Source organism: Eumetopias jubatus, unplaced genomic scaffold (genome assembly GCF_037043125.1).
Source record: "Eumetopias jubatus isolate StellerSeaLion01/CBP00866 unplaced genomic scaffold, mEumJub1_p1.0 scaffold_4, whole genome shotgun sequence".
NCBI lineage: Eukaryota > Metazoa > Chordata > Mammalia > Carnivora > Otariidae > Eumetopias > Eumetopias jubatus.
The window spans coordinates 166,169,274-166,291,169 of NW_028274810.1; the positions used below are offsets into that span (position 1 = coordinate 166,169,274).

Sequence of the window (121,896 nt, forward strand, 5' to 3'; positions counted from 1 at the left end):
AAAGACAAATACCATAGGATTTCACTCATATGTGGAATTTAAGAAACAAAACAAACAAAGGGGGGAAAATAAGAGAGAGAGAGAAACAGCAAGAAGCAGACTCTTAATTAGAGAGAACAACCTGATGGCTACCAGAGGGAGGAGGAGGGGGATGGGTTAAATAGGTGATGGGGATTATGGAGTACACTTGTTGAGATGAGCACAAGGTAATGTATGGAACTGTTGAATTACTATACTCTCTACCTGCAACTAATATAACACTGTATGTTAACTAATTGGAATTAAAATAAAAACTTAAATTTAAAAAAAAGACAAAGTAAAAACAAACAAAATAGCAGGATATAGGCAGTATAAATGTGGCAGTTTAAAATATGTCACAAACTCTGTCCATACTCCCTTCAAAAGGTAGAGTTAATTCCCCTCTCCTTGAGAGTGAGCTGGGTTGGGTAACTCATGTCCAAAAAACAGAATAAGGTGGAAATGATAGTATGTAGGTGACTTTTAAGACTAAGTCATAAAAGGCATCATGACTTCATCTTTGCTCAATCTTGGATTACTTGCTCTGGAAGACACTAACTGCCATATCATAAGGACACTCAAGCAGCCCTATGGAATGGTCCAAGTGGCAAGGAACTGAGGTCTCATGGCAAGGAATTGAGGACTCCAGTGAATAACCATATGAGTGGCCTATACTGGGAGTAGGTTCTCCAGCCCCAGTCAAGTCTTCAGATGACCACAGTCCCAGCTGACATCTTGAGATGCTTTGAAAGATCCTGACACAGAATAATACAGTTAAGCCACTCCCAGATTTTCTAACATTCAGAAATTATGAGATAATAAATTTTTGCTCTTTCAAGCTGCTAGTATAGGATTTATGTGTTATAATAGATAACTGATAAGAGATAATAAATACAGGCAGTTGTACCTTAACACCATAGTGACTGGAGCATAAGTGCTGAGCCAAACTGTCCAGATTCAAATTCTGGCTTCACTGCTGACTATCATGTGACTATGGGAAGTGACTAACCATGTGACTACCTCTGTTTACTCATCCATGAAGTGGAGATAACACACCATATAGGACCACTATGAGGAGTAAGTGCTAGCTGATACAAGTAAAGCACCAAGGAGAATATCTGGTCCACAAGAAACATTCAAGAATTGTTAGCCACTGTTATTAATTCACAAAAGACAAATGTGAATGGAAAATTAGATGCTTAGATACTCAACCTCATTAGAAATTAGGGAAACAGAGCACCCGTGTGGCTCAGTCAGTTAAGCATCTGCCTTTGGCTCAGGTCATGATCCCAGGGTCCCGGGATTGAGTCCCGCATCGGGCTCCCTGCTCAGCAGGAAACCCGCTTCTCCCTCTGTCCCTCCTCCTTACCCATGCACGCACGCTCTCTCTCTCTCACACCAAAATAAATAAAATCTTTAAAAAAAAAAAAAGAAATTAGGGAAACAAAACCACAATGAGATACTATATGTTCTCCATAAAATTGGCAAAGTGTAGCTCGTTTGAGTGATGGTAATGTGGGCATACTCACTGTGTGATTATTTACCACAGTGTATATGTGTGATATGAGTACTTTTTTGTGTGTAGGTTATACTTCAATTTGAAAGTAATTTCAAAAAAATAAATAACACAATACACACAAAAATCCAACCCTCTCCTTCACTCTACTGTTTCCCCAGAAGATGCTCTGTCAATATCAAATATTGGCAAAGATGTGGAACAGAAAACTCATATCTTGCCAGTGGGAGTATAAATTGATACAGCTATTTTGGGGAACAGATGGAAATATTAGCAAAGTTGAAAATGCACAAGTAATATTTTACCTGAACAATAATACATAAACTTGCACTACCCATTTTTCTGTATCTTCTTTAAACTTTCATTTCTGTTAAGATGTTGTGGTGGGAGAGGGAAAGTATTCAATGACTGTCATGAAATTCTTTGACCCTTGACGACCCTTGACACTTTCATACTCTTAGAAAGTCTACATAACAGAGAGAAATGATCATTCTGCTTACAGACTCAGAGACAGCATGTAAAACATGCTTGGCATGCCGAGCACTCTGTGTGTGCCTCTGAAGAGAAGAATTCCTAGATCAAACAGTAATCGGGACTTTTAAAAAAAAGCAGGACTCAAAACCTAAAAAGGAATTAAGAATGAGTTATATTAGGGGTTAGCAAAGAGAGTGGGAGAGGGGATTGCCTTACAATTAATCTAGTACTTTCTTTTGTACTTTTTTTATTATGGTACTATGTATATAACATAAGATTTGCCATTTTAGCCATTTTTAAGTGTACCGCTCAGTGGCATTAACTACATTCACAATGTTGTACAACCATCACCACTATTTATTCCCAAACATTTTCATCACCCCAAACAGCAACTCTTAACTCTTAGACAATAGCCATTAAACAATAACTCTCCCTGCCCACCTGCCGTAGCCTCTGGAAGGTAACCTGTGTTCTACCTTCTGTCTCTATGAATTTGACCACTCTAGGTACCTCAAATAAATGCAATCATATAATATTTGTCCTTTTGTGTCTGGCTTATTTCACTTAGCATAATATTGTCAAGGTTTATCCATGTTGTAGCATGTATTAGAATTTCATTCCTGGGGCTCCTGGGTGGCTCAGTTGGTTAAGCAACTGCCTTTGTCTCAGGTCATGAACCCAGGGTCCTGGGATCGAGCCCTGCATCAGGCTCCCTGCTCGGCAGGAAGCCTGCTTCTCCCTTTCCCACTCCCCCTGTTTGTGTTCCCTCTCTTGCTGTCTCTCTGTTTCTGATAATAAAATAAATAAAGTCTTTAAAAAAAAGAATTGTATTCCTGTTTATAGTTGAAAAATATTTCATTGTATGTATATACCACATTTTGTTTCTTCACTCATCTGTTGAACACTTGAGTTGCTTCCATCTTTGGGCTATCATGAATAATGCCTCAATACTTAGTATTTAAGTATCAGTTTGAGTCCTTGTTTTCAATTCTCCGGGGTATATACCTCAGAGTAAAATTGCTGGGTCATATAGTAATTTATATTTAGCTTTGTGAGGAATGGCCAAACTGTTTTGCCACACCATTTTTTCCCATCAACAATGTACCAGGTTTCTAATGTTTATACATCCTTGTTGACACTTGTTATTTTCCTTTTCTTAAAATAGCCATTCTAGTAGGTGTTAAGTGGCATCTTATTGTGGTTTTTGATTTGCATTTCTCTAATAATTAGTGATGCTGAACATCTTCTCAAGTACTTATTGGCAATTTGTATATCTTCTTTGGAGAAATGTCTGCCTATTCAAGTCTCTTGCCCACTTTTTAATTGGATTGTCTTTTTGTTGTTTACTTTTAGAAGGTCTTTATATACTTTTGATATTAAACTTTTATCATATATGTATGATTTGTGAATATTTTCTCACACTCTGTAAGTTGTCATTTCTCTTTCTTGACAGTGTCTTTCGATGCATAAAAGTTTTTTTTTTTTAATTTCGATGAAGGTCCAATTAATCTATTTTTTTGTTTTGTTGTTTATGCTTTGGTGTTTAAGATTCCATTGTCAAGTCCAGGGTCATAAAGACTTACCCCTATATTTTTTCCTAAGAGTTTTATCATTTTAACTCTTATATTTAGGTCACTGATCCATCCAGTACTTTTGATGGATAAAAATAAGATCTCCCTTGTAAAGCACAGGGAAATCATATAAACTATCTAAAATCATTTGAAAGAAAATTTTAAATAGAGTGGAATAGTTGGGAATCTTCTAGTCTTCAGTCTCCTCTCCTGACTGAATAGTTGCCTTATGTCAGCAGCAGTGACCACATGCAGTTTAATGAGAGCCATACCCTAAGGGAAGAATCAATGGGAAAAGTCATTTATAAAAACTATAGAAAGATCTTGGGCACTGCTGGCTGATAACTGGTCCATATGTCAACCAAAATCTTGTGGCTTTGGTACCATTTGAAAGAGCACTTAATTTAAATAGGATCCGTTTGGAATAGGTAATTAATTTTATTTCAAGAATCTGATGACCCAACCAGAGTCTTATTATAATTTCAAAAAAAGTAGTGAAGAAATGTGTTTAGATAAAACTTGCCAACCACAAGAGTTAAGACAAACGTTGTAAGGGTGGCGCTGGAAATCAGAAGATGCAAATTTTGGGGGGGAGGGGGTTCTAAAACTCCATAAGCCTCAGTTTCCTCATTTGTTAGAAAATGTTGAGAAGATAACATAAAAATATTGCTCTGTCGTTACTTACACACACACATCTCATTGTCAGGAACTTAGATATTGGTAATGTTTAGATAATATCATCTTTTAGACACTCTTAGTCCGTTCATGCTGCTATAACAGAATACCATTGACTTGGAAGCTTATAAACAACTGAAATTTATTTCTCACAGTTCCAGAGGCTGTGAAGTGTAAGATCAAGGGTCAAGGAGGGATTTGGACATATTCATTTAGTTGGTCAGTCTTGCAACAACAATTTATTGAGCACCTCATTGCAAGAAACACCCTAGATGTGTTCCCTCTTTCTCAAAGAGCTTATTATCTAGTTGTTCAACAAGCAAAGATTGTTTAAGAGTGAATTGTTGTGATGTAACAACCCAAACTGAGCTTCAAGTTTCCCATAGGTAGTGAAGTTAAAGCCAAGACGTGAAAACAGAAAGGACAAAGAGAGGCAAAGGGGAGTAAAGAGTGTTTTGGACAATAGGAATATTATATGAACTAGGGATTAAAGAGAGCATAGTTCTTCAAAAGAACATTCAAAATCTTACCACGGGAGAGATCTCAGAGGAAGATGGCAGAGTAGGAGGGTCCTGAGCTCACTTCCACCCATGGACACATTGAGGAAACAACTACATGTATTGTAACCTACTCTGAAAATGATCTGAGACTGTAGAAGATCTTCCACAGCTAGTCTTTGAGAGAAGCCCACATCAAAAAGGGTAGGAAGGGCAGAGATGAGATCGGGAACCAAACCCCCAGCATGACTAACCACAAATGGGAAGGACATCACAAGCACAGAGGAGAGAGATCAGACCCCCACACCAGGCCCCCCTGGCCCTAAGAACCCAACCTGGGAAGGAAGTCCACATAATGCCTAGCTTTGAAAAGTCCACTAGAGGGGGGCAACTGGGTGGCTCAGTTGGTTAAGTGTCTGTCTTTGGCTCAGGTGATGATCCCAGGGTCCTGGAATAGAGCCCCTCATTGGGCTCCCTGCTCAGCAGAGAGCCTACTTCTCCCCCGCCCTCTGCTGTTCCCCCTGCTTGTTCTCTCTCTGTCTGTCATATAAATAAATAAAATCTTTAAAAAGAAAGAGAGAAAGAGAGAAAGAGAGAAAGAGAGAAAGAGAGAAAGAGAGAAAGAGAGAAAGAGAGAAAGAGAGAAAGAGAGAAAGAGAGAAAGAAAGAAAGAAAGAAAGAAAGAAAGAAAGAAAGAAAGAAAGAAAGAAAGAAAGAAAGAAAGAAAGAAAGAAAGAAAGAAAAAGAAAAGTCTGCTAGGGCTCAGGAAACTAAGTCTCTGTCCTTAAGAACCAGCACCCTGAATAAATTGGCCAGAGACACAGCACAAAACAGTTTGAAAAGGTGCTTATTTATTAATTTTGCATATGTGCCAGAGAAGCAGGAATCTGCACATTTCTCTGGGAACAAAAGAGCTAGCCAGCACTTTTTTTTTTTTTTTTTTTTTTTTTTTTTGCCTCTCCCAGCTTAGATGGCTGGAGGCTTTGGGGAGCCAGTTCTAACATTCTTCATCTACCTTACTAGGACTCCAGCCCCACCCTGACATTCCCCTACAGATGCATCCCACCCAATCCACCCACCACACACCCATGCCCCTCCAAAGCAGATCCCACACCACCACATCCAGTGGGCAGCAGCAGCCAGGACCAGATCCCGTCCAAAGTGACTCCTGAGGGGAACCTGGGTGGCTCAGTTGGTTAAGCGTCTGCCTTCAGCTTGGGTCATGATCCCAGGGTCATGGGATCGAGCCCCACATCCAGCTCCCTGCTTGAGGAGCCTGCTTCTCCCTCTCCCTCTGCCTGCTTCTCCCCCTGCTTGCACTCTCTCTCTCTCTCTCTCTCTCTCTCTGTCAAATAAATGAATAAAATCTTAAAAACAAACAAACAAAAAACAAAGTGACTCCTGCCCTGGGGAAGGAAGGGAGCAAACCCTGCCCACCAGTACAACTATAGCAATCACAGAAGCTAATTGCAGACTAGCTGAGAGCTGGCCCCACCCACTAATGATCCCAAGGCAGATATAGGCAGGCCCCTGTCAGCAGCATGAAAAGCAAACCCTGCCCACCAGCATGCCCACAGTAGCTGCAACTGGGCCTCACAGCCAGCCACACAGGAAGCAAGTCTTGCACACCAGTGTATCCACAGTAATCACAGCTCACCCACAATGAGAACATATATGCAACACACACACAGGGGACACTCTTGGAGCACCTAGTTCTGATGACCAAAGGGTTTGCATTACCAGGGGCACTACAGGACTTCTACACAATGCCAATACTTTCAAGACCATGAGATATAGCTGACCCACCTAATACACAGAAACAAACACAAAATGTAAGATGAAATGAGGAGACAAATGAGTATGTCCTAAATGAAAGTACAAGACAAAATCACAGAAAAAGAGCTAAACAAAACAGAGATAAGCAATATTCTTAATAAAGAAATCAAGGTAATGATAAAAATATTCACCAAACTTGAGAGTGGGTGAACTCAGTGAGAACTTCAACAAAGAAATAGAAAATAGAAAAAATAACCAATCAGACTGATGAATACCATAACTGATATGAAAAATATAGTAGAGGAAATCAACAGCATATTAGAGGATACAGAAGAACAGATCAGCAATCTGAAGACAGGGTAATGGAAAACTACCAAGCAAAAGAGCAAAAAGAAAAAAAGAATAATAAAAAATGAGGATGGGGTCACCTGGGTGGCTCAGTAGTTAAGCATCTGCCTTCAGCTCAGGTCACGATCCCAGTATCCTGGGATCAAGCCCCACATCAGGTTCCCTGCTCAGCGGGGTTAAAATATGACATCATATGCAAAAAAACTGGACGAGGAAGTAAAGCTTTAAAGCTTTTATAACGTGTTCAAACAACAATCAACTCAATATAAACTACTATACTCATAGGATGTTATATATGAACCCCATAGTAACCACAAACCAAAAACTATGTCAATACACCAAAAATAAAGAGAAAGAAATCCAAGCATAACACTAAAGAAAGCCATTAAAACCACAAGGGAAGAGGGCGCCTGGGTGGCTCAGTTGGTTAAGCGACTGCCTTCGGCTCGGGTCATGATCCTAGAGTCCCGGGATCGAGTCCCACATCGGGCTCCCTGCTCAGCGGGGGGGTCTGCTTCTCCCTCTGACCCTCTTCCCTCTCGTGCTCTCTATCTCTCATTCTCTCTCTCTCAAATAAATAAATAAAATCTTAAAAAAAAACATTAAAAAAACCCACAAGGGAAAAGAACAAGAGAAGAAAAGAAAAAGAAAGGAAGAAAAGAACTTCAAAGACAACCAGAAAATAAATAACAATATGGCAATAAGTATATAATTATTAATAATTACTTTAAATGCAAATGGACTAAATTCTCTAATCAAAAGACAGAGTGAAAGACTGGATAAAAAAACAAGACCCATCGGGGCACCTGGGTCACTCAGATAGTTAAGCATCTGCCTTCGGCTCAGGTCATGATCCTGGGGTCCTGGGATCAATCCCCGTGTCAGGCTCCTGGCTCAGCGGAGAGCCTGCTTCTCCCTCTCTCTCTGCCTCTCCCCCTGCTCATGCTCGCTCTCTCTCTCTTTGTATCTCAAATGAATTAATAATAAAAAAATCTTTAAAAAAAACAGAAAACAAGACCCATTTATTTCTTATTGTACATGATCTTATTGTACAACAGAGCACCTATAGTTAACAATGTGATGTTGTGGACTTCAAAATATGTCAGAGGATAAATATCATGTTAAGTGTTCTTACAAAGAAAATACAAACAAAAACAAAAGAACACAAGGAAATTCTTTTAGGTGATTTATATGTTTATTGCTTTGGCCATAGTTATGGTATCATGGATATGTGTTATGTGCAAACTCTTCCAGATGTACATAATAAATATACACAATTTTAAAATATCAATTATACTGCTCAATAAATCGTTAAAAAAAAGGAAAAAGAAAATTTGTCCACCATCAAAAGTTGATATTAGAGAAGTTCGTCTATTCATGCAGGATAGTTGGCCATATGAAAATAAAATACAATAAATGAAAAAAAAAACAAACAAGACCCATTTATATGCTGCCTGCAAGAGAATCACTCCAGACCTAAAGACATTTACAGACTGAATGTGAAGGGATGGGAAAAGATATTCCATGCAAATAAAAGTGTAAAAAAAAAAAAGAAATGCTGGGTTAGCAATACTCAGATTAGATTAAACAGAATTTAAAACAAATACCGTAACAAGAAATAAGAAAGATCATCACATAATGATAAAGGGATCAATCCAACAAGAGAATATAATAAATATCCATGTACCCAACATAGATGCACCTAAATATATAAAGCAAGTATTAACAGACATAAAGGGAGAAATTGACAGTAACACAGTAATAGTAACAGACTTTAAGACCCCACTTACATCAATGGATAGACCATCCAGACAGAAAATCCTAAAGGAACTAGAAAAATAAGAACAAAAAAAAGCCCAAAGTGAGAAGTGTGGAAATAATAAAGATTAGAGGAAATAAATGAAATGGAGACTAAAAAACAATAGAAAAGATCAATGAGACTAAGATCCAGTCCTTTGAAAAGATAAATGAAATTGATAAACCTTTAGCCAGACTCATCAAGAAAGAGAGAGTGCTCGGGATGCCTAAGTGGCTCAGTCGGTTAAGCATCTGTCTTTCGCTCTGGTCATGATCCCAGGGTCCTGGGATTGAGCCCTGCATTGGGTTCCTTGCTCAATGGGAAGCCTGCTTCTCCCTCTGCCTGCCGCTCCCCCCTGCCTTTGTGCTCTCTCTCTGACAAATAAATAAATAAAATCTTAAAAAAAAAAAAGAAAGAAAAAGAGTACTCAAATAAATAAAATCAAAAATGAAAAAGTTACAACTGAAAACATAGAAATATAAAAAATTATAAAAGACTACCATGAAAAAATGCCAAAAATTGGAAAACCTAGAAGAAATGGATTAATTCATAGAAATATACAATCCTCCAAGACTGAATCAGAAAAAAAATAGAAAATCTGAACATATCAAATAATTAATAATTAAATTATATCAGTAAACTCCAAACAAACAAAAGTCCAGGACCAGAGGGATTCACAGGTGAATCCTACCAAATATTTAAAGAATAGTTAATACTTGTCCTCAAACTATTCCAAAAAAGTAGAAGAGGAAGGAATGCTTCTGAACCCAGCATGACCCTGAAACCCAAGCCAGACAAACACTGCAGAAAAAGGAAAATTATAGACCAGTATCCCTGATGAACAAAGAGGCAAAAAATCACAACAAAATATTAGCAAATCCAATAAAAAATACATTAAAAGGATAATTCACCACCATAATCAAGTGAAATTTATTCCAGGGATGCAAGGATGATTTAAAATACACAAATCAATCAATGTGATACACCACATTAACAAAATGAAAGATAAAAGTTATATGATTGTCTCAAACATGCAGAAAAAGCATTTGACAAAATTCAACATCGATTCATGATAAAAACTCTCAACAGGGGCACCTGGGTGGCTCAGTCGTTAAGCGTCTGCCTTCGGCTCATGATCCCGGGGTCCTGGGATTGAGCCCCACATCGGGTTCTCTGCTCCGCAGGAAGCCTCCTTCTCCCTCTCCCACTCCCCCTGCTTGTGTTCCCTCTCTCACTGTGTCTCTATCTGTCAAATAAATAAAATCTTAAAAAAAAAAATCTCAACAAAGTGGATATAGAGGGAACATACTTCAACATAATAAAGGCCATATATAACAAACCCACAGCTAACATCATATTCAATGGTGAAAAACTAAAAGTATTTCCCTAAGATCAGGAACAAGACAAGTACTTGTCTCGCCACTTTTATTCAATATAGTACTGACAGTCCTAGCCATAACAAATAGACGAGAAAATGAAATAAAAGGCATCCAAATGGTAAGAAGTAAAACTGTCACTATTTGCAGATGACATGCTAGTATATATAGAAAACCCTAAAGATTCTATAAAAAAAAAAGCATTAGAACCAATAAATTAATTTAGTAAAATTGCAGGATACAAAAATCAACCTACAGAAATCTGTTATATTTCTATACAGTACTAATGAAATAGCAGAAAGGGAAATTAAGAAAACAATCCCATTTACAATTACATCAAAAAGAATAAAATACCTAAGAATAAATTTAACCAAAGGTTTAGATATGTGGTGAAAGAGGTAAAAGACCTGTACTCTGAAAAGCATAAGAGATTAATGAAAGAAATTGAAGACAACACAAATGAAAAGATATACCATGCTGTGGATTGGAAGAATTAATATTATTAAAATATCCATACTATCCGGGTGCCTGGGTGGCTCAGTCATTAAGCGTCTGCCTTTGGCTCAGGTCATGGGGTCGAGCCCCACATCGGGCTCCCTGCTTGGCGGGAAGCCTGCTTCTCCATCTCCCACTCCCCCTGCTTGTGTTCCCTCTCTCGCTGTGTCTCTCTCTGAAATAAATAAAATCTCTAAAAAAAAAGAAATCCATACTATCCAAAGCGATCTACAAATGTAATGCAATCCCTATCAAAATAACCATAATACTTTTCAAAGAACTAGCACAGACAATTCTGAAATTTGTATGGAAATACCAAAGACCCTGAATAGCCAAAGCAATCTTGATAAAAAGAAGAAAGCAGGAGGTATCACAATCTCAGATTTCCAACGATCCTACAAAGCTATAGTAATCAAAATATTATAGCTGGCACAAAAATAGACACAGAAATCAACGGAATAGAATTACAAGCCCAGAAATAAACCCACACTCATATGGTCAGTTAATCTATGACAAAGGAGACAAAATATGCAATGGGGAAAAGACAGTCTCTTCAATAAATGGTTCTGGGAAAAATGGACAGCTCCATGCAAAAGAATGAAACTGAATGACTGTCTTACACCATACATAAAAATAAACTCAAAACAACTAAATGGGAGAAGATACTCACAATGGCATATCAAATAAAGGGTTAATATCCAAAATATATAAAGAACTCATGCAACCATAAGTTCAACACCAAAAAACACAAACTGATTTTGAAATGGGCAGAAGACCTGAATGTATATTTTTTCCCAAGAAGACATGCAGATGACCAGACCCATGAAAAGATGCTCAATATCACTAATCATCAGAAAAAGGCAAATCAAAACCACAATGTGATATCACCTCACACCAGTTAGAATATCTAGGATTGAAAAAACAAGAAATAAGACATGTTGACAAGGCTGTAGTGTTGTATGGAAGTGTTGAGTCACTAAATTGTACACCTGAAACTAATATTACACTGTATGTTAACTAACAAATTTAAATAAAAACTTTTTTAAATTTCCAGTTACAAAATAAATAAGTCACAAGGATGAAAAGTACAGCATAGGGAATATAGTCAATAATATTATAATAACTTTGGTGATGACAGATGGCACACTTACTGTGATGAGCATTTTGTAATGTATGTAATTGCTGAATCACTATGTTGTACACCTGAAACTAATATGTCAACTATACTTCAATTAAAAATAAAAAGAGAAAAATAAAGAAAATACACCAATACCAAAAAATAAAAGTTACATCAGAATTTAAAAGAAGAAGAAAAAGCTCACCATGACTAGAATATTGAGCGTGAAGAATAGTGACAGAAAAGATTTCAGTAACACAGATGTCAGACCAAAACTTTTGGCTTGGCAAATAGGAAAGCACTAAAGGGCTTTAAGGTGGGAGAATGAGAATCTGACTTAAAATGTAGAGAGGACCCTGGTTTCTAAGCACAAGATGAAGACATAGCCACACATTTGGTTTGGCAAGCAGTCATGGTGATCTCATTCCCTTTTGCCAGGACTGTTCTGGCAGTTGATGGTGACTAAGCTCTGGCCAAGGAGACATAAGGCAGTATCATGGGGAGCTTCTGAGGAAAATTTCCTTTCACTGGGGGGGAGATATATTCCTACCAAAATTCATTACCTGAATCCAATCATGAAGAACATCAGAAAAGCCCAAATTGCGGGACAGGAAACAACTGACCTATACCCAGGAACCATCTGGAACAAGCATGAAGATGAAAGCTGACATACTGAGCAAGGCAGAGTGTAAAGATGGAGATCATCCGGGTTCCTGACAACTGTGTTTTGCTACTGAATTAATCAATCTTAGATCTAACTTCAACTGGAATTTACATGATTTATTGTTTAAGCCAAATGAATTTGTCATTTTATAGCACATATACAAAAGTGATATTTATATGACACACTGGGGTAAGCAGTTGGGGATGTTCATGGGTAGCTCCCAGGGGTCCAGGCCACCCCAGGCTCTTACCTGGTTGCCCCAGTGTCTAAGGAGATCAATATTTCAGAGCACCTGCAACCAACCTGCTGTGCACTATTGTCCCTAGGCATACTGGCTGGGAAATGCTGGCTTAAGCCACTGTTAGTTGAGCTTTTTGTTCCCATAGTTCAAAGCATCCAACAATCTGATAACTAAGTTAACACACCGCCCACTCAGCCACCCAACCTACAAAACCAGGAGTCATCCTGCACTCACTCCCTTAGGTCTACCCTTGTACCTCTTTGAAATCTCCATATTCTGCCCCTCACTTCACCCCCTCCCCCGTCATCACCGTCACCTGGATGACAAAAGTAGCTTCAGATTGCCCTACCTCCAACTCACTGATCTTTTTTTTTTTAAGATTTTATTTATTTATGAGAGAGAGAGAGAAGAGGGAGAGGGACAAGCAGACGCAGGGCTCAATCCCATAACCCTGCGATCATGACCTGAGCCAAAACCAAGAGTTGTACGCTTAAAGGACTGAGCCACTCAGGTGCCCCTCCAACTTACCGATCTTTGATCTATCCTAACATGGCCAGCAACTGCTCGAAAATGCAGGTCTCCTGACACTATCACTGTCCTCTAAATCACTGTTGGAGGCCAGCAATCTCAGTCTTGTGTCACTTTCACTTGTGATGAGCACCACATATAATTTGTTAAGATAAGAGTGAGAATACTAAAGTGTACTGATGATTTGCTATTTAGATAAATTAGAATATATCCAAATTTGTCCCAATAATGATATCTGTTTTACACTCTGGCATGGTTTTTTTTTTTTTTTCAGTGTTAGGATTTACTGGAAGAACACTGAAAATTTCTGCAGCAACTATTTACCTTCTCATCTCTCATACTATGTTAGAGGGAGTAAAGGTGAGATAAAGGGAATTATTTTAGCGTTGAAAAAAAAAGACACTTCCTGCAAGATAAGAACGAAAGAGAAAAGGATAGACAATATCCAAAGGGTTGAAGAAAGAATCTGAAACATCCAAACTTAGGAAGTCTTAATCTTTTCAGAATAGTATCTTTGTATCAAGAGAAGGTATACTGGACATCTTGTTTGACCTCCGGCGTTTATCCTTCTCTGAGCTTGGGAGGCTGAGGTGATGAACTAAGTTAATAAGACCCTTGCTTCCAAATCAGGTTGGGATTCACCAGTAGGAGACCTTGACAGATCATCAGGGCATGAGGAAGATTGAGGTTGGGTGTTTTTTTCACAGCTCCTTCCCTATCAGATACCACAGGTTGGCTCCGTACTTGTACCAGAGACCCACAGATGCTGCCAGGTCAGGTCTCCATGTAACTACCCTCCCCCCAACCTCGATGTTCTGCTAACCATCCCTCCCTGTTGTGTCTTCAGGATGAAGGTGGTAATAGCCCCTCTGTTGTCACTACCTCTGGGATACACTCTCCTCCACTGGCTTCCTTAAATCTTGCACATATCTTTGTAAATAATCCTCTTATTAAACTCTCCTCAAATTAGTCAGTTTCAGAATGCCATTTGTTTCCTGCTGGCACCTCCAGTGATTTTGAGTCACAGTAAGGAATTTGGGTCAGGCTGGAGGAGAATAGGAAGTTTTGACATGGTCAAATGAAGAATGGTATAGGGGTTTACTAGGCAAGCCCATGAATGCATGACATACATGCCTTCATCCTCCCTCACATCTTTTGGGACAGAAAATATTTAAGAAACTGATGATTTATTGGACTGAAACCCCCAATCAACAATAAAGTTAATTTTGTATAATTATTAATCAATAAATACATTATCAATAATATATAATTATATTATCACTTTTTTTTTAAGTGGGCTCCATGCCCAACATAGAGTCCAATGCAGGGCTTGAACTCACAACCCTGAGATCAAGACCTGAGCTGAGATCAAGATTCGGATGCTTAACTGACTCAGCCACCCATGTGTCCCTATGTTATCACATTAATGACCACCAAATGATTGATATTTTTCACTATGTGCCTACTGAAGTTAGCTATAATTATACACTTGACTTGTTTCCTTATCTGTAACTAGATAATCTCTAAGTTCTTTTATGAATTCATAATTCTGTGATGATATGAGTATTAAACCCAGAAATAAAAACAGGGAAGAGAGAGTAGTAGAAATGGCAAGGAGGAGCCAAGAGCTCATTCCTCATGTATATACCTCTGTACTTTTCTCCATGAATCTTTGCAACACCACCAGCCCTGAATAGTTTCTCTTCTCTAAATACTGATAGCACAAGTGATTGGTATCACAAAATCCAGCACTCCTTTATAGGTTTTATGTCACTCATCTCTAAACATAGCCCAGATGTCAATTTACCCTTGCCTTTATGCCTCCCCACCGGCCACAAGCTCATCAAGAGTAGGGACTACATGGGCATCCGGGTGGCTCAGTCAGTTAAGTGTCCATCTCTTGATTTTGGCTCAGGTCATGATCTCAGGCTCCATGCTCAGCCAGGAGTCTACTTCAGATTCTCTCGTTCCCTCTCTTTCTGCCCCTTCCCCTCCATGCACTCTCTCTCCCTCAAATAAATAAATAGATCTTTAAAAAAAAAAAAAAAAGAGGGCACCTGGGTGGCTCAGTCGTTAAGCGTCTGCCTTCGGCTCAGGTCATGATCCCAGGGTCCTGGGATCGAGCCCCGCATCAGGCTCCCTGCTCGGCGGGGAGCCTGCTTCTCCCTCTCCCACTCCCCCTGCTTGTGTTCCTCCTCTCGCTATGTCTCTCTCTGTCAAATAAATAAAATCTCTAAAAAAAAAAAGATGTTTAAAAAAATTTTAAAAAAAAGAGCAGGGACTATACAATGTATTTCTCTATCCAGTGCTGCCCAACACATTTTTTTCAGATGTTCAATATATATTTAAAGAATTGAAATGATGGACACATACTGATTTCCATGTATTCCTGCCAAGAACCCTTCCCACACACTTTAATTTTCATTTGTTTTTGTTTTCCTGGGTATGTTTTCATAAGAAGAAAAAAGTAGATGGCATTTTGGGGCATGTATTATTTTTCTCCCAATTTGTAACTATTTATATTTACAGAACTGCTATATTAGTTGTGGTAAACTAGGATGTGGTTACAAACAATCCCCAAATTTCAGTTGCTTAATATAAAGAAGTCCATTGCTCATGTAGCACAAATTTATCCCCTCTCAATTATGGAAGTCAAAAGTCTGGTGAGCTCAACTGTTCCCTCCCTCTGGTCTCACAAGGTTAAAATCAAGTTGTCAACCAGCCTGTGCTCTCATCTGTAAATTCCGGGGGCAAATCTGCTTCCAAGCTTATTCAGGTCCCTGTTTCCTTTCTGGCTGTCAGCCAGTGTTGCCTTTTGGCTTCTAGGGGCCTCTCTCCAGTTCTTGTACATGGTCACATGTTGATCCGAAGAGGCCCTTACCTCTCAGGATCAACAATGCAGTAGCACTAGTCCTTCTCATGCTTGAGAATGCTCTGACCTCTCATTCTTCTGCATCTCTTCTGCCTCCGGCCAGAGAAAGTCCTTTGCTTTTTTTTTTTTTTTTTGGCTCAGGTTTTCTTTTTTAATTTTATTTTATTATGTTATGTTATTCACCATACATTACATCATTAGTTTTTGATATAGTGTTCCATGATTCATTGTTTGCATATAACACCCAGTGCTCCATGCAGAACGTGCCCTCTTTAATACCCATCACCAGGCTAACCCATTCCCCCAGCCCCTCTCCTCTAGAACCCTCAGTTTGTTTGCTTTTAACGGCTCGTGTAATTAGTTTGAACACACATGGATAATCCAGGGTAATTTCCACTATTTTATGGTCTGACGCCTTGATTATACCTTCAAAGCCCCTTTTGCCACATAATATAGCTTATTCATGGGCTCCCATGATTAGGGTGTGAACATCTTTGGGGGTCATCTGCCTACAATATATGGTATGTTTTATACTCATGCAACATACTGTCTTGGGTGCTTTACATACATCAACTGATTTAATTTTCACAAAAATCTGGATGATTTGGTACCTTGAATATCATACCTTTTTTACAGGTGGGGACCAGAGCAAAGAAGGTGAAATAAGCTTCCCAAAGTTACACAATTTGTAAGTGGCACTGGTGAGCTTCAGACCCAGGGGCTCTGGCTCCCACATCTGTGCTCTTTACCGGCACACCACACTCCCTCTATAGGACTGTTTCTGCAGCCGAGAGTTGTGTTGCCGCAAGATGTCAGAAGGTTCAGATTGCCAAAATTATCCTAAGCTCAGCCAATATAAATGCTTGACTGTTTTTATTTCTTATATTCAACAAAACTACATTTTCCCTAAAATTCTTCCTAAAAGTTGTCTAACTAAACCTACATCGACCTTACATTTGCAAATAACTCGCTCATTTATTAAAATTAAAGTCAATCATTTACTTAAATAAAAAAGCAATTTCCTAAGAAATATATTTCAATGTGTTGATTGTAAAGAGATTATAAAAAAATTTGGCTTTTAAAAAATTATATATATATTATATATAATATGACTCCCCAAAAGTTAAGGAATCTGTTTCTAATGTCCAAGGCTTATTTATGGTCCAAAGAGATTACTAGATGTCTTTTCAGTGGAATATTAGTCTAGCTGTTTTAATTATCTATTACTGAGTAACAAATGACCCCAAAACTTAGCAGCTTTAAAATACATTATATATGTTTATTTTTTCTATGGGGCATGAATCCAGGAGAGGCTTAGCTGGGTGGTTCTGGCTCAGTTTCTCATGAGGTTGGTGTCAAGAGGACAGCCTGGGCTCCGGTTATCTGAAGGCTTGACCAGAGTGGAAGGAGCATTTTCCAAGATGTCTCATTCACGGGGCTATGGTAGGATGCCTCTGTTCCTCACCATATAGCCCTCTCCACAGAGCTGCTTGGGAGTCCTTACAACATAGTAACTGGCTTCTGTGTGTGTGACTGAAATTGGTTGAAAACTTGCTATCCTTGCAAACTGACAGAAAAGTTGAAATGAGACATAGAACCATTACTACCATTAATTTTTAGAAGCTCCCTGCTATTTATCAAAAAGAACCTAACTGACCTAAGTGAGTTCACATCTAACAAGTAGCAAAAACAAATCAAAATCTTATCCATCTGACATCAAAGACTATGTTCATTCCTCTACCTTATACTGCCTCACAGAATTAATGTTTTTAGCTGTTTTCATTATTGCTAATAACTTTTACTAGTTTTATTAGTGAATATTTCTGGATCATGTGATTTGCATTTTATATAAGCTCAATATATGAAAATCTGAGTTTTTTCAAAAAAATAAATGGTATAATAAGATTTTGAGATTCTTCATTTTGCAAAAGGTCTAACAAGATTTGATTCAAAAGAAAGCTCTTTTGTCTCATTTAAAATGTGATTTAACTTATGAAAAATCAATATACGGAGAACATGAGCAAAGACAAAGTGGAAAGGATAGGGTGTTCAAGGAAGAATGAGTAATCCAATTTGGCTGGAATGTAGTATACGTTGGGAAGTGCTAGAGATAAATCTGGAAAGGTAACTTTATTATAATTATGTATAAAACACACATGTGACTTTGCCTTATTAGGCTACATCTGCTTAGTCTCAGAAGTATCAAATCAAAAGCACAGACACAAATTTAATTAAGAAGGTATTGATGTGTAATGTAGAATTTCTAAAAATGACTTTATTGTTATAACTTAGATATTGTAAAGGGCACATACTTAACTGTATGGCTCAAAAGATTTTATATATTTTTCTCCCTTATAAACACTATCCATATCAAAATACAGAACAATTTCAACACCTCAAAAGGCATCTTCATACACCCCTAGTTAATTCTTTCCTCCCTCAAAAAAGAAACCCTATTCTGACTTATGTATCACGACAGATTAAATTTGTTTATTCTTGAAGTTCATGTAACTTGTGTGTCTTCTTTCACTCATGTTTATGTCTGTGAGATTCACCTACATTGTTCCAAGTCGTTTTTTATTGCTCTGAGGTACTCAGATATGTATTTATAATATTATTATGTTATAATTAATTTTTCCATTCAGCTGTTGATGAGTATTTGGATTATTTCCAGTTTGGGACGATTATAAGTTTGCAATGAACATTCTTTCACATGTCTTTTGGTGTACACTAAATGTTTTTTCTTATTGGGTGTATAACCAGGAGTAGAATTGCTGGGTTATAATGATACATGGTAAGCTTTAAATGTGTTCTACCAATTTACACTCCCACCAGCAATACAGGAGAATTCCAACTGCTCCACATCTTCCCCTCAACACTTGTTATTGTCAGTCTTTTCATTTTAACCATTCTGGTGGAGGTATTGTAGTGCCTCCGTCAGGTTTTAATTTCCATTTTCCTAATGATGTAGAGCACTTTTTTGTGTTTCATGTTGCCATTAAGTTGTGCTCTTTTGTGAAGTGCCTGTTCATGGAATGTAGACTTTACCCAAGGTTTTTTAAAGAAATAAAGGTAGGGCACCTGAGTGTCTCAGTTGGTGAAGTGTCTGACTCTTGGCTTCGGCTCAGGTCATGATCTCAGGGTTGTGAGATCAAACGCCATGCTCATGCTGGCACAGAGTCTGCCTGTGATTCTCTCTCTCCATCTGCCCCTCCCCCTGTTCACACTCTCTCTCTCTCTAAAATAAATAAAATCTCTAAAAATAAAGAAATAAAGGTGTAGGCTCTACTATGTAACATAAAGTAAACCCTCCCCCCAAAAGAATCCTTCCTAAATATCTTTTTTTCTTCTCATGACAGTTACTTCATTTTTTTCTTCTCTTCTGTCTTCACATAAAGATAAAACTAGGTACAAAATCTTCTCAACTTCACCCCCACACTTTCACTATAAAATCCCTTCATTCCTGCTCTACAAGGTAATAGCTAATCAAACCTCACTCAGCAAAATGAACACTCTGCTCACACCTACTGAGTCATAAACCAGCTGCCTAGGGAACCTCAATACATCTCACTCATAACAGGTCCTAAATCTACTAGTCTATAAACTCCTTCCTTCAAACTCAAGTTATCTTGCTTATATATTAATTTACTTGTTTAATTTCTACTTGTTCTCAGTGAAAGCAAGTTCTTTGTTGTGTTCAATCTTGAATCTCAAGTGCCTAGAAATGGTGCCTGACACATAGTAGGTGCTCAACAAACACTAGTAAAATAAAGGAAGATTTTAAAAAATACCGATTACATGAACAGATACTCAGCATCACTCATCATCAGGAAAATGCAATGCAAACCATAACAAGATACCACCTCACACCTCTTAGAATGGTTGCCATCAAAAAGACTAGGAATAACAGTGTTCACGAAGATGCGGAGAAAAGAGAAATTTGTGCATTGCCAGTGGGAATATCAATTGGCACAGCTGCTGTGGAGAAGAGTATGGAGTTTCCTCCAAAAATTAAAAATAGAACTAGCACATGATCCAGCTATTCCACTTCTGGGTATTTATCTGAAGAAAAGGAAAACACAGAGGCATCTGGGTGGCTCAGTTGATTAAGCATCTGCCTTCGGCTCAGGTCATGATCCCACGGTCCTGGGATCAAGCCCCCCATCGGGCTCCCTGCTCAGCGGGGAGCCTGCTTCTTCCTCTGCCCTTCCCCCCAGCCCACTCATGCTCGCACATGCTCATGCATACTCTCTCTCTCATGCTTACTCTCTCTCAAATAAATAAAATCTTTAAAAAAATGAAAACACGAATTTGAAAAGATATGCACACCCCATATTCAATGCAGCATCAATAGGTAAAGAAGATGTGGTATGTATATATGGTTTATATATTTTTTTCAGCCATAAAAAGAAGAAAATCCTGCCATTTGTAATAAAGTAGGTGGAACTTCAGGGTATTATGCTAAGTGAAATAAGCCAGACAGAGAAAGACAAGTAGCATATTATCTCACTTAAATGTGGAATTTAGAAAAGTAAACCCTCCCCCCAAAAGAATCCTTCCTAAATATCTTTTTTTGTATCTCATAGATACAGAGAACAAATTGATAGTTGTCAGAGGTGGGGGGTAGGGGTGGGCAAAATAGGTGAAAGGAGTCAAAAGGTATAAACTTACACTTATAAAATAAGTCCTAGGATGTAATGTACGGAGTCATGACTATAGTCAGTAATACTACATTATACCATCAACTGATGAATGGATAAAGAAGATGTGGTATATACACACACACACACACACACACACACACACACACACAATGGAATATTAGTCAGCCATCAAAAAGAATGAAATCTTGTCATTTACAATGATGTGGATGGAACCAGAGTGTATTGTGCTAAGTGAGATAAGTCAGAGAAAGACAAATATATGATTTCACTCATATATGGAATTTAAGAAACAAAACAGATGAACATAGGGAAAGGGAAGGAAAAATAAAAGAAGTCAAAAACAGAGAGGGAAGCAAACCATAAGAGACTCTTAACTATAGAGAATAAACTGAAGGTTGCTGGAGGGGAGGTGGGTGGGGGCGTGGGCTAAATGACATTAAGGAGGGCATTTGTTGGGATGAGCACTGGCTATTATATGTAAGTGATGATTCACTAAATTATACTCCTGCAACCAATACTACACTATATGTTAACTAACTTGAATTTAAATTTAATAAAATAAATATAAAATAAAATAAAGTACCTGGTATAATGCCTGGAATATAGCACATGTTCAATAAAGGTCAGCTTTTATTATTTGGGGGAAAAATAATACTACTACATTACATATTTGGAAGTTGCTAAGAGGAAGTCTTTAAAGTTCTCATCACAAGAAAAAAATTATAACTATGGTGATAGATGCTAACCAGACTTAAACTGTGATCATTTGGCAATATATGCAAATATGAACCATTATATCATACACCTAAAGTAATGTAATTCAATTATACCTCAATAAAAAAATAACTCTAAAAATTCAAGCCTTAAAAAAAAGTTACTGAGAATTATAATTTCCTTCCTCACATCTAATTCCCTGTTTTGGAAACCATCTCAATTTCAGACTGAGTATCCACATGTACCCAATGAAGCCCATGTACTACTGAAGAACCCAGTTCCACCCTTCTCAAGATGACACACCCCTCTCAAGGTGAGGTCAGGCTACCTAATCTGAACCATATAATCCATCTTCTGGCCATAGCTACTTTAACCCAGTATCAGCTAATGAGACTGAGGGCAACACTAACTGAAGGATTCTAGAAAAGAGGTTTCCTTGCTCTTTTGAGAGACTTTCTGGAAACCATGTATTCCTCTCCCCACCATACAACCACCTCCACCTCAGATGTGGACAAGGAAGCAGGTAACCCAGGGATTGTCAGCAGCTATCTTGTAATGTCAGCCTTGGAATGAAGATGACACAACAGAACATGGAAAAGGAGAAATATGGGTTCTTTGTGACATCACTGAGCCACTGAATCAGACAAACTCTGAAGTCTGCCCTACTACTTACATAAGTCAATAAATCTTCCTTATTATTTCAGCCAGTTTGAGTTGGGCTTCGTGTTTCTTAGAACTGAATACACCCTGGTGCAAAAAGGCAAGGGCATTCACTGTAGGTAAGAGGGGCAGGAAGAGCAAATGTAGAGAGGAACAGAACAGCATGACCCTTAGGGGAATTGCAGGCATTTCAGTATCGGAGCACAGAATAGGAGGAAGCCATAGACAGAATGAGGCTGAAGATGTAGACAGGAGTCAGAAGAGGAGACCAAATGTGTGTCATGCCAAAACACATCGAGTTTATCCTACAGGTAGTGGGTCAAAATGAAATTTGAGGGGACAAGGCAATTGCTTCAGTTTTTATTTCGGACAGGTCACTAGTGGATTCAAAATGGGTTAGCTAGGAAAGAAATTGTGAAGACCTGAACAAAGACAGAAGAAGGACATAGATTGGGGTTAACTAGTACAAGATTTCAGAAGGTTGAACCCACATAGTTAGGTAACCTAATGCATGTGAAGAGTAAAGGAAAGGAAGGAATCAGGGCTTATGCCCACCTTTCTAGCTTGAGTTTCCTGGGAGTCAGTGGCATCGTTCACTGAAACGGGGAACACAAACTAATGAGTTCCATTTTTTGATAGAGTTTCAGAGGCTGTGAGATATGCAAGTGTTGTTTGACGGGTACAATAACGTGCTGCATGGGGTTTTTAGTCTCTAAAATCAATTGCCAACATTTTGTGATTACATTTTTTACATAAAAATCCTAATTTATGCCTTCTCTTGGAAAATCAGAAGATCTGACCACATTGGGCTGGTATTCCCACACAGTAAATTTAAATTATGTGTGTGCCCTTCCATTCACCATAATAGCACACTCCCCCCGCCACTGTCTCACACTCAGCCTGCTCTATCTGACCCCCATAGGCATCTGAATTTGCAACCCCTCATACTGATGAAATTGATGTCATGGGAGTATCACCCCCTGAATCAAGTTCCCATCACTCCCATGTACCCCACATTCTAGGTGCATTTCTAGTAGCACCTGAAGCCCATCTAGCAACAAACTCTCTGGTTACCACATTCCATCACCTTCATCTATAGCTGGGTTTCCTGCTATAGCTCTGTCCCAAAAAGAGTGTCTGGTTCCCAAGTGCCATGGCCCATAAGCTCTAAAGCTCCCATCTAGCATTTTCCCCTTCTTTGTCTTTTTAGCTCTTCTTCCTTCCAATACCAGAGGAGTAGACCTCTGTCAGAACAGAAAAGGAAGGGTCAGAAATGGATCAGCCTGGTCAGGACACACTGGGCTAAATTGGAGGAAGCTAAAGGTTATAGCCTTCCAGGTTCACATGATTACCCAGGGCTGCCACTCTGAAATTGCAATGGAGGCAGTTATGTTATGATTCTACTTTTTCTGAGCCCCTGTTATCTGCACCCCCATATGCACTCACATGAACATGCTCACATGCTCCTGTGGCCAAAATTACCCATCCACCAAAATCTCCTCCCTTTCTCCAAAATAACCTCTTCTCTCCTCAACCATATTACCAAGTAGTTTTTCTTGTTCCTTTTCTGCACACTCAGCATCTCTAAACACCTATATGAGTAAGCTTAGGCAATAGTTGAACTTGAAAGCTCAGGAATTTGAATTGAGAAGTGAGTAAAATTGAACCCTGCTGAGGATTCTGACATTAGGAAAGAGAAGCTCCTAACCTAGATGATTCAAAGGAAGTTATGTACATTGGAGGATCTATAGTCAAGAGGATACGTAGGCTACTTGCAGCCATGCCCAACTTATACCAAGAGGAAAACAGCTGCGTTCCCCTTTGATAGTGTTCTGCTGATCCTGGGTTATCTGCCCATGGAAACCTGACATGTGCTCTTTGTCTGAAAGCATGTTGTTCTCATTAGCAGTAATGTCCATATCAGGCCTGCTCATGAACACTAAGGAAATAGAAGCTCTTCACTTCCTTTGCCTTGAATTATTGCTTCCTCTCTTGGCGTTCAGAATTGTAAATTGAATCTTATACAGGAAAATGTGTCTTCAGCACACTGGCCACATGCTTGCTTATGTTTAGAACAGCCCCCACTACTTTTCTCTATTACAAATTATATCTTATGGGTCTTAAGTATTTTTAAAAGGGCATCTCTAACAGAATTATTGGTGGTGGTTATGTTTTGGTGATGGTACAGGTGCTGTGAATTAGCTTCCTTAGCAACAGTATTAAAGAAAAATGTTAAAATAGTAATAAAATCTAAATGCCACCACCCTCACATATTTCCATTTTTTCATAAAGCTTCATTCAGTGTGTCCATATGAAATATATTATTTTATGCTTTTTATATTCGTATCATTCGGTATAGAGTAAGCAAGGTGGTGGTAGTATGTTGGGTGATTGTGGGTAAGCTGGCCATCATTCTCACCAAGTCTCAACTATACTCACTCATTTATCAATACAACATTAATCTTTACTGGCTACTAAAACTCATGGATATTTCCTTAAATAGCAATTTAACAAAACATCTCAGATGACTCGATTCAGCACTATCTACATGGAGATAGTATCAGTTCCCACAGGTTAAAACTCAGTTCCACAAGACTGCACCCCCCCCCTTCCAATGCCAATCAAAAGCCCAAGCTATCTCCTATGCTTCTGACCCACTGGCTATAAATCAGAAGTTCTACAACCCCCTCTTCAAGTTCAATCAATTTGCTAAAATAGCTCACAGAACTTTACTTTACTTACTAGATTACTGGTTTATTACAAAGGATACAAACGAACAGCCAGATGAAGAGATATATAACAAGAGGTCTCAAATGCAGGAGCTTCTGTCCCTGTGGAGTGTGAGACCTGATATGTAGATGTGTTCTGGTTTACCATCCTAGAAGCTCCTGGAACCCTGTCCTTTTAGGGTTTTATGGAGGCTTCATTACACAGGTGTGATTGGTTAAATTATTAGCCATTGGCCGTTGATTTGACCTCAAGACCCTTTCCCCTCCCATTCTTAAGTGCTTCTCCAAGTCATCTTATTATCATAATCTCGGTGTGGTTGAAAGGTGCTTAATTAGGAAATCAAGAAACTTTGCTGTTCTCATCACTTAGGAAATTCCAAGGGTTTTAGGAGTTCTGCACCAGAAATAGGGACAGAGACCAAATATATATTTCTTATTATAAATCAGAATATCACACCATCCCTGTAGATTCTAAAGAGAGCATATAACCTTTAACTCTTTGCTTCCCAAGCCTTATGGAAAGTTCAAGTCTGAGAAATAGCATTGACATAAAATTGCGTGAATGCCCTAATTCCAGCACTATTTTATATTCTTCTCCTCCATCAAGCAAGTCCCTGAGTGTGCTGCTTAATTTGGACTTTAATTTGCTCTTGGAAAGATTACAGTCTAGTGGGGTGGATAAATATCAATCAAATAATCATACTAATTAATGTCTCATTGAAATCTGGGTTGGATTTACTGCTACAGAGAACACTAGGTGTCCCCATATCCATTCACTCCATCTATAGTAACAGATCAGGTTCAAAGCTAGACACATGGCAGCCAAAATAAAAACTACTTTTCCCAGCCTCCTTTGCAGTAAGATGTGGCCATGTGACCAAGTTCTGATCGATGAAGGGTGAGTAAAAGTAGTAAGTGCAATTCCTGAGTCATGCCATTAGAAGGAGTGGTTATGCCCTCCCTTTCCTTCTTCTCCCTTCCACTGACTGGAATGGGAATATGGCGGTGAATTGTCTTAGGGCATGCTGGCGAGGGCAACAACTTAGAGACGTCCATATAACAAGGTAGAAGGATTTGGGGCTCCCAACATCAAGAGAGACTCCAGACAAATCCTGGGCTGCTTAGGCCAACATTGTATTATAAGCAAAAGATAAACTTCTATCTTATTAAAGCATGAAGACCATTCAAGAGGTATGTAAGCCTGACCCAGGTAGCAGCATGAGTATAGAAGAAAGGGAGCAAATGGGAAAGACGGTTGGAATTTAAAAATAACATGGTCTTGGATCTGACTAGATATATCGGTTGATGGGATTATGGCTACATTGACATAATCCTGATTATCATTACCACCTTCACACCATCAGTTGGGGAGAGATTTCTCCATTTCAGCATTGGCATTTTGCACATGCTGTGTTGTTAATCTTCACAACCATCTGAAGTATTAACATTATTGCCCAGAGTATTTGACAGATGAAAACTGAGGCTTAAGTCACACTGTTAGTGGCTGAGCCAGGATACAAAGCAAGGTCTGACCAGCACTCCCACCATTTACTTACCAGGCCCCTATCATTGGACTCAAATAGCAGAGTAGCTTGTGTCATGTGCACAAATGTTGTGTTACTGGGCACCATGCTTTACCCAACTTTCAAAGTGAAGCATACAACTTGATCCTCTGAGATCGTCTATTCTTCATCACTCTACCCTTTTCTCTACCTATTTCTAGTGGAGAAATTCTCCTGAACAGTCAGCCTCTGTGCCTGCCCATAAGTCATGGGGCCAAAAGCACAGTGTGAGGGGCAAGTCCACCATATCTCCTGGTTTACATAAAGAAGCCAAATGGTGTTGAACTCTCTGACTCTGTGCTATTGTTCCAGGAGGCTCATTCGGCAGGGAATGGAGCAAGGAACTGGTTCTTCTATGAAATGAGAACCAAATCTTTCCTATAGAAAATCCATATAGGATGAGTGGATCAGGAAACATGCTCATCTCCCCCAAAAAGGCCTTAAGAGATAAATTCTAATAAATGACAAACAGAAGCAGGCATGTAAGAAGGAGAAAGGGGATTGCTGGAAGAAAAGGTGAAGGGTTATGAAGACAAATTCATAATTTACCCTTCATAGTTTGGCAGAGCCTACTTTAAGAATAACCTGACTTTCTTGGTAAAGCTTTCTTTGTCTTTATTACTGACCATATACTACCAAAAACTACATGTCAGGCCAGCTTTCTGTTTATTTTTAGTAAGGAAGTGTTTTTCCCATATGCAGAAGCTCCTTTTTCTCCAAATTACACTGTCTTACCAACTTGGAAAATGTGTCCCTCATAAATTGCAATCATTTTTGTGGATATGCTTTCATGGTTTGTCATCCATAGTGTAACTACTAAGTGACCAGTTGTAGGATGTTTGTCAAACATTGGCTGGGAAGATGATACCAACATCATTGTGAACACTGACACTCAGGTTCTTGGTTATGTAGTTTTTCTGGACATCTTCCATTCATCCCTGTCTTCCCTACCCTGCTCTGTGCCCTGGGAGGTTGAACAGTAAAGACGAGGACAGCTACCTCCCTCACCTTCTAGTTCATTGGATTCGGCCAGCAAGGAGCCCAGCAGGAGGTCTGAGGGAGGTGCAGAGTGCGATTCTCCCCCTACCCCCATGCAGTTACTTCCAGCTGGTCTAGTTGCCCAAAAGAGGTAGTGGGTCTCAGTGTCTCTCAGACAGATCCTCTCCATCTCCAGTTCCTGTATGTGGTCCCTTACCCTTGATCTAGAGCAATAATGGAGCCCATTGTTAGTAGCCCTGGGTTCTGCACTATTCTGCATGGTCTCCCTACACTTGGTCCTCTGTAAACAGTTCTTTATTAAACTCTCCTTAAATTATCCTACTTTAAATGTGTCATCTGTTTTCTGCTGAGACCCTGACTGACACAGTAATAATACCTTACAGCTAAAGGCTTTTACAGTTTTTCATTGATTTATTTGTACTTGGATAGCACTTTTACAAGTTTTTTTTCAAGTTTTTTTAAACAACAGACCTAGAAATGCAAGTGTCCATGTTTGATTCTTAGTCACTCTGCTGTAAGTAGAACAACCATCTCTTTGTTCTTGTCACAGGCATTTATAGCCTTTGTGTTTTTATTTCCATCTGTTGTTCCCTGAGAAGTCTTTATACTTATATAATGTGAAGACATGAAACTTCTCCCTCCCATTTGATCTTTGCTGGATTCGCTTTTTATCCTCTAACCTCTGGACTCAGAAGCCTGTGAAGGCCTCAAAAACAGGGAAGTATTTTTCTATTTGTATCCTCTGCATCAGTCACAGAGCCTGGCATGGAATGGAACTTAGGAAAGACATTTTGAATGAATGGAGAAGGATGTCTATTCTGGATCTCAGTTATTAGGGAACAGAAATCATCAGACAGTTGTCTCCTGAGAGAGCAAACATGAGAAAAGTAAACAACACTTGGTAATCAAGTCAGAGGGTTGTGTCTGCAGTGAGGGCAAAGCATATGGAGAACTTAGAGGCAGACAATCAGAAGCTGAGGTAGCTCACAGACTTACATTGTCTTATAATTCTCTTCTTCAAAAATTCAGAGATGACCAACTCTTTTTCTCTGAGCCAATTATCCCACTTAAACATTCATGAATTAACCACAATAACTTACTTCTAACAAAAAGAAGAAGTAATGGTTTCTGTCTCATACATTTCAGCTATCTTGTACTCAGGGGGTTGTCAAGTTGTAAGATTTCCTTTTACATTCCTAATAATCCACTATTCTCTATGAACAAAAATTTACTTCAAAATGGAAAGTGAGGGTTTGGGTTCATCCCTAATTTTTGACTCACATTATATAACCTAGCTCTAACTAAGCTGTAAGGGCATATAACACTCAAGGCAAAATTAGAAAATAATAGAATTCTTTGACAGAGTAAATTATGTGTAGGTTTTCTTGTTTCATCAAGCCATGGCCATTAGTGATGATGCAGTCCAAACCTTTCTCTTGGCAGATGAGGACTGTGAAGTTTGAGGTCAGATCGGTGGTAGATCCAGGTCTAGGACCAATGTTCCCTGGCTTCCCACTGGAAAAACAGTTACAAAGGGAGGGCTCTGTGCATCTGGACTAGTCCAGTGATATAGAATTTGGCCCCCTTGGGCACTATCTAGTCATCTTCTAAAGCCCACCCACTGGCTGACAGGGACTGGACAGACTCTGGAGAATGACAGGTAAAGCTGCCACAAAAGAAGCAACTGTGCTTGGTGACAGCCAAGGCCACCAAGATAAAGAAGAGGCCTGGAGGGCCAGGCCCCGATATTTATTCAAAAACACTGGAAATTTCCATCTTTGAACAGTTTATTATGAAAGGAAAACATGAAAAACAAGGTCAGAGGAGATAAATATCATTTATGTCAAACCACCACATTCCAAGTTCCTTCATCTTACCCTTGCACCACTTTTGTGAGGTAAATAGTTCTACCCCATATTTACTTTGTATGCTGTGGATTTTTTTTTTTTTTACTTTGTGCAAGTATTACATTAAATTATTTAAAGTAAATAAGGTGCCTGAATGGCTCAGTCAGTTGAGCATCCAACTCTCGATTTCAGCTCCGGTCATGATCTCAGGATTGTGATGTCAATCCCCACATCAGGCTCCATGCTTGACAGGGAGTCTTCTTGAGATTCTCTCTCTCCCTCTGCCCTTCCCCCTGCTTGCACTCGCTCTCTCTCTCTTTAACAAATAAATAAATAAATAATTTTAAATAAACTATCCACCTTTTTTATATTCAGGAATATGTCTGAGGTCATAAGGTTAGTTAATGGCAGAACAAGAATCTGACTAAGATCTGTTTAATGCCAAACTCAATGTCTCCAGACAAGTACCTATAATGAGTTTCATCTCCTAAAATCCTGATGAGTTGAATCTTCAGAACATCTTTATTCATATATATTATATTCTTATTATTTGGTTTCTACTAAACTATGCCTGGCACTTGGTCATTGTTTTAACCTTTAGAATGCCAAAACTTTCGTATTTAATCTTGCCCTCCTAATCATCCTCTTCTAATTAGAATCATAATTAGGAATTCATCCATTTTTATCATCTCAATTAAATTTTGCTCATGACAGTTTAGGATGTGAAATGCGTAAAAGTGTTTACAAGTATCCCAGAGTTGGCTGGGCTGCAAGAAAGCAGGTACATTTATATGTTACAAGAAATAATGTGAATTAGTTCGTCTTTCTTGAAAGAAATCTGGTAGTATTTAAAAAAAAAAAACTATTAAACTATGGATGTCCTTTGTCCGTTTTTGGAAGAATACACACCAAGAAAGTAAACCACACTAAAGACAAAACAAAATAAAAAAATAACATCTCAAAATCTTCATAGTGTTGTTTAAAATTGCAAGCATTATAAGAAACCCATCTGCCCAACAATAAGAAGCAGAGAAGCAAGATGAAGCACATTGGGCCAATTAGAAATGACAAAATATGTGTGTGTCACCTGGTGACAAACAACATGAGCAAATTCCAATTGACTTCAACTGGAAAAAGGTCACTGACAATGGCAGTGCCCGACTACTGCCACACACCCTCTTCCTAGCCACCCTCACTGAGTATTTCATTTCATTGTTTTGGGGTATAAGTTTGCATCTCACTTCTCCAAAGCCCTGCATAAAACCCTCCTGAAGTCTGACAGCCAGAATCCAACACTGACACTTCATATATGTATATGTATGTATGTGTGTGTGTGTGTGTGTGTGTGTGTGTGTGTGTGTGTATATAATATGGACTTTTCTTTTCTTCTAAACCAAGAGTAGATTGCATACACCATGCCCCTTTAACCCTTATAAATAAGGATATGCTCTTACATAACTACAGTACAGTTATTAAATTTAGAAAATTTAATAAGGAATTTGAATTTAATCTGTAGTCCACCTTTCAGTCTCATTAATGGCCCTAATAATTTTTATAAGCAATTTTTGTTTGGGCCAACATCACTTATTTCATTTAACTGCCATGTCTCAGCCTTTCTTTGTTTTTCATGACACAGATATTTTTGAAGAACACAGGCCAGTTGTTTTGTATAACAATCTTCATTTCTGTTTCTTTAATGCATCCTCCTGGTAAGTTAGGTGCATTTTGGCTGGAGTGCTACCTATATAGTATTGCATCCTTTTCAAGGAATCCATCTGGAGGCACATGATGATGTCCCTTTACACTTCATTAGTGACATTAATTGTGATCACTTGGTTAAGGTGTTGTCCAGTTTCTCTACTGGATAGTTACTGTTTTTCCTGTTATAATTACTCATTTCTTTTCAAACTTTCCTTTCTTAGATTTAGTACCTAGTTATGATTCTTGTTTAAATAAATTTGACTATGATGGTTAAAAAAAGGTGATTTTGTAAATCCATTATTATTCTAACCCATTTAGTTGGCATATAAGAAAGAACCCTCTGAAAAACTCCACCCAAAATTTGCCAGAACTGATTCAGCAAAGTCGTGGGAGAGAAAATCAATGTATAGAAATCTGTTGCATTTCTATACACCAATAATGAAGCGGCAGAAAGAGAAATCAAGGAGTCAATCCTATTAAAAAAAAAAAGAATAACTCTCCCTTCTCTATTAACTTATTCATTTACTTACTTACTTTTCTGTGTATTATCAGCAAATACTCTTGGATCCTCTTTCTTTTAAATGGGTAATAATATATTACTGTTCATATATATCTTGATGCACTAATTGACCAGATTTTGGCCAGTGAGCAAGATTTCAAGCTGGCTTCTGAGTGTTTCTAGCATGCTGCCATCAATGGGGGTTGGGGGAAGATGCTTCCTCACTTTTGGGAACATACAGTGTTTTAGGCTCATCAGACTTTCCCTGCCTCAATCCTGAAATCAGCCATTATATAGAGTACCAATTCCATTTTTTAATTGAATGGTTTGTTTCTTTTTGGGGGGTAGGGATGTGGTGCAGCCCTTTGCAGTCTGCACAGGGGTGGGGTGGGGACAGGAGAGGCTTGCTGCCCCTGGAGTGCAGCCCCTTACTGTTCCACAGGCTGGAGATCAGAGCTCGGTGTCTGCAGGTGTGGACAGATCTCCCACAGAAGCCGTTGGGTCAGGTCACAGGTCAATCATTGTGTTTGGTGGACAGATGGCTTTTTTTTTTATTAACATATAATGTATTATTTGTTTCAGGAGTACAGGTCTGTGATTCATCAGTGATACACAATTCACAGCGCTCACCATAGCACTTACCCTCCCCAATGTCCATCACCCAGCCACCCCATCCCTCCCACCCTCCTCCACTCTCTTAATCTCAGGAAACAAACTAAGGGTTGCTGGAGTGGAGGGGAATGGTTTGTTTTCTTTGCTGTTGAGTTGTATGAACTCTTTATATATTTTGGATTTTAGTCCCTGATCAGACATATGATTTGCAAATATTTGCTTCCATTCACTAGGTTGCCTTTTCATTTTGTTGATGATTCCTTTGTGGTACAAAAGCTTTTTAGATGGATGTAGTCCTACTCTTTATTTTTACCTTTGTTGCCTTTGCCTTTAGTGTAATATTCAAAGGCTTATCGCCAAGACTTATGTCAAGGAGTTTACTACCTAAGTTTTCTTCTAGGAGTTCTATGGTTTCAGGTTTTACATTCCAGTCTTTAATCCATTTTAAATTAATTTTTGTTTATGGTGTAAGATAATAGTCCAGTTTCATTCTTTTGCATTTAGCTGTCCAGTTTTACCAACACCATTTACTGAATAGTCTGACTTTTCCCATTGGGCTCCTTGGTTATAAATTAATTGGCCATATATATGTATGGGTTTATTTTGGGGCTCTCTCTTCTGTTTCCTTGATCTATGTGTCTGTTTTTATGCCAATCCAATACTATTTTAATTACTATAGCTTTGTAATATAGTTTGAAATCAGGGAGTGTGATGTCTTCAGCTTTGTTCTTTTTTCTCAAGATTGCTTTGGCTATTCAAGATTTCTTGTGGTCCATGCAAATTTTAGATCTGTTTATTCTATTTTTGTGAAATATAAATTTTTTAATGGACAGAGGATCTGAATAGACATTTTTCCAAAGAAGATGTACAGACGACCAACAGGCACATGAAAAGATGCTCAACATCATTAATAATCAAGGAAATGCAAATCAGAACCACAATGAGGGCACCTGGGTGGCTCAGTCGGTTGGGCAGCTGCCTTCGGCTCAGGTCATGATCCTGGGGTCCTGGGATCGAGCCCCGCATCCAGCTCCCTGCTCGGTGGGGAGCCTGCTTCTCCCTCTCCCTCTGCCTACTTGTGCGCTCTCTCTATCTCTCTGTCAAATGGACAAATAAAATCTTAAAAAAAAAAAAACACCACAATGAGATATCAACTCACACCTGTTGGAGTGGCTGTTATCAAAAAGACAAGAAATAATAAGTGTTGGTGAGGATGTTGAGAAAAGGGAACCCTCGTGCACTGTTAGGAATGTAAATTGGTGTAACCACTATGGAAAACAGTATGAAGTGTCCTCAAAAATTTAAAAAAGAACCCATATGATCCTCAATTCCACTTCTGGGTATTTATCCCAAGAAAACGAAAACACTAACTCAAGAAGATATTTGCACCTCCATGTTCATTGAAACATTATACACAATGGCCAAGACATGGAAACAACCCAAGTGTCCACTAATGGATGAATGGTAAAGAAATTGTGCCATACACATTCAATGGAATATTATTCAGCCATAAAAAAAGACTAAAACCTTGCCATCTGTGACAAGATGGTTTGACCAAGAGGGTATTATGCAAAGTAAAATAAGTCAGACAGAGAAAGACAAATACCATATGATCTCTCTTATTTGCAGAATCTAAACAACAACAACAAAAAACAATACTAGTTCATTGATACAGAGAACAGATTGGTGGTTGCCAGAGGCAGGGGATTGCGGGGGATGGGAGGAATGGGTGAAGGGAGTAAAAAAGAAAAAAAAGAGTACCAATTCCTATCAGTGGGGAATTGCATTGCATGCACTAAATTTCTGCTGGGGTGTCATTGTTCCTAGGCCCTTAAATAAAAAGAGTTAGTAAAAATATTAGAAATCATAAGTTTAACTAAGACCAATTCCGGTAAATTTCATAGAGTTCTTCTCCCTCCCACTGTCCATATTTGTATCTCCTCTCTTATATAATGGGCACCCTAACTCCCAACAAATCAATATATTTTTTTCCTTTGGTCAATCCTATAATATACATAAAGTAGCTTTAGAATTGCTATTCCCCCACTACTATGAGAAAAAAAAACTACTAAGAAGAATTCAAGATGTGTTTGCCCTTCTTTTTTCCTTTAGGCGGTATATATAGTCAAATTATTGTATAGTCGAAAGTTACTTGGATTAGCTTTTCTCCCGCCTTCAAAGTGGACATGACATTCATTTAAAAATATAGTTGGGTTTATGTGTTTCTATTCACGTTCCATTTTAGGAATTTTTTGGTCCATGTTGATTCATTTTATTTCAAAATATCTAGAACATTAACATAAATTGACATCGACCTCATATAAAAAGGTATGGTCAGAGAAGTGTTACTCTGGCCTCTACAGTTTCCATGCCTCCTCTACACACACTCTGTATAGGTCACTAAATTCATTAAATTTTGCAACCCCCGTTTATCACTCACGATATTCTGTAAATCACTCCCTACGAGTTCATAGACATCATCCTACCTAGAAACTGATTGTATGTATGTGACAAAAGTTGGTCTTCTTTGCTTGGCCATTAAGGTACTTTCCAATATTTTGCATTTATAAGTAATGCTGCAATTAATCACCTTGGGTGTTTATTTTTCTTTTGTTAGAGGCGTATGTTCCTGGTGAATTTCTAGAAGTAGAGTGCTGGGCTTGTTAGATATTGCCAAATTCCCCTTTGTAGGCGTGGTATCATTTCCCTTCCCAGCAGCAATGTTTCCTCATAGCCTCCGCAACAGAATATATCATCAAGCCTTCAAATCTCTGCCAGTATGAAAAAAGAGAAATGGAATTTCATTGTAGTTTTAACTTGAATTTTCTTATGAGTGAGACTGAACATCTTTTTATATGTTTAGAGGCTATTTTATATAAATAATTTATGAATTGATTCTCTTCATAAAAACTTGAAGCACTATGGATAAGTCCCTTTTAACCATCACTCTCCATCTGGTCCCCTTTGCCCATAGCCAAGGATAACTACTGTGATCAATTTGGTGTATATCCTTCCAGTTCTTCTCGAATGTCTTTAGATATGAATATATGTCCCTGTAGAAAGTACACTGTATACTTTGGTGTGTTTTGACTTTTTACTTTTTTTTTTCAATGTATCATACTATACATGTCTATCTATGGCTTAACATTTGTTTTTTGTCTTTTTTTACAAAGAAGTAAAACACTTTAATGCCTCGATGTTTTAAATTACAGTGTACTAAATAAATATTAGTTTTAATATTTTTCCATTTCCCTACTCACTTATAATCAACAGAGTTTTTAATGTTTTGATTAAAGTTTTTTTATTGTGGCAAAACTCACATAAAATTTATCATTTTAACCTAAGAGTATAGTTAAGTATATTCACATTGTTGTGAAACAGATCTCCAGAACTTTCATTTTACAAATCTGCAACTCTGTGCATTAAGCAATTACCCTTTTTCCCTGACCAAGCTCCTGGTAACCACAATCTTATTTTCTGTTTCTTGACTTTAGATACCCCATAGAGTTGAATCATACAGTATTTGTCTTTTGGGGGCCAGCTTATTTCACATAGCATGTCCTCAAGTTTCGTCAATGTAGTATTTGGCAGCATTTCTTTCATTTTTAAGGCTGAAAAATATGTCACTGTATGTATATATCACATTTGTTTATCCATTCGTCTGTTGATGGACATTTGGGTTGCTTGCACCTCTTGACTGTTCTGAATAATGCTGCCATAAATATGGATGTAAACGTCCCTTTGAAACCTTGCTTCCAGTTCTTTTGGAGAGATACCCAGAAGTAGGATTACTGGATTATATGGTAGTTTTATTTAAAAATTTTTTAAGGAAACTCCTGTTTTCCATAGCAGTTGCACCATTTTACAACCCCACCAATAGTGCACAAGGGTTCCAATTTCTCCTCATCCACAAACAACACTTACTATATTTTTGATAGTAGCCATCATAATGGGTATGAGATGATATCTCATGATGGTTTTGATTTGCATTTCCCTAATGTTTAGTGATGTTGAGAATTTTTTCATATGCTTATTGACCATTTATATATCCTCACTGGAGAAATGTCTATTCAAATACTTTGCCCATTTTTTTTAAGATTTTATGTATTTATTTGACAGAGAGGGAGTGTGAGAGAGCACAAGCAGGGGGAGCAGCAGAGGGAGAGGGAGAAGCAGGCTCCCCGCTGAGCAGGGAGCCCGATGCGGGGCTCCATCCTAGGACCCTGGGATCAGGACCAGAGCCGAAGGCAGACACTCAACTGACTGAGTCACCCAGGCGCCCCTCCTTTGCCCATTTTTTAATTGGATTATTGGTTGTTTTTGTTATTGAGATGTAGGAGTTCTTTAAACAGTCTGGATATTAACCTTTTATCTGATTAAGTGATTTACAAATAGTTTCTGCCATTCCTTAGGTTGCTTTTTCACTCTGTGCATGTATCCTTTGATGGAAAAAAGTTTTTAAGTTTGATATAGTTTCATTTGTCTGTTTTTGCTTTTGTCACCTGCATTTTTTGGCATCATTCCAAATAAATCATTGCCAAGTCCAATATCATGAAGTTTTACTATATGTTTTCTTCTAGGAGCTTTATAGTCTTAGATCTTACATTTAAGTCTTTAATATATTTTGAGTGGTGTAAGTATCTCATTTAATTCTTTTGCATGTGAACATCCAACTTTCCCTGCACCATTTGTTGAAAATACTGTCTTTTCCCCTTCAAGTGGTCTCAGCATCCTTGTTGCAGATCATTTGACCATATACACAAAGACTTATTCCTAGGTTTTCTATTTTATTCCATTGGTTTATTTGTTTGTCTTTATGCCAGTACCATACTGCTTTGATTACTGTAGCTTAGTAATATGTTTTGAAATCAGGAACTGTGAGTCTTCCAACTTTGTTCTTTCTCAAAATTGTTTTGGCAATTCAAGGTCCCTTGAGATGTCATATTAATTTTAGGATGGATTGTGCAGCTTAACTTTTTACCTCAGCAATATTGCTTAATTTATCCATATTAATATAAATACATCTACATTTACCTCATTTTTTTTAAACTGCTGTGTAATATGTGTTAACAGTACTACAATTTCCCTTGAACATTATCCAAAATGATTATCACTTACGTTGTTCCCCATTTTCACTGATCTTGATTGAAATTGCTTAAATGTTCCATTAATTTTAAGTAAGTCAATGGCCTTAAGTGATTAATAATGAAAGCAGTCTTTTTAATTTCATTTTAGCCGAATACAAAAATCAATACATACAAGTCAATGCAGAAAAATACGAGGACTAAATCTAAAACACTTCTACCCAAAATCATAGGCAACACATATAGATTGGGGGGATTTATAGTATAGAAATTAAATCCTAGATCCTCCACTAACTGTGTGACCCTAGGCTAGTTACTTAATTTCACTAACCTTAGTTTTCTCACATATAAAATGAAGACAATAATATCTACCTCCTGGAGGTTGTATGAGAATTAAATGAGATAATACCTAGGATAGTGTGGGGGCATCTGGGTGGCTCAGTTGGTTAAGCATCTGCCTTCAGCTCAGGTCATGATCCCAGAGTCCTGGGATCAAGCCCCTCATCAAGCTCCCTGCTCTCTCTCACTCTCTCTCAAATAAATAAATAAAATCTTTAAAACAAATACTTAGGATAGTGTGTAACACTATATTCTATATCTATGCTACAGATTCTATAGGGAAATGGGTAACTAAAGTAAAGTATAGCCAAACAATAAAAATTTATATAGCCATTAAAAATAATGAGGTAGATATAAGGGCACCTGGGTGGCTCAGCCATTAAGCGTCTGTGTTCGGTTCAGGTCATGATCCCAGGGTCCTGGGATCGAGCCCTGCATCGGGCTCCCTATTCCACAGGAAGCCTGCTTCTCCTTCTCCCTCTCCCCCTGCTTGTGTTCCCTCTCTCGTTGTGTCTCTCTGTCAAATAAATAAATAAAATCTTTAAAAAAAAATGAGGTAGATCTATATGTACTCACTTGGAAGTATTTCTCAGATTTAAATTAAAAAGTAATACAAGTAATTTCATATTTTAAAATGCACATGTGATCTGCATATACACGTGCATAAAAATAGCATGTATAGTATAACATACATATGAAACAAAAGTCTGAACAGTCACATACCAAACTGTTAAAATGGTTTTGAGGAGGCATGATAGAAAAAGAAATGAAGAGAATTTCATTCGCGGGGGCACCTGGGTGGCTCAGTCTTTAAGCGTCTGCCTTCAGCTCAGGTCATGATCCTGGGGTCCTGGGATCAAGCCCCACATCGGGCTCCCTGCTCAGCAGGAAGCGGGCTTCTTCCTCTCCCGCTCTGCGTGCTTGTGTTCCCCCTCTCATTGTGTCTCTCTCTGTCAAATAAATAAAATCTTAAAAAAGAAAAAGAATTTCATTTGCTTTTTGCACAAATCGTTGTGTGAAATCATTAAAATGAAATGCATTATTTTGTTAATTAAGAGGCTAACAAGGATTTTTTTAATCTAAAGAGAAATTCTAATTTTAAAAGGAAAAATAACTTTAAATTACAGAACTACTTTATAGAACCTTCCACCTGTTGTTTTTTTCAAACTTAACACCTTGTGAAGAACAATTTCAAATTAAAAATAGCAAAAGCAAATAGGTCACCTAAAACCTTCCAACTCTGTTCATCTTGAAAGCATATCAGGAAATGTTTACATCAGTGCAGTTCTGCAGGAGGACTTGCGAGATCAATCTGAACCTTTTGGCCTCAAAGGATCACTCTGGGATAAAATAAACCTCTTCTAGGTCTCCCCTGACTTTTATTAATCTAGGCCTCCTAGCTCATTTGAAAATTGGCCACATCAGCTTTCTTTACACAGAATAGCAATCCATATAAATCTTTTAGCCTCGGCTACCCAGGGCCATACAAGTAAACCGTTACAACCATGGTCTTTTCTTAATTCCTAAAGGAAATCAACAATGAGGGAAAAGGCTATTTCCACAAAATGTGGGGCTTTCCATTATACGCTTATGATGGTGCCATAAATTAATCAAAATATAAGATTTGCTCTTTTCAGTATATCCTTGAATTATGTTTGTAGATCAAGAACTTTCTAAAAACATATTTACTATAATAATTTCTACAAATATATTTAGAAAAGAGATGAGAACCAAGAAGAACAAAGGATGTAATTTTAAAATAGCTTCAGAAAGCTAGCATAATGTGATAGCCACAAGTTACTTTATACCTCCACAAATGAAATTTACTCTTCATGGGCAATGTGGAAATCCGTAGGAAAAATTCTCACAAAGCTCAGTTGAGGAAATTCGTTGAACGGTGAAACCCATTATTTGAGGGTTGGGGGGCAGGGAAAGAGATTGATGGAAGAGATACGACATCATAAAAGAGCTCAGGCACAAGGAAAAAATCCAGCTTCATAAACTTTTTTTTTCCTTAATAATGGGACATTATAGGATGAATTTATATCTAGGATAAACAAAGCCAGTTAGGATATTATAAAATACAGTGAAGAAATTCAATGTGCAATGATGCTGAAAAATCCTAAAATGACTCCAAAAGAAAGAATACGAGATCAACATCTAAGCAATATTTTTATGTCATTAACTCTTTATGAACAATGAAAGACCGATAATAAACAAGAAAGAAAAGAGTGGTGTCTGATAATTTTATAAAATTGTCTATTAAGTGGTGTTATTAATGGAAAGGTGCCATCTGGGTCACAGATACAGTGAAGATCCATTTTGGACCATTCAGACAAAGGCCAGATAAAACATTCCTGGGTCCTCAAGGTACCACATTAGTCCCAGATGAGAGAGATATTAGCTTCTATTTTATTTAAGTCACTGCTATACAGAGTCTTTGTCCCAGGAACCAAATTTGTATCCTGACAAATATTGATGAAGTCTGATTGAAATGAAAAAAAATTGAGGTTTTTTTGATTTATTTGTTTTGGTTTGTTTTGTGTGTGTGTGTGTGTGTGTGTGTTTATATACTAAATGAAAGACCAGGGGCGCCTGGGTGGCTCAGTAGTTAAGCTGCTGCCTTCGGCTCAGGTCATGATCCCAGGGTCCTGGGATAGAGCCCTGCATCGGGCTCCCTGCTCAGCAAGGAGCCTGCTTCTCCTTCTCCCTCTGCCTCTGCCCCTGACTCATGCTCACTCTCTCTCTCTGTCTCTCAAATAAATAAAATCTAATAATAATAATGTACTAAACATATTGATGGAAGAGAAAGGAGATCATCATGCGTTTGGAACCAAATGAAAGATGCCAAGACAAATAGATCATGAAACTGAAAGGTTGTCTTTTGGGACTAGATGGTGTCAGGTTTTATGGGCCAGACTGAGGGATTTCATTCTAAGGATGATTACCTAGGCCAATGGAGGGTTTGGGGAATAAGAAATAAAAGTAGAAGAGTAGACGTCACTAAGAGAGCAACTGCAGTGGTCCAGGAAGCGAGGGTAGGGTGGATGTGGTGAGATGAATATGGAGGTCAAGAAGCAGGGCTCACACTCAAAGGCTGGATTTCGGGAGTAGGACTACCCAGGAATGCAGTGCAGTTCCCTGCCTCGCCTTCAACAACCCTCTCACCTCTGCCTTCCAACTGTACCTAGATGAGAAATCTAACATTGGAGCCTGTCAAGATCCAACCCTAGCCCTGCCACTTGCTGCATATATGGACTAAGTTAATTTAATTTTCTGTGTTTCATCTTCTCTATCTTTTTTCATCTACAAAATGGGATTAATAATAGTCTCTCACTTAGATTCATGACATGCAAAGTGCCTAGAAAAGTGTCCACCACCTGCCATGATAAGCGTCAATAACTGATACCTGATAATATCATTACTAGACATTTTCAACATCTTAAATATGCTGTATCTCTCTCACCTCTAAATTGGGCACCTGCTCTTCCCTACACCTGGAATAGACTTTAATTAATTCCAAACTCATCCTCAACTCCCAGCCTTACCGTCACTGCCTCTAGGGGGCCTTTTCTGATCCCATAGATGAGATTCAATTCTCTTGCCTCACCACTCCATACTTACCCTCCAATAGTTATTCCCATCATATTTTCCAATAATCACTTGTTTTGTTTGATTTTCCTACTAGATCAAAAACTCTGTGAAGGAAAGAACTATTGTTCTTCGTTTTGTTCACCCCTGTATCCTCAAGGCCTAGCACAGTGCTTGGAAAACAGTAGGCATTAAATAGATATTAAAGAAATCAATTCACCTAGGAAACTTGTAATATTAGCAAAAATCAGAGAATGTAGTAACTAAGCACTCAGGGCCACATTTTGACTTTCGTGGGCCCCATCCCACATAAATATAATTTATAAATATAAGCATTGTGCCCACTGTGCCTAATAGATAAGTCGGCCCCACAAGCATCAGCAACAGAAGAGTTAAAAGCAATGGGAAAAGTCAGAAGGGAATAGAGGGAGGGCCAGAATTGGAAATTAGCCTGACATCTGAGATGCGGTAGACAATGTGACTGTGAATCAACTACAGTGCTTTTATTTGCAAGTAATAGAGTCCTGATTCTTGGATTACTTCAAATGCGTCCCAACTTTCTCCTTTTTTTTCTACCTCAATTACCATAAGAAATTCCCTTGTTTTTCCCATGCATGAACAGTTGGCTACCAGAATAAGCCTTTGTTAACTGTGAGCTGGTGTCATTCTCCTACATAGAACCCTCCATCTCATTCAGAGCAAAAGCCAAAGTCCTAATAATGGCCTATCATATTCTTCAGCCCATGCCTACTTAACCCCCAATGCAAACACATACCTCCCTGACCACATCTCCCCTCACTTACTTCATTTGAACGGCAACCTGTTCCTCAAACACGCCTGACGCACTCTGACCCCAGGGCCTTGACACCAGCTGTTCTCTCAACCTCCAAGGCCTTTAATTCCAGCAAGCCACATGGCTTGTTCCCCCAACCCTTTCAAATATCATCTTCTCAGTGAAGCTGTTCCTGATCACCCCATTTGAAACTGTAACGCTCACCACCTTCCCCAGGCCCTGCCCCCTTCCCTGTTTTATTGTTCTTCATAGCACACATATAGCCTGTTTGCTTCTACAGTACTCTATCATTTACTTATTTGTCAGTCTCATCCCACAAAAATATAAGCTCCATGAGGGCAGGGATTTTTTTTTTTTTTAATCTGGTTGGTTAAATGCTGTAGCCCCAGCATCTAGAACAGGGCCTGACATATGACAGGTGCTCAATAATTATCAAATGATTGTATGAATATTTTGCTTTCTATAGTTACGTATTGTGAATATTTTACAAGAATAAAATGTTCATTTATTCATTCAACAAATACGGATTTAGAGCAAACCCAAGCCCAGGCACTATGTTAGGTGCTGACTCAAGAGTGGTGAGCCTAACTGGGCTGACTACACTACCTGGGCTCACGGAGCTTAGTCTAGTGATAGATGATCAAAATAATGACAAAATGAGTGTTAAGTATTGGAAGGAAGGGACACAAGTCTACAAAAGTATATCACAAAGAAAGCTAGCCCTACCTGGACTAGATAAAGGGGAGTGGAGCAAAAGGACTTGGGGAGGGAGAAAACCACAGGGGACTGGTAATTAGGCTCCATGTTATATGATTTCTCTATGATTTTGCTCAGGACTGCCTCTGTTTAGCATCAAAAGTGTTAAGAGTTGCACTCCATACTACCCACTGATGATTCCCTGAGGAAGTAGCCCCTGAGCCAGGAAAGATCCACACCCATTACAGAGGTGAAGGGGTAAAGGCAGGGCAGAGTGGAAGAGGAGAATAGAGCCAGAGGAAACTGTGGCTGAAGATTCTAGAGGTGAAGGACTGTGGTACATTCTGGAACACAGAAAGCAAGGGGAGACGTGGCGGGAGAAGAGGCTGGAGAGGGAAAGGGTGGCCAGGCTCTGGCAGGCTCTCCAGAAGATTGCAACTTTACCCTAAAAAGAATCAGAAGCCACAGGAAGGACCTGGTTTGGTTTCACTTCATTTTGTTCCATTTGCATTGTGGTGACATAACTGGACACGTATTTTGACAGTATTATGGAAACTGCCTTTGTGGAGAATACTTTACCAGAGGCACCTGACCAGGTGCAGGGAGATCAGTCAGGAGGCAGCTGAGTAGTCCAGGAGGCCAATGCTGGTAACTTGCCCCAGAGTAGAGAGGCAGGAAATGGGGAGAAGTCAACCAGTTCAAGAGATTTCACTACCTGTGTGTTACGGACTGAATTTTGTTCCTCCAAAATTCATATGCTTAAGTCCTACCCCCCCGCCAGCGCCTCAGAAGGTGACTGGATTTGTAGGTAGGGCCTTTAAAGAGGTAATTAAGGTAAAAGGAGGTCATTAGGGTAGGCTCTAAACCAGTGTGCCTGGTGTCCTTATAACAAGAGATTAGGACACACACACACACACACACACACACACACACACACACACAGAGGGAAAACCATGTGAAGATACTTGGAAGGTGGTCATCTCCAAGTCAAAGGGAGAGGCCCTAAGAGGAACCAAACCTACCCACAATTTTATCTCGCATTTCTAGCATCCAGAACTGTGAGAAAACAAATTTCTAATTGTTCAGGCCACCCAAGCTGTGCTACTTGTTATGGCAGACATTAATACACTATGAAAGATAAAATTTAAGTGAACAATACGACCTCTGAAAAATAAAAATATACTTTATTTATTCTAATTGAAATCAGGGTGGTGTATGATGGTAAAATTCAAACAAAAGAGCGTTTCTTCAGGATCTCCAGAGATGGCTTCTGCAACACATTTGTATTGTCCCTAAAAGGAGGAATAAGAAATACAAGCAAATAAAATGTTAGATGCTTCTATTTTGTAAGACTTTTATAAGAACTTTGTCTTAGTAGAAGGAAGCCATTTAAATTAAATTGGTTATCATTATCTTGGTTTTCTAATGAGATGAAATTTTGTATGCCTTTGAATTCAGCGAGCATAAACCTATTTATTTCCCAATTACAAGAGGATGTTTTTTAATAATTGTTTGAAACAAGCCTGTGAGATTTTCAAACATTCAATATCCTTTAGAACAAAATAGGTAAGGAATATGCATTCTTGAAGACTATTTTAAAAATGGTCACGCAAAGTGAAACATGTACAAAATTTCATTGCCAGGTATCTAATGCAAATACCTAAAATTACATTATTACTATTCATGGAGGCAGTTACAAAGTCATACACAGCGGCCGGTCGTACAGTACTTTCACCCAAAGATCATTCACCAGATTAATAATGAGTATTTGAATTACTTTTAGCCATGTATATTAGAGGAAAAACATGAAGTGCAAAAGAGCTTTCTTTTGTGTTACTTTTCCATATTTCCATATTCCACGGAAAGAAGAAATACAAAATACCCAAAACTAAGTAAAAGTGAAAAACACAGTCTTAAAACACCTTAATACTGAATAGCAATTTTTGAAGTTGTGAATGGCTTGTTTCAAATTCTTAACATATTTGCTACTTTGCAAAAGATTCTCAAGAAAGTACAAATGACTTGAGCAATACCTTAGAAAATCGTAATCCCGTGAAGGAGAAGGATACTGTGGTATTCACAGTCTCTACAAACAAAATACAAAATACAAAAAGTTATATTGGTCATCATCGGGTGATTTTTTTTTTTTTTAATGTCGTATGGAGCGCACCTTCTACACCGCTGCTAGCAGAGGTGATCCCAAGAAAATTGTAGAAGTAGTGAGTTTTGTATCCTGGCTATGATTCTCCGATGGCACTCTCTGCCAACCCCAAGCGTCTCTCAGTATCAGCTCCTATTTCATCCCTCGGGGGATGCAAAATTTGAAGGCCTACTAGTCTCAACAGTGAATGAATGAGCAAGCCAGTGCTCATAGGCATCATCCCAAATTAGATATGTGCATATTTAATACTGCTGCTCCTTCAGCAGAGTATAACAGATCTTCCTAAAAGTGGAGGAGAGAGTTGGGGGGCAGCCAGGATACCAAATCTCCTTCCAGTCCCGCCACTGAGAAGCCTAAGTAGTCACATTTGAAATGCATGGCCATGGGCCCGAGCCTGCAGAAGCTGTGGAAGACAGAAGTGCAGGAAAAACCACACTCCACCGACCTAATCAGAAACACCAAAGGAGTGAACTTACGGGATCAGGATAGAAAAGTAGAAATGTTTTGAATCTCTAACAAAAGCAATAGTGGCCAAAAGTCTCTTTTAAAGTAATGGTTATTGTTCTCTTAACTAGCTAAAGACAATCCTTAATAGCAAATGAATGGATTATGTCTCTGTGTGTATGTATATATATATATGTATGTATATACTTCTATTTTCATAAAAAAGCACCTATTTGCTTCTGGGTATCTCCTTAATAGGGGTGTTAATACACTGAGATCTTAGTTCTTGAGCTCAGTAAAGTGATCTTGTCTTCATGATGTTATGATTTCTTTCATTCAAGGCCAATCCAATTCAAATGTAATAGTTCAACAAGTATTTATTGAAAGCTACTCTTACCAGGGACTGAGGAGACAAGGGCTAGTACACACTGTTCCTTCCCTCAGAGAGTTAACATCTATGGGGATATAGGCATGCAAAGAAACCATTCCAAATACAATGCCCTAAAAAGATGTAGCAAGGATAAAAGCAGCATACAGCATTTTTGGTAAGAGTGATGGTTCTGAGTCTGAATCTCAGCTCCTCTACTTACTTGGAGTGTGGCCTTGGGCAAGTCACTTAGCTTCTCTGTGCTTTGGTAAAATGGCAATGGATTATAACACCGCTCTCATAGGATTAACATGAAGGCTATAAGAGCTAAGATATGTATGTGCTTAGAACAATGCCTAGAACTTAGCACTCATTAAATGTTATTAATATTTGGGGGCACCTGGGTGGCTCAGTCAGTTAGGCGGCTGCCTTCAGCTCAGATCATGATCTCTGGGTCCTGGGATCGCCCCTGTTCAGCAGGGACCCTGCTTCTCCCTCTGCCCTTCCCCCAGGGCTTAGGCTCTCTCTCTCAAATAAATAAATAAAATATTTTTTAAAAATGTTATTAACATTAAAATGTTGTTTATTAGAGCATTAAATATTATTCCTTCTCCTTTCTAGACCTTCTTCCCATGGCGTCTTGTGAATAACAATGATGTCTTAATAATTATCATTGATATTGTAGTTACTTCATTCACAAGATGCCATGGGAAGGGAATCTAGAAAAGAGAAGGAAGGGAGTTGAATCGTCACAGAGGTTGGGAAGGAAGGAAACGAAGGACATTCCAGGTGGCAGGAAAAAGAGAAGCAAAGGCGAGAAAGTGAAAATCAGTATGACTAATGCATACACCTGCAAGGGGCGCAGCATTATTAAAGCAAAGGAGAAGCGGGAGTGCTAAGAAGGAAATCTGAAGAAGTAAACATAAATGTGCTCAGATTCCACATCTGAGAGAATGGAGGCAATGAAAGAACATCCAAGGGTATGAAATGGTCAGACTGTGTTTAGAAAGATGGGTCACATGACCATATTGTGGACGGATTTAAGGGGGCACTAAGAGTCAGGGAGACCAGTTAGAGGCCAGGAGGCAGTGACGGCGGTGAAGAGAAGAGCAGGTAAATGCCCTCCGTGCCCACCAACTCAGGTGCCCCCCGCACAGACACTTACGGTCTATCTCATTAGCCTGCTGCTTTCCTTGAGAGTACTTCTCATAAACGGAATCTTATTTCATTTGAATGTTATTTTATGATCTTGTTTACTAGTCTATAAGCTCCATTGAGGACAGGGGCTTTGCTTTGGTCACTTTTGAATCTCTAGCTCCTACTGCCTGGTCCCTGAGTCCCTGGCTCAGCTACATAATTTACAAGGCCCAGTGCAAAACGGAAATGGGGGCTCCTTGATCAAAAAGCAGGAGAGACATCCTATTAAAGGTACAGAAATATAAAGCTTTCTTCCACAGTCTCTCTCTCTAGACTTGCCATGATATTTTTTATTTGCTATGTAGTATCATTTGAAGTCAAACAAAATTCTAAATTGCCATTCATCTTTATATTGTGCAATGACAGCTTTAAACACAAATATCAGAGCTTTTAACTCTAAGGCAGAATCACTGAAACGACACAACTTGTATTTGGTGGCTCATCCCCAGAAGGTATCTCAAGCTGAGAAAACTAACACAAGCTTGACTCAGGAAATTTGAAAGAAGGAAGAGAAGTTACCCCCAGACATGGAATGATCCAAGGGATGTTCTCTTGGCACAGAGTGAAAGGTGAGTATAGAAGCTCAAGGGCACCCAGGAGGCTGCTCCATGACTGGGGCACCTGCACAAAGCACGGACCTGACAGCTGCCTAAGGTCTCCCTCCCCCGTGCTGCCAGATGCCTCATGCCTCATGTCGGGTCAGAGAAGACAAATCAGGCTTCTTTCCTTCCCATAGGCCTGCTGTCCCATGAGTGACCCTCAAGGGTTTTGCAACCTCTGTGTAATACCTCCATGAGCTACCTGTTGGTGGGGAGGCAGTCCTGCCCCCACCTAGTCACCCACTAAACAATGCCGGTGCTGCCAGCCCAGGCGGTTGATCATAGCCACACCCCACTTCAGACACTGCAGGGCAACTTTGACTAATCCTGACCCTCCCTGCATCTAGGCTCCCACCAGGTAGCAGGGGTCACTGGCTGTAACTGGGGAGAGGGGTACCAAGCAGGATGGGACAGTGGGGCATGCACGCAACTCCCCTAGATGGGTCTTGGCTCCCTGCTGCCCACTGCTCTGCTGGCACCCTGGGCCCTGTTGTTCCGCCTGCTTGTGCTCTCCCTCTCTCTGTCTCTGACGAATAAATAAAATCTTTAAAAAAAAATATGCCTTTGAAATATCCATTTATTTATTTTCAAATGTGGGTTTTTTTGAAGATTTTATTTATTTGAGAGAGAGAGCAGGGGGAAGGGGCAGAGAGAGAGGGTCAGGGAGACTCCCTGATGAGCATGGAGCCTGACACAGGGCTTAATCCCAGGATTCTGAGATCATGACCTGAGCCGAAGGCAGACACTTAACCGACTGAGCTACCCAGGTGCCCCTCAAATGTGTTGTTATTTTTTTTAAGATTGATTGATTTATTTATTTATTTATTTATTTATTTATTTATTTGAGAGAGTGAGAATGAGAGCGAGAGAGAGTACATGAGAGGGGGGAGGGTCAGAGGGAGAAGCAGGCTCCCTGCTGAGCAGGGAGCTCAATACCGGGACTCCAGGATCATGACCTGAGCCGAAGGCAGTCACCTAACCAACTGAGCCACTCAACCAACTGAGCCACCCAGGCGCCCCCTCAAATGTGTTTTTAAAAGAAACAAAGGGGTGTGTGTGTGTGTGTGTGTGTGTGTGTGTGTGTGTGTAAGAAGTGGTAATATTATGGGTAATCTTTATTTTATTTTTGCTTCCGTACATTTTCTAAATATGATATCCTAGAAATATATGACTTTTGTAACAAATACAAAAAAGAAAATTATTTTAAAAGTGGATATGTATGGTACTTACTAATTTGATTCCCAAATTTTCAAGGGTCTCTTGATAGCATCAGTGCTTTGTAAATCAGAATGCCCTGAGCTCTGAGCCCATATATCAGCTACCAGATGGACATGTTTATTTGAATGTTCCAAAATTACCTTGAGCTCGATATGCCCAAACCTGAACCCATTGCTTTCTTTTTAAAAATCTGCCCCTTCTTCTGCATCCATCATTTCAGATAATGGCATTTCTGCTAATCCCAGTCACTGGCCCTCTACCAGCCCTTGATTTTCCCTAATCTTTGCCTGCCACATCAAATAAATCAGCATATCCTGCCAATTCTGTCTCCAAATATGCCTTCTCTCTTCTCCTCCCCTCTGCTCCCAGGCTGCCATCTTTGTTCAGACTTCATGGTCTCTCACATAGCCTCCTGGCTGGTCTTCCTTCCATCCCAGTTTCCTGCCTCAGCCAACCCCCGCCTCCTTCCATATGGACACCAGTTATCTGCAAAACTGAAAATCTCTGTGGGTCATCCCTACCCACTGATGACAAGATGCAGGCCAATATTTTGTGCATGACTTACGTGCTCACCCCTGCCCCCTTTCCTAGGCTCATCTCCAGCAATTCCCCACAGCACATTCTGCTCCAGCTACAAAAAAACTACTCTCCAAATAAACCATATTCTTTCATGGCTACATGTGTTTGCCTCTGCTGTTTCCTCTCCAAGGAATGCCCTTCCTCCTCCTCTCTGATTTTCTCAGATTCAAGATTTTAATAACATAATCTCTGAAACCTTATCTGAGTTCTGTCACAGCAAATTGAGAACTATATAGTTAAAACTAGGAGCATGTAATTCTATTGGCATTTATGACATTTCATTATAATTTTTGTTCCCGTGACTTTCCCAGAACAGAGGGACCTTCTGAGGAGGGAGACCCTCTCATTCAACTTTGGATCACCAAAGCCTAAATCATGACTCGCTCAAATTAGGTTCAACAGATGTTTGTGGAAGGAAATGAGGAAGGGAGGGAAAAGCCAGCAGACTGGGTTGAGTCTGACACATCTTAGATCTCAAGAAAGTGAAATTTTAAAAATTCAGATAAAATGTCAACATAATCTCACAGAGATTAGGTGGGATTGTGAAACAATTGTTTAAAAAAAAAAACAACAGTAATCTTCCAAGAGGGTTTTATGTTTTTGTTTTTGTTTTTCCAAAGAGAAATCATGGTACAGGGGAAGAGTGGGCCTTAAGAGTCATGAGACTACTCTGTTACTAGTTCTCCAAATGGCCAAGGATACATTACTGGGTCACTCCAGGCATCAGTCTCCTCACTTGTAAAAATGACAGGACTGTAAAATCAGGGAAAAAAAGGACCCTTTTACCCACATGAGTATTTATTATTCGAGAACCATACTTCTTGAATTCTTATTCTGAGCACTGTACTAACCTTTTTTTTAATATGCATTTTCTAATTATATCCTTAAAATCCTGTTCAATAGGTTTCACTGTCCCCATTTTACAGATTAGGAAAATGAGGCCAATAGAGGTTAAATAACCCACCCAAGGCCACATTGTTGGTAGGTGGAAAAGCTGGGACAGAGACTCAGGTCTTTCCAACTCTGAGCCCAGACTTAGAAGCAATGCCAGCTCCATAATTTGCATATGGTTTGGGGGTGGCAGGCAAGTCAGAGCCATGGAGAGATGGTTGGCTAGGAGATATATCTCAAAGCTTCACTTGCATAGCAAAAAAACTGATGTACTTAGAAACAATTTTCTTAATGACTGCTAGGAAATGTATAATCAAATTGATATAAATGTCAAAGCCAGTATAAGCCTCATATGAATTTTTATACCACTCTCATTCCATTAATTCCCAGCCCTTATTTTCCACTTTTTGTCCCATCTACATCTAATTTATGCTATGTTGTTAAATTTAATGTATGCATGTAAACTACTAAAATCTTTTTTTTTTTTTTTTAAGAGAGAGAGAGCTGGGGGAGAGTGTGGTGCAGAGTGGGAGAGAGAGAGAGAGAAAGAATCCCAAGCCGACTCCCCACTGAGCAGGGAGCCTAACACAGGGCTCAATCTCACCTGAGAAACCCTGAGATCATGACTTGAGCCGAAATCAAGAATCAGATGCTTGGCCAACTGAGCCAGCCAGGCACCCCTACCTAAAACCTTTTTTTTAAATAAGAGGGACCACAGGTTAATGATAACTAATTGTATAGGAAAATATTCAACTGCAATAGTAATTTTTAAATGTTAATAAAACAACTGGTGGGTTTTTTTTAACCTAATAGTTTTGTTGTTGTTGTTGTTGTTTTTCAGATTTTGTTTATTTATTTGACAGAGAGAGATTGAGAGAGATCACAAGTAGGCAGACAGGCAGGCAAAGGGAGAGGGAGAAGCAGGCTCCCTGCAGGGCTCAATCCCAGGACACTGGGATCATGACCTGAGCCGAAGGCAGACACTTAACCGACTGAGCCACCCAGGAAGCCCCCAATAGTTTTTTTTTTAACTTCTTTATTTTTTAGATGATAACGTCCACTGTTAACAAGACAGAGATTAAACTACTGTACATAACATTGCTGGTGATATAATGTATAAATTGATACATTCCTTTAGAAAAGCAATTTGGCCTATGTAAACAAAACCACAAATACAGTCAACCCTCTTAAGCTCAGCTATTTCCCAGGGAGTTATATGTAACTCCTTGCAAACATATTCAAATATAAAATATGAGAAAAATTATATACAGAAATATATTTATTACAATATTATTTATAATAGTAAAAATATCATAAGGAAACTAATGTCCAACAGGAGAATGGTTAAGTAAACCAGAGCATACCCATTAAGGGAGATGTTTCATTATGTAATGTTTATACTTTGGTTTTTGAACCACATGGATCAACTACTCAAAAAATTGAATACAATAATTTTTAAAAAGAAAATTACTGGGGCACCTGGCTGGCTCAGCTGGTAGAGCATGTGACTCTTGATCTTGGGGCTGTAAGTTCAAGCCCCATGTTGGTATAGAGATTACTTAAAAATAAAATCTTAAAAAAAAAACTATTATAGTGTAGCATACTTATGAGTACATAAGCAATGCACATACATTGAAAAACCAGAAGGAAATACTCCAAAATGTTTTTAGAAATATGATTCTGTGATATTTTTATTGTTTATACTTCCCAATTTTTGGTAATGTGACTGTATAATATTTATAAACATTGAAACTATGTAAAATGCTAGTTTAAAAATTATTAAGGAAAAATTCATGAGTTTGCAATAAGTAGCCTTTAAGATCCTAAGCTCTGAAATTTTGTGATTCTGTGAATAACATCAGGGTGGAAAAAAATGGGGGAAGACATTGAAGAAAACACTAGAAAAATCTAGTGAGGTTTTTTTTTTTAATAAAATTTTTTTAATTCCCTTTTTTTTCTTTCCCCTCTGATTCCACCAATCCTATTCCCTTGGCTGTGGTTCAGTGAGTTTCTATAAAAAATAATAAGTGTAATGTTTAGAAAAAGGGATCTATAACCAATGGTAAATGTACAATATTAATCTGAACAAGGTAAAAATTTTAATATATCTTCAAACACACTTAAGTAAGTACCATCTTCACAATTCAATGACATAATTGTAAAATGTTGTTTAAGCTGCTAAAAGTAAAAACTTTGGATGAAAAAAATTATTAGAAAAGGAACTGCACATTTTCAGTGCATTTAATATTCAGAACATTCTCATAAACTATTCTGTTCTATTCTGAAAATAATATGAATTGAATGCTTACCTCCCTTCAGAGCTCTGCAGAAAGAATAAAGATCATCAGATCCTCGGCAAATAACTTCTTTGCGCATTGGAAAATGCATGGAGTGAAAAGATATATAGAGATTGAAATATAATTTTTTAATATCTCTTCCTTAAAAAGAAAAAAAATCCCATTAGTCCTTCAAAGAATAGATTCCTTTATAAATAATAATTAACATGTACTGTACCATATACTTAAAGCATGCCAGCACCTTTCCTATATTATTTCATTTAATCATCACAACAACTTACCATGTGGGCATTGCTATCCCTCTGTAACAGATGAGAAAACTGAAGTTCTGAGAGGATAATTAGTGGAATGTAACCAAACAGGATATTCCACAGTAAGAATTATGTATGCTGTGCCTGAAAAGAGAGGAGCCTATGTTTTTGAGAAAACTATCAAACGGAAATGTAAAATTTACAGTTCTGCTAGGAAGTTCAAGAAAAAAGACATGGAAAGGAAAGGAAATGAGGATAATCAACTCATGCCCACTTTTTTAGGAGATTTGATGAAAGAGTTCGTGGAGAATAGAACAACCTCTTGATTAAAAATTACATGAGTTAGGGGCACCTGGGTGGCTCAGTCGTTAAGCATCTGCCTTCGGCTCAGGTCATGATCCCAGGGTCCTGGGATCAAGCCCCACATTGGGCTCCCTGTTCAGCGGGAAGCCTGCTTCTCCCTCTCCCTCTCCCATTCCCCTTGCTTGTGTTCCCTCTCTCGCTGTGTCTCTCTCTGTCAAATAAATAAAATCTTAAAAAAAAGAAAATAATATACATGAGTTATCTTATTATTTCTTCATGGTCTCCATAGTACCATTTAACATGGAAAATTCCAGTAAACACTGCATTTTGCTCAACCCTTCTAATTCATTTGGTTGGTCCAACTGGAAAATATGTACAATCTTTTTTATGATAAAAACAATTATTGTTTTTTTTAAAGTTATTACCTATTCTTCTCAAACTATTAAAGAAAATAGCAGCCATCAAAAAAAAAAAAAGAAATCTTGCCATTTGCAATGACGTGGACAGAACTAGAGGGTATTATGCTAAGCGAAATAAGTCAATCAGAGAAAGACAATTACCATATGATCTCACTGATATGTGGAATTTAAGAAACAAAACAGAGGATCATAGGGGAAGAGAAGAAAAAATAAAACAAGACAAAACCAGAGAGGGAGACAAACCATAAGAGACTCTTAATCATGGGAAACAAACTGAGGGTTGCTAGAAGGGAGGGGATTGGACGGAAGGGGTAACTGGATGATGGACATTAAGGAGGGCATGTGAGGTAATGAGCACTGGGTATTGTTTAAGACTGATGAATCACAGACCTGTATCCCTGAAACAAATAATACATTATATCTTTATAAAAAAAAAACAAACCTATTCTAAAAAACAGAAGAGGAAGAAAAGCTTCCAGATTCATTCTATGAGGCCAAGCACTACTCTGACACCAAAACCAGATAAAGACACTACAGAAAAAGAGATCTATGGATCAGTATCTCTGATGAATGAAGATGCAAAAAACATCCTTAACAAAATATTAACAAACCAAATCCAGCAACACGTTAAAAAATCATTCACCATGATCAAGTAGGACTTATTCCAGGGATACAAGGATGGTTCATATTCACAAATCAATCAACATGATACCTCATGTTAACAAGAGAAAGAATAAAAACTATATGATCATTTCAGTAGATGCAGGAAAAGCATTTGACAAAGTAAAACATCCACTCATGGTAAAAACTCTCAACAAAGTAAGTTTAGCGGGAACATACCTCAACATAATAAAGGCCCTATATGAAAAACCCACAGCTAACATCATACTCCAGGGGGAAAAACTGAGAGCTTTTCCTCTAAGATCAGGAACAAGACAAGGATGTTTACTCTGACCACTTTTATTCAACATAGTACTAGAAGTCCTAGCCACAGCAATCAGACAGCAAAAAGAAATAAAAAGCATCCAAATTGGTAAGGAAGAAGTAAAACTTTCACTATTTGTAGATGACATGATACTATATAAAGAAAACCCTAAAGACTCCACCAGAAAACTACTGGAATTGATAAATGAGTTCAGTAGAGTCACAGGATAAAAAATTAATATACAGAAATCTATTGCATTTCTATACACTAATAATAAAGTAGCAAAAAGAAAAATTAAGAAAATCCCATTTACAACTGTACCAAAAGGAATAAAATACCTAGGAATAAACTTTACTAAGGAGGTGAAAGACCTATACTCTGAAAACTATAAAACACTGATGAAAGAAATTGAAGATGACACAAACAAATGGAAAAATATTCCATGCTCATGGATTGGGAGAACAAATATTGCAAAAATACCTATACTATCCAAAGCAATCTACAGATTTAATGCAATCCCTATCAAAATACTAAAACCATTTTCACAGAAATAGAACAAATAATCCTAAAACTTGTATGGAACAACAAAAGACCCCAAATAGCCAAAGTAATCCTGAAAAAGAACAAAGCTGGACATATCATAATTGCAGATTTCAAGATACACCACAAAGTGGTAGTAATTAAAAGAATATGGCACTGGCACAAAAATAGACACAGAGATCAATGGAACAAAATAGCCCAGAAATAAAGCCACAGTTGTATGGTCCTTTAATCTATGACAAAGGAGGCAAGAATATACAATGGGAAAAAGACAGTCTCTTCAACAAATAATACTGAGAAAACTGGATAGTCACATGCAAAAGAATGAAACTGTAACACTTTCTTATACCACACACAAAAATAAACTCAAAGTGGATTAAAATACCTAAATGTAAGACCTGAAACCATAAGATTCCTAGAAGAAAACAGGCAGTAATTTCTTTGACATCAGCCACAGAAACATTTTTCTAGATTTGTTTACTTTGACAAGGGAAACAAAAGCAAAATTAAACTATTGGGACTATACCAAAATAAAAAGCTTTTGCACAGCAAAGAAACCCATCAATAAAACAAAAAGACAGCCTGTTGAATAGGAGAAGATATTTACAAATGATAGATTCAATAAGGGATTAATATCCAAAATATATAAAGAACTTATACAACAACACCATAAAAACACAAAATAATCCAATTTTTAAAATATGACTAAATAATTATTTTGTTAGTGAATTAATAAAATGTTATATAAATGTCATATTTAGTGAATGATTAAGGTTATTTGTGGTGGCCACAGTGGTGAGGTACTCAAACCTCCCTTTTAAAGAACTGCTGGGAGAAGGAAGTGTAGTTGGCAGACAGCCTTTAGCTGCTGCACCTTCAGATCTATCTCCAGAAGCATCCAGAAGCCAAACTCCTATAATGTTCCTATTATGACCAAGGCTGCTCCTATAATAACCAAACTCCACAAGGACACTACAGTCAAACTACCCCTGCCTGTCATCAGACAGGAAATCTTTGCTCTAAGGCTCCCCATTGACCTGGCTCAGAGTATCTCAGGGATTCGTTTTGGTCTGATGACCATCTTACCAAATACTCTTTCCTTTCCTCTCTCATTTTTTTTAAAGATTTTATTTATTTATTTGAGAGAGAGAGAATGAGAACCAGAGAGCACGAGAGGGAAGAGCGTCAGAGGGAGAAGCAGACTCCCTGCTGAGCAGGGAGCCCGATGTGGGACTCGATCCCGGGACTCCAGGATCATGACCTGAGCCGAAGGCAGTTGCTTAACCAACTGAGCCACCCAGGCGCCCTCCTCTCTCATTTCAAAGGTATCAGACCTGCACATTAATCTGAATTCCCTCCTTGCCTACTCCGGCATTCTCTTCACTTTATTTTTCCCTGCACTTCCCCCAATAAATCTCTTGTATGTCTAATTCCTTTTTTAGTCCCTGCTTTTCAGAGAACCACAAGTACACTATAGTGTATTATTACTTAATAAAGTAATAATACAATACTACTTAGCCTAGAAGGATACATTCTGCTTCCTGTGTGTAAGGGCAAGAGGTTCACTTGAAAATGAGGTCATTTGTTATGTAAATAATCACTCCTGCCAAACATGGGGGGTGGGGGGGGCAGATAAAGCACACCACCTAAAGCAGAAAACAAAACCTGAGAAAAGAGGAAAAAAACATAGAACTTTAGCCAGGCAAAAACTTAGATTATTTCTTTCACCTTTGGCCAAGAAAGTGGAGTAAACAGAGTTGATTATTCTTTCCTCTGGGCTACCACTAAGCCTAAATGCTATCATGTCACTTATCATACAATATTATCTATAGATCTCTCTCTCTCCTACTGCACTGATTTTTGAAGGTCAAGAGAACATCTTATTTGTCAATGAATTCACAAGCCCTGTCACTATACTTGAAATACACTATGCATTTCTAAGTATTTTTTAATGAATACAGAAAGTTTCAAAATAAGTTTAAACAATTAGATTCAAGAAAATTAAAACACAAGTTTATTGTCTATATTTCTGGGTTCTCAGCTGTCTTTTGTCTTGTAAACTGGAGAACTAAAATCAGGGGGAAATGTTTAAGTTTATTTATGTGAAAGCACTTTGTAAAGTATAAGCTCCAAATATAAGTTAGGATGTAAGTGATATTGGTGATGACGAAAACAATAATGATAATGATGATGATTAGACTTGAAGTTTCCTAGGACTTACAGGCAACAGAGCTGACTAGGAGAGGAAGAACACTTTGTATGTTTTCACAGACCCTCATCCATTCTGATTCCAAGGGGAACACCCAAAGGAATGACAAATTAGAAAGTCTGAACCGACCTATAACTAATAAAGAGATTGAATAAGTAATAAAAAAATTTCCCAACAAAGAAAAGCCTAGGACCAGATGGCCTCACATGTAACCACCACAATTAATGGTGATTAATGGGTAATCACCATTACCCAACTTCATTTTTACTAAACTAATGATTACAAGTAAAATGATAGAGAGGAAAAACAAGACACAGCACAAAACAAAACCAAAAATTGCCTTCTTTCATCCCATTATCATCATAGTTTTCTCTAGAGGGTCATCTTTATTAAAAAAAAAAGTTGTGGCTTGCTCATATGCAGATCTTTGATTAGTGGAAACCCAGCTTTACTTACGAGCTGAATAGTTAATGGCTGACAAAGGATATACCTATTAGATTATTGGAAGTCTCGAGTTATTTCCATTTTTACCCCTATGTCATATGGAATCCCCTCCCCCATGAGTGTGAGCTAGCCTAGTGGCTTGCTTCTAACAAATAGCATACAGCAAAGGTGATAGAGTGACACTTCCATGATTAGCCTACATAAGATTGTGACTTCTATCTTGTTAGCTTGTCCCTCCTGCTGGCTTTGATGAAGAAAGAAGCTATGTTGAAAAGGCCCATATGGCAAGGAACTAACTGACTGCTGTCCAACAGCCAGACAGGAACGGAATACTGTCAACAACCACATGAGCTTAGAAGTGGATTCTTCCCTACTTGAACATTAGAAGAGACTCCAGTCCTGGCTGACACCTTAACTGAAACCTTGTGGGAGATCCTGAAGCAGACAAACTAAGCCATGCCTAGACTACTGACACACAAATACTGCAAGATAATAGATGTGTGCTGTTTTAAGCCACTAAAATTGTGGTACTTTGTTACACAGAAATGGAAAACCAATACATGTACATTTGGAACACAATCATTTATCATTAATACTTCTTGAATTACAAAACAAAAACATTTTGTTGAATTGAATTACAAAACAAAACATTGAACTTACTTGGAATGTAGTAAATATGCAAATATCCCCTGCTTCCCTTCAATGCTATACAGGGTTTAACATCTATTGAAATAGGAACTTTCATGTTATCTAAATGGAAGAATAAAGAGAATGTCAATAAATTATTATTAATCATTTCTAGTAAGTAGAGTGTTCTAAGTATCATTCCCCAAAAGATGCCATTAAAATCATGTAATGAGAAAAATTGGGGGTGGTTAAAAACATCTCCCTCCCTGGAGGAGTGATGTCAATAAAATGGCAGAGTAAGAAGTCCAAGACCCACTCCTTCCCCTCACAAACATACCAATTCTGCAACAACTCATGGACAAATTCCCTTTGCGAGAAATCAGAAACTAACTGAAAGTTTCCTGTATCCCAGGAGAATGTGAAATCAGACTCACCAAAGTCAGTAGAGGACGTCCTTTTACTAGACACCCTGCATCGGGCACAGCACAATCAGGAAAACAGCCCCTAGCCCCCAGCTTCACTCAAGAAGCAAGAGGTTAGTTCATGTATCCAGAGCCCCAAGTTTTCCAAGGGGAATACCCAAAGGAATGACAAATTAGAAAGTCTGAACCGACCTATAACTAATAAAGAGATTGAATAAGTAATAAAAAAATTTCCCAACAAAGAAAAGCCTAGGACCAGATGGCCTCACATGTAAAATTTACCACCAAGCATTTAAATAAGAATTAATACCAATCCTCAAACTCCTTCAAAAATTTGAAAGGGACCGTTTCCAAACTTATTTTTATGAGCCCAGCATTACCCTGATACTAAAACCAGACAAAGACGCCACAAGAAAAGAAAATTACAGGCCAATATCTCCAATAAATGTAGATGCAAAATTCTATAGACTGAAGGATAAAAATCACATGGTTATCTCAATAGATACAGAAAATGCATTTGACAAAATTTAATACCTTTTTTGTGATAAAAACTCTCAACAAACTAGGATTAGAGGAAATGGCCTCAACATAATAAAAACCATATATGAAAAGTCCATAGCTAACATTACACTCAATGGTAAAAAACTGAAAGTTTTTCCTCTAAGATTAGAAAGAAAGCAAGGATACCCACTCCTTACATAGCACCAGAAGACCTAGTCAGATCAATTAGGCAAGAAAAATAAATAAAAAGCATCCAAATTGGAAAGGAAGAAGTAAAATTTTCCTTGCATGCAGACGTGATTTCTTTTTTTTTTAAAGATTTTGTTTTGGCGGCACCTGGGTGGCTCAGTGGGTTAAGCCACCAGAGTCCTGGGATGGAGCCCAGAGCTGCGGTCCCTGGCTCCGCGGGGAGGCTGCTTATCCCTCTCCCTCTGCCTGCCGCTCCCCCTGCTTGTGCATATGCGTTCTGTCAAATAAATAAAATCTTTAAACAAACAAATAAATAAATAAATAAATAAATAAAGTGGCCTACATACGGTGAAATACTATTCAGGCTTTAGAAAAAGAAGGAAATCTTGCAATACGCTACAGTATCAATGGATCCTATGAACATTATGCTAAAGGAAATAAGCTGGTTATATAAGGACAAATACTGCAGGACTCCACTCATATGAGGTATCTAAAATAGTCAAATTCATAGAGTGGTTGCTAGGGGCTGAAGGGGAGGAGGAGATGGGGAAATCCTAACCAACAGGCATAAAGTTTCTTTTTTTTTTTTTAGAGATTTAATTTATTTGTCAGAGAGAGAGAGAAAGAGGCAGGCAGAGGGAGAAGCAGGCTCCTTGCTGAGCAAGGAGCCAGATGTGGGACTTGACCCCAGGACCCTGGGATCACGACCTGAACCAAAGGCAGACCCTTAATCAACTGAGCCACCCAGGCATCCCAGGCATAAAGTTTCAACCAAGCAAGATGAATAAGTTCTAGAGCTCTGCTGTATGACACTGTGCCTATAGTCAACAATATTGTGTTGTACACTTAAATATTGAAGAGGGTAGATCTCATGTAAAATGTTCCTACCACAGTAAAATGAACTTTAAAATATTGTACAAATACAGAAAAGAAACCTCCCCATAACATAAATAGTGTTTAAATGGCCTAATATTGTTAAGGTGGAATTTGAAGATACTGAATTACTTTAAACTGTGTGGAGGAAAAAAACTCCCCAAAAAATATTTTCATAAAATTACTTGTTCTAACTTGGAACTTTTTAACCTTTTCCCATCAACATTGCTCTCTTTTTATCCACTGTCTTCACATTGCGTATGTTCCATTGGTTCAAAATAGAAAATATAGAGATCTGGTAAATGTTAAGTGAGTGAATAAATAAATGAATGAATAAGTTAATGAACAGTCTTCCTGAAGAGGGAGTTTCAAGAAAGGTATAGAAGAGTTCATAAAAGCACTGAGGAGCGGCAGTGGGGGGGCGATAACAGGTTTGTGTGGATTTGCCCCTGAATGCAACCCTTAAAATTAATGTTAGGGGTGCCTGGGTGGCTCAGTCGGTTAAGTGTCAGACTCTAATGGTTTTGGTTCAGGTCACCATCTCAGGGCCATAGGATCCAGCCCACAAGGGGCTCTGTGCTCAGCGCAGAATCTGCTTGAGAGTCTCTCTCTCCCTCTACCCCTGCTCACACTCAAATAAATAAATAAATAAATAAATAAATAAATAAATAAATAATAAATAACCTTTTAAAAAATCAATCTTAACATCTCTCACTCAATTGAGTTTACCTGCAACAAAATTCTCATAGAATGAATTATATTAACAGTCATTTCACCTAATCATGGATGTTCACAAATATTTGACCAAAAGATGTTCATCCCTAAATGGTTTATGACCAAAGAAAAAATGCCCAATTTGCAACATGGATGGCCTCTGAGGGCATTATACTAAATCAGACAGAGAAAGACAAATATCATATGATCTCTCTGATATGCGGAATCTACAAAGCAAAACAAAACACTAAATTTATAGATACAGAGAAGAGATTGGTAGTTGCCAGAGGTGGGCGATGGGTATGGACAAAAATGGGTGAAGGTGGTCCAAAGGTATAAACTTCCAGTTATAAAATAAGTCCTGGGATGTATACAGAATGGTGACTATAGTTAATAAAACTGTATTGTACATTTGAAAGTTGCTAATAGAGTGCTCGTTTCGGCAGCACATATACTAAAATTGGAACGACACAGAGAAGATTAGCATGGCCCCTGCACAAGGATGACAAGCAAATTCGTGAAGCGTTCCATATTAAAAAAAAAAAAAAGAAAGAAAGTTGCTAATAGAATATATCTTCAAAGTTCTCATCATAAAAGAAAATGTATAATTATGTGTGGTGATGGATATTAACCACACTTACTGTGATCATTTTGCGATACATACATATACCTAATATAATCTTATATGTCAATTATATCTCAATTAAAAATGTACAGAAGTGGTTGAATAACTAAATTTGTATACCTATATATTAAATTAATATGCAGTCATTAAAATGGATTTTTAGAATATTTAATGACATAGATGTTTATCGTATAGTATCAAGTTTTAAAAATATGTTTACCCAATAGTATACACAGTATGATTCTGGTGTTTTGTGGTTTTTAATATATACCTTTATATATTTAAAAGAATATTCACCAAAATTAGAATATTGACAGCGGCCAACTCAATTGTGAAAGGCTTAGGTTACCTTATGTCTTCGTTTTCACCTGTATTTTCAAAGATTTGCATAATTAATACCCATTATTACCTTTCTTAAGAAGAAAAAGGTTGTTAGGGTATTGAAATGTGGGCACTTTCATATGCATTACCAAGCATAGTGTAATGTGTGTCTTCTTTGCCAGCCATATCCTTATAGAAAATCCTCAGAGCAAGCAGACCAAAGACTCTGGAGCAGAAGCTGAGAACAAGTTAAAAGCAGTGAATCACCAGAGTCGTGTTACTAAGGGCAATTCTCTATTTCCAATTAAGGTTCCCACAGGTCTGAAATTGTCTGATTAGGAGGACAAGGTCAACAACTCAATTCAATCAGACAAATGTTTAGAGAGCCCCTGTGGGTACTCAGTGTTGGGCCAGGTATCACAGCAGGGTTGGCAGGGGCCAGGGGTGTTAGAGAGTGGAGAACAGAGATATGAGGCTTAGTCTTCACATCAGGAAATCTATGATTTTTCTGGGAGGACAAGACGAATATACAAAAAAATAATTAGATGTAAGAATCAGAAGATCATATAGCACTGTATGGAATGTGATTTTATTATTTACAAGGAATTGCTGGAGGATAGCTTCATTACTTTAAAGTCACAATGTATATGATAAAATCCTCTATTTGGTTTGTTACAGAAAGTGGTGACCAGTTTTAACAAATGCCCAGCACAAGAGGCTCCAACTTCCACTGCGACCATAAAGGTCAGCATTGCTAATCCATCATAGCACTTTTTCCCACTGAGCTCAGCCTCAGAATCTTTCTTAACAGGCAACTGCAGTTGGCACTGGAAATGAAAACAGTGCCCCTCTGAGTGTTGGCATTAAGTATTCTCGGAGGTCTAGGGAGGAAATGTTAGCTGGAGTTGAATCTTCATGGCACATCATTTTACCTCTTTAATGGAATTTCTGATACCTAAATATGCGGTCCCTTTGGACAGGGATGCCCTTGTCATCATCAGGCTAGAAATTCCTTCTTCTCCCTCAAAATGTATTCAAATATCATCAACATTGTTAAGCCTTCCTTGACTCCTCCACACCTCCCCACTCCCACAGTCACAGACACACTATCATTCATAGCACTGGACCATCCCTCAGTGCTCATTTGTAAATCTTTATTACAATTATTCATTTACATATCTGTCTTTTTTTAAGATTTTGTTTATTTATTTGACAGAGAGAGATATAGCAAGAGAGGGAACACAAGCAGGGGGTAGCGGGAGAGGGAGAAGCAGGCTTCCCGCTGAGCAGGGAGCCCGATGTGGGGCTCGATCCCAGGACCCTGGGATCATGACCTGAACCGAAGGTGGGCACGTAATGACTGAGCCACCCAGGTGCCCCTACATATCCGTCTTCTTCATAAAGATAGCACAACCCTTCAGGGCAGAAAGAATGTCTCTGTTTTTCATGTCTCTGGCACATAGCACAGTGCTAGACACATGGCAGATAACAAATGTGTGCTTATTCACTTTTGCTTGGCATCTATTATGTGACGAACATCTCTCTAGGCACTAAAAAAGAACAATGAAGAAGAAGCCATGGGCTCTGCTCTTGAGAAATGTACATGCCACTAAGAAACTCAAACAGGGTCATGGGACACAGAGTGAGTGTGTGGTAGAGATGGAGGAGTGGGGGGCCAGGGTGGTGGAGATACTTCAACTACATTACTCAGGGAGTGACAGGAAGGAACCAGGCCTGTGGAAACTGGACATAGAGTGTTTTAATCAGAAGGACTCCTAGTAAGTGCAGACTCAGAGGTGAGATGACTTTGATATGTTCAAGCAACAATAACAAAAACATGCACATACAGACACACACAAACATGCACACACAAAGACCATTATATGAGGTAACTAGAATAAGCAAATTCACAGAGACAGAAAGTAGAGTGGAAATTACCAGGAACTAGAGGGAGGGAGAAATGGGGAATTAGTGTTTAATGGGTACAGAGTTTCCGTTCAGGATTATGAAAATTCTGGAAAGGGATAGTGGTAATGATCACACAACACTGTGAATGTCCTCAGTGCCATTGAACTATCCACTTAAAGATGGTTAAAAGGGAAACTTTGATGTGTGTTATGTTGGTAATATAAACAATGATAATAATAAAGGCCAGTGTGGATGGCAAATAATGAGAGAGGGTGGGTGGGAATCACAGGGATCAGACAAGTAGGCAGGGGCCATCTGGAGGGGTCTTGGACGTCTTGGTATAAAATTGGGACTTCACTCTAATTATAGTGAAAAGCCACTGGAAAGCTTTAAGCAAGGAGAGTGACATTGCCTGACTTATTTGCATTTTCAAAAGACCTCCCTGGTCTCTGGGCCAAGAACAGGTTGTATGGGGACAAGAATCGAAGTAGAGAGAGGACAATCTGAAAGGCTCCTGCAGAGGCCAGAGGAGAGATGGGGGTATGAGTGGTGAGTAGAGGACAGTGAGAAGTAGCTGGCTTAAGAACATATTCTGGAGATAGTTAAAATGGGAATCATCAACACAATGAATGTGGGGGATAAGGAAAAGAAATAATTAAAGGATACCCCAGGTTGGGCAGGGGGCAGGGGTATTAGAGAGTGGAGAACAGAGATATGAGGCTTAGTCTTCACATCAGGAAGTCTATGATTTTTCTGGGAAGACAAGACCAACATACAAAAAATAATTAGATGTAAGAATCAAAAGATCATATGATGCAATGGGAAAGATAGGAAGAAGCGGGCTCAGCTTGGCATAGGTCAAGAGTTCTAGCTCCAAATGGCTATTGGGCTTCCCAGTGGCCATGCTGAGCTCATAGAATAAATGAATGAATCCTCACATTACAGTTACTCCCCCTACTACACATGAGACAAAAGCCAGAAGTTCCTTGAGGTTCCGGCTGTATCTCACATATCCTTTGCATTCTAAGTGTTCCTTAACATAATAACTAAACTCAATGCCTATTGAATAAAGCTTGTTAAACTAAATAAAATTCAGCTGACTTGACTTGACATGCTCTGTAGGACTTTGATGGACCACAAAAGGTTGGCATGAAACAGACAGGATATTTTAAGTTAGTGAACAGAAGAGGTACAACTAAAGGCCAGTGAAGAGGCTGGCCCATTCAGAGGGGGGAACACCAAGACACGGGGATATACCTGCTTAGCGTGGAGAGCCATGCTGCAAGCACACACCCAATCTGTCAGCTAGTCCTGTCAGCTCCATCTTCAGATTCCTTCCAGAATTTGACCCCTTCTCATCACCTCCACCATAGCTCCTTTGGTCCAAGTCACCATTACCTCTCTCACCTGGAGTACTGTGCAACAGCCTCAGCCTCACAACACATCTCCTCCTCCACCTGCACCCCGTTATGGATTATCGTCAACACAAGAGCCAGACCAAGCCTTGCTCGCAGTGGAAGATAAGCCATCCCCTGACCTACAAGGCCCCCCTCCCCCCATTTCTTTCTATGACCTCATCTTCTACTGCCTTCCCCCCCCTCACTCCATTGCAGCCACACTGGACGCCTTACTATCCTTCCAGCACACCAGACATGTCCCACATCAGGGCCTTTGTGTTCGCTCTTTGCTCTACCTCTTCCCTTAGATATCTTGCATGGCCTACTCCCTCAACTATTCCAGGTGTTTACTAAATGTCACTTTCCCAGGGATGCTTTCCTTGGTCATCCGACTTTATAATGCATCCCCATTATAAAGGGGATGCATTCCCCATCTCTGCTCTCTGTCCCCTCCCCTGCTCTACTTTTTTCTCACAGAAATTACCACCGTCTGACATGCTGAATATTTTACTGATAAAAACTCCTCGAGGAGGAGCCTGGGTGGCTCAGTCAGTTAAATGTCAGACTCTTGATTAGGCCCCGGTGGTGATCTCGGGTGGTCAGGGCAGAATCTGCTTGTTCCTCTCCCTCTACTCTTCCCCCACCCATTCTCTTTCTCTCTCTCTCAAAAAATAAATAAGTCTTAAAAAAAAAACTTCACAAGGGCAGGGACTTTTTTCTTTGTTGTTCACTACTATATAATATCCTCAGTGCTTAGAACAGACAGGCTAGATGCTCAGTAAATATTGGTTTAATTAAATGATCCATTAATTCTTGGGTTTCTGGACTACCTATAGCAAAAAAAAAAAAAAGGCTAGAACCGAATCTGAGTCTGATGATTCTAGTTTACAAGAGGGCATGTGTCCAGGGTCTTATGGACTGACACGGACACCCACATTTTCTGCCTTTTCCAAAGCTGAGGAACACACAGCTACTTCTTGCCATTTCTGTAGATTATAAACTGAATTGTGTGTCCCCTCCCACCCCCACCAAATTCATATGTTGAAATTCTAACCTCCCAGTACCTTACAATGTGACTATATTTGGAGATTTGGTCTTTAAACAAGAGATCAAGTTAAAAAGAAACTGTTAGGGTGAGGTCTTACTCCAATATGATCGCTGTCCCTACAAGAAAAGGAGATTTAGACACACAGGGAGTGCCAGGCATGAGTGCACACAGAGAAAAGACCATATAAAGACATGGCAAGAAGGTGGCCATCTGCAAGGAAGAAGGAAACAAATCTGCTGACCCTTGATCTTGGACTTCCAGCTCCCAGAACTGTGAGAAATAAATTTCTATCAAGTCACCCAGTCTCTGGTGTTTTGTTATGGCAGTCCTAGCAAACCGATACACTGTAAATACCCCATAGGTTCACCAAACGCAATTCACCCTCTCGGAAAGACTAAATCAGGTGGTGGTGTACCACCAGCTCCACAGGAATATCTACAGGAATCAGTGCTTCCGACACACCCGTTTTTGAGCTCAGCCAGGATAGATTCTCTAAGGTAGGGAAGCTAAGGACATGGCGGTGGCCATGGCCCCAAGCAGGGTTGTGCTGTAGCTTGCTCCCCTCAGTCCCTACAGCAGGGGGCAGCAGGAAAGGACCACAGGATTTCTCAGCATTAGACAGAAAGGCGTAAGATCCTCCCTCAAAGATCAAAAGATAAATCAGATTATTGTTACTAAAAGATTAAAAGCTTGAATAATAATAGGAAGTGTAATATAAATAAAGGCCATGTGCAACATGGCGCAGAGAAGGTGACATAATTGCGGCACCTGGCTGGCTCAGTAGGTAGAGCGTGTGACTCTCTCTCTTTTGTAAAAGCTTTATTTATTTGAGAAAGAGAGAGAGAGTGAATGTGTGGGAAGGGCAGGGGGAGAGAATCTTCAAGCAGACTCCCTGCTGAGCACAGAACCCAGATGTGGGACTCGATCCCACCACCCATGAGATCATGACCTGAGCCGAAATCAAGAGTCAGACGCTCAACTGACTGAGCCACCCAGGTGCCCCAGCATGTGACTCTTGATCTTGAGATTGTAAATTCAAGCCCCATGTTGGGTGTAAAGATTACTTAAAAATAAAATCTTTTTTTTTTTTTTTTTTTTTAAATAGAAGGTACATAAAAGCCAAAAGAAAGGAGACACTTGGCGGCAGAGTGGGCTAGGGAGGCTTCCTGGAGGGGGAGAGGTATACTGACCTTACAGGATGGAAAAATTTCAGAGATAAGTTGCAAGGGAATTCAGTTACAATCCACATATAGGAAAAAAGCCACAAGTGTAAGATTGGTCACACGGCTAAGTCTTGTTCTTATACCTGGCAATTACGCTAATTCCCTGGAAGTAACTTTATATTAGCATTTGCCAGAGTGTGTTTTTCAAGAAGTCAACACACACTCAAAAAATAAAATAAAATAAAATTGAAAATCTGGGGATTAAATAGGTTTCTTTCTTACAGAACTTCTCAGAACTCAAAGTACATTTGTAAATCTTCCCCAAGGATTAGACCATCAGTCCTTTTTCCCAATAGAATCTTAAGGAGCTAGCATTTTCGGAAGCATCAAACCTTCCTGATACCACTAATGGGTAGAAAAGACCAGTCAACCCATGATGAGCAAACCAGTGGAAAATACCAAACCACAACTGCAGTCTAGCCCTGATGCTGTGCTTTCAGACTGCAGACATCTGTAGAGAAATAGGGAGGAAAAACAAAAAAACAGTGATACAGCTAGTTAATAGCATAAGGGTATGGCTGATCTCAGGGTCATGAGATCAAGGCCTGCCTCAGCTGCACGCTGGGCGTGGAGCCTACTTGAGATTCTCTCTCACTCTCTCCCCCTGCCCCTCCCCCCATTAAAAAATCACTTTCATTTTACAGACAAAACAGCTGGGACACAGAGAAGCTAAGTACTTTTTGCTTGAGGTCACACAGCTAGTAACTGACAGAACCAGGCTAACATCCAATTAGGGAGATCATTCCCAGACTCCCCAAAAGTCACTGCCTCAAACACTTATAAAGAAGCTGTTATAGGCCCACTGCTGTGCTGAAGGAAAAAAAAAGATCACATACCAGAGCAATAATCAATTCCAAAAGGCAGCTAGGACTACTCTACCTTCTCAAGAAGAACCAGTAAGTCTTGGGGCTGAGGCAAAAGCTCAGAAGCAAAGAGTTCTGCCAAAACTGGAAAGAATCTGAAACTGGGCTCAAGGAGGAGAGAGTTAACCACAGGGAACAACAGAAACACTCGGAGGTCAAGTACAACACAGTTTAGAGACTTGCGAGGTCTGTGAAGGATGCAGAAAATCCACAAAGGACAGCAACCAGCCATCACCTTTCCACCAGCAGCGGCAGTGGGAACACACTGTCGTTTCCTGTGTCCCCTCCACAGCAGCGTAAAGTTCTTATGAAAACTTACCCTGAACCACTTGTTGCTGTTTTACTTACCACAATAGGTATACCAAACACTGGAATCAGAGGAGTTGCAGATCCAGTGTTGCTGCCCAGGTTCAGTGAATATGGAAGAAAACAGAGTGGAAAAAAGCATAAATGGGAACATGATTCAGTATCTCCAAAACTTTAAAAATACAAGGAGAATCGGCAACTAATCATCAGACTCTTCCCTTTCAGTAAACAGAAAGATTTAACTTAGTCATTGGTCACATGATTTCTGAGTTCCTGAATTTCCTCTTTTGAGTGTATGTGTTTAGTATTCGAGCACTTCCGGCAAGGGGAAAGAGGAAAATGATTTAGAATATATTCTTCTAGAACATGTAATGCAAATAAGGACACAGAACTTTAAAAACAAAACAAGGTACTTCCTGGTCAATAGTAACAAAACCAGTCTGTAGGTCTCCTTTAGAATCCCAACAGACTGCCACTCCTTTTCCATCTGCATTGCTATTCTTTTTTTTCTTTTTACAATTTTTTATACAATTTTTTTAAAGAATTTTTTTAAACATTTTTTTATTTGTTTGACAGAGAGAGCGAGCGAGAGAGGGAACACAAGCAGGGGGAGTGGGAGAGGGAGAAGCAGGCTTCCCGCTGAGCAGGGAGCCCAACACGGGGCTCAATCCCAGGACCCTGGGACCATGACCTGAGCCGAAGGCCGACGCCCAACGACTGAGCCACCCAGGTGCCCCTATACAACAATTTTTTATACAACAATTTCTCATGGCTCAGGGAGCTGGACCTCTAGGTCTGAACTGAATAGTATGATGCAAATTATTTCTGCTCTGCAACAGGTGCAGCCACAGGGCAGAGCCAGACTAGAGGAGACTGCAGACATGGGCTATTAGCTATACTTTTGCATTGTGGGCGGGGACCACACCAAGCTTGAGAATGCACCTACTTAAGCAAAGTATAGCTCCAGGGAATATTTTGAGCCCTGATAATGAGACGGTCATTATTTTGCATGTGGCATGTATTTCAAACTTCTCACTCTGTTCTAGAAAAATAGCTCATCTACTTAAAATCCTTTGTAGGACATAGTTTGGGATTAGTAGCCAGAAATAAAAATAGCATGGAGTCAGGGCCTAAAAATCTACAAGTTTAGAGGAAAATAATCATATGTTGGTAAAAGATTCCACTAAAGAACTATGCTACTTTCCCATTTTTAGAAAGGCAAAAATCTGTGGGAGGATGGGGAAATGGAAGTTGTTAATGGGTACTGAGTTTCAGGATTGGAAGATGAGAAGTTCTAGAGATCTGTTGCACAGCAATGTAAATATAGTTAACACTACTGAACTTGTGCTTAAAATTGGTTAAGATGGTAAATTTTATATTATATATTTTTTACCACATTTAAGAAATGAAAAAAAAAGAAGAAGAAGAAAAACCTATGAATGCCCCTAGTGGTCTCAAAAATACCATTTTCCCACTAAAAGGAACAAAGACTCTAGAGAAATTGCTGATTCCAGGTCTGGGGCAGAAAATGTGTAAGTGGAGCCTGGAACATCTTAGCATATTAGATAACCAATATGAAGACAGTTCCCAGTGACCAAAGATGGGTGTCTTATTGCTGCTGTAATGACTAACCACTAACTTAGGGGCTTAAAACAATACAAATGTATTCTCTTACAGTTCTGGGGGTCAGAAGTCTGAAATCAGTTTCACTGGGCCAAAGTCAAGGTGTCAGCAGAGCTGGTTCCTTCTGGAGACTCTGGGGGAAGAACTTGTTTCCTTACTTTTTCATCTTAGAGAACTGCAACCCATGTATTCCTACATCTTCAAAGTTCAGCACTCCCCTCTCTGCTTCCATCATCACATTACCTCTTCTGACCTCCTGCCTCCTTCTTATAAGAACCCTGTGATTACACTAGAACCATTTGGATAATCCAGGATAATCTCCCCAAGATCTATCTATAAAATCTCTTTTGTCATACAATTTAACATTCACAGTTTCCAGACATGAATTTCTTGGGGGACCATTATCCAACCTACTTGTAGACTATACAAACATTAAGATAGTAACTACAATGAACTGAAATACACCAAATATATTTAAAACTATGAGCTCATGAAAAAAAAATTTTTAAAGATTTTATTTATTTGAGAGAGAGGGAGAGAGTGAGCACAAGTGGGGGGGGGTGGAAGAGGAGAGAGGAAGAGGAGAGAGAGAATCTCCAGCAGATTCTGCACTGAGTGCAGAGCCTAATGCGGGGCTTGATCTCACAACGCTAAGATCAGAACCTGAGCTGAAAACCAAGTCAGATATTCAACCAGCTGAGCCACCCAGGCGCCCTGAGCTCATAATATTTTAAAAGTCTAATTAATCATTAGATGATGCTAAGAAGTCAACTCTTTTGAAAACTAATAAAGGGAAAGAATCAAGCATTTATCCTGACTTTTCTATAGAAAATGAACTACTGGTAACCAGATAGTAGATGGGACAATTTTCCCTTGCCTCCTTATACTCTTTTATCTATTTTTAGAAGTATTCAGCTAATATATGAAAAAAGGAAAAATAGAACATAACCATTTTGCAACACCTAATGAATTACTGAGCTTAAGCACCGAGCATCAGTGGTTGCTAACTTCACAAAGAGAGAGAGAGAAAGACTTTGTGAACTTCTTGGTGGATGAACCCTGTGCTAGCCAGCCTCCAAGATGGCTCCCAATGATCCTTACTTCCTAGTATTCAAATCCTTGTGTAATCTCCTCCACCAATGAATAAGGCTGATTCTGTAACTAATAAAATATTGCATAATGACAGTGTGCAACTTCCAAGGTGGATAAAATACATCCTTGTGGCTTCCATTCTGCTCTTCTGATCTGTTCCCCTAGGGGAAGTAAGCAGCCCTAAAGAGAGAACCATGTGGTGAGAAACTAGGCCTCTCACCAAAAAGCCAGCACCAGTTTGTCAGTCATGTGAGCGAGCCACCTTGGAAACAGTCCCTCCTGGCCCAGTTCAACCTTCAGATGACAGCAGCACCAGGTGATAGCTTGACCGCAATCTCATGAGAGAACCTGAGCCAGAAGCATTCACCTAAGCCCCTCCTGGATACTGGACCAACAGGCACCATGCAGTATTATGTTTTAAACCTCTAATTTTTGAGACACCTGGGTGGCTCAGACAGTTAAGCAACTGACTCTAGATTTCAACTCAGGTGATGATCTCAGGGCCTAGGATCCAGCCCAGGGTCAGGTTCCCCGCTCAGTGGGAAGTCTGCTTCTCTGCCTCTCCCTCTACCCCTCCCCCCTGCTCGCTCACACACACTCTCTCTCTCTCAAATAATAAGTCTAAAAAATAAAAAAAAACAACTCTAACTTTTGGGGGCAATTTGTTAATGCAACAATAGTTAATATAAGCAACATCATCTATGAATTAGTCTTATCCAAAATAATCAAATATCAATCTGATGAAGCCTCAAGTCCTACTACCAATTTATAGGAGATACAGAAGACAGAGAGACACGTTAATCTATACCTCAGGGATACAATCAGAAAATCTAGACCACAAAAAGATGTAAAGGACAAAGAACTCCATTTCTTCAACAGATGATTTACAAGGGAGAAAAAAACGAAGGGAAAGAAATGGAGGGGCCCATAGAAGAGTCTTAAAAGAAATTTCATAAATTGGTGTGAATAAGGCATGTACTTTACTTAGATCTTAATCCAAACAACATGTGGGGAGGAATTGGAATTTGAACAGACTGGATCCTTGATAACTTTGGGGAGAGGGGAGTGGTTTGAGTATTATGTTATTATAGTTATATTTTTTAAGTCATTATCTGGTAGAGTTACAAAACATTTAAGAAAGAGATGTTATGATGTCTGGGATTTGCTTCCAAATAAAAGTAGAGGGCAAGTGGTTGGGGTCTAAATCAAACAATATTGACAACAAACTGGTATTTGTTGAATCTGAATGACAGTCATGTTGATTCATCGTACTCTTCTACTTTTGAATGATTGAAATTCTCTACAAAAAGGAAGCCAACAACAAAAGTACCTGAAAAAATCAGAATACAATTTTTTAAAATTGTGTCCAAGCTAAGGCTATCATTTAGAACTAATGGCCACTTTGGTACTTTTGCTTCTAAAAGCTGAAGTCTTTCAGGATAATGAAATCGAGGTTTAGAAAAGGGATTACAAAACATTTTATTATCAACGGGTGTATTACCTGATATAATCCAGATGTTAGGGCAGGATCACCCTGCCTTTGAGACTCAAAACTGACTCAACGCCCTTCCTATAGATAGTGGGAGACTCCTCACCTCCCTAACCTTTCCAAGATTTTACTCCACCTGTGGTGAACGTAGTAAAGTGGCATAGAGGGATGTGTGTAAATTTCTCCCCCTCACCTTGGCCTGAATTGTTTCTGCTGACTTATTTCAGTGATGAATCATATTCTACACATACTGTTCCTTTTCTACTTCTTGGTGTTGCTCCAGACCATGCACTTGAGAAGTTGTCTTTCTCACTTAGTATTTTAAGCTTTTTTTCTTTTCCCTAAACAACCAAGTTGTCTTCTGAACTATTCTGATACTAATAAAAACAGGTTTTTCATTCCACTACACAGGTGACATAATGGTTATATGGATACAGGACATTTAAAGAAAGATATGATACAGTCAGAACAAGTTATGAAGAAACTGACCCTTGGAAGAAAACGTTAAAATATTAACAAAGCTGTTTTTTCTTCTAGGAATGGAACTAAGAGTGATTTTTTTTCTTGCTTCTACTAATATCTGATCAACATTTGACCATGGAAAATTTTTTTATAGAAAGATAGCAACAGGTATATATATAGGTGACGCAGAACTGAGGAACAGGCAGGCAGAGGCCCAAACTGAAGATGAGGATGACACCCGCTTGTTCATCTTTCTGAGACCTAGAGCCCACCTTCTGCTAGGATCACAAGTTGGCTGATCCTAGCAGAGGGCAGGCTCTAGGTCTCAGAAAGGGGGGCACTTTTCTACCTCATGGTCTCTCCTATAAGCCTCTAGCAGCTTCAGACCTGATCTTTGTCTATGAACTCATGATGTTTCTGGTGCTTTCCCATCAACCTTCCTCACACACAGGTAAGCCATAAAGATAAGATTTACCATCATGGCAGATAATAGGAGACATTAGACAGCTCCACAGAGACTGGGTGCTTTGTTCTTTTTTTTTTTTAAGATTTTATTTATTTGAGATAGAGCAAGAATGAGAGAGAGAGAGCACGAGCAGGGGGTAGGACAGAGGAAGGGGGAGAAGCAGGCTCCCCTCTGAGCAGGGAGCCTGACATGGGGCTCGATCCCAGGACCCTGGGATCATGACCTGAGCGGAAGGCAGATGCTTAACCGACTGAGCCACCCAGGCGCCCCTGGGTGTTTTGTTCTTAACTATGACTCTAACTACTAGCACAGTATCAGGCACACACTGGGCACTTAATAAGTTAGCTAATGATCTAAATAGCATGACTTGAGGCCTTCTGCTCCTTGCCGAATATCCTTCACAAGAACCAATTTTCATTTTACAATTAGAGGTTAAAAAATCTTAAAATTCCAGGACTTCATAAAATTAGTACAGAGATTGTGATTTTATAAAAACTACTGTCCATCTATTTAGTAACTATGATTTTCCAACTCTGATAGGATACGCAAGGGAGAAGACTGCCACCAAAGACATCACTATTTAGGTCACCATTTCACCATCACTATTTAACACAGGTAGCTACCACACTCAACTGGACATGGAGATCCTTATTATGCGCAACTATGCCCGAAAAGATAAGCAAAAACCTGTGAACCAAAGGAAGATTAACACTGCTTCCCATAATTTTAGAATTTTTAAAAACAGTTTTTAATGTGGGCAAAGTTAGTATCTATACACCTAGAAAAATCCAAACATAAAGGAAAAACAACTCTCCCATCTGCTTCTGACACCTGATCCCCAGCCTAGAGACAACCACAATTATTATATAAAATTATCCACGCTTATGCCAGCATGAACATGTATTTTCACACTTTTTTAAAAACACAAATGGTAGAATATTACATGATTTGTTTTTCAAACACAGCATATTTATTATATAGGAACATAATTCTCTGAAAATTAAAAGTTGATACAGTTTCAAATTATTTTTAATCAGTCACTAACAGAAAACAAAAGTAAAGGCAATTTCATTATTATACATTGGAACATAAATCACATTTAAGCACAAACCTAAAAAACAATAGACTCATTTCTCATCTTTAACCTGTTTTTTCTCACTGTCTTCTTCCATATCAAAAGTGAATGGTTTGTCATAACCCATTAGATGGTTATAATCGTCAGGGTTTGGAAAGAGCCCTGGATTAACTAACAGTGATTTCGTTTTAGCATAAAATGTGGTAAACACATGTGCGCTGTCTGGAATCTTCACGTCATTCTGGTGAAACACTGTACTCGTTTCTAGAAGCACAACATTGTAAGTAATGGCTTTATAAGTGTCTGTTGTAGCTTCATGGTACAGCCGAACGACATAGCCTTTTGTAACAAAGTGAAGCAGTGCTGGAGTGATCACGGTAAAGCTCCCTATGATGCCATAAAATAATATTTGCAAAGGCAGACTTCCAAATATAATACTGTTTTGTGCAAAAATGTATGGTAGTAATGCAAGGCTGATGACACTTGTCGAATAAGAGAAACATTTCACACCTAAACAGGAAATAAAAAAAAAAAAGGACAGTATTAATATTTATAGATTTTATAAAAGCATCAATCTATTCAATTAATTCTTCCACCTTTCTTCTATCATCATCAAAACACATATATAGTGATTATTTTCCAAGCTGTTTTAAGTACTTTACATCCTTATAGATTTTATTCATAACATCTTTAAAAAAGCACTATGCAACAGATGCATGATTATCATCCTCACTCCCATGTTAAGACATGAGAAAAACAAAGCACTCGCTCAATGTCACAAAGCTACCTAGAGGCAGGCAGTACTGGGATTCAAATACAGGCAATTTGACTCCAGTGTCCAGGCCACTGGCCAATACACTGCTCTGCCTCTCCATGTAGGAAATCTGCTTTAGGGTTAACTGGCCTCCACCTCAGTTCCCCAATAAAAGACTTAACATTACTCAGAGATCCTTATGCATATTATAAATGTTAATTCAGTTAGCAGATTATTAAATAAAACCTTCTATTAACAAGCACTTCCACATGCTTAACATTAAATGTTTAAATATGAGACTAACATTATTAGACTAAGTGCCTAGGATTAAAACAGCAAATTACCAAAAAACACACCAGTGGTTAAGAAATATGTGGGAAATATATTCAACTTCTTTACCAAGAAAAGACACTCAAGTTAAAACAGTGAGATATTTTTTTTACCTGTCATATTAAAAAGATTAAAAATCAATGACTTCTCAAATGCATATTTAAAAACGGTTAAGATGGTAAATTTTATGTTATGCATATTTTACCACAATAAATAAATGACTTAAAATGTAAATCTCTCTTAGTTTGATTGTATAATTTTAACATGATCCCAACAAAAACACCATCTGTTCAGAAAACAGACAAGTTGAGATCCCAGCCAAGTTGATTACAAAGTTAATCTGGAAAAAGAAAAGAAGAAAAAAAGGTGGGGAGAGGAATTAGGTACTAAAACATAAGACTGTAATTAAAATGGTGTGGTGCTGGTGCACAAATAAACAGATCAATGGAACAAAATGGGAAATCTAGAAATAAACCTGACCGCATATGAAAATTTAGTATCAAGATATAATCTCGGGGCACCGGGGTGGCTCAGTAGGTCCGGTGTCCGACTCTTGATTTTGGCTCAGGTCACGATCTCAGGGTCATGAAACTGAGCCCCGCGCAGGGCTCCATGCTCAGTGCGGAGTCTGCCTGTCCCTCTCCTTCTGCTCCTCCGCACACACTCTCACTAATAAATAAATAAAATCTTAAAAAAAAACATCTCAAATACGTGGGCAAAAGTGGTGTTGGGACAGCTGAATAGCCACATAGAAAAATAAAATTCAATCCATCCCTCATATCATCTACCAGGAAAATTCCAAATTACCCAGAGATTTAAATGTAAAAAATAAAATCATGAAGCTATAAGAAAACATGCATGAAGTCTTTATAATCTGAGAATGGGAAAACTTTTCTAATTATGACTGAAAACACAGAAGCAATCAAGGAGAAAGACTGGTAAATCTGATTACATTATAAATGTACATGGACATAAACAAAGTAGAGACAAATGAGAAAACTATCTGCAACCTCTATCACAGAGGGTTAATACCCCCAACATATAAAAGGTTTCCAGTATGTGAGAAGAAAAAGATCAACAACCCTATCCACACACATGCAAGAAATATAAGCAGACAGTTCACTAAACCAAAAATACACATGGTCCTTAAACAGATGAAATGTTAATAAACTTCAATCATAAGAACATGAAATTAAAAGCACAGTGAGATGCCAAAAAACTAAAAGTTTGACAACATACTCTGTTGGTAAGACTGTAACACACTCTCGTACATTGCAATTGGTTGAAGGCTTAATTATCCTGCATCAGTAATTTAAAAATAATTCCCTCCTTCCTCCCACAGGTAGTTGCTATGACACCAGTACACATACAATACAACATAGATACAATGGGGACCAAGATGCCTCCTATATAAAGCCTCCCGAGTCCTTCCAACTATCTCCTTTTTCCCCATGACTTTGGTACACTATGGTGGGTTGAAAAGTGTGCCCCAAAATTCATGTCCACCCAGAACCTCCAAATATGACGTCATTTGGAAGTAGGGTCTTTGCAGATAATAAAAAATTGAGTTGAGATCATCTTGGAATAGGGTGGGCCATAAATCCAATGACAATATCCTTATAAGGACAGAACAGAACAGACACAGAGAGGGCCATCTGAATTAGGAAGCAAAAATTGGAGTTATGCAGTTATGGATCCATAAGCCAAGGAACACAAAGGATTGCTGAAAGCCTCCAGAAGCTCAAAGAGGCAAGGAATTCTTCCCTAGAGCCTTCAGAGAGAACATGGCCTTTATCAACACCCTGATTTCAGAATTCTAGCTTTCAGAACTGTGAGAACAAATTTCTGTTGCTTTAAGTCACCAACTTTGTGGAAATGTATTACAAAAGCCTAAGGAAACTAATACATACATGTACTTTATTTTGCCTGGATTCAAATAACTACTATTTTTTAAACATATTCTGGGCTCTCCCATCTTCATGTCTTTGCTCGTACTACTGCCATGCCTGAGATGCCCTTCTTTCACACCTCTTCACGTTCAAATTCTACTCATCCTACAATAATACTATGATATCAGTAATCACTTATGGATGAATTAACAAGAACTATCAACTAAAAGACCCTTGAAATGTCTTTAAACAAGGCCCCATTCAGTAGTTTAAAGAATCTCCAAGCATGGTACCTCTATCCTAATGTCTCTCACTCAGTTTTACATAAAAAAAAAAGTTTCTCCCTCAGTTTCTACATAGAAAAAATAGTAATCCCTGAATAAGGTACAGAGTATTGAAAGAACTCAAACATTAAACTCCTATACAAGTTATATTTCTAGAACTTTGAATAGCTTGAATAGCTATGCTCTTCTACAACCATAACATCCTACCCACACCAAAATTAATTCCTATTTATAGTCTCTTCTTTACAGAATGGAGTCAAATGCAAATAAGAAATAAATTAATAAGCCTTCCCTGCATCTGAAGGAACCCTGTCTGTTCAGAAGGAAAGGTATCATGGGTGTCACTGTTAACACCTCCCAATAGTATAAATCCAGGTAGCCCAGGCCAGAGATGTGACATAAGCTCAATGGCCTACTCATGTACTGACTTCTGAAGAAATTTCTAATCACCAAAATGGATTTTTCCAGTAACTTCAGAACTCCTCTCAATAGTGATTATAGTAAGTCCTTATTGCCAAAGTTTTAAATACCTAAAATTATATTCTAAACAGTCTATTTTGATGCCACATATTTGAGAACATATGGATTTCCAGAGTAAATTTTAGATGATCAGTGACACCAGCATAACCAAAAACAGGAATGCAAATGCAGGTGCTGAAATCTTGTGGCCAATTTGACTATAAAGTAATCCTTCAGATATTTCAGGTTATACTTTAAGATTACTGAAATGAACTACAATCTCAGGAACTTGAACAAAACACATATCTAAGTTCTTCTGACCTTCATAATAAATCATTCCATACTAAATACCAAATTAAGAACTAAGGAAAGAGCTTCAAATTTGTAGCTGTTTAATACACTGTCTTGGGCGCCTGGGTGTCTCAATCAGTTAAGCCTTCTGCTCAGGTCATGATTCCAGGATCCTGGGATCAAGCCCAGCATCGGCATCATCATCGGGTTTGCTGCTCAGCGGGGGTCTATTTCTCTCCCTCCCTCTGTACTCTCTTCTTTAATAATAATAATAAACTGTCTTTGTCTTCTCTAGTACTCTACACCACCTTGAAAAGCCACTAAATGAAGATGTTTCTTGAAAATGCCAAGGTGACCTAAAAAATGTAAAAAATATATTTTTTAATTATAAAAGTATTATATGCTTATTTTAACTGCCAAATTTAAAAATATGCAAAGTAAATGTGTACCCTCCCAAAAAAACTACTCTTAAGAGGTATACTTCCATATTTTTTCTCTCCATATTCAAACATTACACAAATATACACTTCTTGTTCTATTTTGTTGTTAAACATCTTGGGAAGTGACCAAAGGATGTAAGCTTTAGCACCCAGCAATAAGATCACAAAGTCCTAACAGTCTTAAAAAATCTTTTGAAAATCTCCTAAAAATGCAAAGGTCCCAACCTCTAAATCTTTTTTTTTTTTTTTGAAGATTTTATTTATTTATTTGACAGAAAGAGAGATAGTGAGAGCAGGAACACAAGCAGGGGGAGTGGGAAAGGGAGAAGCAGGCTTCCTGCTGAGCAGGGAGCCCGATGCGGGGCTCAATCCCAGGACCCTGGGATCATGACCTGAGCTGAAGGCAGACCCTTAACGACTGAGCCACCCAGGCGCCCCTCAACCTCTCAATCTTGATTCAACAGGCCACAAGAAAAAAATACATAACCTAATTTTTCCTCATATCTTGCAATTAAGAGATGTTAAAATAAGAGATAACATATCCTAAGTACATTTTTTACAACTAAAAGGGGAGTTAAAAAGGAAATTACCCTCACTTCTGATTACCCACCAAATACTGTTCTCGCCAGATTCCCAGTATAAATCAGCCTTCCATCTTCTGATTTTTCAAGCTGTGTATGTAAGCACTGAACCCATCTTTCCCAACAAAGAGGTATCTATTGAAACAGAGACCATTATAATGTGAGTACATAATAAAGTGCATTTTAGACCTTTTAATTTTTTTAACTTTTTTAAATTATAATGAAGAGTAAAAGAGAACTTGTCACATGAGGTGATTTAAGGAATTCTCCCAAATAATCCACAGAGCTGAAGAAATCAAACTAACAAAATAGCTGTCCTTAACTCCAGTCACAAAGTGTTTTTTTGAAAACCTAGGTTTGCATCCCAGCTCAAAGCTTTTAGATAAAGTGTGGCCTTGAACAAGTAAAAAAAAAATTTAGTGGAATAATTCATTCTGTGGTTAAAATGAAAACATTACTCTTGTTCCATTGTCAAAATTTTAAATGCATTACTTTTCAAAAAATTGATGTTAATATAATGTAAGTAAAACACTGCAAATGTAAACTGTCTCAAGTCCAGACCGTTTTTAAGATTTCTAAAATGTTTATACTATAGCTAGTATTAAAAAAAAAGAAAGAAAGAAACTCTCCCTATTCATCTCGTTGCATCCCTTAGTTCCTCTTAAGAAAATATTTCACTGGAAATCTTCATCAAATTTCACAGGAACAAGGGGTCCCCGAACGTCTAAACCCTTCAAAATTCAAAAGATATGCCTAATCCCTTTATGCTGAAATTTAATTAGATTCCAATTCCCATGTTAGGCATTTCTTCCAACTTTCCAACCATGTTTGCTAATTCTGATGTTTTACAGAGCAGGATTAGGAGACAATTTATTCAGATTAAAATGAGAGGATTAACGTCTCCATCCCCTTTTCCAGGGAGCAAAAGAATTCCTTAAAATAGCCTCATCTAATAGAAAACAGAACAAACTTAAAGTCAGGTTGAGTTCTTTCAGTTCGGTCACCAGGTGGTGTATCTAATTTCGTTGCAAATTAACCCTTCCGAGCTTCCACTCAGAGGTAGAAGAGAAAATAGTTGAGAGTCATCACAAACCCGCTGGGTTTGCAGCCAGCTGTGAATTACTTGGAACCGCCAAGAAAATGACCACTTTCGAACGGATACTCCTAGACTCGTGGGTGTAAAGCCCGGGACCCCTGGCCTGCTCCCGCGGCCGAAGCAGGCTGCCTCTGCGCGCCCGCAGAGGGCTCCTTCGGCACCAGAGTCCCCAGGCCCGACGCTCCCTCCACCGTCCACCCTCACTCGGTCCGCAGGCCTTCAGAATGCCGACCTGCGTTCGCACCCGACGCCCGAGAAGCGGCGAGGCTCCCCGCAGCCCCACGCTTCCGCAGCCAACCAGCCCCGAGGAGCCACTACAGGAGGCCAGCCGCGCGGCGACCGCCCACGGCACCGTCCTCTTCCCTCCGAGCCGAAGTCCGGCCGCCCACGAGCTGCCCAGCGCCAGCAGCAGCATCCCGCGCGTGAGAAGTGGCGGCAGACGGCGCTACGGCGACAGCGGGGAAGCCTGAAGCCCAGCTCCCCACCCGGCCGCAGCTGGAACCTGCCGTTCATACTCCGCCCCTAGCCGCACGCGCGTGCGCAGAATACGTAACCTTGCACCTTTCCCTGCCACGCGCGTTTCCTGCGGACAGAACTCTGAACACCGCACGCCGGCGTCTAGTTGCAGGGACACTCGAACGCCCAGCCTGCGCGCGGCTCCCTTTTCCCAGACTTGAGCGCTCTTTATGAGACTGTGGAAGGACAGAGAAGAGAGCCATGCGCGAAAGATAAAGCCTGGAAGCTAGGGTTAAATCTTTTATTCTCCCGGGCGTCATTTTCTAGGCCCCCAAATATATTTTCTTTCTAGAAAATGATTCTAGCCTATTAGCACAGAATAATAATATTTTATGCGACTTGGACAAAAATGAGTGGTAATTTAATTCAACCATTGGGTTGGTTGAATTAAATTCAACCAATAAATGGAGCTTGCTCGTGTGATGCTGATACTTGACAGATTTGTCTTCTGGAATCCTTCTCAACCATATTATGTTTGTTCATTCTTGTTAAAGAGGTATTGAGTGCCTATTGCCAAGACTAAGGAGCAGAGGATATAAAGATACTGCATAAAATTGGGAATCCACTGTACTTACACAGTGGAGGAAACACCTAAAAATAAGCTAAAATATAATGCTGCATATCATTAGAATATACCAATTTACAAAATTTTTCGGACGCTCAGAAAACAGCATGATTATTTTGGCCTCAACACGTCTAAAAGCTTCAGGTTACCTGAGTCTTAAAGGATGAGCATCCAGTTAGTTCACACTCCTCTGTTTACTATTTCAGAAGAATGTTTTTGACTCCAGACACTTTTGGCACAGGAGAGGATCAAACTAAGTCTAAAATAATATCACCTTGACAACTCCAAATCCTGTCTACTTTTTTTCTGGGTATCCAAAGGGATAAAATTATACTGCTTCTTTATGAATGATTTCATTTTCTTAACGTTATCTTCCGCTTACATTTATTTTTAAGATTTTATTTATTTGACAGAGAGAGACACAGCGAGAGGGAACACAAGCAGAGGGAGAAGGAAGCTCTCTGCTGAGCAGAGAGCCCGATATGGGGCTCCATCCCAGGACCCTGGGATCATGACCTGAGCTGAAGGCAGACCCTCAATGAGCAAATGCCAGGGACCATCCAGGCACCCCTCCACTTACATTTTAAAAACACTTCTGTTTAGTGTGATACTACAAACATCAATTATCCATCTTACTGATAATGTTTAAAATAGTCTGTTAATATAGTATTTTCATATTGTTACAAAGATAAATTGAGACATTAAAATTTTTTGGTTTATTTGAGCAAAAATTTATTCGAATTGGACAGCACCAAACTGAAAGTGATTAAAAGTCCTCCACTGAGAGGAGCCAAGGGCAAGGTTTCTACAGAGAAGATGAAGAAGCAAAGCAAGGAAATTATTTGGCTATAGTTTAAGCTGTTGCATTATTTGGGAAAATCCACTTGGCCGTTTGTGATTGGTTGTTCTTAGACATTTACAGGAATTGCTTCTGGCTTAGGTTTTGGTTTGCTTCCATACATAGACTACCAAGGTATTAGAGCCATCTCAGTCTAATGGCTTCCTTGATTGATTTCTTCAATAATACACTGAGAGAATGTGAATTTTAACTTCTGTTAAGCTTAGTTTTTTTCCAACAGATTCTGTAAACAAATGAAAATAATATTTGGTTTACTTCTCAGTGTTTCTAAATAGCTAAAATTAGATCATATTCTGAAAATTCTATGCTATAGAATTACACCGAATTGTTATTTATGCTTAAATAGATTTCCCAATTCTAGTAATATAGACATTTGTTGAAAATAAACTACTTGAATGGGATTTTAGAATGATACTGACTGGGGCACCTGGATGGCTCATTCTAAGTATCCGATTCTTGATTTTGGCTCCGGTCATGATCTCAGGGTCATAAGATTGAGCCCCACATCCAGTTCTGTGTGTTGGGTGTGGAGCCTGCTTAAGAGTCTTTCTCTTTCTCTGCCCATCCCCCACCCTCTCTCTTAAAAAAATTTTTTAAAAATGAAAACAAGGTAAATGGGTAAATGTCTAACCTTAAGGAAATACTTAAGTGAATCACAGTACATTTATATGATGTAATTCTATACAGACATTAAAAATGATGCTTGTTGAGATTTTGGTTACAGGTAAGTTAAATTGGAAAGCTAACAGTATACAAAATCATATGCACACAATATGATGATGTAAAAGTGCATGGAGAAATCAAACATCTGCAATCTGTATTTTTTGTAATAGGCATATATTGACTACATAAATAAAATTTTAAAATACAGTAAAATTTTGCACAAAAGAGAAAAGACAGTCCTAGACTAGATCCTACCCCTAAATCTGCCACTAGCTAGACTCAGTATTCTCACGTGGAAAATTCTATCATTCTCTAGGCAACTAATATAGTGATCCTTTTAGAGGCTGATGATGGAACGAGAAAAAGAGGAAGAGAAGGGAAGAAAACAACACTTTCGAAGTATAGGAGGAAAAATATGATTGAAAATGGGCCCACGCCTCCTCTCCTCACCCCATTGTCTCTCCCTGCCAAACTCTATTCTGAGGTACCGTTAAAACCAAAAACTTAAAAAAATTTTTTTTGCAAAGGCTTTGAAGTTAACCCAGAAAAATCTGTCCGTTAAAAGCAATGACTTTTATCTGCCAAATCAACAAAACATGTCTTTCAAGCAAAAGTCATTAATTAGGTCAACAAATTTTGTTTTGCTTGTATCTATTTTCCCTTTGTTGGACATTGTTAACACAACAGCGCCTAGTTGAGCAACTTGAAATGGTGTCTTCGCCCTACATTCCCTTCTTGCCACGGTCCGGTAAACAGAGTGCAAACTTTATTTAGCTGTTTCAGCTTTTCTGGAAGGGTGCCTGAGTTTAACCACAGCAAAGCAAGCAAAAAGGATAGGCCGATCGACGAGCGAGAGAGAGTGCTGGGGCAGAGGGCGTGGAACGTCAAAGATGGTCTCAGAATTCAGTATCCGCGGCAGACGACTGGAAGTTCAGTGAATGATCTCAGAATCAAGGAGAGCTGAGCAACCCGGAGCTGGGAGGGTTTGGTAGGGCGGGAGAAAGGCCCCTACCCTGTGGGTGGGGGCGTGGTTAGTTTTCAGTAATCGCTGTCGAGAAGGGAGGAAATGAGGCCAGCCGATTGCGCTAGCGGTTATGATGCTCTTGCAAATTTTCATGAAAAGACAGATGGTGTTTCTTAAAGAGCACGATCTTGTTAGCATAGAAACCGCACTCCCACTTTTCAGTCTTTTCTATGCAGATAATCTCCGACCCCCAGGAGTACCCCTGGACAATCTCCAAAATTACCAAACATCTTAACATTCAACGTGAGAAACTACAAGTCCCAGGGTGTAGTGCTGCCGTGGAGAAACAGCCGCCAGAGAAACTACAAATCCCAGGATGCAGTGCTGCCTCGGAACCCCGAGCACCTCTTTGAGAATGATGTCCCTGCGGAAATCGGATCAGGGTCGTCGCTGCATGCTGGGAATCAGAAGACCCAGAATTGGATTGGTTGGGATTTGCAAATGACCGCGGCCCCCCGAGGTTGGCCAGTGGTACTGTAGGAGAAGGGAGGGGGGCGCTGCGCACTTCCTGTAGACGGAAGCGGGCGATTGACTGCGTCCTCGCCTCAGCAGGCACTAATCTCCCGCGCATCGTAGAAAGCGTCCGTGACCCGGCGGAAGTGATTCCTCTAACTGCCCCGGAACCCACGGCGGCAGGCAGCTGGGGGTGGGGGGGCGGCCCTGGAGTAGGGGCTGTGGCGGTGCGCGGGGACCCGGTGCGGTGACTGCGGTGGCTGCAGGGCTGACGAGTGAGTCTCGGGCTGGGGTGGGAACGGAACTGCGGATCCGCGTGGAGGACAAGGAAGGCTCGTACTGGGAGCGCACGCAATCCCACTTCCCACCCCTTCCCATTTGGGCGGGGAAGGAACGGAAGCTCTCAACCTCGCCGGGCCTCCTGAGCTCCTGGTTTGGGGGAGGGGAGAAGAGGGCGGCAGGACCTTTCTAGGCGCCTCTTGGTGGCCTCGGAAGAGGGTGAAAGGAGGGGCGGCGGCCAGCAAGTCTGGGCCTTCCCCGGGCTGAGCGCGGGGAGGGTGGAGTTAGGAGCATGGCAGCCCTGTCGCGTTTCCTTTCTGCTTTCCCCGTGTGCACTCAGATACGTCCTTTTCTTGGAGTCGGTCCCCAGTCAGAGGAGTGACTCTCACAGTCACAGTCCTCCTCTTTTTCCAGCTGCAGAACCCCGAAAAGTTTACCTTCTGGGCAACTTGTCGGACGATCTGTGCCCGACTTCATAGTTTGGGACTGTCGTGCATGTGCCTTCCAGTTTTGTCTGAAAGGTATCTAGTACAGTGGCCGTTGAGTTTATCTTACGAAACTAAAATCTCTTTCGTAACGTGTAGTTGCAAAGTTCATGTCATTAGTACGGGCATTTCTACTTTGCATTTTACTTTTTCCATGTTTGTGTAGAAAACAATCGAAATCCTTTAGTTTGAATTTTTAAAATCCTTTTTTTCAAACTGCTAAACTTGCTTTTTGATCCCGAAATAGTTGTTTCCTTTTCTGTTTAGTAGACTAAGATAAAATCTCTGATCTCGCTTACATTATATTTGTAATTCATGATGTTGAAACATCACAGTTCACACACATGGATTCATTCATTCTAGAGATACTATGGTAAGGAAACAGCTATGGTCCCTGTCATCTTGGATATTTATTTATTGCCAGTGGTGATTTGGAGTTTATGTTTAATTTTTAAATGACTTATTTTTTCCCTAAGTATGAGATTTAACTAGTAACTACCATTTCAAAAATATATATATATATATCTTACACATATGTGTTTATTTCAACTTGTAGATGCCAGTTTCATTACTTTTATAGTAATTCTGTAATGTAGTTAGGCAATAGTAGTCAAAAGTTATTGTCAGCCCTATATATCAAGTTCTAAAGTAACATTTGAGTGTACCTTATAAAGTGCTTTTTTGGTGTGTTTTTTTTTTTTAATATAGATTTTTCAGTATTATAAAATAATGTGGAAACTCTTTGCATTTATACTGGTAAGTGTACATGCATTTTAGCTAACTTGTTATAAATGTTTATTGTTCCATTATTAAATAAGATCAGGAAAAGCCCATTGAGTGATGCCTGAAATTTCAAGCCTTGATGACTAAGAAAACAATGGTACCATTCACTCAAGAAATATTTATTGAGCATCTGCTATATGCCAGCTACTATACCAGGGCTGCCCTCATGGACCTTGGGGAAAGAGAGAAGATGCAATAAGTATATATATCTATATATATGTATATATATGTGTGTGTGTGTATATATATATATATGAGCAAATATAGTTTCAAGGGGTGATAAATGAAGAAATTATGTCAAGATTAGAGTTATGTCCAGAGTCAAATTAGGTGATTAGGGTAGGGGTGTCTAATTTTGTTAGGGGAGTGAGCAAGGAAGACCTATGTCTCTGAGGAGTTGATGTTTTGCCTGGAGACCTAAATAATAGGGAAAAGCTTTTAAGATATCGTTAACTGCAAATGTAAAGACCTTAAGAGAGGAATGAACTGAACCTGTTAGGATACTAAAATAGCCGATATACAGTATAGCTGGAGCATAGTGAAGGAAGAATGATGGGAAATAAAATCAGAGTAGTTAGCAAAGTCTAAGATACAACTTTATAGTTCTTTTTCTGTTTATAATGAGAGGCCATTAAAGGATTTTGTGCGGGGAAATGATATCTGATTTCTGTTTTTGATGACTAGTTGCTGGGTGGCAAATAGACAAGTTGGAGGAAAGTGAGGAAACTAGTTCCTAAGGAGGCTGTAGTAGTCTAATTGAGAAATGGTAGCTTGAACTAGAGATGTAGGGTGGAAGTTTGTGAGGAATGGTACGATTTGGAATATAATTTGAAGGTGGAGTCAGGTCTTGCCTTCACCCCTAGGACAGAAAAAAATTTGAGGAATCAACTGTTTTGCCTGTTTTGAGCATCTGGGTGAACAGTAGTACCACTTACTGAAATAAGGAAGACAGGAGGGTATACTGGTTTCTGAGGAATAAATCAGGAGTTTGATAATTATACAGCTCAGAATGTGTGCACGTAGGCAAGTTGGATATCCACAACTATTGCCAGGGGCAGAGTCAAGCTAGGAAGATTATCTGGGGGTCATATTTTATTATTTTTATTTTTATTTTTTAAGATTTTACTTATTCATTTGAGAGAGCACAAGCAGGGGGAGAGGCAGAGGGAGAAGGAGAAGCAGACTCCCCACTGAGCAGGGAGCCCGACATGGGACTCAATCCCAAGACATGGAGATCATGACCTGAGCTCAAGGCAGATGCTTAACCATCTGAGCCACCCAGGTGCCCCAAGGGACATTTTTAATAGGTATTATTTAAACCTGTGGACTGGAGGACATCAAGTGGAGAGTATTAATGGAGAAGAGGACAGATGACTAGGAACACTCTGGTCTAAAGAGGAGCGGCAAACAGTGATGGAAGCAGAAAAGCCAGGAGGGTGTGGCATCTGTAATACTAAGGGAAGAAACTGTTTTGGGAAGGCGGGAGTAGTCAACTGTAAGACCCTGCTAAGAGTTAGATGAGGATTAAAAATTCGCCATGTAAGCAAGTAAAGTAATGGAAATATGGTGAGCCCCTTGAATGGACTAGTGGGCCAGAAGTCTGATCAGAGTGGGTTAAGAAGTGAATGGTAGTGATGATGTTACAGCATTTTGATGTGCTGATGGGAATAATAGCAGGACAAAGTCCTTGGAGAGGTGTGCTTAATTTAAGTGGAAAGGTTGGCCTTGGATAGGAAGGATGGTTTTTATTCAACTTTTGAAACAGGAGGGTGGACAGAGTATATGGTATATAGATACAGGTAGGATGAAGATGGAAAACAAGGCAATTGTGATGTCTTTCTGTTTTCTTGATAAAATAAGTAAAGTTGTCAGGGCAAGGAGGAGGAGAAGGTGTTGGTGGTTTAGGAGAAGCTAGGATTTTTTCAGAGTAGTAAAGCTAGTTTACTAGGAGGATTTCTACAATGCCAAGTGCCTATTTAAAGTGTGTGGTCACAAATTTAAAGTTGAGATCAGTCAAAATGGTGTGTCTTTTCTCCAGCCACATTCATCTCTTTGGTTGAGGCTTGAGCTCACCAGAGAATTGGGTTTGCCCAGGATTGGGATGTGGGTAGGTAGATCAATCAGAGGAGACAGCAGGGAGTTAGGGTATAAGGACTGTGAGATGTGCATGGTGCTAATCCTGATGAATGCTTAACAGTGGAATGAAGCAAGGTCAGAACTTGTTTTATATTTGTTTTTTATGTTTATTTGTAGCCTATCATTCTAAGCATTCTTTTAAATTATTTTGTAATATGTAGAACCTATAATTAGATACTACATAGTGGGAGTATTTGTTCAAACTTTTTTAAACCAAAACAAAGGCATTTGGAGATCATCGTCTAAGATAGAGGTTAGGTAGTTTACAGGGGTGAGGCAGACAGACTCCGTGGAAAGCACGTAGCACTCTGGAGCCCTGTGTTGTATGAGAGCAACAACTCTGTTTAATAAAGATGGGAAATTGGGAATTACAGGCATTTGTAGAGGAAGGGAGAATTTCAGATGGGTACAATCATGAAATGGTGGCCCTGGAAGGGACTTTTTTTTTTTTTGAAAGATTTTTATTTATTTATTTTGAGAGAGAGAGAATGAGAGAGAGCATGAGAGGGAAGAGGGTCAGAGGTAGAAGCAGACTCCCTGTCGAGCAGGGAGCCCGATGTGGGACTCGATCCCAGGACTCCAGGATCACAACCCGAGCCGAAGGCAGTCGTCGAACCAACTGAGCCACCCAGGCGCCCTGGAAGGGACTTTTAGACACAATTTAGTCCATTGTATTTGAGAGATAAAGAAACAGGAGTCTTACCACTTTAACCTATCAGGGTCTCAAGATAGAAATTTGGAGAGTAGAAATTCAGATGTCCACTTGAAGTGACACTGTTACTTTCCCCACCCCTCGCCTGATTTGGCTCACACTGTTTATTTTGCCTGGATCTCCTCCTTCCAGTTCTGCTTGGTAAAAACACCTCTGTCCGTTGAGACCCAGATCTAAAGCTACTTTCCTTTTGTGGCTGTTCACTTAACAGATTCATAGTTCCAGATTTACTTCTTTAGGACTCCCAAAATCCTACTCCCCATCTATTGGCATCTGCAAACCTAGAGAATTTGGATTAGTTTTATTATCAGCGTAAGTATCTTTTGAAAGGTTAATGAGACAGAAAACCATTTGGGATTGGTAATATCTATACAATGAAAGATACTTAAATTTAAGAAAAATAATAAATTTTTGAAAAAATCTTTCCCTAACCTTATTTTTTAATTGAGATATAATTAACATATCGTGGAATGCTCAGTGTACCATTTAATTTTCCAGAAAGTTGCCTCATGCTTCTTCCTAATCATTCCTCCAGAAGATGCCACTGATCTATCACCATAAGTTCATTTTGCCTGTTGCTAGAATTTCATATAAATTGAATAATACAGTATGTACTTTTTTGTTTTCCCATTCAGTATAATATTTTTGGTATTCACCTATTATTAGTAGATCATTCCTTTTTGTTGTAAATGGTATTCCTCTGTACACGTATATCACAGCTGTGTGTCATCAGGGTAGCTTCTCATTTATTTTGAGTGAACTTCTGTGAACATTTTTTTTATCTTTTTTTTTTAAGATTTTATTTATTTATTTGACAGGGGGCAGGGTCAGAGGGAGAAGCAGACTCCCCGCTGAGCAGGGAAGCCTGCCACAGGACTTAATCCTGTAACTCCAGGATCATGACCTGAGCTGAAGGCAGTCGCTTAACCAAGTGAGCCACCCAGACACCCTGTGAGCTTTTTTGTAAAAGATTTTTTTGTGGGCAAATTATTTCTTGGATAAATACATAAGAATCCAGTGTAAGGATTTAGGAAAGTCTTGTTTATTGTTTTGCCACTTGTTTTGTTTTTTTTTTAAGATTTTATTTATTTAATTGACAGAGAGAGAGAGAGAGAGAGACAGCGTGAGAGGGAACACAAGCAGGGGTAGTGGGAGAAGGAGAAGCAGGCTTCCTGCTGAGCAGGGAGCCCTATGCAAGGCTCAATCCCAGGACCCTGGGATCATGACGTGAGCCGAAGGCAGTCGCTTAACCAACTGAGCCACCCAGGCGCCCCTGTTTTGCCACTCGTAAATTGGTATGAAACCAGCTATAACTTACCAAAATGTAAATAACCAAGAACATCATTCACAGTGATCTGGAGACCACTTAACATCACTGTAATGATTGTTGTGGTCTGTACCACCCTGTGTAATATTTCTGATTGATCATTTATGGCCAATCTAAAATAGAGTTCTTAAATACCAGAGAGATCTCTTCTAATCAAGATTCCTAAAGCCCCACAATTGATGACAGGCAGAGGGCTTGTTTCTAGAAACCAAGCCCTGCTCATGAAATATAATATAGCTGATTACTGAGTATTATTAGTTGAGTCATTATTCTAGTAGTAAAAACTATATCATTTAGGACAATTAGGCCATGACTAATTGTTAACCATCAGAAATAGATGAGAAATTGAGTTCAGTGCTTTTACTTTAAGTGACCTAATAGACTCCCTTAGTAAAAGCAAAGAACTGTCCTCTTTGACCTACTGTAGACTGCCACTGAGAACAAAACTTGTTCTTCAATTCAGGGATGTTTGGGAACAAGTTTTAACCCTAGGAGATTTGAGGACATTATCAAACAAACATTTTCAGATAACTGAGTTAGTTCTAGGAAACATAAAATTCCAGAAATCATGTATAGGAATACGTGCTTCATACACTTGCATTTATAATTAGCAGTTTATGGTAGTTGGTGCAAAGTTGTGAGACTGATTTTTAGTTACCATAATTTCATAAAATGTGGCTATGTCCTCGAAGTCTTTAAAATAAAAATTGTTTTAAGGATTAGAATTCATATTGACTAAATGTTATTGTGAAAGATGGAATACTGTCTCCTTCTTTAGTCACTCCCTCCCTTCAGTATAGCCCAGAATATTTCCATAAGCTTAAATGTTCTTTCCTAGAAAGAACAGTTTTCATTGTGGTTGTCCGAAAGCTCTAAGTTTATTCAATGCCAACATCATGGGAAAACATGGAAAATAATCAGTCTTGGTCAAAAGCATGGTATTACTGAATAACTTTATTCTCTTAGAAAGCTCAGAATAGTACTATCTATGTCTGTGGCAGATAACACTATTGTATGAAGCTTCACATTGTTAACATTACCACATAATTACCATTGTATTGAATACCTGGGTCACAGAGAACCTCCTTGTCTTGTGGAAACTTAAAGCTAGTAAGCAAGACAATATATCTAAGAAGACAGACTTGTAAGCATTTGCATCTAATAGTGAAGAAAACTAAATTCCACAGTGGAGGAAAAATGGGGGAGGGGTACCATTTGCTAAAAGTATTAAGACTGCCTACACCAGAATTAAATATAGGATCATTGTTATGTTGAATAGGCCAGAATGAGAATTTTAACACCTCTTGGGAGCCATAAATCCAGTGACACTATAAGCACAATTCTGGGCAGGATAGTTTGAGGTCTTATTATAAATTGGAATTACCTCCTAACTTCTGTCAATTTGTATTACTTTGTTTTCCAAATTAATCATATTTTTTTACATATAGTTAAGAACTAATCACGCTGACCATCGTTCCCTTATGAGCTGCTTGGTTCCACTTGTTTTGTTTTGTTTCGTTTCATTTTGTTTTAAGATTTTATTTATTTGACAGAGAGATAGTGAGAGCAGCAACAGAAGCAGGGGCAGAGGGAGAAGGAGAAGCAGGCTCCCCGCCAAGCAGGGAGTCCGACGTAGGACTCCATCCCAGGACCCCGGGACCGTGACCCGAGCTGAAGACAGATGTCCAACCGACTGAGCCACCCAGGCGCCCCGTTTTGTTTTGTTTTAAAGATTTTATTTATGGAGCGCCTGGGTGGCTCAGTTGGTTAAGGATCTGCCTTCTACTTAGGCCATGATCCCAGGGTCCTGGGATAAAGCCCGGCATCATCAGGCTCTCTGCTAAGCCGGGAGCCTGCTTCTCCCTCTCCCTCTCCCTCTCCCTCTCCCTCTCTCTCTCCTTCTCCCTCTCCCTCATCCCTGCCGCTAGGCCTGCTGGTGCTGTGTCTCCCTCTCTCTTTGTCAAATAAATCTTTAAAGAGAAAAAAGGAATTCATAATGGTCTTTTAAAAGAAAAGATTTTATTTAGAGAGAGGGTCCGCTTACAAGTGCGAGTGGGGGTAGGGGGCATGGGGGAAAGAGAATCCCAAGCACAGAGCCCAATGCAGGGCTCGATACCAAGATCATACCCAACTAACTGAACCACCCAGGTGCCCCCCCCTTTTTAATATTTATTTATATAAGTTATCTCTACACCAAACGTGGGGCTCAAACTCAAAACCCAAAGATCGAGAGTCACATGACTTTCCAGCTGAGCCAGCCAGGCGCCTCAAACTTAGGGGGGTGCCTGGGTGGCTCAGGTCCTAGGAGTGATTCCCGCATCAGGCTCCCTGCTCAGCGGGGAGCCTGCCTCTCCCTTTGCCTGCTGCTCCCCTGCTTGTGCGCTCACTCGCTCGCTCTGACAAATTAATAAAATCTTTTTAAAAAATCAAATTTAGGGATACCTGGGCAGCTCAGACAGTTAAGCGTCTGCCTTTGGCTCAGGTCATGAACTTGGGGTCCTGGGATTGAGCCCAGCTGTGGGGCTCCCTGCTCAGCAGGGAGTCTGTTTCTCCCTCTTTCTCTGCCACTCCCCCTCACTTGTGCTCGCTCACTTGCTTTCTCTCTCAAATAAAATCTTTAAAAATAAATAAAAATCTAATTTAAATCATAGTTTTCTTTAAAAAAGTAGTTTTCTAGTTATTTACACTTTTGAACCTGTATTTTGGTGCATTTTATTTATTCTGCCGAAAACATGATTAATAGGCAAGAAACCACTTATTGTACATAAATGGCACCAAACTATACCTATCATTCTAATCTGCTTTTTAAAAAAATAGCAGTTTATCTTGGTGGTATTCCCAAGTTGTTACACACATAGATTTAACTTTTTCCTTTTCACTGTCCATAATAAATATTAATAATTATAGATACACTATTTCTATTTAGCTCATTCCCTACTTGATGAACTTTTTTAGGGTATTTTCAGTTTTTCATTTGTATACTCTTATAGTCCATATCCTACTTGCCTTTGCACACAAAGCTAGTGTGTCTCTAAAGTAGATATCCAGAATTGCTAGCCTTCTGATGATTCTGCTGCTGCCTTCCAAAAACTCTTGTGCTATTTATTTAGTATTACCCTTTTCCCCTCTCCTGCAACACTGGATTCTTAGCACCTTTTAATGTTTTTAGTTTGCATGTTCTGTGATTACTGTTGGGGTCAAGCATTTTTGTACAGGTCTATGAGTTATTTGCATTTTTTTTCTACTTTTTACAGAGCTCAGTGGATGTTTTATATTTGGTTCTTTAATCCATAGCATACTTTTGTGAGTGATGTCAGGTAGACATCTAACCTTATTACTTTTTTGAAGTAAATAGCCAACGTAAAAAGACAGAAAGATAAAAAGAATAGATTTGCAGCTGTTGCCATCATCTACTTAATAACCCAAGCAAATCAATTGAAAACTATTAGTACTATTAAGAGTTCTGCAGAGATGATGGGAATCAAAGTCAACTTTTAATGGATTTCAAAGCTTTTCTTTAAAACACCAGCAATAATCTTGCAGAGAGTATAATAGGAAAACAGACGGCATTCATAATAAAAACTATAAAGTACCTAAAAGTCCACCTAACAGGAAATGTGTAATGATAAAATGGGACTTGCCTATTTAGCAAACATGCTTATCACACTATTATAATGAAAGTAGTGGATATATTGCTCAGGTATAAACAGATTAGTGAGACAGAATATAGTCTACAAATTCCTGTAATAATATAGTAAATGATAATGGTAGCATTTCAAATCCAAAGAATGAGCTGTTCAAAATCTTTTTAGTGTTCAGTGATACTAGATTCAAAACTGATTTCAGTGTAGGTGCTAGGCTCACCTAGAATTTCTGTTTGTTACTAAAAAATAAAAAACTATAAAAGAGTAATGTTCATATATAACACCATAAAAGTATAATAACATCTGAGGACTTTTTGTTCATGCTGTATCTTCTGCCTGGAACTATTTTCAGCCTACTGCTCAACCACTGCTTTTACCTACCTAATTCATAATTTCAGACCTCAGCTCAGTTATGGAATAGATATTCAAATGTTTACACTCAGATTTTTCTAACCCCAAACTTAGACTTCTATAGGTAAGTTGTGGGTTACATCCACATTTAATCATATTTTAAATACTTTGAACTTCTACATAAGAATTAGGATTTATTTTTAACTGTTAATGTTAATTTACTGTTTTCTTGTTGGTGATGCGGAGTCCCTCCCCCACCTTTGTTGTATAAATGGTGAGATTGATTTACTTTATTAGGAAATCTATAGAGAAGCTGTTGCTACCCAAAGGGCTTCTAAGATGTGACTTTGCATGGTTGCTTAGCTACTGCTAGTTAAATAAACATCCTAGGGGCGCCTGGGTGTCTCAGTCATTAAGCATCTGCCTTCGGCTCAGGTCATGGTCCCAGGGTCCTGGGATCAAGCCCCGCATCAGGCTCCCTGCTCCACGGGAAGCCTGCTACTCCCTCTCCCCCTCCCCCTGCTTGTGTTCCCTCTCTCACTGTGTCTCTCTCTATCAAATAAATCTTTTTAAAAAATTTAAAAAAATAAACATCCTAGATGTTTTGCTCTGAAGATTTTCTGGATAGAAAGTTGGCACTCAAAGTTCTTTTTCTAGCTTTTCTAGCATTTTTTTCCTTTTTAATTTTTTTTAGAAGAATGATTACAAAGCAGTGAACAGAACAAAATAATGACCAATGAATTTTTGTCTACTGTTATTATCATAAAGTGACACCGTACTGTTTAAATTTTAGATAAGTATCTAAGGATTTATATCAGCAGCTCTTAGCCATAGTAGAAAAGTTTTAATGGGAGCCAGAATTGTTTACCATGGTAGTATGGAATAATGGAAAGGGGTGTTTGCTCTAAAGCAAACCTACCTAGCTTTAAATCCTCATGCTGCCACTTAAGCTGTAGAAGCTTTAAGCAAGTAGCAACCTCTTAGCGTTTCTTCACCTCTAAAATGGGAATAGTAATTCCCTTGTGAAAGTGTTGTTTTAAAATAATGTATGTAAGTCATGTAGTTCAATGTTTACCACTTATTAGCCCCTCAAATTGTTGGTAATGATGTGACATTGCCCCTGTTGCCCTTACCTCGTATTAGATATGGTACTTTAAATATTTCCCTCCATGCTTTCTATTCTAGGCAAATAGATAGATTTGATTCCTGCTCTCACTCTGGCATTACCTGGAACAAATTCAACCTCTCTCTCTATCAGTGATGCTATACCGTTTTTTAAGATGAGGGATTATGTAGGTTATCTCCAAGTTTCTTTCCTGCTCTAAAATGTTATGGTCCATTTTCTTCGCCCTTCCCTTAAAGCTAGAATAAAATACTGGCTAGGAATTTCTTAGAGAACAGGATGTTTTCCTGGGGTTTTTTTTTTTTTTTTAAGATTTTATTCATTTGACAGAGACAGCAAGAGAGAGACAGCGAGAGAGGGAACACAAGCAAGGGGAGTGTGAGAGGGGAAGCAGGCTTCCCGCTGAGCAGGGAGCCCGATGCAGGGCGGGGCTCAATCCCAGGACTGGGATCATGACGTGAGCCGAAGGCAGCCGCTTTAATGACTGAGCCACCCAGGCGCCCCGGATGTTTTCCTGTTAATAACATAACTATATCAGTATAAATCCTCCTTGAAGAAATGGTACGATAATTAAAATTACTCAACATGAGCCCTTTCCTTTAGCATTCATCTTATTTTGTAAAATTTAAGATTTCTCGGGGTACCTGGGTGGTTCATTAGGTTAAGCATCTGCCTTCGGCTCAGGTCATGATCTCAGGGTCCTGGTATCAAGCCCCGCATCAGGCTCCCTGCTTGGTGGAGATTCTCTTACTACTTCTCCCTCTGATCCTCCTCCCTGCTCATGCTCTCTCTCTGTGTCAAATAAGTAAAATCTTTAAAAAAAATTTAAGATTTCTCACAATATTGAAGTTTTTCTACCACTTCACTGTTAAATTTCAGAACTTTGGTAGCCTTTTACAGCAAGGATGGCACAGTAAAATATATTATAAATAGGACACTTACAGAAGACGAGGGCAAGCCCTTTTATGAAGGCTACCTCATGTCCTTGGATTTATCATATTGTCATTCATTCAGCAAATATGTGCTTTAGTATCCACTAGTATCTAGTAGATACAAGTATACAAAGAGATGATTAAGGCCAACAATCTCCTTCAAGTTTAATTCAACTCCTAAGGAACAACATCTGTATTTTTAAACTATTCTCAGAATAGTTACCTTAAAGGGGGGGAAGAAACCAAATCTGTATTTAGACTACTATTCTGAAGGTGATCATCTTTTCTCGGATGTTCAGAAACTTGATACTGTTCCATATTATGGTGGCAGGGAAACTCTTGCATAGCAGAGAGAAGGTCCTTAAATTTGTAATACCAAGGACATTAAATAGTAATGGGTGAAAACATATTATTCCAGCATTAATCTTAAATAGCATTGTTATATTTTCAGGAAACTACTAAAGTTCCTGTGGAAGTAAAGTAGAATTTCATAAGAACATAATGGGTAAGTTATTTAAAAGTAATTTTATATTGCAACTAGTAGAAGCTGGTTTTTCTTCTCAAAGATAGGCCTTTGACATTGGTGAATGCAAATAAAAAAGTGATCAGAGTAGACTAAAATCAGTTGTTTAAATCCACAGCATCAGTTTATTACTAAGGCACACCTCAGAGATATTGTGGGTTTGGTTCCAGACCACAGCAATAAAGCAAGTCAAATGAATTTTTTGGTTTCCTCATGCTTATAAAAGTTGTGTTTATACTGTACTGTAGTCTGTTAAGTATATATGATATGATACCTTAACTTAAAAATACTTTATTGCTAAAAAATCCTAATCATCTGAGCTTTTGGTGAGTCATCAGTGATCACAGATCACCATAACAAAAACAATAATAATGAAAAAGTTTGAAATATTACGAGAATTACAAAAATGTGACACAGACACACACAAAGTGAGCAAATGCTGTTGAAAAATGGCACCAACAGACTTGCTCAATGCAGGGTTGCCACATACCTTCAATTTGTAAAAACTGTAAAGCACAGTAAAACAAGGTATGCCTGTATGTATTTTTGAAAGGTAGGTAAGTAATGTTTTTGTGCCAAATATAATTTGTGATTGCTAGTAGGTAAGAGCAACTGAAGAAATTAGAAACTTTCCCAAAAAACATATAAATTGCTTTAATTTGCAAAAAAAATGCAAGAATTATAAATTTAATTGATAATTGTTTTTATTTTCTAAGAGATTGGCAAAACCTGCTAAATATTTATATGCTTGAGTAGTCTGTAATTTACAAGTTACTTGCATCCTTATGAGTCCCCCAGCTTTTTATTATGAAAAATTGCAAGAATGATAAACTATGTAGCCTTCAGTGATTGTTAATGTTTTGCCACATTTGCTTTCCTTGTGTTTATTGGTGTATGGGTATTGTTTATATACCCATACACACACACATGGGTATTTTTCTGTACCATTTATTTAGTTGTACAGTATCACCTCACATCTAAATACTGGAGAAGACATCTCCTAACTTGGTCCATATTCAGAATTTCCCGGTTGTTTCAGTAGTGTTCTTTATAGCAGGTATGTTATAGACATACCTTGTTTTGTTGTGCTTCATATTGCACTTCACAGATACTGCGGTTTTTTTTTTTTTTTACAAATTGAAGGTTTGTGGCCACCCTGTGTGGACCAAGTCTATTGGTGCCATTTTTCCAACTGCAGTTGCTCATTTCATGTCTCTCACATCTTGGTAATTCTCACAATATTTCACTTTTCCATTATTATTATTGTATTTTTTATGGTATCAGTGATCTTTGATGTTACTATTGTAATTGTTGTGAGATGCCATGAACCATGCCCACATAAGACAGAGAACTTAATCAATACATGTTGTGTGTGTTCTGACTGCCGCACCGACCAGCTCTTCCCTCATCTCTCTCTCTCTCCTCAGACCTCCCTATTCCCTGAGACACAAAAATTGAAATTAGGCTAATTAATAACCCTACAATGACCTCCAAGTATTCAAGTGAAAGGAAGAATTGTACCTCTCTCACTTTCAATCAACAGCAAGAGATGATTAAGCTTAGTGAGGAAAGCATGTCAAAAGCTGAGACAGGCCAAAAGCTATGCCTCTTGTGCCAAACAGTTGGCCAAGATGTGAATGCAAAAGAAAAGTTCTTCGAGGAAATTAAAAGTGCTACTCCGGTGAACACATGAATAATAAAAAAGTGAAACAGACTTATCGCTGATGGAGAAAGTCTGAGTGGTCTGGATAGAAGATCAAACCATCATCCGTAACAGTCCCTTAAACCAAAGGCTAATCCAGAGCGAGGCCCTGACTCTTCAATTCTGTGAAGGCTGAGAGAGGTGAGGAAGCTGTAAAAGAAAAGTCTGAAGCTGGCAGAAGCTGGCTCATGAGGTTAAAGGTAAAGCAGCAAGTCCTGATGTAGAATCTACATCAAGTTACCCAGACCCAGCTAAGGTAATTAATGAGGGTGGCTATACTAAACAGATCTTCAGTGGAGATGGAACACCTCGTATTGGAAAAAGATGCCATCTAGGACTTTGATAGCTAGAGAGGAGAGATCAGCGCCTAGCTTCAAAGGACAGGCTAACTCTTGTCAGGAACTAATGCAGCTGGTGATTTTCAATAGAAGCCAGTACTCACTGAACATTGCAAAAATCCTAGAGCCTTTCAGAATTACGCTAAATCTACTCTGCCTGTGCTTTATAAATGGAACAAAGCCTGGATGACAGCACATCTATTTGCAACATGGTTTACTGACTATTTTAAGCCTACTCTTGTTACTTTAGAAGTACATCTCGTAAGGTACATCTGCCGTAGATAGTGATTCTTCTGATGCGTCTGGAGTAAACTGAAAACCTGGAATTCACCATTCTAGATGCCATTAAGAATACATGTGATTCGTGGGAAGAGGTCAAAATACCAACATTAACAGCAGTGTGGAAGAAGTTGATTCCAGCCCTCATGGCTGACTTTGAGAGGTTCAGGACTTCAGTGGAGGAAGTAAAGGTGGATGTGGTAGAAATAGCAACAATTAGAATTAGGAGTGGAGCCTGAAGATGTGACTGAATTGCTACGATTTCATGATAAAACTTGAATAGATGAGGAGTTGAATCTTATGGATGAGCAACAAAAGTGGTTTCTTGAGATGGAATCCACTCCTGATAAAGATGCTGTGATGATTGTTGAAATGACAACAAAGGAATTAGAATATTATGTAAATTTAGTTGATAAAGCAGTAGCAGAGATTGAGAGGAGTGACTCCAGTTTTGAAAGAAGTTCTGCTGTGGATCAGATGCTGATCAGCTCTGAGCAGCATCACATGCTACAGAGAAATCATTCCTAAAAGGAAGAGTCAGTCGATACAGCAAACTTCACTGTTGTCTTATTTTAAGAAAATGCCACAGCCACCTCAGTCTTCAGCAACCACAACCCTGATCAGTCAGTGACCATCAGCATCAAGGCAAGACCCTCCACTGGCAAAAAGATTACTACTCACTGAAAACTCAGACAGTGGTTAGCATTTTTTAGCAATAAAGTATTTTTAATTAAGGTATAAACATTTTTATTTTAGACATAATGATACTGCACACTTAAACTATAATATGCTGCAAACATAACTTTTATATTCACTGGGAAACCAGAAAATGGATTTGACTCACTTTTGCATTATTTGCTTTATTGTGGTGGTCTAGAACTGAACCCACAGTATCTCCAAGGTATCCCTGTGTTTTATATCCAGGATCCAGTCAAGGATCACTTACTGCATTAATTTGTCTCTTCAGTCTCCTTTAAATAGTGCCCTACTTTTGGGGGCATGAGGAGTGAAGAAGTCTTTCATGACACTTTAAAATTTAGGTTTATCTGAGTGTTTACTCCTGATTAGATTCAGATTAGACATTTTGGGCAGCAATAGTACATAAATGATTTTTATATTTATTAATCTTATTTGAGGGATTTTTAAATTATTAACAAATGAATAAATCAGTGGATATTTGCAGCTTGAATAGTTCAGCTTTATCCTCTGTACTCCTTTTTGTAGGGCTTCCTATGTTTTTAGAATAAGCCTTAAGACACTTTCTTTCAGATATTGATAACCATAAAAATTAAAGTTTTGTCAGTACAGCACTGTGAAAGTTATAGGTGCTAGAAAGCTCTTAAAGGGATATACAAAAAATATATACTCCCGAGTAGGTTACACTGAGCTAGCTAGTGTCGCTGAAGCCAGCACCGTGGCAATGAGGGGGCTGGAAGTAGAGTCACAGCTACACTGGCTCCTTACCTCTGCTTTGAATTTCAAAGACTGTTTGTATTCATCCCTTCAGTCATGTAATAATTTAAACTCAGCAATAAAACGTTTTGATCATTATTTTTATGGATCAAGAGTAAAGATACTGAGTAAAAAGGAGCCCTAACTTTTAGAATTAGGAGCTCGTCAGAGAAGTTGAAATCATACGACATACATTCTTTCATAAATGGACACAATGCATTTTATGTTAAAATTGAGTATTTCCAATGATTTAATTTAAAGTTTTACTATTTGATAATTTTGTATGAGCTTTCAAATTTGAATGCGTTGCTGTGTTCACAAAAAAAAAATTGTTAATACTTCCTTGAAAAATACTGGTAAATTGTCATCTAAAGTATCATCCTTGAGTGTATTCTGACATTGGAAAATGTTTAGAGAATAATAAAACAAGGAGTTAAAAAACCTTAAGATCTTGGTAGATGTTACCATACAGAAATGTTTCTGTTCTGAGTTACTCAAATATTAACCTTGGTAAACCTGCTTATTTTTAATTTTGTGATTCAAAAATCATTTTACTACTTACTGTACTTTAGATGGAGAAGAGAAAACCTATGGTGGCTGTGAAGGCCCTGATGCCATGTATGTCAAATTGATATCTTCGGATGGTCATGAATTTATTGTAAAAAGAGAACATGCACTAACATCTGGAACAATAAAAGCCATGTTGAGTGGCCCAGGTAGGTACATGTCTTTATTTTCTGTTAATAAATCTTCACTTTTAGTGTGTTTTTACTTGAATTAAGTGACTCATAACATTAAATGAGACAGTAACTGTTCTAACATTATTGCATGGTTATGTTGCATTGGAAAAATTGATTTCTGCTAGTTCCTGTTTTCAGTTATTTACCCTAATAGGAAGGGTCTTTTCCCTACATTAGTTACCACCATGGTTAATTTCTTCACTAAAGGACTCTGATGGTGATTTGTGCTCCTAATTACATATAAAGTTGATTTTTAGAAGTTACCACTTCCCAAACATCTATATTTTTTCTTTTAAGATTTTATTTATTTATTTGACAGGGAGAGACACAGTGAGAGAGGGAACACAAGCAGGGGGAGTGGGAGAGGGAGAAGCAGGTTTCCCATGGAGCAGGGAGCCCAATTTGGGGCTCGATCCCAGGACCCTGGGATCATGACCTGAGCTGAAGGCAGATGCTTAACGACTGAGCCACCCAGGCACCCCTCCCAGACATCTATTCTTAACTCTTTCTTTCTTTTTTTTTCCTTTGAGATAATTTTTTTAACCTCAGGGAAATTTTTTTTTTGAGGATTGGAATTTTCTACAGCATACAATAATACCAATTTTAACCTTTGGAGGAAACACCAAATTACATAGTAACTGCACCATCTTACATTCCTACCACCATTGTATGAGTATTCTAGTTTCTCCACATTTTCACTGACATTTCTGTTCCCATTTTTTTGATTCTAGCCACCCTAATGGGTGTGAAGTGGTTTCTCATTGTATTTTGTTTCAAGATTTATTTATTTTAAGAGAGAGGGAGAGAGTACAAGCAGGGAAAGGTACAAAGGTACAGAGGGAGACGAGAATCTCAAGCAGAGTCCCCGCTGAGCATGGAGCCCAGTGCGGGACTCAATCTCAAGACCCTGAGATCAGGATCTGAGCAGAAACCAAGAGTCAGACGCCTAACTGACTGAACTACTCAGGCACTTTCCATTGTATTTTGGATTAGCATTTCCCTAAGGACTGATGCTAAACATCACTTCTCATGTTTGCTATACATTTATATATCATCTTTGGAGAAATGTCTATTCAAATCTGTTGCATATTTTTCAATTCAGTTGTGTGTCTTTTTGTTACTGAGTTGTAAGAGTTCTTCTAAATTCTGGACACTAACCCCTTATCAGACATACCATTTGCAAATATTTTCTTATAACAGTTCTATGATTTTATTTATTAATTTTTAAAGATTTTACCTATTTATTTGACAGAGTGAGCACAAGCAGGGGGAACAGCAGAGGGAGAGGGAGAAGCAGGCTCCCTGCTGAGCAGGGAACCCAATGCAGGGCTCGATCCCAGGACCCTGGGACCATGACCTGAGCCGAAGGCAGCCGCTTAACTGACTGAGCCACCCACGCATCCCCAATTTTATGGTTTTAGCTTTTACATTTAGGTCTTTGATTTTAAGTTAATTTTTGTATATGGTGTGAGGTAATGATTCAGCCTCATTCTTTCTAATGTGGGCTTTCCAGTGCCATTTGTTAAAGAGACCATTCTTTCCCCCATTTAATGGTCTTGGCACCTTGTTGAAAATAAGTTAACCATAGCTATGTGGGTTTATTTATGGGTTCTCAACTCTCTTCCATTGAGAGTCCTTTTTTTTTTTTTTTAATTTCTTTTTCTTTTAAGTAATCTCTACACCCAGTGTGAGGCTTGAACTCAAAACCCTGACATCAAGAGTTGTATGCTCTACCCACTGAGCCAACCAGGTGCCCCATTCCATTGATCTATTCTTATGCTAATACCACAATATTTTAATTACTCTAGCTTTGTAGTAAGCTGTGAAATGGGGAATTGTGAGGCCTCCACTTTTTCAAGATTGTGGCTATTTGAGGTCCCTTGTTTGTTTTGGGGTTTTTTTAGTTTTGATTTAAATTCCAGTTACTTAATATACAGCATATTAGTTTCAGGTGTACAATATAGTGATTCAGCACTTCAGTGCAACACCCAGTGTTCATTACAAGTGTATTCCTTAGTTCCCATCACCTATTTAATCCATCCCCCCACCTACCTCCCTTCTAGTAACCATCAGTTTGTTCTGTGTAGTTAAGAATCTGTTTCTTGCTTTGCCTCTCTACTTTTCTCCCCCCTTTGCTCATTTGTCTTCTTTCTTAAATTCCACACATGAGTGAAACTGTATGGTATTTGTCTTTCTCTGACTGACTTATTTTGCTTAGCATAGTATTCTAGCTTCATCCATGTTGTTGCAAATGGCAGGATTTAATTCTTTTTTATGGCTGAGTAATAGTCCAGTGTGTGTGTATGCATGTGTGTGTGTATACACACCACATACCACATCTTTATCCATTCATCAATTGATGGATACTTGGGCTATTTCCATAGTTTGGCTATGGTAGATAATGCTGCTGTAAATATCGGGTGCATGTATCCCTTTGAATTAGTATTTTTGTATTCTTTGAGTAAAAACATCGTAGTGCAATTGCTGGATCATAAGGTAGTTCTATTTTTAACTTTTTGAGGAAACTTCATACTGTTCTTCAGAGTGGCTGCACCAGTTTGCATTCCCACCAACAGTGCAGGAGGATTCCCCTTTCTCCACATCCTTGCGAACACCTGTTGTTTCTTGTGTTGTTCACTTTAGCCATTCTTTTGGCTAAGATTTCATTTATTTATTAGAAAGAGAGCACAAGTAGGCAGAGGGAGAGAGAGAAGCACGATCCCCGCTGAGCAGGGAGCCCGATGTGGGACTCAATCCCAGGACCTGGGATCATGACCTGAGCCGAAGGCAGATGCTTAACTAAGCCACCCAGGCGCCCCCAACTTCAGCCATTCTGACAGATGTGAGATGATACCTCATTGTAGTTTTGATTTGCATTTCCCTTATGATGAGGGATGTTGAGTATCTTTTCATGTGTTTGTTGGCCATCTGTATGTCTTCTTTGGGAAAATGTCTATTCATGTCTTCTGCCCATTTTTTAATCAGATTATTCAGTTTTTCGGGTGTTGAGTTTTATAAGTTCTTTATATATTTTGGATACTCGCCGTTTATCAGGTATGTCATTTACAAATATCTTCTCCTATTCCATAGGTTGCCTTTTAGTTTTGTTGATTGTTTCTATTTGAGGTCACTTGTAATTCCTTTTCTATATTTTTTACTATGGAGATTTTAAAACAGATGTAAAAATAGAATAGTATGATACACTTCCATGTACCCATCAACCAGCTTCAGTTTTATCAATGTTTTGCCAATCTTATTTCATCTGTTACCATTTTTTTTATGAGTATTTCAAGGAAATAAGTCCCTGCTAATGTCATTTGACTTGCAAAATCTATGATAGTTCCCCTGCATGGTCCCTTTTTTTCAGATCATGAATTTTTTGGAGAAACACGGTTATTTGTAAAATGTGCACATCTAGATTAGACTTCATGTTTCATCTTGTAAGCTTATAATTAGAACTCTAGAGTCTTGATTAGAATCCAGTTCATTTTTCTAGGTAAGAATACTTTATAGGTAGTACTACTGTGTCCCTGTTGTCTCAATCTTTTAGCAATGTCGAGATTGATTAGTGGGTTCCAGGATCAGCAAGCTGATTCATTCATCTATGAACAGTTCTGCAGTCAGATTTTCATATAATGCTTGTAGCATTCATTGTAATTATTGCTGAAATTTACTTCATTTGGAATTACAAAACAGTGATTTTCTAATTCTTATATCTTCTGCATTTATTAGTTAGAATTCACCTATAAAGAACTATTTGGTTATCCTGAAATATACTCTTTATAGCAAAGAAAAGATAAATGCTTGATTTTTTTTTTTCCCTTTACATATATTTCAGTGTAATGAAATGATTCTTCAGGGCGCCTGGGTGGCTCAGTTGGTTAAGCGACTGCCTTCGGCTCAGGTCATGATCCTGGAGTCCCGGGATCGAGTCCCACATCAGGCTCCCTGCTCGGCGGGGAGTCTGCTTCTCCCTCTGACCCCCTTCCCCCTCGTGCTTTCTGTCTCTCATTCTCTCTCTCTCTGAAATAAATAAATAAAATCTTTAAAAAAAAAAAAAAGAAATGATTCTTCAGCAGCCTCCAGTAGCAAAGAGTATTTTGTTTTTTGTTTTGGTTTTCTTGGGTATCATTTTCAACTTGTGACTTTTTACTATTTTAATTTTTTTTTAAATCTAGTGCAGTCCTCCTCATGGTGCTCAGATTGCCCCCATTTGCTCCATTTTTATGCCATAAGAAACCACATCGGGTTGGCTCCTATGTCCTTTTGACATGGCTCTGGTAGTCTTGGATAGCTATACTACTTTCTATAATAAGATTTCTCAGGCTTATTTGATACATTATTCTCTAATCTTGGAAACACATTTTTCCAAAGAGCTGTTTCTTGTAGTGGAAAATGGTACTTAGGAGCCCCAGTCTGGTTGTTAGCAGTACTCATTGCTTATGGGTTGAATTACTTTTGGACTTTTCTACTGGGTAGAGCTAGGATGTACTTAGAAAAACAAGGTCATGGGTGTCAACAAATTTTAATTAATAATAAAATTAAAGATGTTTGTTTTTTGTAAGCTTGACCTCCTTTAGTTTATCTGCAGCCCAAAACTAATGTTTGCATAAAAAGGAATGAAGTACTGATACATGCAACCTTCAAAATATGATGCTAAGTGAAAGGAGCCAGACACAAAAGGCCGCATGTGGTATGATTCCATTTGTATAAGATATCCAGAATAGATAAATCCATAGAGACAGAAAGATTGGTGTTTGGCAGAGGCTGGGGGGTGGGAAAACTATTTAAAGGGTATGGGGTTTTATTTTGGGATGATGAGAATGTTTTGGAACTAGATAGCAGTGGTGGTTGCACAACACATTGAATGTACACTGAATTGTGTACACTGAAATGGTTAATTCTATATTATATGAATTTCACCTCAAAAAACCCCAATGTTTGTCTAATATCAAAAGCTTACTGGGCACCCGGGTGGCTTAGTGGTTAAGCATCTGCCTTCAGTTTAGGTCATGATCTCAGGATCCTGGGATCGAGCCTCACATCAGGTTCTCTGCTCAGCAGCAAGTCTGCTTCTCCCTCTCCCTCTGAGATCTCTCTCACCTCAAATAAATAAATAAAATCTTTTAAAAGAAAAAAGGTTACTAAGCGTCTCTTGGTAATATTTCACGCATATGTTCAAGAAAGAAAGTTTTAGTCATTGACAAACCAAACTTGACCTCATTGCTATGAATTCTTCATTCAGTCCTGCTCTCCTTTCTTCTCACCCCACCGCCAACTAATAGAGTTATTAGAAAACTTTTTAAAAACTACATTCTCAGAAAGCACATTTTTCTACCTTTTATATTCAGTACACAGTGCTAGTGCTACACTGCTGAGAAACTATTTTATCCCCCTCTAGTAAATGCTAAATGCTGTAAACTCTATATAGCTAAAGAAATTTTGAGAGATCATTAAAAAGTTTATACAGTGTTAACTAAAACAGGGGCGCCTGGGTGGCTCAGTCGTTAAGCGTCTGCCTTCAGTTCAGGTCATGTTCCCAGGGTCCTGGGATCCAGCCCCGCATCAGGCTCCCTGCTCTGCGGGAAACCTGCTTCTCCCTCTCCCACTCCCCCTGCTTGTGTTCCCTCTCTCGCTGTCTCTGTCAAATAAATAAAATCTTTAAAAAAAAAAAAGTGTTAATAAAACAAAGGGAAATAGCTTATGAGGAGCTCTCCTTAACATAATCATAATTTTGAAAACTAAAGCGGGAAACAATGGGTTTGCTTTCTTGAGAAAATGTTTTTAAATAGCATTACATTTATTATTTATTTTTACATGGCAACTCATTATAGCACAGGGCTCGTGACGATCCACAAAGACTTCATCCTTAAACTGTATTTTCTAAAAGATTTGTCTTTTTTTGTATCCTATTCACCCTTCCTTAATCATGCCACCATTATTCTTAGGAAAAGGTGAAGTGTCCAAAGTCCTGGAAGAAAATTAGAATTTTAAAATACAATCTTGATTAATCTCAGTTGCGATCTTAATAAAGATTTTTTTATATTTATACTCAGAAATCAGAATTACGTTATTTCGTTTGATGCTAGTTGGGTTCATTCTTTTCACGTTGTTATTAGTTTGCTAGGGCTGCTGTAACAAAGTACCATGGACTGAGTGATTTAAACCATAAAAGTTTACTTTCTCATAATTCTGAAGGGTAGGAATTTGAGATCAAGGTATTGGTAGGGTTTCTTCTGAGACCTCTCTCCTTGCCTTGATGGCTGTCTTCTCCCTGTGTTCTTCACATTGTATTCCCTCTGTGTGGCTATAACTTAATCTCCTGTTGTTATAAGGATACCAGTCATATTAGATTAGGGTCCACTCTAATAATCCTGTTTTGTCTTAATTACCTCTTCAAAGACCCCATCCATGGGTCATTTTAGCAGCACCTATACTAAAACTGGAATGATACAGAGAAGAGTAGCATCGCCCCTGTGCAAGGATGATACACAAATTTGAGAAGCATTCCATGTTTTAAAAATGTTTCCTGAACAGAAAAAAAAGAGGGGGAAAAAGATCCTATCTCCAAATATGGTCACTTTTGGAAGTACTGAGAGTTAGGACTTCCCAACATAAGAATTCATTCAGCCTATAACAAACCTACTCCTTTTCTTTTACAGGTCAGTTTGCTGAGAACGAAACTAATGAAGTCAATTTTAGAGAGATTCCTTCACATGTGCTATCAAAAGTATGCATGTATTTTACCTACAAGGTTCGCTACACTAACAGCTCCACAGAGATTCCTGAATTCCCAATTGCACCTGAAATTGCACTGGAACTGCTGATGGCTGCGAACTTCCTAGATTGTTAAATAAAATAAATTATAATAAACTGTTAACTTTTTTCAGTATTTAATACCTGTAGTTCAGTTAGTAATTTTTTCATATATAGCATGTTGCCTGTGTGCAGTTGAACTTTAAAGTTCATTGCAAAGCAGATTATCTTCTGTTCTTTTGCATAGCAATCAGAGTTGAAATTTGTTTGCTACATCAACAAATTAAGGACATTTTCACAAATTGAGAAATAAACAAATATGCCAATTCGTAGGTGGTTTTGCCTTATCCTTTGGATGTGATTTTTAAAATTAGAGCAGTGGTGATAATAGTAAATACTGAAATTTAAGCATATATGAACACATTCTACAGGTAAATAATGGGGCCACGTATTTTTGTGTTTTCAGTGTTTTTTTTTTAAACCTATTCTGATCTTATAGCCGTTGTTAGCATTACTAGAGTTATGCAAATAATTGCATTATAAACATGTTTATAACTTAGCCAAAACATTGATTTTTATAACTGTCAAAGACATAAGAGGTAATATTTCTTATGTGTCTTTTGATAAACTGCAGTATTGTTTAAGTGTATCTTGTCTTTTTGTTTATTTAAAGCTACAATTTAAGAACTTTATTTAAAAGCAATTTTGGAAGATTACTAGGAATAGCTTTTGGAGCAGTCACTTTTTGAACTATAGCCACATGGTCAACAAGTGAACTACATGACTGATTTCATATGCATTGTGCATTTTGGCCAATCCACAGTACTGTATTTCATTGACTATAAAGCTTCCTTCGCAATATTCATTCTTCTTAAATAGTCCCTTGTTGTGACTGCACTTCTGATTATTTAAATATGTTTTAAAGGATTCATTATGGACTTTATTCAGCTCTTAAAAGCTAGACTTTTCTGAACTATTCCAGTCTTCCTCCAACCAACTGAAATGTTATGAAAAAATTTAAAAACGTGGAGTGATACAGTGCAAATCTTACAATGCACTTTGATGTAGTTTATGAATTATCTTCTATTAATTAAAATATGTCCCAATAAGTATGATACCCATAATCTGTGGGTCTTTTACTGAAATCAGACTTAATAAAGAGGTCATTCAGTTTTTATACTAAACAGACAAAAAATTTGAAAAACTATGACAGAGCACCTCTGCTTAGGCATGGGAAAAGGAGCACTGGAGTAGGGTTTATTATTATCTCTATCTTAGTAATAAAACAAAGCTGTCATTATAGGAGATACATAGTTAAGCCTTCAGCTTAGTTCTTTAAGACTGGTTTAATATGGGCCAGTTTTTCTGGAACCTGCCAAGAACATAAACAGCCAAGATCTAGAAAAGTAATTTTTCCTCATAGAAGACCTAATGTTGTACTTTCCAGCTTACTGAAAGCAATTAAATATGTTAATTGCATATATTTTAGTAACTTCTCAAGACATACTGGTACATATTTTAGTATAGAAGATTATCAAGTACAAGAATTATATTCTGCTACTTGCTGACAATATCAAAAACCTAAATGATGATCTTAAAGGTCAAAGTGACAACTAAAATAAAGTTCAGCTTTGACCAGTTTTAGTAGGTTACTCTATGTGTTAGATCCAGAAGTAACCTTAAGTTTAAAATATTGAAATAGAGCAAAGATTAGGAAAAACTGTATATCTTGCGGCAAATGATACTTGCATGTTAATAAAGGCTCTTGACTGAAAGGTTTGATGAACACTTGGTTTTTGATCCTTTTAACTTTAATTTTCTCTTTCTCCTGAGAATTCATGAAACTACTTGCTTCAGGACATCTTGCCATATGATTTAGTAGCAAGAATTTTTATTTGGTTAAATCAAAGAGATAATTTTATATAGCATTGAAAACAGTTTTCTGACACTTAGTAATTAGTTTACTTTCCAAATTATGGGCAAATCTGCCCAACTTTCTTTTTTCTGCAAACTATTACCACAAAATCTTGTTTTACTCAGTTAATATTTCATTTCTGTACTAAGATTATCTTATGCTTTTTAGATTGCTTATCTTTCATGCAATTATTGACAAATGACAGTCTCCTTACTTTTGAAGTCTTGTTGATACTAAGAAATACAATTCACCGTAAGCAGTAAATTCAGCTTATGTTAAAAGAGAAATACATTTAGAGACATCTTGCTATGCATGGAATGGTCATCTTAGTGTGAGCCATATGCTAAATTTATCAATTTTGAAAATATTTCAGGTATTCTGAGAAATAATATAAAACTGCTATTAAAGATTGAAGAGTGTTTAACCCTAGTAATTCCTATTTATATAATTTTCTATAAAGAAATTTCATACAACTTAAAGTTTGGACGTATCCAGACTTAGCATGCTAAGTTGAGCTTTTGATTGGTTATCTCTAAGTTTGATAAGACATTTAAGATCTGGAAATCAGTAAATGCCATTGGATTTTTTTTATATGCATGGTGTTTTATTTACAATATATAAATGTTTTAATTCCAGGCCAGTCATATTTGTGCCAAGATTTTACATTTCTATTATGTTAAACTCTTAAATTTTGTACCTAATGATCTCTTGGTTTAAGCAAATATTTATTAGCCCAGTACACAAAACTGGGCATTAAATTCTGAAATCTTGTGTTAACTAGCCATGTTATCTTGAACAAGTTACTGAGCCTTAATTTTACATTTAGAAAATTAGGAGATTGCACATTAATAGGGTGATAATGTTTACCACATTAATTTTCTTAATGAACAAACAAGATTGTGTTTGTGGATATTGCTTAAATCCAAGATGACAAACATTACAGATAAGATTAGGATTATAAATGAGAGAAAATGGTTTTGTTGTTGCATCTCTTAAATAATACTCTAAATTTGTTTCACTGCTTTTGATTAAGCATTAAATACCATACATCAGTACTACATATATTAATAATTAGTTTAGAATCCTTGTAGTTGTTTTCTATTGCCTGCTACATAAAGAAAATTCAATTTTAGTTTTGGTTACCAATAATTGTTAATATAAAGGGAATATTGGCTGTTTTCATGCCAGTATTATGTAATGCAAGTTCAACCCAAGACTCATTTTTCATTCATATCCTAAATTAGTAACTTACGCTGAAATAGATACATGTGTAAATTACTTATAACAGTTATATGATTTTAGCTTTTACATTTAGGTCTTTGATTTTAAGTTAAATTTTGTATATGGTGTGAGGTAATGATTCAACCTCATTCTCTCTTATGTGGGCATCCCAGTACCATTTGTTAAAAAGACTCTTCTTTCCCCCATTTAATGGTCTTGGCACCCTTGTTGAAAATTTTAAAGTTGCTTTGATATAGAACTTATGTCTTAATTGTCAAATTGTTCTGTAAGTTTTGTGTTTGTTATTACTCTTATATAGGACCCAGGGGCATCAGAATTAGATTTTTTCCCCTCTGTAGTACTAGATGCTTAGAGTCATTTTTAATATAAAAATATCTTGTAAGGTTTACCTAGATATAAGTTTATATGTTAAGGCCTTTATTTGTGATAAGATCTATTGCTTCATTATCTAGAGAAGCATGTATATGATGATAGCTTAGGATAAGAAAAATTCAAATTTCATGACTTTTTATTCAACCAGAATTATCTAAAATTTTTTAATCAGCCTTTTACATCATGAAGTAAGGCTTGTGATTAATTCCATCTATGCATATCAATTTATCTAGTTCCACTGTTGGATTTTTTTTTGTAATACATCACTAGGATATTAACTATAAGGCATGTTAAATTTTGATGCAAATTTATCAAATATATTTTACTTTTGAGTCAGTGTAGTGTCATTTCTGTGAATCCCATCTCAAGTATAATTTTGAATTGGAAAGCACATTTTCTTCAGACTATTAAAGACAATTTTTGTCTTTCCATAATTTCATTCAGCCACTTTTGAACAAAATGCCTGTTTCTTTAGTTTCTTACAGCCATCATTTGGATCAATCAGTATGTTGCCTTTTGCTATTTGGTTTTTATTTTGATGAAGATTCAAGACAAAATTTATAGTTCAGCAAAGATCACAAGCTAATCTATGGTGAGATTCTAGATTCAGATTATAGTTCAAATTAGAACAAACATGGTGCTTAGCTTCTAGAGGTGACCTATGAATCCTACATCCAGAAAAGGAAGTGATATTTGTTAGAGTATTTCAATATACAGAATATTGAAATGGTAGAATTGAGATAGGGAGGTAATGCATGAGGTGTGCCTATGAAATAGTAAATGCTTAAGAAATATATAACATTTCTATCTAAATGAACATTATCCTTCACTTAGTAGGGCTATTGTTCCTCAAAATGTTTCCAGATTTCAGAGTTTATAATAAATGTCCTTTTGAATAGCCTCATTAGTGAGAGATGCTTTTCTTTAAATGTTTTGCAATAGCCAATAAATATTTTTTATCTAAACCTACTGAATAAAGGTAAGTGGCCAGACTGGTTCAGGAAGAAGGTATATAACTAGAAGAACTAGAGGAGCTTTCTCATATAGCCAGTAATCTGGTTCAGTATCATGGCATGTCACAAAAACTGTAAGAATGTAGCAGCATCAAAGTTGTAATTCAAATGGATTTTATAAAATTGCTCTCTTACAATGCAGCACATCTCCATTACTTTGCTTAAAGTAGACAGGGTTTAAGCATTGTGCTTCCAACATTTTGTTGTTGTTTTTTTCCACCATCACACTGAAAGACATTTTTCCTGTTCTGGGCAAGAAGAGGCTCTATCTGGTAAAGTCCTTCAACACTGAAGTTACTCTGATGAAAACCTATTCTTAAAGAATTGAGCCCAGGAAGTTACACTGACTAGTGAAATGGCTATACCAAAGTTATAAAAGGCCAAAAGCTTGTGAAACTAATGAAACTACAACTTATGAGATTTGTTTTTGAATGCAACTGTTATTCTTTTCCTAGCAATTTTTGCCTTATGTACATCTTCTAAAAACTAGATTGTAAGACAGCAGGGATGAATGGGGAGAATTATTTTTTTAGGTGGTGGTGATCTGTTACCTTTCCTAGTGCCCAGCACAGCACCTTTACATTGCAAGCATTCAATAAATGTTGAGTTGAAGCAAACTCACTGGTGTGTTAAGGTAGTGTCTCAGTCATATTCCACTGCAACCTTAAGTTTTATATCTTAACTACAGATATGTAAATGTTGAAATAAAATATTAGTGTGAGACTAACTGGAGATAACTATGTCATCTGGTCTGCCACTTGCAGGGAAGAGTACTGAATGGGCAGGCAGGGAAGCTCGGTTCAAGACCATTAATGATCCAGCTTGATGTTCTCCCATGAAAAATAAATAGTAGTCTCTGAATAAATTACTCCAAAGAAGATACACAAATGACCAGCAATACAGGCAAACCTGCTCAAGTCATAAGTCTTTAGGGAAATACTAAACCACAATAAGATACTTTACATCCACTATGATAGCTATAATATTTTTTTAAAGGAGAGTAATAAATATTGGCCCAGATGTGTAAAAATTGCAACTTATAAAGTCCAGGTGTGAATATAAAACGGAGCAGCTGCTGTAGAAAAGTTTGGCACTTCCAATAATTAAATGGAGAGGTTCCAGTTCAAGATGGCAATGTAGAAGACTGAACACACCTCCTTCAGGGAACACGCCAAATTACATCTATTAACAGAAAATTGCTCCTGAACAAGAACTGAAGACTGAACAGCTACTCAACAACAAAGAGAACAGCAAGAGAAATGGAAACATGCCACAGTTCAAAAGACTAGTATATCTGGCTAGCCAGCAAAAGTCACTAAACACACATAATCTGCATAGGGGACACTATACACAAGACCACCACTTCAATGTTAGGAGAAGTAGCCATTTCACCTAATTCATAGAAACAAAATCAAACTGGGGAGATAGGAATATGTTCCAAAAGAAAGAACAAGAACAAAAATTAAAAAATGAAACAGACAAGCAAAATGCCTGATAAGGAATTTAATGATCACAAAGATACTTAGTTGGAGAAAAGAATTGGAGAACTCAGTGAGACCTTCAATAAAGAGACGAAATATAAAAAGGATCAATCTTAGTTGAATACAATAAATGAAGTAAAAAACACACTAGAGGGGATCAACAATAGATTAGAAGATGCAAAAGAATATTTCGGGATCTAAAAGAATAATAGCACACGACAGCAAAAAGAAAAAATTGAGAATATATTAAGAGATCTCTTGGACAACATCAAGCAAACAAACATTTGCATTATAGGGGTGCCAAAAAAGAAGAGAGAGAAAGATGTAGAAAACTTATTTGAACAAATAACTGTAAACTTCCCTAACCTAGTGTAGGAAAAGACATCCAAGTCCAAGAAGCACAGAACGTTCCAAACAAGATAAAGAGAATCTTAAAAGCAGCAAGAAAACAAAAAGAATCTTAAAAGCAGCAAGCAAGAAAAAAAATTACCTATAAGGGAAAACTTATAAGACTATCAGTTGAGGGGCGCCTGGGTGACTCAGTCATTAAGCATCTGCCTTTGGCTCAGGTCATGATCCCAGAGTCCTGGGTTCGAGCCCCACATCGGGCTCCCTGTTCAGTGGGAAGCCTGCTTCTCCCTCTCCCACTCCCCCTGCTTGTGTTCCCTCTCTCACTGTGTCTTTCTCTGTCAAATAAATAAAATCTTAAAAAAAAAAAAAGACTATCAGTTGATTTTTCAGCAGAAACTGCAAGCCATAAGGGACTGGCTTGATATATTCAAAGTGCTGGAAGGAAAAAATCAACAACCAAGAATACCCAATAAGGATGTCATTCAGATTTGAAGGAGAGATAAAGAGTTTCCCAGACAAACAAAAGATAAAGGGGTTTATCACCATCAAACTAACCTTACAAGAAATGTTAAAGGGACTTCTTTAAGTGGAAAAGAAATGGCCATAATTAGACATGAGAAAAATATGAATTAAAAGAGGAAAAATACGACAAAATATACATAAAATGTGGGGAAGGAGGTAAAAGGGGAAGATCAAAGGGAAAGGTTTTTTCCTTTTTTTAAAAAAAATGTGTTTGAACTTAAATGACCATTGAGTTAATATGGACTGTTTATTTAGGATATTGTGTATGAACCTCATGGTAACCACAAACCCAAAACCTATAATAGATACACAAAAAATAGAAAGCCAAACAAAACACACATAATACTCATCAATCACAAAGAGAACAAAAGAGAACAAAGAACTACAAAAATAACCAGAAAACAAATTTTTAAAATGGCAATAGGTACCATGTAAATGACCTAAACGCTCCAATCAAAAGACAGACTAAAAGACAGCTAAAAAACAAGACCCATCTACATGCTGCCTACAAGAGACTCCCCTCAGACCTAAAGATGCACGCAGACTAAAGGTAAAGGGATGGAAAAACATTCACCATGCAAACAGAAATGAAAAAAAGCCAGGATAGCAATACCTGTATCAGACAAAATAGACTTTAAAACAAAGACTGTAACAAGAGACAAAGAAGGGCATTACATGATGATAAAGGGATCAATCCAACAAGAGAATATAACAATTGTAAATATCTACATACCCAACACTGGGGACACATAAATACAAGGCAGATATTAATAAACATAAAGAGAGAAATTGATGGTAATATAATAATAGTAGGGGGCTTTACTACTCCACTCACATCAATGGATAGATCATCCAGAAAGAAAATCAGTAAGGAAACAATGTCTTTAAATGACACACTGGAACAGATATATTGAGAACATTACATCCAAAAGCAACAGAATACACATTCTTTTCAAGTGCACATGGACCATTCTCCAGAATAGATCATATATTAGGCAATAAAACAAGGTTCAATAAATTTAAGAAGACAGAATCATACCAGGCTTCTTTTCCAACCACAGAGTATGAAACTAGAAGTAATTCACAAAAAAAACATTGGAAAAAACACAAACATGTGGAGACTAAAAATGATACTAAATAACCAATGGGTCAATTAAGCAATCAAAGAAATAAAAAAATACATGGACACAAATGAAAATTAAAAAAAAAAATGGTCCAAAATCTCTGGGACACAGTGAAAGCCGTTCTATGAGGGAAGTTTATAGCAATACAGGTCTGCCTCAAGAAACAAGAGAAAGCTCAAACAGGTGCACCTGGCTGGCCATGTCAGTGGAGCGTGCAACTCTTGATCTTGAGATTGTGGGTACAGCCCCATGTTAGGTGTAGAGACTACTTAAAATTAATATCTTTAAAAAACAAAAAAAGACAAAACTCAATCTAAACTTGTGCCTAAAGGAACTAGAAAAAGAATAAAAACCCAAGGTGAGTAGAAGAAAGGAAATAACAAAGGTCAGAACAGAAATAACATACAGATTAAAAATAAAATAGAAAAAGATAAACAAAATTGACTAACTGTTAGCCAGACTCATCAAGAAAAAAAGGGAAAGGGGGTACCTGGCTGGCTCAGATGGTTAAGTCTTTGCCTTTGGCTCAGGTCATGATCTTAGGGTCCTGGCAATAGCCCTGTATCAGGCTCCCTGCTCAGTGGGGATCCTGCTTCTCCCTCTCCCTCTGCTTCTCTCCTCCACTCGTGTGTACATGTGCAGGCGCTCTCTCTCAAATGAATAAAATCTTTAAAAGAAGAAAAAAGAGAAAGTATTTAAATAAAATCAGAAATGAGAGAGAAGTAACAACTAACACCACAAAAATACAAAGGATCATAAGAGAATACTCTGAAAAATTCAAAGAAATGGATAAATTCCTAGAAACAGACAATCTTCCAAAACTGAACCAGGAAGAAATAGAAAATCTTAACAACAAATTACAAGTAATGAAATTGAATTGGTAATCAAAAAGCTATCAAAAAATAAAAGTCCAGGACCACACAGATTCACAAGTGAATTCTACCAGATATTTAAAGAAGAGTTAAAACCTATTCTCTTCAAACTATTCCAAAACAGAAGAGGAAGGAAAGCTTCCAAATGCATTCTATAAGACCAGAATTACTCTGATAACAAAACCAGACAAAGAAAACTATAGGCCAAAATCCTTGATGAACATACATGCAAAACTCAACAAAATATTAGCAAACCACATATAATAATACATTAAAAAGATTATTCATCATGATCAGTGGGACTTATTCCTGGGACAAAAGATAGTTGCAAATCAATCGATATCATATACCACATCAACAAAAGGATAAAATCTTATGATCATTTCAATAAATGCAAAAAAAAAAGAAAAACTATTTAACAAGATTCAACATCCATTCGTGATAAAAACTCAACAAAATGAAGTTAGAAGGAACACACCTCAACATAATAAAGACCATATATGAAAAACCTACAGTGAACAATGGGGAAAAATTGAGAATTTTCCCTCTAAGGTCAGGAGCAAGACAAGGATGTCTATTCTCACCACTTTTATTCACCATGGTATTAGAAGTCCTAGCCATAGTAATCAGACAAGAAAAAGAAATAAGAGACATCCATATTGGTAAAGAAGTTAAACTGTCACTGCTTGTCCCTCTCCCTCTGCTCCTCCCCGCTGCTCACTATCTCCCTCAAATAAATAAATAAAATCTTAATTTTTATAAAAGAATTTATACAACTCTAAACAAGCCAAACAACCTCAAAACAAGCGAACAATCAATTAAAAACTGGTCGGGGGGGAGGGCGCCTGGATGGCTCAGTCATTAAGCGTCTGCCTTTGGCTCAGGTCATGATCCCAGGATCCTGGGATCGAGCCCCACATCGGGTTCGCTGCTCCACAGGAGGCCTGCTTCTCCCTTTCCCACTCCCCCTGCTTGTGTTCCTTCTCTTGCTGTGTCTCTCTGTGTCAAATAAATAAATAAAAACTTAAAAAAAAAAACTGGTCAGGGGACCTGAATAGACATACAGACATACAGATGACCAACAGATACATGCATTTCCCTAATCATCAGGGAAATGCAAATCAAAACCACAATGAGATACCACTTCACACATGTTAGAATAACTAAAATCAAGAAGACAAGAAACAAGTGTTGGTGAGGATGCAGAGAAAAAGGAACACTTGTGCACTGTTGGTGGGAATATAAATTGGTACAGCCACTGTGGGAAACAGTATGGAGTTTCCTCAAGAAATTAAAAATAGAAATAAATTTATTTAAAAAATAAAAAAATAGTTTCCCTGGGTGGTGCAGTCAGTTGAGTGTCTGACTCTTGGTTTTGGCTCAGGTTGTGATCTCAGGATTGTGAGATGAAGCTCCACACCAGCCTCTGCACTCAGTGAGGATTCTGCTTGGGATTTTTCTTCCTCTTCCTCTGCCCCCTCCCCCTCCAAAATAAATAAATAAATCTTTAAAAAAAATAAAAACAGAAATACCATATGATCCAATAATTGCACTATTGGTTATTTACCCGGGAAAACAAAAACACTAACTCAAAAAGTTATATGCACCCCTAAGTTTATTGCAGCATTATTTACAATAGCCAAGACATGGAAGCAACCTAAGTGTCCCATTTGAGACAACATGGATGGACCCAGAGGGTATTATGCTAAGTGAAATAAGACTGAGAAAGACAAATACCTACCACATGACTCCACTTATAAATGGAATCCTAAAAAAAGGATTAAACAAACAAATCAGAACTGTAAATACAGAGAACAAATTGATGGTTGCCAGAGGGGAGGCAAGTGGGAGGTTGGGCAAAATGGGTGAAGAGCAGAGAGAAATATAGGCCTCCACTTATGGAATATATAAGTCATGGAAATAAAAAGTAAAGCATAAGGAATACAGTCAATGATATTGTAATAGTGATATAACAAGACAGATGGTAGCTATGCTTGTGGTGAACAGAGCATAATGTATAAACTGGTTAAATCACTAAGTTGTATACCTGAAACTAATGCAACATTTTGTGTCAACTATACTTAAATTTTTAAAAATGTTTTTTAAAATGTTAAAAAGAATTATCATATGACTCAGCATTTACACTCCTAGATACTCAAAAATTCCTAATGAAATTTTAAACATCAAAATAGCTAGCCGAAGGAGAAAAAAAGTTATGATTATAAGATACTCTTTAAAGAAAGAGTAAAATTTTTTGAGGGGTAACTATCCACCATAAGCAAATCCATTGCCTTTATTATATACAACAGAATGAGAAAACAAATTAAGCATTAAATTTAAAACATTTGAAAAAAATGCTAAGGAAAGTAGGATGAAAGAATTAACAAAACTAGAAACAGAAAATAGGAATTAGTATATTATAAGGACATTTATATAAGAGATGATTCAGAATAGACAAATTTTCGGGACATATCAAGAGAAAAGTGGGAAAGCAAAAATGCACAGATAAAATGAAAAGAGAAAACAATGCCTAACATTTGTTATGAGAAAAGTTATACACAAAAATGGAGAAAAGTTTTTAAATTATATTAGATTATTATATACATGATTCCAATAAATTTTTGAATTGTGATTGACTTACTAGGAAAATATAAATTATGAAAATTAAACCAAGATAAAATCTAAGTAGACCAATGAACCATGGAAGAAAATGAAGTAGTTGTCAAGGCATTTCTCCCAAAGAGGCATAAGACTAGATTATTTTAAGTGTTTTGGTTTTTTAATACACATATATATGCACACACACAGAATGGAATACTATTCAGCCATAAAAAAGAATGAATTCTTGCCATTTGCAACAACACGAAGGACCTTGAAAGCATTATGCTAAGTGTAGTAAGTCAGAAATAGGAAGACGAGTACCATATAATCTCACTTAGATGTGGAACCTACAAACCAAACCAAAACAACACAAATCAAGATCACAGATATGGAGAACAGATAGATTGGTGATTGCCAGAAGTGGGAGTGAGGGGGTGAAACGGGTAAAAGAGATCAAAAGATACAAACTTCCTGATTAAATAAGTCATGGGGATATAATGTACAGCATGATGACTATAGTTAATAATACTGTGTTGCATATTTTAAGATTGCTGAGAGTTGATTTTAAAAGTTCTCATCATAAGAAATTTTTTTCTAACTATGTATGATGACAGATGTTAACTAGACTTATTGTGTGATCATTTTGCAATATATACAAATATCAAGTCATGTTGTACACCTGAAACTAATATGATGTTTTATGTCAATTACATCCCTAAAAAAAAATGAGAACCAACATAAGAATACTTGCTATTAATACACTAGTATTTCTTGGAAATTTCCAGGAAGTGGTAATTTTTTTTAAAGGTTTTATTTATTTATTTGACAGAGAGAGACACAGCAAGAGAGGGAACACAAGCAGGGAGAGTGGGAGAGGGAGAAGCAGGCTTCCTGCGGAGCAGGGAGCCTGATGCAGGACTCGATCCCAGGACCCTGGGATCATAACCTGAGCTGAAGGCAGATGCTTAACAACTGAAGCCATCCAGGTGCCGCCAGAAACTGGTAATTTTTTAAATTAGGTATAAATATTGGGGGGGGAACAGACAATAATATGTGCAGACAATGTGATGTCTCATAGAAAAATCCTCAAAGTGTCAACTGAAAAATTCTGAAATCTAGAAGAAAGAAGTTGAAAATGCAATGGACATTTTTGTGGGATGCTTTATTTGTTTACTTTTGTTTTAGCTGTATATCATATAAGTTCCCATCCTGGATTTGGAAAATACCCATTATCTAAATACAAGTGAAGGTGGGGCCCCAACATCCTACTACAGAAGCCAAAAAGAGACATCTTCTCAGCTTCCTGACTACCCATGCATTGGGATGTGATCAAGAAACCTTCCACATCCTTCCAATAATTGCCTTTTCTTTTCTACCTAGGCTGTTGAAGACTATGAGTCTTACAGAAATTGATGTTAAAGGTAGGTAAAGGGTAACAAACACGCAGGAAATTGGGGGAATCTGATTTTTTTTTTTATTACCTTGGCTAGATAGGGCCAAAAGCAGCGGCAATTCTATAGTATTCATAAATGGTAATCTGAAAGTCAAGAGCTCAGGAGGGTTAAATAGCTACTTAAGTTATTTCTTGCCCATTGAGGACAGGGCTTTGGATGCTTACAAAGCACCTATCAAAGATGGAAGATATGAAGAATTAACAGTGTGAAATTATAGTCTGAGAGGTGGAAGGATCACTTTTAATGGTAATGAATTTTAGGAAATTTCTAGTATTCTGTTCATCAGCCACAGGCAGCTTTTTGATCATTGTAAAACTAAATTTGAAGACTGATTCAAAAAATTGCTGAATTAAAATGTCAGTTGAAGGGTGCCTGGGTGGCTCAGTCGGTTAAGACTCCAACACTTGATTTTGGCTCAGGTGATGATCTCAGGGTCGTGAGATCAAGCCCTCCATCTCTCTCTCTCCCTCTCCCTCTGCCCCCACCCCCTGGCTGGCACACTCTCTCCCTCTAAAAAAAAAAAAATTAATAAATTAAATTAAAATAAAACATCAGCTGAGTTGCCCACTGGTGGTTACATGTCTACTATGTAAAATTTAAGATATTAAAAGTAGGAGACCCCAAAATTAAACAGGGATCGTTTCTAATCCCTCATTATT

At 38.2% G+C, this 121,896-nt stretch overlaps 3 protein-coding genes and 2 non-coding genes across 8 annotated transcripts; 3 read left to right on the forward strand and 2 right to left on the reverse strand.

Annotated features, from left to right (window-relative positions):
* Positions 1-43,621: 43,621 nt before the first annotated feature.
* On the reverse strand, positions 43,622-68,564 carry LY96 (lymphocyte antigen 96). Of its 2 annotated transcripts, XM_028109640.1 has the most exons (5): positions 68,360-68,563; positions 57,961-58,050; positions 52,222-52,350; positions 44,490-44,542; positions 43,622-43,748 (listed from the first exon to the last, which is right to left on the reverse strand). In XM_028109640.1, the coding sequence occupies exons 1-5, from the start codon at positions 68,469-68,471 to the stop codon at positions 43,650-43,652; spliced, it is 483 nt and encodes a 160-aa protein (XP_027965441.1). In that variant the 5' UTR covers positions 68,472-68,563; the 3' UTR covers positions 43,622-43,649. The 2 variants fall into 2 exon arrangements, with proteins under 2 accessions (XP_027965441.1, XP_027965449.1); XM_028109648.2 differs by lacking the exon at positions 57,961-58,050 and having other exon boundaries at positions 68,360-68,564.
* LOC114216840 (U6 spliceosomal RNA) lies at positions 61,057-61,163 on the forward strand. Its single transcript, XR_003610846.2, has one exon. It is a non-coding gene; the product is annotated as a U6 spliceosomal RNA (small nuclear RNA).
* A 5,609-nt stretch (positions 68,565-74,173) lies between the features above and the next one.
* Positions 74,174-81,165, reverse strand: TMEM70 (transmembrane protein 70). The gene is made up of 3 exons (XM_028113369.2): positions 80,881-81,165; positions 79,582-79,687; positions 74,174-75,034 (listed from the first exon to the last, which is right to left on the reverse strand). Exons 1-3 carry the CDS (start codon positions 81,061-81,063, stop codon positions 74,577-74,579), a joined length of 747 nt encoding a protein of 248 aa, XP_027969170.1. The 5' UTR covers positions 81,064-81,165; the 3' UTR covers positions 74,174-74,576.
* Positions 81,166-84,594: 3,429 nt separating this feature from the next.
* Positions 84,595-108,414, forward strand: ELOC (elongin C). 3 transcript variants are annotated; one of them, XM_028111994.2, is made up of 5 exons: positions 84,800-85,003; positions 86,201-86,248; positions 96,952-97,005; positions 101,367-101,510; positions 108,197-108,414. In XM_028111994.2, exons 3-5 carry the CDS (start codon positions 97,002-97,004, stop codon positions 108,385-108,387), a joined length of 339 nt encoding a protein of 112 aa, XP_027967795.1. In that variant the 5' UTR covers positions 84,800-85,003; positions 86,201-86,248; positions 96,952-97,001; the 3' UTR covers positions 108,388-108,414. The 3 variants fall into 3 exon arrangements, with proteins under 3 accessions (XP_087878923.1, XP_027967795.1, XP_027967794.1); XM_088022797.1 differs by lacking the exons at positions 84,800-85,003; positions 86,201-86,248 and adding an exon at positions 84,595-84,735; XM_028111993.2 differs by lacking the exon at positions 86,201-86,248.
* Positions 107,950-108,053, forward strand: LOC114216854 (U6 spliceosomal RNA). Its single transcript, XR_003610848.1, has one exon. It is a non-coding gene; the product is annotated as a U6 spliceosomal RNA (small nuclear RNA).
* Positions 108,415-121,896: the final 13,482 nt, after the last annotated feature.

Coding starts and splice junctions, on each gene's coding strand:
- TMEM70 (XM_028113369.2), bottom strand. CDS start 81,063: ATGCTGCTGCTGGCGCTGGGCAGCTCGTGGGCGGCCGGACTTCGGCTC. Junction 79,688..80,880: donor GGCGTCGGGTGCGAACGCAG/GTCGGCATTCTG, acceptor CTGTTTCAATAG/ATACCTCTTTGTTGGGAAAG. Junction 75,035..79,581: donor TCTGGCGAGAACAGTATTTG/GTGGGTAATCAG, acceptor TTTCCTGTTTAG/GTGTGAAATGTTTCTCTTAT.
- LY96 (XM_028109640.1), bottom strand. CDS start 68,471: ATGTTCCCATTTATGCTTTTTTCCACTCTGTTTTCTTCCATATTCACT. Junction 58,051..68,359: donor TGTTTGGTATACCTATTGTG/GTAAGTAAAACA, acceptor TCTTCCATTTAG/ATAACATGAAAGTTCCTATT. Junction 44,543..52,221: donor CTGCAGAGCTCTGAAGGGAG/GTAAGCATTCAA, acceptor TTTTGTTTGTAG/AGACTGTGAATACCACAGTA.
- ELOC (XM_088022797.1), top strand. Junction 101,511..108,196: donor AGCCATGTTGAGTGGCCCAG/GTAGGTACATGT, acceptor TTTCTTTTACAG/GTCAGTTTGCTGAGAACGAA.